At 36.1% G+C, this 119,173-nt stretch overlaps 4 protein-coding genes across 5 annotated transcripts; 3 read left to right on the top strand and 1 right to left on the bottom strand.

The window, feature by feature from the left end:
- Positions 1-31,974: 31,974 nt before the first annotated feature.
- LOC129277900 (carbohydrate sulfotransferase 1-like) lies at positions 31,975-38,577 on the top strand. Its single transcript, XM_054914083.2, has one exon. It carries the CDS (start codon positions 33,931-33,933, stop codon positions 35,605-35,607), a length of 1,677 nt encoding a protein of 558 aa, XP_054770058.2. The 5' UTR covers positions 31,975-33,930; the 3' UTR covers positions 35,608-38,577.
- A 3,066-nt stretch (positions 38,578-41,643) lies between these two features.
- Positions 41,644-56,692, top strand: LOC129277899 (N-glycosylase/DNA lyase-like). The gene is made up of 6 exons (XM_054914082.2): positions 41,644-41,790; positions 45,166-45,685; positions 46,279-46,518; positions 50,574-50,768; positions 53,276-53,350; positions 55,763-56,692. Exons 1-6 carry the CDS (start codon positions 41,708-41,710, stop codon positions 55,823-55,825), a joined length of 1,176 nt encoding a protein of 391 aa, XP_054770057.2. The 5' UTR covers positions 41,644-41,707; the 3' UTR covers positions 55,826-56,692.
- A 6,632-nt stretch (positions 56,693-63,324) lies between these two features.
- Positions 63,325-71,285, bottom strand: LOC129277898 (uncharacterized). The gene is made up of 4 exons (XM_064110031.1): positions 71,123-71,285; positions 67,000-69,703; positions 65,661-66,299; positions 63,325-63,398 (listed from the first exon to the last, which is right to left on the bottom strand). The coding sequence occupies exons 1-4, from the start codon at positions 71,153-71,155 to the stop codon at positions 63,325-63,327; spliced, it is 3,450 nt and encodes a 1,149-aa protein (XP_063966101.1). The 5' UTR covers positions 71,156-71,285.
- A 7,959-nt stretch (positions 71,286-79,244) lies between these two features.
- LOC129277165 (uncharacterized) lies at positions 79,245-105,474 on the top strand. 2 transcript variants are annotated; one of them, XM_054913376.2, is made up of 8 exons: positions 79,245-79,289; positions 88,964-89,039; positions 91,073-91,267; positions 91,739-91,840; positions 93,600-93,845; positions 98,012-98,180; positions 101,696-101,820; positions 103,399-105,468. In XM_054913376.2, the coding sequence occupies exons 1-8, from the start codon at positions 79,287-79,289 to the stop codon at positions 103,749-103,751; spliced, it is 1,269 nt and encodes a 422-aa protein (XP_054769351.2). In that variant the 5' UTR covers positions 79,245-79,286; the 3' UTR covers positions 103,752-105,468. The 2 variants fall into 2 exon arrangements, with proteins under 2 accessions (XP_054769351.2, XP_063966538.1); XM_064110468.1 differs by lacking the exon at positions 91,073-91,267 and having other exon boundaries at positions 103,399-105,474.
- The last annotated feature ends 13,699 nt before the right edge of the window (positions 105,475-119,173 follow it).

The following is a 119,173-nucleotide window of genomic DNA, read 5'->3' as shown; positions in this document are numbered from 1 at the left end:
AATCTCATGCCAGTTTCTTCACAGATTGACCTCGACAGGCTACTGCTACTCGGGCAACTCATTGCTCTTGACCATAGTCGCTTTGAGTTCAGGACACTTCTTGCTGCTCTTAATGCAGGAACACCCACCATACGGGCATTACAAACCACATTGAAGAAGTATGACCTGCCAGATCTGCATATTCTCATCTCCAATCCACCATCATATCCCGTCTGGAAACGTATGTCTAAATACAAAGTGCTTCATGCTGTAAGACAACTCACTCTACAAGGAATCTGTTGTAAATCTTCACTCAGGCTCTGGATAGACAAGGTCCCACCTTCTGCTAACCTCCTATATCCTAAGTACTCTATATCACCTACAATTCGTCACGCAATTATAGTTAGAGCCCAACTACTGTCCTGTACGTACCTAACTCAAAGTCGTCTATACACTTTGAAGAAATCCTCTACTCGTATCTGCCCCTTATGCAACTCTGCGGATGAAACAGTGGAGCATTTTGTTGCAGCCTGTCCAAATCTCAACCATCTACCTGTGGATTTTGTCAACAAAGCTAAGGAGTGCCTAGTAGACCACACATATTGTCACAACCTTTATGACAGTGATGACCCCCACCAATTTACTTGTGCCACATCCTTGCTTGTCATCTGAAGTTCACAATAGCTTACTCCTACTATCCCTCTTTTTTCTTCACAAAATCCATACCTCCCGTTCTACGTCTCTTGAAATAACCTAAAACGGATCTGTGATTACATACATTTACATTCTATCTGGACTCCAGGAATCTCCAAAGAAGTGGAGGGATCAGTTAAGAGAGAGAGAGAGGTGGTACTGGTTCGCATCTACTTCAACAAGAGGATTTTAAGACTGGATCGACTACACGCATTTATACCCGAGAGAGCCTGCATGGCTCTTTTGCTTGTCAAATTTTGAAATTTCGAATTTAAAAGGATGGTCCGGGCTGAAAATATCTATATCTGAACTCTGTGATGATCTCAACTTATCTCCTCAACCCTTGGGCGAACACTCAATATATTGCAAGCTTCAACACAAATTATAATCCAATTTGGGGATAGGGCAAAAGGGGGGTTTAATTATTGGGAAGGGGAAGACAGTTCTTTGTTCTCTGATTAGGGGTTGTTTGAAACTATCAACAATAAGAGTTTTATTGTCTTGGATTAAATTAATGAATAAGGGTTATTAGAAGGGGGTATGGACATATTAAGGGATGGTTCTGAGAAGGGGGTATTTACATTATGATGTCTAGACTATAATGTATGTAGTGATTTATACAATATACATGCCACTATGGTTCCTATCATTACTTCAGTGCCAATATCAAAATATTTCAGCTCGCGCTTTATTTTTATTTAGGTGGGCCGATGATGTCATGTCCGCATTTATACTCTTTCTTATGTTATTACATGAAATTACAATTCCATGATAAAAAAAAAAATAAAGAACAAATTTCGTATTTCTCAATAATTAATATTAGTTGACATTGTCCGATGTCGACGGGATGTAACGAAATAATGAAATCTCGAATCGCATATTGACTTTAGAAATCGGAATATGTTAAGCCCATGCATGTTATCCTCTTGAACAGATTATTATCTTACTCAACAGTGATCAACAGGCCTAATGAACTGAAAGTTTGTCTATTTTACAATTATTCTTCTCCCTTCGTTTCATTCACAAATTTCTCTTCTTTTTTGGTCTCCTCTCCTTCCCCTTTTCAATGTTTTATCTCTCTTTTCCGCCTTACCCCTCTTCCCCCTCTTTAATTCGCAGAAAATGGGGAGGGGGTATATGCCTGTCTGAGAGAGCGAGGGAGGACAAGAAACTGAAATCGAACCCCTGAAAGAACAAGATTGGCATTGATTTAAATATCTTGTTTCGTACTTCTCAGCGACCACGAATTTACTGACAGCATGGGTCGACATGCTGACAGCACAATGCGAAGAAAGCATCAAGAGGCCCTCGGGAATTCTCTAGTCGAGGTCGCGCGTGCGAGTTCTATGCAACAACATCTACATCTTGGGTGAATGAAGTCATGTGAGAATGCATGCATCGCACTCTCCTTCGGCGGCTCTTTTTAGACGATATTCCACGCGCTGCCCGCATCTATTAAAAAAATCTGGGACAATGTATGTATGGGCGAGACAAGACTGATATATGCTCACCTAATTCTATACCGTCAACCATCGAGGAAAATAATTCTTTCCACCACTATATAACAGTGTTTAAGGTCTACTCTTGGTATAATTCACGTGTAGGACCTATATACTCTTTCTTGTTACAATAATTATACTCTGTAGCTGTAGCAGATATACCAAGGAGATATACAGTTCAGTGTACCGGGTTGCCGGCCGGCGCATCATACCTTCTGAACAGACTGTGTGTCTTGACTTCAGTTCACCGACTCATCACCGACAGATAAGTTTATTTTGCAAACACACGGCTTCATGCACCCCCTCGGTGTAGAATGAGACAAAGCGACGACATCAATGACTGTTACCGTGGTTACAATGAAGTGAATAATTTTCTGTCGGATCATCGGTCTACCATTTTGAACTAGATTGTTTCGATTCTTCACATCTCTTTCAAGACAGTGGTAAGTATACAATTCTCAATATCTGCCTGTCCTTTTGCACAAAGTATATCACAGCTATAGCTAAATGTGGATAAAGGGATATAAAGGTATATATATCCATCTCCCCCCATAACCATTGGAACGTGCAGCAGACAACACAACTCGCTAAAACCTTACAACCGCCACCCCCGATATTAACAGGCACACATGCATCACCAGCCCGGGTCACCAGCATATTCGGATGTTACCACCACTCAGTTATGACGTATACCAACACCGTCGCAACAAACTCCTAACATCATGACAACTACTAGTATTGCCAATACAACAAGAGTACGCAACAACAACTTTGCCTGTACTACCATGTCCACCACCATATTACAATTACACCAGCAACACCATAAAACACCACCACAAGCACAGCTCCCATGTCAGGGATACCGTTTTGTTGTTTTGTTTCTTACCTTCAGTGAAATATATACCCCCCCTTGAAATGTATTTTTGGCAATCATCCACCCTCATACTCTTTTAGTTTCACGAAACGTGAAGTTGAAAGTAAATATTCGACCTTGTCGTTTATATAGAAATCGCTGTGAAATGAAAGCATGATAATTATTTCCTATTTAGTATTTGGAATGTTTTGATTAGATTTTTTTTACCATGGTTTCTCTTTGTAGGTGCGATAGTTATTTCATATAAATATGACTTTATTTTGATTGTTTTTAAACGATTCTAATGAAGGCTTTGTAATTGGAAGCTAGATTGGAGTTTTATTCAAGTGACCCATTGTGACACGGATCAAGGTCAGGGTAGATTCACTGTAGAAACTGTGGTGTTAAAACTGACACCAGTTGGTGTTAAATTTACACCCTAGAGATTGAACATAACACCAAAGAATGTAAATGTAACAACCAGGGGTCTTGTATAACACATATAGGTGACGTGGTAAACTAACACTGTCAATTTAACACCGGTGTAAAACAAGCGCTGATGTGGTCCTCTATGTACACCGGTTAACACCACGGTTTTTGCTGTATAGGGTCACATGATTTACGCGCCAATGTGTGAATCATCTCCGCGAGAAGCGCCCCATTTTGAAATTGTTGAATATACAGAATCTACCAACTTTTTTAAAACCAATTCCTGATTATTTTTGTCTTCAACTCCATGATCTCTGTGGAGGAGGACGAGAAACAGGGCCACAAGTAAAGTCTAACAGTGCTTTCGAAAGCATTTTTTCCCCCTTGTTATACCTGGAAAGCTGTGGCGAAATGAGCCAAAAATTTTGAGGGGCCAGATATGGCGTATCGATCAACATTTATTGAAAAATAAGTTGCGAGCGAGAATTTTATTTATTACAAAATCAAATTTTGTGATAGATTTTGACATAATACTCAGAAAATAATTTCATATTTCACCATTCTCTCTCGTCCTTTTCTTTTCTTTCCTTTTTTTTCCTTGGTTTGGGGGGAGGCAAGCGCCCCAAATGCCCCCATCTGTTCACCACTGCTGCAGGAAACCTATATCACTTCTTTCCCGCTGTGATATGAACCCGAAATCAAATACAGATTTGTTATTAGCGGTTGATGCCGAAACTTGACGCCGAAACTTAATAGGGAACAGATATGTTTGTTCTTTTATTCATTTTTATTAACATGCAAAAGAGACCTTTAATCATTTCAAGAATCTCTCCTTCCCGGAAGAGTATAAAAAGCAGAATTTGAGTCTTTCCTGAGATTCCTGACACAATTGGCTGCGATCCGGGGAGGGGGGGGGGGCGTGTCCTACTTCGAATTTCAAATTTTGTACAGGAGAAGGCCGTAGCCCCCTCAATGGACCATTTGCACGAAATCACCTATGCCTCAAGTGGTTCCATCTCAAATTAGGGAACTATAATTCATTCAAAATTACATCAACAGTGGTTCAAATATTAATGCTGCAATACCGGGTGGAAGGTTTATAGGAAGCCCATTGTTGCGTTTGAAACTATCCAACAAAATAATCTCTGTGTGTTCTTCATGAAAATCAATTTCCGTTTGATTTTTACTATTTTAGAGTTGCATTACAACTCCTCCAAAGGGTCATAGATTATAAGCCCTTGTCTAATAGGGACCGTGATCATGTCCAATATGAGCTTATACATGAGCAAATTTGATGAACATTATACGATTATTTATCTCCGAATTAAAATAAAAACACAACAACATTGACATCGACATCTCAACATAATATGAAAATTATGATAGGTTTATATTAGTTGGGAGTTGATTTTGTCTATTGTTTGTTTTACCCCTTTTCCTTAAAAAGTGTGTTTATTAAGTAAATCAACAAAATCGTACATGACGGAATTTAAACATAAACGAGAATGTGTCGTATATGCACTGTGACGTAGGGGAAATTGGAAGGAATTATTCAAACAGGGAGGTCCCTGGAATATAATCAACCTTATTTTTCAATGATGTAAGCACGGTCCCAGATGTAAGTAAGCAATTCTAGTTTGATTGAAATGGATGCGAGAGGTTTTACACGAAGACAATGATTGGTCTCATGTGGCCAATTTCCGGATCATCACTGATCAAGAGTGATACCTCATCAAACCCCTCTGGATTTTGTAATGACTTAACACTATAATTGTCACCATGAGGTAATTATTATTTCAGGCAAGACATCAAAGATAAGTTATGCCGTAGCAGGTGTTAATGTGTTAGAAAATTTATTGATCCATATTGTATACGTTTTTGTAAATGAAATAATATTTAGTGAGGACACGGAAAAAGCAGAGTTGGTGTGTAATGAGAGGGAGAAAGGGAAAGAGGGAGACGAAATAGGGAGGAAGTACTACAACAGCGGCTTCTTCTTCTACTACTATACTACTTCTACTTACTACCATGGAGGTAAACCTCCATGTTACTACTAATATCACCAATCCCTCTACTAGTACTTGGTTTTGGATAAAAGCTGAATAATCCCAAGACATATTGATGGAGATTTGACAAAATCCATCAGAGATTGACAGAGTTATGTTTTTGTGACGTCACATGCGAGCAGCTCCCCATTGGTCATGTGATATAAATTCCCTTTAATTTTCAGGTGGGGTACGGAGGAGGTGGGGGGGTATTCAATTTACAAGGGGACTTGCCTTTTGTCAATTATAGAGAGGGGCAGACACGGTTAAAAGTGTGCTTGCGGATAGGATATTGATTTCCACTTATGGTTGAAACACTGCACCAGTGAATTAACAATCATTTAATTCATATTTAATGATGAAAACGAAAACTTTGGATGGAATTGCTGGTATGTACCTCGTCAGAGTCTGAGCTTGCATGTTATTTGAAATAATATACTCTCCATATTCTAGAAATCTCGGTAAAACCGTTTAGAGAGGAGAAGGGAAAATGAATCATGATATTCATCCGTGCGTGATAGAAAGTGCTCAGCGAATCTATAATTAGAAAGTTTATTTCGAGGGGATGGGGTCTGCTTCAACAGGGACTTGTCGCATACATGGGGGGGGGGGGGGGTCAAATTGTTGCCTAAATGAAATGATCGTGGTTGAAGAATCTATTAGACATTTGATAAAGCGCCTATTCCTTTCAGTTAAAGGGGAATGAAACCTTTGGAACAAGTAGGCTTGTGTCGAAACAGAAAAATCAAACAATAATAACAAAGAAAGTTTCGAGAAAAATCGGACAAATAATGAGAAACTTATGAGCATTTGAATAGTGCAATCACTAATGCCATGGAGATCCTCCCATTGGCAATGCGACAAGGATATGTGATGTCACATGTGAACAACTTTCCCTTTGATGGACTATAAAATACCCCCAAAATTTATCTTTTTGCTTTTTCTTATGGTGATACAAACTCTTTATCCATGATGTATTTTTCAAAAATCTGTATTACATGCCCTCCTATAGAAAGATTATATGCTCTACTGATAGATGTGAAAAAAGAGGCAGTTTAAGTGAAATATATACTAAAGTAATGGGGAGAGTTGTTCACAAGTGACATCACACATCTTTGTCGCATTGCGAATGTGAAGATCTCCATAGCAATAGTGATCGCAATATTTAAATGCTCATAACTTTCTCGTCATTTGTCCGATTTTTCTCAAACTTTCGTTGATCTGTTTCTTTAATTTTTCTGTTTTCACACAAGCTATCTTGTTCCAAAGATATCATTCTCCTTTAAAAATCGCTGCACACACACTATTCCATGTTTAGGCCCCTAAAACAACATGAACAATAATTCAACACCTCAGAAGGATCAGTTTAGTCCATGCAAATCCATTGTCCTCTGAGCCAAATACATGGGTTTTAGTGAGTTTCTTGAACTGGTCAACAGAGGAGACCATCTTCACTGCAGTAGGTACATGATTCCATAATTTTGCAGCTACGACAGGCATGACAGGGCAGTATGGACATTTCACCAGCACTTTTCTTTCTTGGAAAGATGCTGAATAAACCAGATTCATAAACGACGATGAATGAGTAGACGGACTTGAGAACGACGAATATTAGAAGAACTCTAAGATTAGAAAGTCAAAAAGGGGCCTAAGCTTTCGATCCTAGCAGAATCTTCGTCGGAGGCAAAATCTAAGATTGTCAGTCTCAGAACTGATCGTTTTTTTTATGTACATAAATGTGTCCCCATGTCCACGGGTCATGCCATTCTGACCTGGGTCCCGTAACACCAAGGAGATATCACTCTGGTAACACAAAGGTTAGTGATTAATAGTATGCTTGATTTTTCACGATTGATTGTACATTGTAGTCAATGGAACCAATCGTAAAACATGTTATACGATCATCAAAGCTTTGTGTTACGGGCCCCTTACGAGCACAAGGAAAGAAGTTCTCATTGCCATTTGGTCTATGCCCGCTTCGTCTACTTTTCGTACATGGTCTAATCATATCTACCATTTGGTCTAATCGTCATTTTGCAAGAGCGATAAATAGATATAACAATTAACATACATGTATAGGCCTAGACGCCTAGTGACTGAGGCCATTATATCATGTGTACTTTCCACTTGCATGGTCTTACTCTTATACAGTAACTATTTCTGAATCAAATTTTCATTTGAAAATGTAGACAACGTGTACATTCAGTGGACCTTCTGGTTATTACACTAAACTGCCAAATGACTATGAGAAAATAATAAATGGGCATTAGACAAAGTGTACAGTACATGCACCAAACGGTTATTACACCAAGTATATTAGACCAAGTGGATATGGTGTTATCATACTATTTTGAAAGATGTTTACTTGAATTCCATCATGCGCAGATCTTTTAAGTTAAAGGTCACCGCGTGTCATTATTGATATGCCTCATCGATGTGCCAAGATAATATCCAATACTAAAAATAATACCAAAATTTATTAAATGTCCTGGTTGTTCCTGTTGCTCTTGTCGAAAACAATATTGAGCGTATTTTATGTCCTTTTCCCCATTCTGTCGTTACAGAGATACATGTAAATCTGCATTGAACACACCGGCGTATATTGACGCCCCTATTGCCCCCTATTTGACATGTATCTCAATTATGGTATAAGCAAGGGGACAAAGCGACCGAGCGTGGAAATGACATCAGATCGTATTCTGTCAAATGTAATTTATTGAGTATTTTACCCATGAAAAAATATACTGAAATAAGTGAAATTGAACGGAAGGGTGATGAAATGAGATACTGCAATGAATAAGTGGTCTGTTTTCACGAATGTTTAACCGTTACAAAATTAATGTGTGTTTATATAGTGTTTTGAAAGAATTCTGAATTTGTCTTCATTTTCTCCTTTTCCTTTTCTATTTTGCTGTTTTTTTGTGCCCCCTCAAATTTCCGCCCGCACCGGAAGTTATGTATTTCAAAACGAAGTTTAAATTTGTCAAATAATCCTACAAACACTGGATCCCGATCATGCCTATATATAATTATATGAAAAAGTTTCAGAACCTATTATAATGATTATATAGGGGTGCAAATTTATGAGATTAATCATTATAGAAAGCAGAGTGACTGAGCTTTAGATTTTTAAAATGAGTTTTGGTGCATTCACCTTCTAGAGAGTGGGGTAGTAAATCCTCTATTATTTTTCTTATTCCCATTTTGTTCCCATTTTCTCCTTCGCGATTTTCTTGCCCCTCAATTGTCGCCGGAGGCATAGACTTGCTCCCCAACCCCCTCGATACGCAAGTGTTTGAATCTTTACAGCCCTCAAACGTCGATTAAAAAAAGAACATCACATATATTTTTGTTACGTATTTTTTAAAATTTTATTTTTACCTTTTTCTGCATGTTTTATTGAAATAAATGAAAATAATTTAAAAAAGAACATGACATATATTTGTTACGTAATTTTTTGAATTTTATTTTTACCTTTTTCTGTATGTTTTATTGAAATAAATGAAAATAGTTTCATATTTACAGATTGGAATGATTCAAAATAAGTATATATTTTTTTAACTTTCCAGAGGTGCGATATCTCTATATGCTAGCTCTTTTGCTGGTGGCATATTTTCGAAGGGCACTTACCACTTACATCCCCGAGTTGATCTTCTCACTCCCAGTATTGACATGTTGAGTATGTCACTAATGGGCAATTAACCGCCAGATTTGTTTTACCCACTGTAGGCTTCGGCATTTCTCCTTGGCCTGACTGACTTGCCTCCAATGAAGGTTCTCAGTTAGCCCAGCGTGTTCAGACTATCACTTCATTCCCGTTTTAATCTTACTTTCAGTTTCTTAAGTTGCATAATGAGCTAAAATTTGAATGGATAAAACTTGGCACAGTCATTATTTATGAAAATGCAAGCGAGGAAAAATTACTCCAACCTGCACTCTTGGTAATTGCAGCGTTACTTTACACAGCTATTCAATATTTAGGAAAAAGTACTTTCCTAAATAATACATGGATTAAAAAAAATATTTTCAACATAACGTGATCAACTTTATCAATTTATGTTGCTGGGCGTTGTGGTGTGTGGTGTATGTAGTCCAGTTGGGGGGGGGGGGAGGGGGTACTATTGATTCAGAGGTTTGAGCCATGGTCACGGTTATGCGGATGACGATTGATATCGGGCCCAGTCGTTATTAGCTGACTATATCTGTTCTGAATGTACATCTGTAAAAAAATATATTGCATATTGTACAAATGTGTAACCTTTTAACAGCTTTTGAAACAACTCTCAGACGACCTAAAGATTGCCTTGAAAAAAGCAAATAGGGGCGGAGGGGAGGGGGTGATTGTCCCCTGCCCTCCTCCATGCCCCCTCCCTTCGAAGCCTTAAAGTGATCATTTCACTTTGTTCTGATTTAAAAAAATCTCATTTTGGTTCTTGAAAATGGGCTAAACATTAGGCTTATAGTGTAAAAATACCATCTCAAAAGTTTCAAAGTATTATATCTACAGGATCAATTTAAAACATTGGAGATGTAAACCAAAGTTTCAAAATAATTGGGAGTTGGTTTCAATGACTATGTGTATAGAGCGAATCTGTGCAACACAACACATTAAAGGGATCGTTTAACTTTGTGAGCAGCAGATTAAAAAAATTATCAAACTGAGTTGAAACGTGCGTATGGGTGCCTGTATTTGTTCTCAAAAACCCTGAAACAGACCACAATATAGGATGAAAAACTGTAATTTAGATACAAGTAGCAATTTATTAGCCTGATTTTGAGAACCGTCTAGTAGACGGGTTCAGCTTATGACCAGTTTTCTCCAATTCAAAAAGTCCGTTGGGTATTTTGACTGCCTTCTGTTGTGTGTATCTCCTATACACACACTATTAGCTGCACTGTACATTCAGTGTATATCTTGTACACACTGTATATGTAGGTCATGTTGTGTTCATCTAGAATTAATGTGTTGTGGTGCACAGATTCCCTGTATACACATAGTCATTGAAACCAACTCCCAATTATTTCAAACTTTGGTTTACATCTCCAAGGTTTAAAATTGATCCTGTAAATATAATACTTTGAAACTTTTGGGATGGTATTTTTACACTATAAGCCTAATGTTTAGCCCATTTTCAGGAACCAAAAGGAGAATTTTAAAAATCAGAACAAAGTGAAATGATCACTTTAACTCGAGATGAACACAGCATGACCTACATACAGTGTGTACAAGGTATACACTGAATGTTCAGTGCAGCTAATAGCGTGTGTATAGGAGATACACACAGCAGAAGGCAGTCAACATAGCCAACGGACTTTTTGAATTGGAGAAAACTGGTCATAAGCTGAGCCTGTCTACTAGACGGTTCTCAAAATCAAGCTAATAAATTGCTACTTGTATCTAAATTACAGTTTTTCATCCTATATTGAAGTCTGTTTCAGGGTTTTTGAGGACAAATACAGGCACTCATACACATGTTTCGTCTCAGTTTGAGAATTTTTTAAATCAGCTGCTCACAAAGTTAAACGATCTCTTTAAGTTTTCTTTTCTACCATGTCTACTCTCTGCCTTACTCCAAACCGTCCATTAATATGCCATTGGTAATAACGTGCTAGCTTTGATCGGTGTGGTGTCGTTTTCGCCGATGAGACCAGAAGCGGATCCATGACTGGTAGAGGCACATCCCGTGTCCCCCCTTTTGAGAGGCATAACAAAGTTTGATGGGAATGTGTCGTGCATACGCACAAGTGAGGCCTTTTTTTTTGCTTGTCAAATTGGTCCCGACATAAATCACCATTAATTGGGAGTGAAGAGTAAGACCTTTTTTTATGGGGGGTATTTTTTTTTTTTACAAATATGCCCCCTCCTTTGGAAAATCCTGGATCCGCCCCTGGGTGAGACTGTAACGTTGCTCTGTTCTTTGAACCATGTGTACTTTTTTCCTGCAGCTGTGGTTGGCAGAATTCCAACGAGATTGCTGAGATTGTTTTATTTTTTAGTTTGTAAAATCTTGAACTTGATGGACCTGGAAGTACTGGGAGCTAGATCTTGATTGATGACTGGCTTTGTTTGTAGTGAAATTTTGGTGCAGGACAGCTGGAAAACAATGCTCAGAGAAACCCTCCAACAAACAACAACAAGACACACACAAATATCGTAAGTATACATATTGTAGGCCTATATACTATACAGTGCGTATAAAAAAAAAAGTTTACACTTAGAAAAAATCATGTAAAATTATACATTTGTAATATCCTGAAGATTTTTCCACATTTTAACATTAGTACAGATCCATTTAAGCAAATGACGATAAAATTGTCGAAAAATATTTACGCTTGAGTGAGCACCACTTACTTTTGAAAAGTTAGCGAAAAATGATTTGAGCAGAACTTTGAAATAGTTATGTGAAGAAAAGTAGACCTTAATCATGAAGAACACGTGGAATTAAGCTAGTAAAATTGATTTGAAGATATCTTTTACCTTTTTAACTTGTTTCCTTGCCCAAAACACTTTGAAGAGTGAATTGCGCCCAACCCCACTCCCTCACACACCGAGGCCATCGTGACAATATTTGCTTTACACTGAGCTGTGATTTACATGACATGGCTTTTGCTAATCATTATCGAGCTTGGGAAAAGTGTGGAGAAACAAGTAATAAATGAAAAATGAAATGTAAACCCACTTTAAATGATAAGAAATTAGTGAAAAATGCTGGAAATGTCTGAAATAAACTTTTGTTCAGATTAAGTTATTTTCTCAGATCCAGCTGGCACAAAAAGGGTAAATGTTGTGCTTACTAAGTGCTTAAATTGTTACAAAATGCTTGAATGTATCCGTTTTATTTCAATTGACTAAAAGTGCAAGGGAAATGTATGAGAAATGTTTCGCAGGGTAAGTTTGATTTCGCCTTTTCCCCTTGACACAACGTGAAAACGAGCATTTCTGCGCAAACAGATTTCTGCAAGCTTTACAAAAATGGACAGTGCTCACTCAAGTGTAACGTTCTGTCAACACTTTTACTTTCATTGGATCATGGACCTATCCATGATTGGATAGACGAGTCCCAAACCCAAGAATATATGTGAAAAAATTACTCACATGTTGTATATTTTTTAATTCCGAGGGCTTTTTCAAAGTGTAAACTTTTTTGATACGCACTGTAGATAAATTCCAATCATTGGAAAATAAAAATATATTAATTTAATGAGATATTGAATAGATGATGCACGGAATAGACCAAACTGTTAAAGGAAGGTAAGGTACTGATATCTCATGAATGTGATTTCCATCGAATTTGAATATTTTTAGTCGTTTTTCTCATGTGATCAGGGAGATAAACCCCATTTTCCTTGTGAAGATGGCGCCACATCCCCATTTCGCATGTACCTGCCTCCTTCACTGTCTTCTAATTCATTATTCTTCACCTATTCAACGACCATGTTACCATGGTAACCATTCGCATGAATCATGCTGGAAAAAAATGAGATATCTTCATCATACGGGAGAAACCTTAAATTTTGTAGACAGTTTTTATGAATCCATACATGTACATCATGGCTTTTGCATTGTAGGCCTACGTTATCTTTATGATATCCATAAAGAATTACTTTCCCTGGATATGATTTTGCCCAGGTTTTTGTTAAATATTTCCTCAAAGTTTAGGTCAACGATTTTCTTCAGTACTTATGCAAAAGAACACCATCATGACCATGTTTATGTGTTGGCTTTCCAATAAAAAAAAATCAAGACAAATCGTTAATTCTCTTTAACGGAGCTATAGGCTTATAAAAGTTAGTTTTTGAAAAAAAATGAAATATGGCTCTTGTATGTCATGTATATTTACAAGCGTTTTGACCAGTTGACATTTATATAGATATGAAATTTAGATAAACATACTTGAATGATAACGCGATACCCGAACAGAGTGAACTATGCAGACGAGACGACTGAAATTCAACAAGACGTCGAACGACGTCCATAATTTTCTAGCACATTTCGAAAAAAAAAACCATCACAATCATTTATGAACCTCTCACACAATGCCCTCTTGTTGACTTTCCAAATGAAATACCATACTTGATTGATAGTTTCTCTAACCTCCAAAGACATCACCACCCTTCCTGCCATATTTTATAACCCCATTTTCTACCATTTTGCTACAGGATTTTGTGGGTTTTTTTCCACTGATGAACCTAAACCGAAGACTGCCCATCGTAAAACGATGCACCCGGTATGCTGATGTTTATAAACATGTCAATTCTGCTACAAGTACTGGCCACCGGGTATCAAGTAATGATGACAAACGACTGGTTTTTGTTTCCTTTGACTGGTCATTTCTCTTCATGCAAGCGGTGAAATCATTTATTTAAAACATGGACTTACGGGGACCATGTTTAACGAAACTATTAACACTTAGGAATACATCTTCGTGATTTTAATAAATGGCGTAAAAATGATTTACAAAGCTAAAGGAATTTTATCGAAATTAGATGGGTAAAAAGATAGGTATATAGGAAAATATCACCTTGTATTGTTTTCACAAAATTACGAGTTTACATCCAGTTTTTGAAGAAATCTCAACAGTTTTGTTTGTGTCTATTTCCAAGCTACTTGACGTCGATTTGAATTTGCCCGTAACGGTAAGCGCTGGTATATTGAGGATTCGATTACAAGCAACCGGTAATTACAAACTAGTACTTGAATTCTGTATGATTTAGTGACGTTACCATCCACAAGAGGCCATTTTGTGATGTAACTTGTGATCAGTAATTAGTCCTTGTACGATTATCATTATGTTTTCCCCCGATTTACAGCTTGAAGTGGCAGAAGAAAGTCTTTTTGAAGTCCTTTAAAAAGTCAATTACACCATCTTTGTCACACCTTGATTTTTATTCTGCGAGAAACACGAGAACAGAATTCTTTCCCCTTCTGTTTATAATCTTTCGTATCAAAGTTCATATAGTGCTAAATAATTCCATATATTTAGTGTTGGTGATGTTTTGCAATCGCGAGTCAAAGGCCCAGAGGCAGGAAACTGTTTTCTTGATCTTGACAGATTGTCAGATTTCTTGACCAAGTCTTAATTCCGTCTTTTCTTTCTTGGATCTTTTGCGATATGTGTGAAGCAGAGGCAACTGCGACTAAAACTGGTCAACATTTTATGGTTTCTCTTTGTATCAACTTCATCCCCTGTTAAATTATTCCACATCTTGTTGATATTTTGTAACATATCGCTTCGCATTGAAGCAAAGGTCTGACAGGATGTGACAGATTTCATGCCAGTCCTAGCAAGACCTCCCTCCATCATACTTGGATCTTTTGCGATATGTGTGAAGCAGAGGCAAGTGCGACTAAAACTGGTCAACATTTTATTTATGGTTTCTCTAATTTGTATCAACTTCATCCCCTGTTAAATTATTCCACATCTTGGTGATATTTTGTAACATATCGCTTCGCATTGAACATGTTGAAGCAAAGGTCAGACAGGATGTGACAGATTTCATGCCAGTCCTAGCAAGACCCCCCTCCATCAAACTGTCAGTGTAGCTATCTTACCTCATTCGTTATATTATGTATTTTTAAAATCCATAAGCACTCGGCTTAGATGATCATAAACAAGGTGAGCGGTTAACACTGTGACTGGCTCACTATCTCCTGCAAAGGAATACAAAAAAATGATGAATGAAATAACTAATGAAAACACTATCTTATAATTTTGTTTGATGAACGCCCGAATAATACATGGGCGGCACGATCTGGAAGGGTGCGAATTTAGTGCTAGATCCTGGGGCCTGAGTGTTTCATAAAAAAATTGTTACAATAACAAAGTTTCAACTGATATAATTCAACTTGATTGGCTGACTAGTTATAGAATTTTTCCTTTTTATTATTGTTACAAGTCTCGATGAAACGTTATCCTTGTTACAGCGTGCAGTGTCGGAAAGAGTGCTTGTGATTTCAGAGCGCATGCCCCGTGACATGGAGTTTTTTTCCTGGTTACGCCACTGATTTTTAAAAGAATTTTTCTATAAACTGTACGCTTCATTTATATCGATTTTCTGCATCTGCCACGGGGAACCACCCAAGGTTGTTTATCAACGAATTTCGAATGCCATTACACTCATCTTCATTGGCATTGAGGCTTGTTTTAAAGAGCATGGGGGTACCTCCCAACTAATGTCGTCAGTTTGTTTTGCTAATCAACTAATGATATAAACTAAGACGAGACGAAAGTCGAGTCGACAAGGCGATTTCTGTATAGACGGTTCGGAATAATTGCTTTCTTAGCTCGAGGCCTAAATGGGGTCTTGTCCGGCCGTTATTAAAAATCGATTTCCGAAACAAGGCAGATTTTTCTTAACTTCTCGTCAATTTCCGACTTATTGCTCAGTAGCAGCACTCTCTCACTTCTCTATTCAGGGGCCCGTTCAATGAAGACTTGTCATGATAGCAGTTGCAAGATTTCTATAACAAATTTTCTATTAGCCAATCAAATTTAAGGATTTCAGTAGCTTTTTAAGTGGTTATAATAACAGGTTTTGTGAAACGGGCCCCATGTCTCATCATCATCAAAGAACGATGGCACATCAACACTTTAATTTGAGTAAGCTGATGGATTTCGAATTGGGGCACTTTTATGCGATCACTGCGAACAGCTTACACCCCCCATAATAGAGAAAATAAAAACAAAGTATTTTTAAATGATATTGATTTGAATAAACACAGACAAAATTAAATAATAATGTATTGCACTAAGAAAAATAAACTTAATGTGAAATATAGGAAAGATTATGATTCAATACGGTTTAGAGGAAATGAAAATTAAGGGGAACTGATGACGTCACACACTAACCTCTCTCTTGAATTGTATTGGGGTTTTCTTCTGTTCAAATTTCCGTGTGATAAAGAAGGTCTGAAGAAGTGTAACCATGACAGTTATTCTTGTTCTACATTGTAGAAAATATTGGATAAAATTTTAAACAGTACGAGGGTAATTAAGTATCCAACCAATTTGGGGCAGTATTTTACCCAATGCGGGAAGTATATTGTCCAGTAAGGTTAAAAATTAAGCAGCAATTACTTTAGAATGGGCAAAATTGTCATCACACTGGATAAATAAAAAATGCCCAACAGAAATGCCTTATGTTGGTTGGACACATAGTTACCCTTATGGAACCTTTTTACCCAATATTTTTATTAGTGTGTAGGAGAAGTCAACCATATTTTGCATGATCGGAAAGGGGAAGGGGGGGAGGTTGAACTTAATATAATAACATGAATAATGAATATGTGACATCAATGATAGAGTATGGCTCTATATTCTACTCTTATCTTGCTGGATGGGCACATAATGCTATTGCTGTTTCTGACAACCATACAGTAAATTTTGAAATAACCCCTGCTTATTAACATCCGATTTAGGTGAAATCTGTTTTTTTTCTTCTCTCTTTTCAAGTGAACTTGATAATGGTATACAAGCTTTGGGCTTATATTTTTTCATATTTCCGTCGTATTCGTATTAAATGTGTTAATTTTAAGGCCCTTCCCACGCATAAAATACTCTTTCTATAACGTCTATAAACCAGTCGCATTAAGAACCCCCTTCTCGTATTTCTAAGTGAAATGTCAGAAACCTTCAAAGCCTCAAAGGCATGTGACTTAATATTTGCAACGATACTGCATACGTGTAGTCATGGGCGGAGATCTCAGGGGTACGCGGGGATGCCCCTAAAGGTCCCCCCTCGAATTTCGAGTTGTTTTTTGTAATACAGCCTGTCGGAAAGAGTCGTCCCGTCCCCACGCCCATGGCGGACCAAAAGTCACGAATGATTCGCCGGGCGTGCTCATACTATAAGAATTATCATAATCAAGAGACACTTTATTTAAATTTAAAAAAAATCTTAAGAATCTTAGAACTGCAAATAGGGTCTAAACCTCTGCAACAGCAGCAGGGATTGATTCCTGTTGCACGGAGGAGCTTCTACTGGTTGCACTTTTAACTAAATGATACGTGGTTCATTTGTGATGATGATTCACAACCTTGAATCCATTACAAGAAGAAAAAACAGAGAGGGATCGTGAGAGGGAAGAAACGGGAATGTACAAGGAAAGAGAGAGGTCGAGGGAGAGAGATGATTGGAGATGTGGTGGAAAGAGACAAATAAGTTTATGTTGATGTCTTAGATCCGGGAAAGATATTCTGTATTCAGACAGAGTATGGGAGGAGTCATTACGCCCAGCTTTCCTCGAGTGACGCCGTATAAATTCTAATACCAACCATATGCTTAGAATTATCGAAAATAGGTAATGAATATTTGGCGCCTCGTATAATTTAGTATACTCACATGGATATCAAACAGGCCAGGTAAAGATGTCACTGTTTGCCATTTAGATTAAGCTTCTGATCCACGGTATGACGGCATTCATTGCTTGTGTAATAGCTCGAAAATGTTATCGCATGCAGATAAACAAATCAGATAGACCACCCCGGCTCTTCATAGCGAGAGGGAGAGAGGAGAGGGAAAGAGTAGGAGAAAATGAAAAATATAGAAAGATGAGGATAAATGATTACATTAATGCAATGATATAGAGAAAATAAGTCAGAACATGCAGAAAGGAGGATTTTTCTTCTACGAGACAGTCAGGGGAACACTTTTAAAAGGGACTCTTGAAAGGAGAAAAGGTGGGAGACAACAGAAAGAGAGAGAGTCTTCGTCTCGATAAGAAGAGATCGGAAAAATAATATAACCGAAAGGATGAGTCATCTTGGTTGAGGAGGAGAGTTATTTGATGATATCGATTAAGTGGAGGCGGGAAACCTCACTACATCCACATGCTAATAAGTTCACATCTTCATGTGTCAGTAATTTTTACGTTCTGTCGACCTGGCCACATGGTAAGGTAAGGTAAACAAGATCAGGTATACGATTAAGGACAAATAATAGTTAAGTTTTAAAGGTTGCAATCAATGTAATTTCAGGGTCTTCATCAATTTGTATATAACGGTGTCAGGCTTTCCAATATCATTTCGATCTCCACATAATAATCAGATGAGCTAGAGTAAAATTAATCATCGAATAAATATTCCATATACCTCACTCCAAATTTATAGTATTTAATTTTGTTCACAAACAACGATTGTCTTAGTTGCCTAGACATGAGCATAAAAGTAACCGTTTTGCAGAAATTTCGTACCAAAATTTGGGAAAATCATGATTTGAAAATTGTGTCACTTTTTCTTTAACATAAACAAGATAAACCAGATGCCAACATGAAAGGAAATGATTCATATCACGGTTGTTGTTTTTTCCATAAAAGAATGACTCTCTTCCGTATTCAAAATTGAAGTTTCCTCGCAATCCTGTTCGTCTCATCTTCATATGCATTAAATAATGATTTGTAAAGACAACCCCTTTTTACCCATTTTTTCACCCCCTATGATTACATTATAACCATTATCATAGGTATTTAGAAGAAAAACGATCAGAATCATCCCATGATAGATTCCAGGAAGATTTTGTAAACCAAACTTAACTAAAAATAACTTATAGGATGAAATGCTTACAGATCCTATATATTATTGGCATTTGGCCCTGAACCGAGCCCTAAATATATGTACACCCCCCCCCCCCACAAAACAAAAACAAACAAACAAACAAACGGGAATGCAGAATACGAATTCGGTGGCGGGGGGGGGGGGGCTGATGACTTAGAGGGATGGGAGATCATTTTGATGGTGAAAACAAAATTCAGGACTGTAGCTGAAGCTATCAGATGTAGTTTTCTAGCCTTTAAGCATCAAAAGGCTGTGGTGAAAACGGAAGAACTTCTCAAGGAAGGGGAGATTGAATGACGCGGTAAGAATGTTTGCCAAGGGTTGAAATTTCGAGGAAATTGGCAGAGCATGCATGTAGCGTACATTTTAATATGATAACTAAACGGGGTGTAATTACGAGCCCGCCCGACAACTACAATCATGGCAGCGAGGGGGAAGCATTCTATTCTTGAAATTGATTGCGCGCGCGCTCCCTGACCGAGCAAACAGCCACAAGAGTCCATTTTATTTACAAGATCAGAGAATACGAGGGAGCCATCGCATTCGGGAGGACACTGTCGGCAGCGGCGAATTTCCGTTGTATCGTCTTCATTCCATGGAGTCGTAATGCATTGTCCATATTGAGATAATTTCAGAAGCAAACGCGGTATCATTTCAAAGAGGTAAGTGTTTCAAGCAAAATTATGCATGAAGTTCATGCTCCTCGTTCAGTGTCTGTCAAGATTATAACCCCATTGTTAATAGTATACGCAAAATTTAAACAAAGTATGAAGTGTTCCTGTCTAGACTACGAGCAGGGTAATACAAGCTTCATCCCCGGCTTCATCCATCTCTCTGCGTTCGAGAACCAGATTTCGTTTGAAGATAACTGACAAAGTTTCTTTTGTATATATGAAGTGATTCCCTGATTATAATCACTAGACTTCCCCAAATAAAAATAGACCAAAAATACAATAATGCTTTCTGGTTTTTGGTGTTTGTGGAAACCATCAATATATTCAGTTGATTTGAAAGAATATCTAGACTATAATGTCTTCTTCAAAATCAATTCCATATGATTATCAATTTATCAGGCTAAATTCATGAAGGCCTATATGCCGAGGTAAGTAATCTAGACGTAGGCCTAATTATTTGCGCTCTGTGTGGCTCTACTTATGTACCCGTCCACTTTTGTTTTTAACAACTATAGGGTGTATTCGCACCGCGACCCAGAAAGCTTTCAAGAGCATAGAAAATGTATTGTCAAATTTCCTTCGTAACAAAGAACAACCGAGAAGTGTTTGTCGAAAACTGGTGAATCAAAACAGGATTTTCGTCCTTGACTCTGGTCAAACGACATATTTGCAATTATTCGTCAGCTCCGAAACTTAGGACGAAACTGCTGTTCCGGTTCACCAATTTTCGACAAAGACCTCTTATCTACTCATTGTCATTTGACTCGCATTTTTAATACATATATTGTGTTCTTGAATTAGTTTTGCGTCGCGGAAGGCAAAAACTTCCTAAATTATATTATTGGTTTCGGCCTTTTCGGCATGAAAGAGTTTTCTTGGAGATTGCGTATAGCCTCGAAATGATATTACAAAGAAGTCTTTGTCGTCATGGTTGATATCATTATTGTTCGGATAGTTTTTGCACTGTTTGAATAGATTGATTAGTATTGTTTAGCCTATTTGTGCTTGAAATTTTCTCCCTGTTAATTTTCAGTATCAATAGCGTTGATGATGAGCTCAAATTCATTAATATTCGTTTTATTTCCCTCATCATTATTTTGTTACGTATTGTTACGTAACAGTTTTTGCACGCCGCCGCTTCCAATAATTTATGGAAAAGATTAAGATTAAGGTTTTGCGTCATATCGCGTGTGTTCCCATCGCTGAATAGAATCGTATTTTAGGAATTTGAATTACTAGTAATCAAAACGACCTTCGTTAAAAATTAATGGTGTAATGAGCCCCAAAATTTGAGGGAAATGGGACGAAAATTTTACAAAGTTGCGAGCAAGCGAAAATGGATACCTCTTTTTAGAGTGAAAATCGAATATTGTGATAGATTTTGCCAAAATATTAGGAAAATAGTATTACACTTCATGTCTTCATCCATTTTCTTTGAATGTACCTAACCTTTCTCTCCATTCTATCTCTTTTCGGGATCAAGGCTCATTTTAAGTAAGCATATATATATAGGCCACAATGAAAATAGAAATTGTAAGTATCTACACTTGCAATAACTTCTGTTTTATGCATTCGAATTGTCCTGTATGCTTAGTTTGATAATATTCTAAATCAAATCATTATTTTGTTTAATATTTATCGGACGTTTAACCGGGAGATGACATAGGGTGTGCTGCAAATCTTCGAATAAAACACGCCCTTTTCCTCTAGCCATGATAGTCATCCAATTGAGATATGGCGCACGGCGACGCCGCAGTCACATTTCCCCCTGCGGCGGCCGTACGGCGAGACGAAAACAGCCGCATTAATATACATTAGTATACATTTGGTAAAGGGTCAATAATGTGCTTTGTAATCGAATCTTTAACACACTCTAAGAACAGTTTACCAAATATTGGGTAAAATGGGAACATGTATGCTTGGTGGGTAAAGTGATAACAAATACTTTGTAAATTTTTACGCAATGTTGCGTTGAAAAATTACCCTTTAAACTTGCATTTCGCCCAATATGCATGAGGAAAATATTACACAGCAAACATGCTCGTTCCCTTTCTACCCAATATTGGGTAAATTTTTACTCAATCTTTTTAGAATGCATAAGTGCCGTAGCCTTGCCAGTAGAACCCTTTTTCAACCGCCGATTCTCTGTGCATACTTCAAATATTCCCATTTCAGTTATCTAGTCTCCTCTCCTTGAGATTATTTTTTCTTTAAGAAAGGCTCAGTTTTTTCCAAGGTCATATACCCTGAATGCATTTGCAGCCCACATGCTTTCGAATAGGGTTTTATATAAGAAATAATAAATTCGTAGATATTTTACTTTACCCGTTTAAAAATAACATTTCATGTAAAATCGCATTTTTTCTTCAAACAACACATTTCAAATAATTTCCGACCAGATATATAACTTTTTTAGAGTGATAGTCACATTCGGGACTTATCCGAAGCTAAAGACAAACTTTTAACTTTGCGTTATTGCAAAATGTCCGGAAAAAAGAAGAAAACTTCCAATTATGAACTGTTATGAACCCCGCAAGAATTATCTCTCACGGTCAATAGAAAAATGATATGAATGTTATATTCAACAATCCCAACATATTATATGTGGTATAGAAGAGCATGAACATTGGAAAGTATCATGTATCCCTTTATCACTGTTTTGAGAAGTGCATGAGGGTGTAATTGCCATGGTTACTTTCTCATTCTAATTAGGGTCGAGTGTCACGGATGGACGAGGCAGAAATTAGGTGTGTGAACCTCAATTACTTTTTTTCTCGCTTGTATTCATAATATAGAGTGACCTCATGCATCGAATATACTTATATTTTTCTACAAAAGGTTAAATTTTGAATAAAGCTTTCGCATTCATTTTTATCAAATTGAACTTAGACTCCTAATTTTCGAAGATGTTAAAAATGGTGCGATGCGGACATAGATTTTTGTTACAAAGTGATTTATTAAAAACACCCCCGCTGTTTTTTTGTTTTTTTATTATTTTTTTAATGAATGATTTCCTGTCTGTCTCGGAATTTGATATACAAGTTAAGTGAATGTAAATCTCTCAACATAATGATAGCGGAAACGGACAGCAAAAAAAAAAAAAAAAAAAAAATGCATACTCCTACTAAACTGAACATAATTATTTGACAGTCGAAGTATTGGTGTCATGTTCATACTCCTTTTAAAATCTACGATTTTATTTCTACGGCATTTACTAAACCATTTGTGATTATACATATATCAATCATGTCTACGTCGTCGGCTGTTGTCAGGGATATAAATATGTAGTTGTATCTTCATGTTGTGACCATCACCAAATTGCAACTCCTTTAACTTGTCCCAATCTTCTCATTGTCATCTTTGTGAAGAATATCATAGGCCTATGCATGATCAGTCAGTCGGTTCCATGACATTTGCTCCGGCGACAATTGCTCCGCTTTAAATTCCACACACTAATGGAATGACCAACTTCAACCCAAGTTTTAGCACTATATCCTACCCTAGCCCTAACCCTAAACCTGACATGAAATTATAATGCAACCCTAACCCTAACCGGAGCAATTATTGTCGCCGGAGCAAACGTCGTATCACCAGCTCGTCAGTCAGCAGTCGGCGTATCGTGAAGCTCATGCCTGGTCAGAAACGGTAAAGGGATGCATAATACACAGCACAGTTTTAGAGGAGATGACAAACTCGCATGCTATGCTTAACATGCTTAACATGTCATCCTTTATCTATAAAAAAAAATTGTGCATCTTCTTTTCTACTTCGGTCACATTCACACTGGAAAAATGTAACCGGGGTTTAATGATAATGCGAATACTGTTTTTATATGCTGGTAACATTATCTATCCCAGGAGTTTCTGATTATGTCGTCTTGGTGTCCAGGTGCTTATCACATTCATTATTTTCAGTATGTTAATCCGAACACCCGAGTACTAAAAGGCGATAAAATTAATATGACGTATTCAAGATATTTACTTTTATCCTTACCCCTTCGCATTCATGCTCCTTGACACTGTTTTGCAGAATTTATACGTGTTTGCAACAATGCCAATTTTAAGTTGGCCTTATTACTAGAAAAAATTGATGTTTTTCTGAAATATAGATATTTCGGTATTCATCACAATAAAAATTATTATTATTCAGTTATCTTTAGTCTATTAGAAGCCTATAACAAAAATCTGCAAAAATGCCTAATAAGATATATAAGCATATCTTATTATGTTCTTCGCCCTCTAAACTTCAGATTAAATCATCCATTATTTGCTTTGTTTTCTTTAAATTATTATACATTTTCACCATGTGCAGTGTGTTGTCCAAATTTGCACATTTAACCTCCTGTAATCTTACCCTGTCTGGTTAAAGTTCAACTTTAAGTTAAATTTTATCTTCAATTCAATTTTTTAATAACCAAACTTTGAATAAAGATATCCAATCCAAAGTAAAAAAATGCGATTGAATAAACAACCTGAACAATGGACTGAAAGTATATATTTTTTTAAAACACGGAGGTATTGTCAAGTCAGCTCCTGTGATAATACATTGAAGGATTTGATAAATGGATAAAGTTAAGAGAAGCGGGGAACAAGCTCACGTTCACACTCCATCGGTGGAGCTGCTACATCAGTGACGGTGTCCTGCGTATTATCTCATATCGCTGGTATATTGACAGAGATGACAGCTTCAAGCCGCTGAGCGGATCATCGGATCACTGGACAAGGCGACTTCTGATATTCTCCTTGATTTCTACAATGAGATGGTGCTCATAAGCTGTACCATGGCTGTACCATTCAAATGTAATTAATAGGAGAGATATGTTTACCCCCACCCTGAACGTTATTGTACCAGACAAGTCTTCTTAAAGGACATGTCCACCCTCAACTAAAAGTTGATTTGAATAAAAAGAGAAAAATCTAACAAGAATAACAATGAAAATTTCATCAAAATCGGATGTAAAAAAAGAAAGTTATGACATTTTAAATTTTCGCTAAATTTCATAAAACAGTTATATGCACATTCTGGTCGGTATGCTAATGAGGAGACTGGTGACGTCATCCACTCACTATTTCTTTTGTATTTTATTAAATGAAATATGAAATATTCTAATAATTCCTCCCTGAACATGTGGAATTAGCATTGTATCATGCTATATGCGTCAGTTAAGTTGGTCCTTATTGTCAAATCTGTAAAAATGAAATATTGTATAATTCAAACAATAAAAAACAAAAGAAATAGTGAGTGAGGGACATCATCGACTATCTCATCTGCATGTCACTAAGTTGTGCATATCACTATTTTGTGAAAAATAAGCGAAACTTTAAAATGTCATATTCCTTATTATACATCCGATTTTGATGAAATTTTCAGCGTAATGCTAGTTAGCTTTTTCTCTATTTATTCAAATCAATATTTTTCTGGGGTGGACTTGACCTTTAAGTAATATTATAAATCGGATGTTTAGCGATTGAAAAATGGTATGAAAATAAATGAGCCAAGGTACAGAGAGTATGAGAGAGACAGAGGGGGGGGGGGGGGATGGAGTGATACCGGGTGTGGGGCGAAGTGGAACACATCGGATACGTTAAGATGCTGGCTACATCTCCACGCAAATCAACATCCTAAAAGGGGGATATGATTGAGACAAAATGTATGTTATTCATTTTGTCTTTTGTTGCTTTTATTTTGATCAGATTAATGTGATGCTGGCCCAAAATAGCAATTAACTATTGCTCAATATACATGATATAAATTATGTTTTTGTTATTGAAATGAAGGTTTATTATTTAAGGTGTTTTACAAGAAACATTAATATGTTCTCTTGAAAGATAAATGTCGGCACCTGATCTATTTAACTTTGGAAAATGTTCATAGCCAACATGAGCATGATGACGAGGATAGACACATAGCCATGAGCGATGTTACATAAATAGTTCTGGACCAATACCTCATCGGCGTCTGCTTGTGGTATATCGAGTAGTAATTATTCACACCTAAGATCGTGAAGGCACCAACCTTGGATCATGATCGCAGAGTGGAACAAATCGAAATCGCCTATCTTGTCGTTATCTTCAATCGATCTCATTTGTCAGGGGGAGGGGTAGCCTCTTCTCGAGGCCCCGGCGGCTGATAATATATATCGCCTGCGCCCGCCAGACCTAATGCGAGTTAGGGAATCTCTCGCTTCGCTCGGGATCATAATCGACATACCAAGAGTAGCCGCCGGGGCCTCGACAGGAGACATTTGGAGGGGTGGGGTATAGTCCAGGATAGAAGGGGTCGAACCTTGTTTTTTTATATATACAATGTTTTTTGATGGTTTTTTGTCAATTCGAGGGTGCTGATTCCGAATCTGAATGATGCCACTCGTGTAACCTTGAGCATTTTCTGCAAATTGGCAAAATCCAATATGGCCGCCAAAATATTCAAATTACCCATGAAAATCATAAAATTGTCCACACATTGGCTATAAAGTACATGCAATTGTGCTGCCGGAGTGAAATAATATCTGAAAAATGATTTTGTCAAAATATTTATTTTCTTGATATCAAAATGGCCGCCATCATAGACCCCTGTACAATATGAATGGGGAAAATTAATTTTTACAAAATTGAGCACTGAAATGCAAGTAATTATGATCTATGAGTGAAGCAATGTCTGAAAACATGATTGCTAACGATATATATCATTTGTTATGTCAGTTATGTGATAAATCCTGTATTTTGATATTCAAAATGTCCTCCCAAAGCCCTAACACTATTATGTACAATGTGAATTGTGACACAAAAAAATCACAAGAGTGAGCACTAAAATGCATTTTGTTAAGATAAACGAGTGGAATACTGACTAAAAACATTATTGTTAACGAAATTTATTATTTAACATGCCATGTATGTGATAAACCCTGTATTTTGATATTTAATATGGCCGCCAAAGGCCCTAAAATTATAATCTACGATGTGAGAGAGGACAAAAACAATCACAAGGTGAGCACTAAAACGTATTTTTAGTGGTAAATTAGTGGAATACTGTCTTCAAATATAATTTGCAACGAAATATATTATTCGGGTTTCATATTTGGGTTAAATATTGTATTTTGACTTTCAAAATGGCCGCCAAAAGACATTGACTGTATTATGTACAATCGATCTGGGAAACCAATTTTCACAGGAGTCAGCACCATAACATGCATATAATTGTGATTTAAGAGTAAAATATTGTCTGAAAACATAATTTCTAACAAGATATATCATTCATTCTGCCAGGTAGGTGATAAATATTGTATTTTGAAAGTCAAAATGGCCGCTACAGGCCCTAACGGTAGGCCTATTATGTACTTTATGAATGGGAACATATAATTTTAACAGAATTTGGCTTTGCTTGACTAAATGGTGTTGCGTGTATGAGTGAAATATCGTCTGAAAATATGATTTCTAACCAAATAGATAATTTCTTATGTTATTTAGGTGATAAATGCTATATTTAAATTTCAAAATGGCTGCAATATGTTTCTTTGTGGAAATTATCTTTCCCCATTCAAAGTTTACATATTAAGATAAGGGACTATGGCGGCAATTTTTCATTTTTAAAAGGCAGCATTCATCACCTTTATGACACAAGCTATGATATATTTCGTTAGAAATCATTGGGTTTAGACAATACTTAACACTTACATCAAAATTAAGCCATTTTCATAGTAAAAATTTTGTCAAAATGATCTGTCCCCAGTTACAATGTACATACTACTTTGGGCTATGGCAGCAATTTTGAATTTCAAAGTAAGGCCTTTATTACCTTCTCAACCATTATGTGATGTATTTAGTAAAAAATCATGTTCAAGACCAAATTTTACCTATACATCACATAGTTACGTGCGATTTTGGTTCTCATTCTGGTGATTATTAGTTTCCCTATATGCATGTTACAGAATTTGTAGGGGCTTGTGCGGCCGTTTTGAAAGTCAAAATATAGTATTTATCACCTACATGGGAGAGGAAATGTTATGTTTCATTAAAAAAATCAAACAATATTTTCCTTATACAACAAAATTATATGGATTTCATAGTCAGGCTAATCCTAATTCTTTCAAAAGTATTTGTCCCCATTTACATTGTAGATAATACTGTAAGGGCCCATAGGGGCCATTTTGAATTTTACAATACAGCATTTATCTCATGCATGAAAAAGGAAATGATGTTTCGCCAGAAAACATGTTTTTAGACAATATTTCACTCGTAGATTACAATTACATTCATTTTATTGTTTTTACTCTTGTGAAAATTAGTTTCTTCATTCGCTTTGTTCATAATACAGATAGGGCCTATGGCAGCCATTTTGAATGTCAACATGCAGCATAATTACCGAAATTGCAAGGGAAATTATATGTTTTGTTAAAAATCCTTGTTGTCAGACAGTGTTACACCAATATTTCGCAGTTATTGGCATTTTAAAGTCAAACAAATTCAAAGGTTGTGAAAATTATTTGTCCCCTTTTATATATTGTACACAGTATGAGGGGTCTATGACAGCCATTTTGAATATCATAATACAGCATTTATCACATTAGATAGTATACAAATGACATAGTTTTGTTAATAGTCATGTTTTCAGACAGTAGTCCACTCGCAGGTCACAATCACATGCAATAATAGTGCTCTTGTTTAAAAAAATTGTTTTTCCTCATTCATATTCTACATAATAAAGTATACAGGGGTCATGGCGGCCATTTTGAATATCAATAAAATAAATATTTTGTCAAATATCGCTTTTCCAATTGGTATTTCACTTCTGCACAACAACTACATGCATTTTATAGCTAATGTGTGGGCAATTTTATGATTTTCATGGGTAATTTGCATATTTTGGCGGCCATATTGGATTTTGCCAATTTGCGGAAAATGCTCAAGGTTACAAAAGTGGCATCATTCAGATTCGGAATCAGCACCCTCGAATTGACAAGAAACCATAAAAAAACATTGTATATCTAAAAAAACAAGGTTCGACCCCTTGTCTATGGGGCCTATCCTGGACTAGTACATGAAGCTGTTCGTATTCACTCGTGTAGGACGACGAACGACTATTCGAATACCAAGTAATCGCCCGTGGCGTTTTCAATGTGGCATGTTTTTTCACTAAAAGTTTAATTTGAACTTTTGTATTTGTTTTAACTTTGAGATGTATAGGTGTATCTTTTTCTAGGAGTAAACGAATGACATATAAGAGTAAATTGTCATACATTATCAATATAAAAAAAATGAAGGATCCATCAAAAGCAGAGGCTTCTAGCTTGTGCATTGTGGACCTCTCAAAAATAAAAGCTTTCATTGATAACCAATGGACAAGACGCCTATACAGCGTGTCCCAATAAAAATGTCCTTTTGATAGAAAAGTTAACCAAAACAGTTTAAATTTCATGATTGTGATAAATAACGTGTTATCGGGACATTTGACGAGTTTTTATTCAGAGAGAAAATAAATCTGACTTCAGTGATCAATAAAAAAAGCCGGGAAAACATGATTTATTGAAATGAAAGTGAATCATGTTTCGGCCTATGTTAGGTCCTCAAGGTGCTCCTATTATTACATCGGCTAGTCTACCGATTCCGGTGCCCACAGCTTTTTGAAAAATAACTTCCTGCCTGTAAGGTCAGCTCATTTTTTAATCAATTTCTGGCTGAAGGAAATGACGCCATGGCTGGGAATGGGATTCGAACCTGCAACCCTCTGTTTCAAAGTCCGGAAACTATTCCACTGGGCCATAACGCTCCACAAATTCAAACCTAAACGCCTCATCTGTGCATTGTATATTGCCAAACCTTAAAAGGCATTTGGGAGCGTATACTTGACTAATTTATAATGTTGTTTATAGAGGATCGAAATACTGCATAAACTATGGGATTACGTTGTCATGGCAATTGTGATGCGTGGTTTATTATAAGCTTTCACCTCCTATATTGGAGCTGCAAAAATGTTTTGCTGGAATGGAAGGGGAAAAAGATGGAATGATAGAGTGGGAGACATGGGGAGAAAAAGAGAGGGGTGAGAGCGAGTGGGCGAAATAGACCAGGGGAAATGAGAGGGAAAAGGAATGAAGGAGAGGGGTAATGTAGACATATGGGAGAGAGGAGGAGGGGCGATGGGGAAGGGGTTTAAAGGGCGGGAGAGAGCGAGAGCGCGGGAGATGGGAGGGGAGGATGTATGGGATGGTGTGTATATGTGTCGATGTGAAGAGAAAGAGCGAGAAGGGTGGCGGAGAGTAGCGGCTAATAATTTATCAAGGCAACTGTCACAATCTAATGAAGATATGGAACTCTGTGATATAGATTTATTGTTTATGAAGAGCTTATAAATGTGTGAACATGTAAAGGATTAGCTCTTTACTTTGATAGTTTACTGTTATTATGACGAGCTTATGTGTGAACATGTAAACGATTATTGGGAGGACTTACAGCCAGCAGAATTGTAAAGTAGTCGTTTAGAAAAAGAAAGTAGTAGGCCTATTTTGACGACTGCTCCATGGTTAACTTATGGGCAATATTATTTAGTGTTCATGTTTTGATGCACAGTATGCATCTGTATGGGTATACTAGTAATGTAGTAGCAGCAGTAGCAACAGTATGATAACAGTAGTAGTAATAGTAGTGGTTGTAGTAGTAGTTTTTGTAGCAGTAGTAGTAGTAATAGTAGTAGTGGTAGTATTAGAAGAAGAAGAAGAAGAAGAAGTAGTAGTAGTAGTAGTAGTAGTAGTAGTAGTAGTAGTAGTAGTAGTAGTAGTAGTAGTAATATTAGTAGTAGTAGAAGAAGAAGGCGTAGTAGCAGTTGGAGTAGTAAAAGTAATAGTAGTAGTAGTAGTAGTAGTAGTAGTAGTAGTAGTAGTAGTAATAGAAGAAGAAGTAGTAGTAGTAGTAGTAGTAGTAGTAGTAGTAGTAGTAGTAGTAGTAGTAGTAGTAGTAGTAGAAGAAGAAGAAAAGAAGAAAAAGAAGAAGAAGTAGTAGTAGTAGTAGTAGTAGTAGTAGTAGTAGTAGTAGTAGTAGTAGTAGTAGTAATGAGTTTTAATCGTGTATAGAGGTAGATGGATGGGAGATGTATTTCGTCGTGTTTGTATAGCAGGTGTAGTCTCGTCATTTTTGGATGGAAATATAATAAACTCTATAAGTATAACTACAAGTTTTACAGCTATAAGGTATGGTCATGATATTGAAGATAATTATGATGATGATGATGATGATGATGGTGATGATGATGGCGGTGGTGATATTGACGATGATAATGATGAGAATAATAATGTTAGTGATGTTGCTGCTTTCATGGTGATGACGATGTCAATGATAATGATTATGATGATGTAATGATGATGCTGATGCTGCTGATGATGATAATGAAGGCTGTCAGATGCATGATGACGATCGTGATAACAATGCGCCGATTAGGACAATGATGGTTTCTGTAAAGTTGCGAGACAATATCATTAATATTTATTAGAAGGTAGGGGTTGGTGACGGGAATTCGTTTCACAAATTTCCATCTCATTCGAGATCTCCGTGACCCGTATTCCCTTCAGTCCCATTTATTTCCTACAACAATCACCAAAACTCGCTTACCTATATGCATTGCAGTCTAAATACAAAATTTGCCATGAAGTAGACCTTCAAAGGGCTCTCATTTATCAATTTCCTTGGCAATCAACGATGAAATGAGATGGCCATCTGGCAAGTTCATTTTCGTCGCTGCTATCTCAGTCTGACTGCTTCTGTATTTTCAGGCTTTGTGTTGGAGTGATGATTTATAAGTGGTTTGCTAGGTGTATGACCAGGCTTTTCGGCTCCTTCTCAACGTTTGGTAAAGATGAAAATCATGTTACTTTAGACATGCATGCACTTAGTAGCGTAGAAAATGCACAAAACATGAATTTAAGATAAATGATGAAAATTGGTTTTAATTTCGTTTGCTCGATTTATTTTTATCTCCCCTTTATAATTGACTGGGATGAAAGGGTGAAAAGGAGGTATATATTCTATCGTGATAATATTTTCCCGTCAGTGTGTTGAGGCGATCTGCCCTAAAATATTTTAATTATTTTTGTTAAAACGAAATACTTCTTCAATCTAATATCACATTTCGTACCTTTTCCAGGGAATCTTTAGATTAAAATATATTCGAACCATGTCAGATATGATTGTTGGTTAGATTATAATCTTGTTAGTTAATGAATATTTCTTCTCCCTTTTTTTGTTTCTGCTCTACAGACTTCCTTGCTGAATGCGTCAAAAGCAGGAATAGAATCGAGGGCTCGAGGCCCGCGTTTCCCGTACGTCAGCCACGAACAGACTGATGCGATTACCAAGCGTTTGGCAGTCTACATATCGATACAGTCACAACATTCTGAGCTATCTTCGCCAGCAGATGAATACATAAAGGCCTATACACGCACGACGGAGGTGTCAAAATAAAATCATCTTGGGTGGATAGAGCCGTTCTCCGTATTGACGGTTTATTTGAGATAGAGGCGGGATATTAAAGATTTTATTCAGCAAGGCGACAGGAAAGGCAGACGGTCATGACAACGAAGGTTTATAGTTGCGATATTATTTTACATATATAATAGGAGTGTATAAAGCAATCCACCTCTGTTTTCTCTGCCCTTCTGACTTCGAGGACCGCTGTTCATCATGTGTGCTTCATCTGTGTTGCAGTATATCAAAAGGAAATCATAAAAACACAAGCGGAAACGATTAAGTAGACAGAGAGACTGTGTTGGTATTTACTTCACTCATTGCCTTGGATTTCCTGACTGTGTATATACAAATCATTCAAAATCCTAGCTAATAAAGCAGTACTATGGAAACTTATTGAGAGTGCAGTCAACTGACTGGATATTTGTTGAATACATCTGTTTTTTCCCTGATATTTTCTTCAGAAGCAGACAAAGCTCCAATATCATACGCTTATATGTAGTTCATTCATGCTGCATGGGAATAGATTAATTCTTGAAGTCCTTGAATTCATAACATTAATTTTCTACTTCCAGGGTATTGGCATGACCTGATGATGTTCATAGAAACATTGACACTGTACTGACAAGCATCACAATTGGTAGAGGTTAACTGCCACCTGTTGGCCTTTGGCTGTGCAACACCATGCACACCAAGTAACATTTAACACCATTTCAACCTTTCAATGTCTTCGCGTTTTATGAAGCATATACGAGTCTGTTTGGCTGAGCCACATCACTGGTCAATGGGAGATGGATAGATTTATCTTTAGGAAGTTATTGAAGCGAGTTGCTGTAAAAGTTTGAATTATTCATCTAAAGCTTGAGCATCGCTGAATTTTAACTCGTGCTTTCTAGAGTCATGATCGGCAATTGATTTTCTTCTGTCGCCCTTAAAACAACCCGCAGATTTGCAAAATGGATGTATAATTTCGTCTAGACAACCGCCTGAGTGTATTATAAGGGGTGAAAGTGTTGAATCGAAACGGGCACTCCTCTTTCTGCTTTACATCCATTTCACCCTGCAGCAATGAACGGATGGATTACATGGGGAAATTACAATCTCAGCTAAAATCTAAGCTAACCTTTCACTCCTGTGTTTAAAGTTAATGTTACCCATGACCCGTGATTGATTGTTCATCGAGTTAGTGACGGTGGTATCCGGAGAGGAGGACCAAATTCTGCTCTCGGCGGGTGAACTCTCTGCCATTCCACATCATTGCCAATCAAAGAGATTAATATCACAGGAGGCGATGAAAGCAACCACAATATAGCAATGAAAGCACGCCTTCAAGTTCAGGGGAAAGTTATACTTGCTTAAACGACCTTGAGATGATTTACCGCTTATGATGCTTCTCAAGTTTTAGTGAAATACGTGGTTATATTTACGTTTTTTATCGACAGTGTTCAAACATTCCGAACTGCATAAGCCAACGATATTATACACTGGAGACGATTTCTGGATAAAAGCGAATCTTAATTTATTTCAGCCAGCATCGAAAACGTCAATCTATTTATAAGTTGATTTCGCAATTGAAATGGAATGAGTTATTTTTCTGGGCCAATTTTTTTGTTCTCAGAAAATGATATTGTAATGTAATCTTCTAACTATGAGATCCATTTCGCCTCCGCATTGTTTTGTACATTCCCGAAAGTATTTGTGGCCGAAAAAGTGGATGGCAAGTAGCCTTTAGGGGGATTTGGTTGTCAACGGTATGGCTCTTGGGGAATTCATGACTCGTAAATGGGTCAAACCTTTTATCGCTTTCTTCGCTTTGACTCTCGCGTCTTTATTAGCCTTCGGTAGCTTCACATCACGCATCGGCATCGGAACGATGTATGCAAATACCGGTGAACGCAAAGCTCGGACACGAATGCAGAAAATAGTGGATCGATCCCGCAACACGGCACGCTTTTTATCAAGTCCGCCTCTGGAAGGTTATTTCACCCCTATGTATGGTAAGGAGAAAATTGCCAGGACAGAAACTGATAATTTCATTCCAATTCGTAAAATTATTCATGATATTAGTAATTCATCGTCGAAATCTTTGAATTCTTTAGAGAAATATGACAGCTCCGATGGAGACTGGCTGAACCAAATGCAATTAAAACATACCAGCCAACGTACAAGGAAAAGAGTTGTCACAAATATCTCAAGAATATTTTCTGAAAGGACTAGTCCTGTAGGTTTGAATAATTTGGATAGTAGGACTGATAACAAGAGCCGTAGAACTAAAGAAAATGTTAGACCAACAACTTTCAAACCTGTTTTTATTGTTTTAATGGGACGCATGCGCACAGGTTCAACTCTGATTGGTGAAATCTTTAATCAGAACCCATCGATAGGATTCCTCTACGAGCCCCTGCACGCAGTGTGTGATTGGAGCAAGAGAGGAGTTATTCATAAATCGCATTTTACTACAGCAGCTAGTACCCTCTTAAGAAAACTCAGTTCTTGTGAATTTCCACCTAGCTTTATCTCTAGTATCAGTAAATGGACAGTCGGGGGAGGATTCCGTAGCACCCTCATCCAGCCTGTCTGTGCAATGACGAATTCCTGTAGACACGCATCGTCAAACATGCTTCGCCATCAGTGCCTAAAGTTTAAGAAGTACAGAGGGATAAAGACAATCCGTGCTGACCTTAATATGCTACATAGACTGATTGAAGAGGACAAAGTGGATGTCAAGATATTGCATCTTGTACGAGACCCTCGAGGAGTAGCGAATTCACGGCGTCAGGTCTACTCCGTCGATAGTAATTCCATGCAGCGGCGGTTAGCTGCACGCGGTTACCGCCACCGCGTCCTCCGTGACCACCCTGCGGTTAATCCGCTTACCGCTCAAGCCAGGAAACCATTTCCGTTCTACAACGACCAGTTACCGGCGCCGAAGACGCGAGGAACGAGACTGGATATTCTAGGTCTCATGGATACTTCTGATGTGTTTCCACTCCTTAACACCATTCCAGCGTATTGCAAATGGTTGGATTCTACCATCACACTAGCACAGAAGAAACCTGATTGGCTTAAAGGTCGGTACAAGCTGATCCGCTATGAAGACTACGCGGCATCACCACTAAGCGTCACTGAAGACGTTTACCGTTACTTCAATATGTACCTTGACGATAAAGTACGACGATGGGTAGCGAACAATACGGAAGGTAACGTCGTAGGAGGCGACATACTTTACGGATCACATAGAAACTCTTCGGAAGCAGCTTTCAAGTGGAGAACGGCCATGACGTCAGAAGAAACCTCACAGGTTGAGACATTGTGTGGTGATGTTATGGAACGATTAGGTTATAGGAAGACGTCTAGTCGGGTTCGGCTGGACGACCTAAATCATTCTTTATTCCTACCTATTCCAGATGATATACCACGAGAATTATGATAATTGTAACCGCGTTTGTATCCATGCTTTATCAAGAGTGTATAGGTGCGAGAGCAGTTTAACGCATTGCTTCGCGCAGAAGCACCCTGACCATGTTAGCGCACTGCTCAGAGCCAAGCTATATAAGAGCATAGAGCTATTACAGAGCTCCATGCTAAGAGCGTTTTTTTTGTTACCTGATACGAAAATATCATACTAGAGCTAAGGATGTTCTTGCATTAACACAAATAATCACAACGCACAATTATTACATATTGAATGTTCATTTACATGTATGTCACATTTTAAAGTGTCATTTAATTACTTGGTGTGATTTGTACTTTGATAATTTGGCATAATTCTACCGTGTGATAATTGAGAGTCAGGAAGCTGTTTCAGCATTGAAATACTTACACATAGTTTCAAAAAGTTGTTTCTAATTGTTCATGATTTTACGAACATATGTAATATGTAAAATGTTTTAGAATTAAACCATTGTTTCCTTACAAGCACTTGAATGAAACAGACATGAAAAATAATAGTAAACTACTTTGTCAAATTTTGATTAACATTATTGTGAGATATGAAGGCATGTGTTTGTCTGTAACTGTCCAGTAATCACACGCAGAATAATATTGGCCACTAACTCTAGTACAGCTTGAAATTGCTTCACGGTTTAAATCAATCACGATCGTTGTTGATATTTGAATTTGACCTTATATCTTTGTTATGAGGGAATGTCGATTATGTTTAGACTACTGATGAGATATGTATATATAGAACAAGAATGTGAGAAATTGCACTGTCTACCAACTAAAGAAAATTACGAAAAGTTTGTAGGAAACGGCTCCTGGTCGGGGCAGTGTGATGTTTTCTCACATTCTTTTCAATGAATCTTTGCAATCATATACCGATGTAAGTTACCAAAATCAGTATTGTCAGTGAGACTCAAGAAAGCTAAATGAAAGTTAGGACACCACAACTAGGTTCTCTGACATTTTGGCCATAACCTTCCTCATGTTCTATAGTCTGTTAAGTTTATGTACCTTGCTACAAACTCATCTGTTAGTGTGTGTTGATATGTTGATATTTAGAGGAAAAATAAAATACTATAAAAACTAAAAAGAAAAAATGAAACTACTTCATTTAAGTAATTAATGTAAAGTTGGGACCAAAATTAAGCTTTCCATTTATAGTCTTGTTCATTCATATACATTTATTTCATTCATAGATTAAAAATACATTTACAAACATGTTAATATACTGTTGAGGTATGATTTTATACATCGATCTAGCATTATTTGATTGATCAAAATTTTCATGAAACAGGAGCCTAGAATTATTTAGAACGTAAGACAATGTTATGTAGGCCTAATTGTAATTGATTCAAAGGTTTGAATTTGTAATTGGATATCTTGATAGTCCTGGGATAAACGGAACAAAACAATGTAAAATTATTATACAATCTTATTATGCTAATGGGTTCAGTCCTCGTCTTCGACCATGCACACTAAGAACATTAAGAAAAGAAAATTAAGTTCAACTTTGCCTCTTAAAAGGTGCAGACCATTTTCACATTGGGAGCACATTTAAGGTGCGACTTTAAAGATGCAACTCGCACCTCTTTGAAAGTTGTAAATTAGCCTCTAAAAGGTGCAGAATTGCACCACGAAAGCACTTCTTTACACCTTAAAGAGAGGTGCAAAGTTTCCCTGTGCGATAGTGATCTGCACGTTTCAGGTGCAAAGTTGATTCTATCGTGACGGCCACAGGTCCAACTCGGCTGACACGCAGTTCTCTTAGTGATGTCGATAATATACAGCAATTTAGTTCAATTCAGGAGAGCGTTTCATCAATATTTTTTCCGACAAGTTGTCAAATCTGACATCTTTCATTGATCTTGATTGGCTGAGAAGCACTGTTACTATGGTGACTGTCGGATAAATGGGACTTGTCGGAGAAACCGTCCTTTCATGAAACGCTCCCCATACCAGATCAGTGTCGATGTGGTAGTTATCGTTCGGGAGTCATTGAATACATTATGAGCTGTAAACAACTATTGTGAAACACGACACAAAAGCCGAGGGGAAAATCGGTCAGATTGTAGAAGAAATTAGAAGTGGATTTACAGGTAAAGGACATGCAAGTTTTCATTTTCACTTTTTTTTAATGACACTTTTTACTTGTAGATTAAGAAGACATTGCAGTGGTACATGTGAATGATGTGATAATAATCCATAAATCCACACATTGATGGAAATTGGGAAAAATACACAATGTTCGTTTAATTCTCATGACGTGCAATATGACATTTAAAAAATATAATTATGTGTTTATTCCATCTGCAATGACATTTAATTCTGCATAATAGAATTAGCACTCATTCGTATTGATGTCTATCAAATATCAAGGCATGAGTTACTTGAGATTAATGTTCACGCTAACCTAGATTCTGGCGATTGTCAATTTAATCACTTCTGATTTAAACAATCAAAATAGTTTTCTTTGGGAAATGTAATGACTGGAAATTATTTTAGCGATGCATATTTTGTTTAGTACTTGGACCAAAATGAAGAGACACAAAGAAATCGTCACTTTTAAACATTTTACCCGCGCATTCCGGATGGAGAAAGTTTTTTCAATAATATATACTGTACATGTATTCTAGTGTGTGATGTGTCTTAATCACAATAATAATTATGTATATCTCTTAATCTCTTTCCTCTGGATACCTACATGCCCACGTATGTTTTCTGTTTGTTTTTTCTCTTTCTCTTGTCTCCCGCCCTCTCTCTATAGCCTCCAAAATGAATACATGTTTTTAGGAATGATAATTTTCTTGAGTCATGATGTTGCTTTTTAAGTCGTGCAATGTCAGAAAAGTGTTTGTACAGTGTTGATTATTGCATCTCGATACAGAGTAAATGCAGGCACTTTGTTTTCAAATATGAATATGAAACTGGAATAAATTATGTACACACTTGAAAATTACTAGTACTGAACTGCGTAATTATGGGTCTTCTTTGTTTATCAATTGTACTGTACTACAAGATAATGAATGACCGTTCATCTCTTCATGCATGTCATAGTAGTAATTTACCCCCACCCCCTCAAACCGACGGCGGATTTTAAATAATGCTTGATTAAAAAAATAGGGGTATTGTTATATGTCAAGCTACAATCTTGAAACACGTTATTAAAGAGAACCTTGCTGTGAATATTTAATCTTAAACTTTAGACAGTAGGTTTCCAGGTGAATAATCATGATAATGTATATTGTCTGATCAAGTTTGCCATCTAGGGAGCTATCAGCTAATAGAGTTTATTACTGCAGTGACAGGAAGAGGGGGAAAGCGTAAGAATGTCGGGGTGGGGAGCATAGGCGGGGGATGATCCCCCTTAATTTCTTGTTGATAACCTTTTTTTTGCTTGTCAAAAAAATTTGTTGGTCCCCCCTAAAACTGTGGTTGATAACATTTTTTTTTTGCTTTTCAAAAAATTTGGTGGTCCCCCCTAAATTTTTTGGCTTCCACCGCCAATGGTAAGGAGCCGGACGCTGGATAGGTTACGTTCTAAGAATTTAGCCAAATTTGAAGAGAAACAGTATTTGATTGGCACATGGGGTAATAAAACAATCAGATTATATAAAATTGAAATTATTACTTCCACTTCATTAAACGTTATACCTTTTAACATGCTCCTTAAACATATCAAATAACTGTAAAAAAAAAGTACGGAAGGGGCTTCATATCGGTGAATTTTGGGGCTTGATTTCCACCACACTGAATTGGGGGCGCCGAAAAGAGGGAGTAGAATAAGAGGGGGCAAAAAGAAGAAGAAAATGAGAAAGAGAAATAATAAAAAGGTAAGAGGAAAACAAAATGACAAAGACCAGTTGACAGGTAAAAATTCCACTCGCGCTTCAGGCTGGCATTTTCTGTTTGATGAGATAAGTATCAGTGGCGGATCCAGCCTTCGCGTATTTTGAGGGGGAGCAGGACCCCGGGTAGGCGTAACTAGGCGCCAAAAAGGGGGAAGGAACGAAAGGGAAAGAAAAGAAAGAGAAAAAAAGGAGGAAAAGAAGAAAAAGGGGAAAAGAAATAGAGGACAGAAAAAAGCAAGAGAACGAAAACAAGGGGGAGAAAGGGGTATAGGAGAGAAGCGGGGAAGTAATAAAAAGGCGGGGGCGCCAATTTGATGTTCGACTGGGGGGGGGGCGTCAAATTCATATTCGACCTTTTAGGCATAATTCTGTATTAGGACCCACTCTTATGAGAAGTTGAAATTAATTTAAATCACAGAGTGCTTAAAATTTGATGCTGTCTGGTCCTATTTATTTTTTCAAAAAGTGGTATTATAGATCATATTCATTGATATTATTTTTCCCGAACACATAAATAATAAAAGTGGTCTTCAATTGCCCTTTTTTTCACGTGAATATGAAATAAGGTAATCCAACATGCATTTAAAGGACAAGTCCACCCCAACAAAAGGTTTATTCGAATACAAAGAGAAAAATCCAACTAGCATAACACTGACAATTTTATCAAAATCGGATGTAAAATAAGAAAGTTATGACATTTTAAAGTTTTGCTTAATTTTACAATTTCACTGATGACATCATCCACTCACTATTTCTTTTGTATTTTATGATACAACATAATTTTTTTTTATGAAGTAATCTAATTTCCTTCTCATTGTCAAGTGAAACGACAATTAATTCCTACCTGAAAATGTGGAATTAGCATTGTTTAATACTATATGGTTCAGTCAAGTTGGTCCTTATTGTCAAATATGTAAAAAATAAAATATTGTAATTCAAACAATAAAAAACAAAGGAAATAGGGAGTGATGGACATCATCGACTCACTCATTTATTCAAATCAACATTTTGCTAGGGTGTACTTGACCTTTAAAGGTCAAGTCCACCCCAGAAAAATGTTGATTTGAATAAATAGAGAAAAAAAAAAGGCATAACGCTGAAAATTTTATCAAAATCGGATGTAAAGTAAGAAAGTTATGAAATTTTAACGTTTTGCTTATTTTTCACAAAACAGTGATATGCACGATTCAGTGACATGCAAATGAGACAGTTGATGATGACCATCACTCACTATTTCTTTTGTTTTTTATTGTTTGAATTAAACAATATTTCATTTTCTTTTACAGATTTGACCACAGGGACCGACTTGACTGAATCATTTAGTATTAAACAATGCTAATTCCACATGTTCAGGGAGGAATTAATCACTGTTTCACTTGACAATGAGAAGAAAATTAGAATAATTCATATTTCATATAATGAAATACAAAAGAAATAGTAGGTGGATGACGTCATCAGTCTCCTCATTTGCATACCGACCAAGATGTGCATGTAACTGTTTTTTTTAAATTAAGCGAAACTTTAAAATGTCGTATTTTTCTTATTTTACATCCGATTTTGATAGGCCTATAGGATGCAAACGTGAAGTATGAGATAAAAAAAGCATATTCTGATCTGAAAACTGGTCATTTTAAGCACGTTCTTAAATAGAGAACTGTTGATTATCTCAATCAACATTGCAAGCACGAAGTGAAAGCTATTTTTTCTGTCCCGAATCTCCGGAAGGGAACTTTTTAATTGTGAAGAGGATATAGATCTCACTTAATGATGCAAGCATGAAGCGCAAGCTGAAACTTTTGGACTATTCAGACTTTTAAAAAAAATCCAAGCACTCTTTGTTTTTATGAATATGCCCTTATAAAATACAAAGTTGATTCGAAAGCAAAGCCCAGCCTGAAAAGAGAATATTTCAAGGACTATTTGGGGATTTCATGGAAAGGCTACGTACGTTTATCTTGATCTCTAATTAAATAATTCGAGCGCGTAACGCGAGCTGATTTTTCCTTGGAATATACAAGTATATGTTTTTTTAAGGGCCTAATAATAAACAGGAAGCTTATTTCGCTAAAAGCTTTGACCCCCCCCCCCCCCCATCTACCTGTCATCTACTCAAGGTTGCCCATGGCGCGGCCTTTTGAGCCATGTAAATTTTTTCCTTTTTGTTTATCTTCTACGACACCATATAGGTTTTGACAAGGGAACTTAATTAACTACGGACGTGGACAAGGATTGGAAATCATGTCAAAACAGTGGCGAATGATCCCGTGTCACATATCAGAATTGCGTTTGGACATTACCCTTGCATGTGGGCAAAGTTTTAGGTGAGGTTGATTGTTGATTACTAATTATCTTCTTGTTCTTTATGTTACTTTTTTAATATTAATAATAGAGCGTCCTGCCTGCCCACGTCCACCCGATCGACACACGCATACGGTACGGTACGGTTCTCCGCCGTCGCTGCCTGCCCCCAGCTCCGGGCCAGCTCCCCTCTGATCGTACTCGTGTAGCGCTTTCCCGGCATCGGTCTTGCATAACCACCAAAAAAATTAACTTAAGATTTAACCTGGATTTTCCTTTTATTTCACAAAAGTTTTCAATTGATAATGTTTCTAATGTTCTTATGAATAAGTGCCAAATATCCCATAAAAATTGAAAGATATGATTTTAAATTAAGTTTAAAAATAGAAAAAACCTCGGCCAGTCATTTTCAGATTGAACAAAAACTGAAAAAGGGTGTCCCATGTCCATTGTCTGCGCACCCATTCACTTTACACACGAGTCAGGGATTTTGATGAAAGGCTTCATTTTGAGGCCGTCACATGAAATGCCCAAAATTCATTACTTTTCACCATTTTGAGTCACATTTTATTTTTTTAAATACTGTCTACAGTCTAGAATATCAGGTTTAAAGTTTGCTGTTGCGTATTAAATTTAAAATCGCGTTAATTGGGCAGATACGCGTGTGCGCATCTCAGCGGGGCATCTTATCCCGGGGGGGGGGGGGGGTTCTCGACCAAAAAAGTAGTAGGTCTTTGCCGCGGGCGAGACAAAAAACGGGGGCCTTGGAGCGGGCTTATTGTAAAAAGGAGGGTCCTCGGAACTACAAATGTTTGTGAAAACGGGGGTCCTTGGAACGGGTCGCCTGTGTGTGAGTGTGTATTCATCCCTATGGAACGGGCATACGTGCATGCAGGTAGCCCGGCAGCACGGGCGCCGGGTGCGCTAGCGCAGCTCGGCGATGGTTGGACAGCGCTTTGCGGCCGCTCTTCACCAAAATTGCGGCTCATTGTAGCAGATCAATATGGCCGGAACTGCATAACGGAAAATATGCGAAGCTTTGGAGCGGATTTCTTTCTTCTTTTCCTCAAGAAGAAAATGCTATGCTTTGGAGCGGCTTTCTTTGTTCTTTTTCTCAATAAGACAAAAATGCTATGCCTTGGAACGGAAATTTGAGTGTAAAAATGGGGGTCCCCTCCGCGGCACATACCCACTATGCATTATATACTGAGTGCCCCCTCCCCCCCCCCCCGGGATCTTACCATACAACTCACATTCACAACACAAAAACACAAAAAATTCATTAGCTTTTTTGCATCATTTTCATCATTAAGGTAAACTGAACAGTAATGAGGTACGCAGTGCTTTACGACTGCGAGTATTTTTACAAATCTTATTTCTATTCATAATTTTGTTTCTTGTTTCATACATGTATCTCATTTGGCTAAGGTGCTGAGATTCTAACATTAGTTCTATTTCTGATTGAATCCATTTGAGTTTGAAATTTTGGGGGAATTTTAGCAGTCTTAGTTTAGGGATTTCAACTGATTTCTTTTTCAGCCTTTTTTGTATAAAAATTTTGAATTAAAATTTTTTGAGTAGTTTTTTAATGCAATGCAACTCGATTGACCACTGGCACTGTTAGAACAAGGCATCTGCTAGAATAAGATAAACGGTCATAATTATAATTATTATTGTAATTATAATAATGAATTATAATTAAAATTCTGATTTCTAGTATTTGGAACAAGACATCATAGTCATTGCAACACCCTCTTTATTGTGTTGTATGCAAAAGGTCAGTTAAAAAAAATATATTAGCATAGTCATGGTAATATGACTCAGCCATAATTATTTTATCAACTTTTCCCCCTCTTATGGCTATGGCATAGGGCCAAGTCATTCTGTTGAAGAAAGTTTTATTAAGCTGGCAGTTATGTTTAACATTTTTGTACAAAAGAGGGGGAAAAGATGATAAAATAATTCACTCAAACCCCCTTTCCTAAAACTAACAAAGTAGGTCTAATTCCCAGATTAATGTCAAACTGTTTTACATTCATTTCACTGATTTTCTGCTAGCTAGTCTAACTTTGCCTTCAAGTAAAATCTTTTTGGACCACAAAAAATCTGTTAAAGGTCAAGTCCACCCCAGAAAAATATTGATCTGAATAAATAGAGAAAAATAAAAGTAGCATAATTCTGAAAATTTCATTATAATCGGATGGAAAATAAGAAAGTTATGACATTTTCAAGTTTTGCTTATATTTCACAAAAAAAGTTATGTGCACAACTCAGTGACATGCAAATGAGACAGTCAATGATGTCCCTCACTCACTATTTCTTTTGTTTTTTTATTGTATAAATTATACAATATTTCATTTTTTAAAGATTTGACAAGGGCCAACTTGACTGGACCATATAGTGTTAAAATAATGCTGATTCCATATGTTCAGGGAGGAACTAAATCTTTGTTTCACATGAACGAAAATAAGGAAAAAATTAAGATCTATTTTATTTCATATAATGAGGAAAATATCAAAATATTTTATATTTCATATAACAAAATACAAAGAAATAGTGAGTGGATGGCATCATCAGTCTCCTCATTTGCATACCAACCAGGATGTGCATATATAACTGTTTTGTGAAATGAAGCAAAGTTTTTAAAATATCATAACTTTCTTATTTTACATCCGATTTTGATGAAATTTTTAGTGCTAACTGCTATGCCCGTTGGATTTTTCTCTTATTAATCAAATCAACTAATCGTTGGGGTGTACTTGTCCTTTAAACTTAGATGATATTCTACTTAGAAAACAGATGAGATAGCTCATGTTGTGCATAATCTGGTATAAAACGAAAGTGAAAAAGGCTACTTTGTGTAAATATGCTTTGATTGGATTTTGGTAGAATTATTTGACATGTAGAAACTTGACTTATAAATGCAAGTTTACTCATATTCAATCCTTAGTGAAGTACCAATCAAGCAAAAGTGGATGAGAAGCACTAGATTTTAAAATATTTTTTAAAGATGACAGATAGATAGTTTGTGGAATTCATCATCGTGGGTTAGATGTATGGAAACTTTTGACTACAACTAAAAAAATGTATTGATCCATATTTTCATAATTGGGTAATTTTGATCAAATATCAATACTTTCCTGTGTCTCTTGCATAAAATTTACTAATCTTACTATTATGGTAATTTTGCCTTCCAATGGTAATTACCATGGTAACATGACCCAACATCCAATCAAAGTCAAGGGCTCCATGAAAGATACCACAGGATGGCAAACTTTTTACTATAATAGTAACTTTTATGCAACGGGGCCTTGATATGACTGACTTCCACTCTAAACTTGTTTGATGTATTTTCATTCTTATCTGTTTTGAAAACTATTCAATTTGTCTACCAACAGATGGAAGGAGATTGAACCAGGAATATGGAGGAGTGTGCTAGGAGGCAGCATCTGGACTCTGAAGCAGACCGGTACCCACATCTTCTACCAACGTCACAATCATAGCACATGTCAAGAAGAAGAGAACTGTGATCAGAGTGGTGATGCACTGCAGTCCCATCGGAAGAAGCGAGGAGCTGGTCAGACTCAAGCCTTCAAGAACAAGAAAAGGGCAAAGGTTACATCAGGCAGCGGAGAAGATGGGCGTGGTAATAGTGCCAAAGGGGAAGAAGACGATGGAAAATCCTCAAGGGACATTTTACGAGACTATTTCCAGCTCGACATGAACCTGGGAGAGCTGTACAACCAGTGGCAGAAAGCAGACAAGAACTTCTCCAAGGTGTCCCAGGGGTTTCCTGGAGTTCGTATCCTGAGACAGGATCCTGTGGAGAACCTGATCTCCTTCATCTGTTCATCTAATAACAACATTGCAAGGATCACTGGGATGGTTGGAAAGTTGTGCCAGGAATTTGGAGATGAGGTGAGGAATATTACTCATTGTACAATACCTATATGCAAGCAAATTATGAGAGACTGAATGTGCAGCATTTATGCCATCGCACATGTGCTATCCAAACTGTTTTGTTGCACTGTTTAGGTGGTGTCTTAATATTCATTATTTTTTCGCTAGGTAAGTCAAATGCAGATGCACTATGCGTAGGCCTGTTGGTTAATTGTACTCTCTCCATGTCATTTCACATGCTCTCTGCCTTTCTTCTTTTTTCTCTTTGTTTGTCCTCTGAAGATCTTTTTTCATCTTATTATTATGCTTTCTCCATATTTCCTCACCTATTCTTTTCCTTTTATCATTCTTCTATTATTCTCCATGTCTGTCTTATTTGTATATTTCCTTGAAATGATGTGAGTTTCGTCTACATGTACATGTGTTGGTAATTACAGGCATTACCAATTAACACCGAATTTCATTGATAAGGTCATAATTACCTCTCAAGATGAATTAACAATGGATTGTTTGCATAATTAACATTTTTATATTGACAGCAGAATTTTTGGTGACAAATGGTAGGCATTGAGGATTATTAATTCCATATCAATCTTACTATACCTTGACAGGTGGGAGTATTAGACGGTGTATCCTGGCATTCTTTTCCGTCCCTGGCGGCTTTGAGCGGCAAGGGTGTGGAGGAAGCACTGCGGAAGATGGGGTTTGGATACAGGGCAAAGTTCATCAGCCATTCAGCTCAGATGATGACCAAAGACCTTGGAGGCGAAGACTGGTTGAGGGGTCTACGAGGTCAGCCCTATCTGGAGGCCCATTCTGAATTGATGAAACTTCCGGGTGTAGGGGCAAAGGTGAGGGGTAATAGTAGGTATTCTTGGTTGGGACTTGTTCAGACATGTGCAACCAAGCTTGCCATCAGTGGTCATTAACAAATCTTGTCATCCACAGAGTATGGTAAACGGTGGTGATTTTTTACCTGATTGCTAAGAAAGCGTGAATGTTTATAAGAAAGCAACCAGAGGACTGACGGCTTGACGTCTTCTCCGTGGGACCTTGTAATGAGGATTAATGCCTTACCAAAAGGCACTAGCGCACCAAGTGGGAATCAGGCCTCCAATAGCAAAGCAATGATGTCATAAACATAGCCTTTTTGCATATCAGTATTTTTGATGCTACATATTTATCTTGATGGAGCATGATGAAAAACATCTACTTGATGGGAGTCGGTCCATGTGGGCCAAAGATGTAGCCATAACATAGAGGCTGTTCACACCGCAAGGGGGGACCGTGGGCGGACCGTGGATCGCGCTATCGTAGCGCGATCCACGGTCCGCCCATTGGCATTCGCCGGATTCACACCGCAGTGAGATAGCGCGGTCTATCGTAGCACCCCCTTTTTTGAGAGGTCCTGTTGCCATGACGCGTGACGTCATGAGGTCAGAGCGGTCAAAGATTTCGCGCGCTATTACGAACCCGTACTAGTTAGTTGAGAGCTCGATATCGCTGTGCCTATTATGCTAGCCGGCCTACGTTTATTTCATGGCGTTGTAGAACGATGACTTCCGGCGTGCTATCATAGCTCGGGTTCACACCGGCAGAGATAGCGCGATCTAGCGCGCGCTAGACCGCGCTATCTTTCGTGGACCACCCCCAAGAGGTGCTCCAGTGGCACGCCGTTTTGGCTCGCCGTGGCTCGCTGTTGGGCGGACCGAAACGACGTTGTACCTTCCACACCGCAGAGATAGCGCGATCTAGCGCGCGCTAGATCGCGCTATCTCTGCCGGTCTGAACAGGCTCTAAGAAGACCTACTTAGCACTCTTTGAAATCAGTGCAAAGTGGCCTGGTTCTAACCAGTTATGAACCAAGCCAATTTACAATACTTAATAATCAATCAAAATCAAGGAATCATGGAGGTTATCATAAAAGTAATAGTTTATTCAGTAGGGGTCTATTTCATAAAGCTTTTTATAATAATTTTACAATGACAGTTAACAGCTGCTGAAATCCTTCAATCTGATTGGATGATAGTAAACTTGAATAGAAATTGTGCATTTGTTATTATATCAAGTCTTTATAAAACAAGAACCAAGACTGAATAATTTAAAAAACAGTTGCCGAGCTTTCTTCCTTATAGCTGAAAAAGACTGCACACAGTCAAGTTTCTCACTATGAATATAGCCAATTCTCAGTATGCTTTATTTAGAGAGTATCACCAACTTGGTTACTGTGAGACATATGAACTGCTGGGGTAGGGAAAGCCAAAGTGGGTTTCCCGATCATTTTCAGTCACATGAGCAGAAGTTGATCCATATTCTTAATGTAAACATTATTTTTAGTGTGTTATTAGCCATAATTTAAATTGAAATATTTGAAACATAGACCATATTTATAAAAAAAAACATGAGGAAACATTTTTGGCTACACTTTAGCACTTCATATTCATGCATTAAAGTCCTTTATATCTTTATGAACCGCTTCATGAATTGCACACGGCTCGTTAGATCACACCCTCCGTCTGGGGCCTCTCAATACTGTGCTTTTTATTTTATACACAGTCCCATGATAATGGTAACCTATATGCAGCTGCTAGCAGGAGTTGAGGCCAGAAGTTTACATACACCCAGGAAATTCAAAGAAAAGTTGACACTTGCCAAACATAAATTTACTGTATCTTATCAAATATTTGTGCCATCATGACAAATATGATATCAAACAAATGAGTGTGTCATGCCCCTTCATCACATTGCTTTGTCATTAGGAGCTGAAAAATATTTAGGTGTCATATTTTCTTCTAAAATCTTCATTGTCACACCTGAATAAATTCAAATGGACATAACTTGTGTCGAATGGTGACTCTCTCAACTCACTACTGTAAAACTAAATAAATGACCATGGAAGACAATTATTATTTAGTTCAACAAATAAAATATGTTTAGTTTTATTACTCGTTTTCCGGCTTCAACTTCCAACATTTAAATTCAATCTTCTGGTTTTGGTGGACCAGAATAAACAGAAGATAAACAATAATAACAAAAATATATTCAACTCGAAGGAAGTTACACAATAGTATATATATGGTTACAAAACAATGCTTTAAGTCTCTGGAGGGTATAAATAAAATAACCCACTTTAATCAACTGTTGCTTCCTGCTAAAAATTCATGAGGAGTAACGAATGAGTAAAACGAGCGATGATAAACGACCATCATCAGATCTTGTCAGCGAGGGTGCTGTCCGTTCTTGGTGGGTGCCCTCTAATAAACCTTTACTCCTACTCTTGACTGGTCTGGTCAATGGCTGAAAATGAGCTGCCAGACTTCTTTACTTCTGAAGAACCACTGGGTGAACTCCCAGGTAGATGAAGAAGAACCCATCTACAATTAAACAATTTCCAAAACTTAAAAAGTCTACGGAATACATATAGGACAATAACCATAACATAATAGGTTATCTATATTCAAGGAAACATCATTTCCCTAGCTTAATTCAAGTATTCAAGTATAATCTAGAATGACATAATTCGGTCATTGAAAAGAAAGCATCATCATTTCTCTTAAATCTAACATTTCATACAAAGAAATTCCATGACATGAGAAACACTTTCCATAATCCATTAATGCTTAGGAAAAGCAAAGTTTCTTATATATTTTAAGAATATCATTTTAAGACCTTTCAATATTTCAACAGATGGAATTCTTGTTGACATATAATAATCTTTTAATGAAAAAATATAGTTAGCATCTTTCACATCTCACATTTTAGAGGTTTTCTTTGACCTTTTGTTATTCTCAATGAATAATAAAAATCCAAGACATAAATGAGACAAAAAAACAACTAAACTTACAGTTTGACTGGGACGACTAAATGCAGGAAATCAGGAACAGGCCTCCATGTTGGTTTAGTGAATCTTGACTCTGGAATATAGTTTTATTGCAGCGCAAGTGTTTGGCTTAAAACTCTAACTCTCCATTTCCAATCACCCAACTGGACCCAAGGACCAATAGGTCCTGCCTGTGTGAAAGCTGTGCAGATAGTGAGGTACTCCTGCTAAAACAGGCAACCCACCCAGTTCAAAAATGCTGAGTATGTTAATTACAATTAAGTGCGATGGAGCCTAACCACTGAGCCTAACTACTCACTATTCACTCCAGAGCACTATTGTGCATTACATAATACAAAGGATTAAGAATACACTTGAGGGGGAAGGTTGAATCTCTAACATTCATATTATAGACAAATGAAAAATAAAAACTTGATAAAAACATTCCATATTTGTGCTAGTTACTTCTTAACAGAAACGTTTCAGATAACAATTGTTTGTTCAGTGGTGACATATGATAGAAATTTAACATTTATATATTTCTATGAAACAATGTTTGAAAATATAATAACAAACAATACAATTCATTTTGCATGAATATTACTTTTTTTCTTCAAAGAAAATTCCATCTGAAATATACTTAAATCCCAACGGCATCCCAATCATGTGAAATAGCTTAATACGCTCTTTCACTTGATACCATATTTGTCATGGTAGTAATTATATTTCGGAAGATAAAGTAAATTTTACGATGTTTGGCAAGCGAACAAATTTCACTGAATTCCATGGGTGTATGTAAACTGTTGGCCTCAACTGCATATATCAGCACTTGGTAAGCTAGTTTAAAGAATATGGCTTATTCAGTCAAACCAAACTTACCTGAGGTAAAAAAAATCTTTATTCATTTCCTTAGCTACCAGCAGTAAATGAATTATGCAATCTGTTACTATATGAATAGATGCTAGATATGAATCATATGTCTCAGTCACTCTCTTTAATATGGGGTTTTCAAGGTTGGCCATATTTTCAAGTGAATTATCAAGTGAGGAATATGATATATCATTCCATGCTCCTGTCTCTCTCCAGGTTGCAGACTGTGTATGTTTGATGTCCTTAGACAAGAGAGGAGCCATACCAGTAGACACCCATGTCTGGCAGATAGCATCCAGGGATTACATACATACACTGCAGAAGACAAAGACCCTGACAGATCGCACTTACCGCCAGATTGGTGACTTCTTCAGAGAACTCTTCGGGGAATATGCAGGCTGGGCTCATTCGGTGAGTAGAAATGGGAAATTGTGTAATCCATTTGGGGTACTGTGGGGATTGGTGCTTGGTAGGGGCAGGGGCCCGTATTCTGAAGTCGGGTTTAACTTAAACTCAGGTTTAAAGTTGTGGTTTAACTATGGAAAGCCAGTTGTTACATAAATCTCTAACAGTAGAGGTTCAATGTATCAGCTCATTTGACTCCCAAAACATTATTAACTGCCTGGGTAGGATAAGTATGACAATTGTCTTCACCGTTAAAAAATTAGTGAAGAGCAGAGTTAACATGAGAAGCATTCACTGTAAACAAAATTTTGAAATGTTTGGCTTCCCATAATTTTAGCACAGAGTTAGACCATGGTCTAAGTTAAACCCGACTTCAGAATACGGGCCATGGAGTCCTGTGAGTCTCCCTCTATGTTGAGCTTTGGAAAAGTTGTTTCCATCTGACGTTGGCCAAACCGGACAAGGGAGAATGGAGTTCTTGGATGGTCAGAGAATTCTTTCATCATTACATCACACAGATGCATGTAGTAGCAAAAACTTATGGTCCTGTTTGGGAGGAATGATCTAGTTTAGGTGTTAGAATGTTATTAAGAAGTGGGAGAGGTGTTGCTTTGGGGTATCTAAAATCTTTTTCAACTAGAATGAAATGGCTAGATACAGACTGCGATGGTAAATTATGAAAAGGTGCAGAAATGGTTAAACCAGGGTGCTACATAAGCACTTGCCCGATTGCCCGGGGCAAGCAAAATTCTTACAGTATATTGACCAAAATAAGGGTCAATATGATATTGACCCTAATTTTTTATTCATGGCAGGCAAGATAAAATCACTTTGGAAAAAGAAATGCAATAGCAAGGTAGATCAGTTCATTTCAAAAGACAGAAAAAGGTCAATGGTTTATAAAACCGCAAAACTTTCTTTTCAAGAGGTAAAACTTTTTTTTCAAGGATTTTTTTGGGCAAGTATATTCCAACTATTTAAAAATTGACTTGCCCGACTGGGCAAGTGCTTCTGAAAAATTATGTAACACCCTGGTTAAACATTAGTCCTGTACGTAGGTATTATCCAGAGCTACTTGTGTGAAGAACCAATGGGATTTACTTTCATGCCAATATGTTTGCGATCCATGTGTTCATAATAAGCAGGAAGCACCTGACAATTCATTGGAGTTTTATTTAGACTGGGATCATTGATATATGAAATTTGAATTAATTTACAAAAAGTCACCAGATTGCGTGGTTGGAATGTCAAATGATAATCTTACAACTTGCTTTTGTGAAATCAGTTATATCCCAGTTATTTTACAATTACCACTTTTCATCATAAGCTTTAAGACTATTAAATGTTCATAACCTAAATACTGGGGGAAAATCCTTCCAATTGCATACCTTGCTCTCTGACGAGTATACTGTGATTGTTAGACTAGTGGCCATTGCAGAAAGAATTGTGTTTTAGCACAACCTCTGAAATCAGACGCATGTCCCAAATGCATTCCTCTGATCGGTCAAATTTCCCAAACATATTGCAACAGCAACCACAGGATTAAATATTTCTTCAACTCAATCGCCAGAGGCATACAGAGAAAAACAGTAATATAGATATGAAGTACGAGTCATTCAAAGAAATTGTTTTGTACATGATTTTTTTTAATTTTAACACTGCCTTTAGATGTGAAATTTGAGGCATACAGATAGAGATTACCCTCTTTATTCTGATGGTAAAAATTAACTTTATGTAGCCAGTGAGACTTCAGAGTAACCAAACATTTTAAGAATTTTTCATAAGAACATATGAAGGTTATCAAAATTTTAAGTAATTTTGAATTACATTTTGGACAATTTTCCTCAGTAGAATTTTATACATCTATTTGAGGGATGTTATTACAATTAGGGCTACTTCTGTTAAAGGGATGGTCTGGACTGAAAAAATTTATATCTAAATAAATAGAGTAAAATTCACTTAGCAAAATGCTGAAAATTTCAATATTTTGTGAAAACAGTTATATGCACATCATCATGAATATTCATTAAGTGGGCTGATGATGATGACATCATCAGCCCACTTAAATCCCACTTTCCTTTTTCTTATGTTATTACATGAAATCATAATTGATTCACTTTTTCATACATGTGTAAATGATGTGTCTCCATTATGATTAAATAGGTTGCGGCAATAAATAACTAATACACTTAATCAGTTGTCAATCCAATTGTTTTAGTTCTTTGTAGAAAATTTTTGAATAAACCTAATTTCATATAATAAATACAACAGAACAAGTGGGGATATGACATCGTCAGCCCACCTAATGAATATTCATGAAGACATGCCTAGAACTGTTTCACTGGAATAATGCAAATCTTTAAAATTCAATAACGTTGTTATTTGTTATCCGATTTTGATAACGTTTTCAGCATTTTGCTCTGTGAATTTTACTCTATTTATTGAGATATAAATATCTCCAGCCGGGACCATCCCTTTAACTTTTATATCCTTATGGTTATTTTTTCTTCCAGGTCCTATTCAGTGCTGATCTAAAGAAATTTCAAGAATCACCCAGCCCTAAACCAAAGAATGGAAAGACTCAAAAGGTATGCTTATCCCTCTACCCACCATAAATGTAGCTGAATTGTGGAGGCATTATAAGTTGTTCAGTCTTTCATCCATCCCATTTTGGGTCTCACAATAACTATAGAACCATTAGAGCATGGGACTTTACAGTCTAGTTATGATTAAATTATCATTAATTGTGATATGCATAACTTCATTTTTTCACAGCTTTGGTGCATTGTAGGATCTTCATAGAGATAAATATGAACAGTTTCCTAATACTGCTTGTCATTGATAAGTCACCTTTACATAGAAAATACAGAAAATAGGTTACATTGCCTGATTGGATAAGTCTCATGAATTCATCGGTAAGTATACAAATGATGCATGGGTTAGAGTGGGTCAGTAGGAACTGTGTGCACAAGGTAACTTTGGCATGGTTTAACCCACGAGGCGCAGCCGAGTGGGTTTAGACCATAATGCCAAAGTTACCGCGTGCACACAGTTCCACTGACCCACGAAAGAAACCCATGCATCATCTGTTTTATAGAATGGAAAAATTTTATTGAATAAACCACAAAAATTAATGATTTACCGGATGCATGATAATTTCATGCGTCCAGTAAATTCAATTTACTGGACGCATGAAAATATTTAACTGGACGCATTATTTTTTTTACAAGATGCATGATTTTTTACCGGATGCATGAAAATTCCAAAATGTAATGCAGACCCTATGATAACCCTGGAAAACATAAATATGTATGCCTAACTTGATAATATGTTGGCACAAAGGCATCATTATACCCAAAATGCCAGATACAGCTTTGCATTGACTAGATCTATGAGTATGAGGCAGCCTCAGACCTCCAATAGCTGTGTGTGTATGCCCGGGCCGCGCCGGTGGCCAGTGCCTACGGCTGCCTGGGCCCGCAGTGGAGATTTGGCACAGCCAGCCCAGGGCAGTAGATCTATAAACGTTAGATCGTATGTCTGGACTTCTCAACTAACGAGTATGCAGGCAGTTTTAATCCCTATGACAATTACGGTAACGTATTTGTACTTACAGATCATTTTGCATCCTTTATTTGATTCATTCTGCCTTGATCGAAAATTCAAAATTTTGACGTAAACAAGCATAACAGTACATGCGCGATGACATCACAATGCCCTTTTCGGACGATAGCTTGTTTACAGTGGATATCGTTTTGATTATCGGGATATCGTTCATGCAGCCCAGTGAAAATTCTTGCATAGCTCTCAACCAATCAGATTGCAGGGATTTTCCCATCCATTCTATAATACTTTTAGCCTGGATACCACTGTCTTTGCACGTGTTGTGGTCTAGTGGTTCTGACTCTCGCCTTTCAAACAGATGTTCATGGGCTGGAATCCTAGCAATGGCGTGTTTATCCACACTGTGCTGCGCTTGACCCAGTCACCCAGGAGAGGTGAATGGGTACCCTGCAGGATTAATTCCTTGCATGCACTGAGCGCCAAGTGATGGTAGCTCAAGTTAGAGCTTGGCTGATAATAGCAGTGCTTTGTATCTTCAGGCAAAAAGTGCTTTATAAATCCAGCTATTATTATTGGTAAATTTGCTGATTGTTTTATAATCACTTTGTCTACTTTCCATTTGGTCTCATCCCACATGATCTAATTCTAGTTGGTCTATCTGCAAATTACTTGGTCTAATTGATAATTTAGCCCATGACATTCGCTGTTTTTTGTCTAATTTCCAGTTGACTATACCCATTTTGAATAATACCATTTGATTTATGGTTAGATGAACTCTTTGTGAATCAAAATTTCCTCTGACAAAGTGGAAAATAATTAAATCAGTTGATGTAGTGGAAGTTAGACACTTACACTAAATGCAAATTAGACTAAGTGGGTATTAGACCAATTGTAGTGCCGATGGAACAGCAATTAGAATAAATAGATAATAGACCAAATGGGATAAATCCATGTTAAACTTTGTGAGAAGAAGACCAAGTAAACAAAACAAGTAATTCTTCTATCTCAGAATATCCAAAACAAGTATTTTGTCATGATTTCCCCTATCTAGATTTTGTGTCAAATATTTTCCTTTCATGATGCTTTTGTGAATATTACACATACTTGTATGGTTGTGGAAAGTAGGCCTATACCATTTTATCCCTGATTTTGCAATTTCCATATCCTTTTCACTGTATGAACAATGAGCATACATCACCTGTCCATGAAAAACAACTCTTTTACATGTTTGTTTTTTTTGTGTGAGCTTGGTCTCCACCTTGAAGTGGCAGTAGTTCCTGCACCCCCAAGCCTTTTAGATTGTTGGACTAATTACTCAAAATTGTAATATTTCTTATTGCTTACATTATTTTTATCCTAGTAATAATAAAATTCAATTGATCTCATTAATCAACCAATATAATGACCTCTCTTCATTACTCCTTCGACATCCCCAGGAACAGCATGGAAAGATCCAAAAGTCAAAGAGAAGGTCACCCAATGGACAATCAGTCAGATGACATCTCTGGACATCACTTCTTCTTTGACCACAAGTCTCTCATCTTTGTGGACATTGAGCAGCAGCCATGCAAATCTTTGGCCTATATTAGAAATCATTCACCTTATATGCAGCCCTGGTGACTATCCCATATTTTCCTTTCCTCTAACACCATACAGTATTCTCAGTAGAATAGAAATTTGGTATAAATAGGTCCAGGCTCTAGGCTACATAGAGTGTGATTGACTTAAAACTGGGTCCCAATTGCCAATATTATTCCATATCAAACTTGTATTATGTCATCTTAGGCCACTGCACACCTTACGACCGTTCCACAAATCGTTTTTGGAACAAATCACCTTTTGCTCATTTTCTGAAAATGTGAATGAGAAGTATGTTTTTATTGGAGGTTCAAATTAACTGAAATAATACTAATCTAACAAATTTGGATGATTGCAAGCCTTTATATTTGCATCAAATTCTACTACGTTTTATTCCGAAAGCGGGTCGAAGAGCAATCGTAAGGTGTGCGGTGGCCTTTAGTTCTTAGCATTTTGCTAAAGTTTATAGCCTGATTATATGAACAATCTCTATAACCAGGGAATGTTACTGGTTGCATGGAATTAGCAGTTCAGCTGTGGATTTGTTCATACTCGGCACTCTGGTATCAAAACTGAGCCCTGTTGTCAAAAGATGGACATTTGCATTTGTTCTTATTATGGAATGGCTTGTTATTTTTTGGGAATAAAGTTTTATACTACTACTGGTAACCAAACTCCAAAACTAGCCTGTATTTCTTTGCTAGTATTGTTCTTTATGAACTTACTTTCACTCTTATCAAGCACATTCACAAACAGGAAATAAAATTTACATTTTTTTCCTTTGGAGCAAGAAAAAGCTACATAGAAGTTTGTAGAAGTAATCTTAGCAAGTCATCTTAAAACCAAACTGGGATATATCTGTGCATGATGGTAGAGTGACAGTGTGTGTTAAGGATGGTGAATGGGAGTAAGTATACATGTAGACCTTATACATTGGGTGATTTCAAGTTCGGTGTTGGCCTTGGTGTTGGATTGCTTCCCCTAGCTCCAAAACTTATTCTGAGTTTGTAAAACTGATCCAGATCACATTATTGACATCTCAACAACTAGTGAGTGACTTTTCGGGACCACCTTCATTTTATGTTTAGTGTTATAATCGTGTAAAAATTGACCTAACACCAACACCAAAAGGTCAACACTGAACTTAAAATAACCCAGGCCATTGACATCATCGTGCCACCATTTTCGAGGCTGAAGCCAATGCCTTGCGTGAGTTGGTGCTCTGTAGGTGGCGCGTCTCTGACCACTCTGTTTACCTATATTCACATATCCTCTGAAGGAGGGCGCTATGAGATTATGATGTCATACAAGCATAAGGTCTATTTATGATAAGACAATGATGAGTGAGTGAAAACTAAGAAGTGGTGGCTGCATAAACTGAGATCCTGGGCCCTGTTGCATAAAATGTATGCAATGGTAGCTTGCGTGGAATGTTTGATTTTGATTGGCCGTTGATCAGCCTTACCATTGGATGGCAAATTTACCATAATAGTAACTTTTATGCAACAAGGTCCAGTAGGAGGTGCAGATGCACTGATAGGTAGAGCAGCCTCTTTGGTATAGTGGTCACAGCTAGTAATGTAGAGGGGCTTTCACAATTGCCTGTGCGATCGTTTGCTATCATTTGGTCATAATATTCAGTTCAGGCCAAGTTTACATACACCCATTGAATTCAGTGAAATTTGTTCGCTTGCCAAACATTGTAAAATTTACTAAATAGATTTCAGAAATATAAATACTACCATGACAAATTTGGTATCAAATGAAAGAGCATATTAAGCTCTTTCACATGATTGGGATTAAAGTATATTTCAGGTGGAATTTTCTTTGAAGAAAAAAAAAGAAATATTTGTGCCAAATGTATTCTGTTATTATATTTTCAAACATTGTTTTATATAAATGTCAAATCTATGATTTATATTACTTTTCTTTCATGGTATGTCACCACTAAACAAAAAAGTGTAATCTGAAATATTTGTGTTGAGAAGGAGGTAAACAGCACAAATATGAAAAAAATATGAAGATTTTTTTTTGAAAAATGACACCTAAATATTTTTCAGCTCCTGATGACAAAGCAATGAAGAAGCACTTGATACTCATTTGTTTTATATAAAATTTGTCATGATAGCACAAATATTTTATAAGATACAGTAAATTTTTCAATGTTTGGCAAGTGTCAAGTTTTCTTTAAATTTCCTGGGTGTATGTAAACTTCTGGCCTCAACTGTATGTTGTAACCAATCGCAACGGTTGTACGAAGTCGCACCACAAATTGTGAAAGGGGCTTTATTGCAGCAGTTGATCAAGTGATCCTGGAAACATCAGAGAGGTACAGAAGAAAAGGGGGGGTGAGAGACGGAAGGTGGTGGAAAGGTTGACTGAGAGTTAGTGGCATAGAGTAAATAAGTATTAAAGAATAACAATAAAATGTGAGGAAACAACCAATAGAGAAGAGAATACTAGAAGTCACAAAGTGTGAACAGAAATATCGCAAGGAAGCTTAGTTTGGAAAAGCCTTTTGTAAAGTTATGCATTACTCCAAATGACTGAAATATCATTTTAATCGGATTCTTGCAAGAGACAGAGAATGTTAAGTATCATCTGCTTATGTTTGCAATTGAAAGTGGCTCGCCAAATTGCCCATCATTAATAGTGCAAAACTTTACAGCTAGCTTTACCTTGCTGCTTCCTTGATTATCGATCATACAAGATTTTAAACTTTTGCAAGCTGGAAGTCGTTCCTGTTTACCTCAGGCTAAGTTCCCATTTGTCTTCCTTTCCCCCATCCCCAATACATCACCTCAACTTTCTTTCCTCATTTGCTCTCTCTTCCCTGTCTCCTCTACCCCAACCCCTCCCCCCCCAAACCGTCTGTCTCTCTCCTCTCAGAAATTCTTTATTTCCCCATCATCTTTTACATTCTTTCTTCAGGGCAAATCCATAAAATTATTGTAAAAATACACTTTAATGTTTTTTTATAGATCTGACCCTATTTTTTCTTTTTTTTAACTCCAAATTCATGAACAACATGGGTCATAAGTTTAGATTATTAAATGTTTTCATATGAAGTGGAAATAAATATCAGAAAGGTCCTACATATAGGGGACCAAATACTTCCCCTCTCTCTCTCTCTTTCTACCCTTCCTCACCCCGTGTCTATCTCTACTCCTTTTATCCCTCATCTCTTCCCCCCCTCTCCACTACCTTTGTAAAGGACCTGTCCAATTGTACTTAGCAAGCCTTGCGTTTGTTTTGCATGTGAATATTTTTCCTGCCCGCATTGACAGTGTCTCGCATGCAGTTGCCCAGAGGAGCGCACCCAATTCTGATTTGCCCACAGAAAAGTTTTGAACATGCTCAAAACTTTATCGCTTGCGATTTGAGGGTAATTGCAATTCAGCTGCAAGGCTTCCATGGAATGATGAGACAGAGCCTTGAACTTTCGCACACGTTCCTCTATCCCTCTATATCTACTCCACTTTTCATCTCATTCATCTAAGCAATGCATAATCCTAACAAATACAGGCAACTTTGCCCAAGTCAATCTTCTTGGACTAGTAATAATAATAATATGCAACTATTATATAGCGCTTAATACAAATGTTTCTAAGCGCTACATACTGTTACTCCGGCTTAAGCATGGCTATTCTGATTGGACGCTCAAGCATTCAAGGAATTCCTTCCTATTGGGTACCCATTTACTACACCTGGGTGAATAGTGGGAAATGTAGATAAACGCTTAGGTCAAAGGATGCGAGTGCTGCGGTGGGGTTTGAACCCCGAACCTTGTGGTCCAAAGTCCGGAGACTTATCCACTGAGCCACAACACCTCTACATAACATACCACAGTAATCTGTTCTAGAAATTTGATTTAGAATAGGATGCGCATACCACAGGTTTTGCATAATGGAGTGATTCTGGTCGAAGAACTTGATTTGACTTGAATATTCAACTTAGAGAAGGTCGACTTACACAACTTTACCCGTACATGGATGACAAGGACACTGGATTAACAACAAAAAGACAGGTATTCTCATTTCTGACAATAAGGTACTTTATATCATCCATCTTAATATACCTCCCCGGTATATTACCTAAATATGAACTCAGAAAAAAAGAAGAAAAGAAAGAATGCTTACAAACAGTTACATTTCCTTTGATATGTACAAGTACACTGATTAACTCAGTAAATGCAGTGTTCAAAATTGTACAGTCATATGATTTGTTCTGAACAGCAAAGAAAATTTCAGAGCTGCCAACCTTTGAAAGTTAAAAGTAATAATCCAGAAGCTAAAGTCAAAAGAACACTTCATTATTCCCCAGTCCAGAATGGAATCAGTGGTCTTGAGTTATAAACTGAAATTCAAGCCTCAGGGTCCTATTTCATAAAGACCTTGAGTGTATAACAACAAATGCATTATTTAAAAAAACAAATCTACCTTACTATCAGCCAATCAGATCAAATGATTCCAGTAGCTTTAAACAATTATTGCACATTTGTTATTGTAAGCCAACAACTTTTTTGCAATGGGTTCCAGATTGCATCCACAAATCTTTTATATGGAATATAAAGGAATAAAGCAAGATTTCATGCTTTCAACAGTATCATTTAGACAATGATTTTGCATGGAATTACTAATGATTGTGTAAAGTTATGCATCTTCAGTGACTGGATAAAATCCTTCTCCAGGGAACTGTTACAAAAAGCTTTGTGACTGTAAAGCAGGGATGTGTCTTACAAAGAGTTATGATTGATCCGATAAATGTTAAGTATATGGAAATCCATCAATGTCATAATTTTTTCTGTAGGAAATTTGCTCAATGTCCTTTGAAAACAAAGAGAAGCATACTGAATTGTAACGAAAAAACGGTAAATGTATGAACATACGTCACTTCTAGAAAATATTTTGATAAAAAACATGACTTTTAGATGTTGATGTTGCTGGCTTTCCATAGTTGCGATTGATCAGATCAATCGCAACTCTTTGTAAGACGGGCCCCTGATTTCCATGACTGATTACATTGATCAATATGTACAATCAAATATACAAATCTACTAAATAATCAATCGCCAAGCTTTGTTTCACATGCCTCAGAGGATACTGAGAATGTAACCAATCAAGATGCTACTAGAAATATCTTCAATCAGTAAATAGATACAATGTCCAAATTATGTGTTTCACTACGAAAGTACTGTCAAATCTCTTGGGATATTTTCAAACAGTGATTATCTAGATATAATGTCCAATTTTTTTTTGTTTTTCACTATGAAAATACAAGTGAGGCAAAAAGAAAAGAAAAATCTTTTGGGGCCACAGAAATCGGTTCACCCTTGGCGAAATTCAACTAATAAAAAAAGGTACCTTGTCGAAGGTCAGAGCCATGCCTTTTGTGCAGGAATCCTGCAAGCGGCCTCACCAACTCTTAAACTTCCTCATAGACAAAACAATGGGAGATGTAGAAAAGCTGCTATGAATAGATGCAAAATGCCTTCATAGTGAGATTCCTGCTAAAAGACGTGACATAGACTATTGATATGGTACCTGAATAAAACCTATTTTGCACCATGTGGTCTGAAAAACTGCTTTGACTTAAAGAAGATCATCTTAAATGCAGACTCAACAATATTGTCTTACCTGTTGGCTATGGGAACCGGTTGGTAACTCAATGGAAATAATAGATTTCAGTAGTAAAAAGGTTAAAGATCCCCCTCTTGAGGAACTTCACTTGGTTAAAAAAATATAACCATTAATAACTATTGCTTAATTTCCTTTATTTCCTATTTGTTTCTTAGGACAAGGTAAAAATTAAAATCTTTCTGGATTGTAAACAATAACATTAAAAAAGAACAAGTGGAATGCCTCTGGCCGTCTCACCTGCATCACGCGATTCAATATAGCAGCAGTGCTGATTTTGAAAACTACTATAACTCGCACAAGATGTTCAGTGATACTTGGTTACTCTTATTTCCACGTTTTATGAACTAGACCAATACACTTATAGAGATATGATGGCAATTCAACAAATACCCCCAACGTGGCCAAAGTTCTTTGACCTTACATGACCTTTGACCTTGATCATGTGACCTGAAACTCGCACAGGATGTTCAGTGATACTTGATTACTATTATGTCCAAGTTTTATGAACTAGACCAACACACTTTCAAATTTATGGCTGTAATTCAACAAATACCCCAATTTGGCCAAAGTTCATTGACCCTAAATGACCTTTGACCTTGATCATGTGACCTGAAACTTGCACAGGATGTACAGTAATACTTGATTACTATTATGTCCAAGTTTCATGAATCAGATCCATAAACTTTCAAAGTTATGATGGTAATTCAACAGATACCCCCAATTCGGCCAAAGTTCATTGACCCTAAATGACCTTTGACCTTGGTCATGTGATGTGAAACTCATGCAGGATGTTCAGTGATACTTGATTAACCTTATGTATAAGTTTCATGAACTAGGTCCATATATTTTCTAAGTTATGATGACATTTCAAAAACTTAACCTTAGGTTAAGATTTTGATGTTGATTCCCCCAACATGGTCTAAGTTCATTGACCCTAAATGACCTTTGACCTTGGTCATGTGACATGAAACTCAGGCAGGATGTTCAGTAATACTTGATTAACCTTATGGCCTAGTTTCATGAACTAGGTTCATATACTTTCTAAGTTATGCTGTCATTTCAAAAACTTAACCTCAGGTTAAGATTTGGTGTTGACGCCGCCGCCGCCGTCGCCGTCGGAAAAGCGGCGCCTATAGTCTCACTCTGCTATGCAGGTGAGACAAAAACATTGTTCAAAACAACTCATTCTTTATAATCCTTAGTCTAGGATTTTGAATTCTCGCTGTACTTACAGCTTGATTTACAAGTGATTATCAAGTGTTGGAGAGTGCACTAAATTATGGATTTATTTGATGCAATGGATTCCTGCATCTGAAGTGACAATGGGGAATCTGGTCTGAACCTTGCTTTATGATTTCATGCATTAATACTACACTCTAAATGCGCAAATTTTGAGAGTCCAATATTCAATGCATCCTTTTTTCAAAAGGTGCTTTTCACAGGTAAAAAGCATTAATGACCCCACTAATTATGTTAATTAATTTACATGAACAAGGGGCTCATTAAAACAGTGGCCTCATTTTTTGCTGTAACCTAAGGAATAAGTGTGAAATTATTTGCCGTGCCAAAATCATGCATTCATTATTGGACTCTCTTATACATATGTGCTGAATGAAGCCCCGGAATGAAGCATGATTAATGCACAATACCTGCATATTGCAAAGTTAAGAAAAAACTGCCTTTGTAAATTTTGGCCTGAATGTGCACACTGGTTAAAAATGATCGAAATCTGTACTTAACTAGGGGTACTTTGCTAAAGAAAGGCACGTCATTCTTCACATTCAAAGTAGCTGGGAATGGCCCAAGATCAACACAGGTCCAGTAATAAAACAATTTTCCTCTTGAGCTCCAATCCCTGTAATAAAGAAATAATAAAAAGAATTACAAAATTATGAGTGGTTCAGTGGGCAGCTATAATACCAGTTTCCTTACAGGGGAAGGGGGGGGGGGTGTTTCACAAAGATTTAAATTCCCAGTTGCATGCGATATAAAAGAATAAAAGACATCACTGCATTGGTCAATTCGTGCGAAGAGGACGCATGCTACTGCACATTAATAAGATTGCACAATACAAATCTTATGCGCGTCTGCATTTAAACATAGCTATACTTCATATTTCACTCCATGTGACATACCTCCTCCCCCTCCTAGTATCTGTTATCAAGGTCTGCAGTCTAGTTTAACCCAGTCATCACATACCTGATTTACCATACATTTCATTATGGACAATCTCCCCTCCATGGGGAGCATTCAAGCAATGGGGGGGGGGGCAGGGAAGGCTCCCCCCCCCCTGGGAATTATTAAGTTACTTTTTTTACAGCAGATATTTCCATTTGAATGTTAAAAATTTATGAAAGGTAATCTTAATCGTGATGCTCCATTGATTTTTAATACAGGTATATGTAATACTTAAACATGTTTTATAATACTTGCCCTCCGACACACACACACACAAAATTCTTCATATGGTCATAGATCAGGGTGAACAACAATGCTCTGGGCTCCTACTTGAATAGTTTAATATGACAAGTTAGAAATACCACTGTACTGTAGGGGCCAAATGATAATAATAGTCAGTTCTTGTATAGCGCATAACACATTATGAATAACGTCTCTATGCGCGTCCAAAGGACTTGGATATTATTACCCCGGCTGTAGCTCAAGCAGCTTTCCAGCGCTCTGCATTTCAATTTTCAAGGACTAAATTCTTGCCAGGAACCCATTCACCTCACCTGGGTTGAGTGCAGCACAATGTGGATACATTTCTTGCTGAAGGAAACTACGCCATGGCTGGGATTTGAACCCACGACCCTCTGTTTCAAAGTCTGGAGACTAATCCACTGGGCCACAACGCTCCTTGCAGAGAGAGAGAGAGAGTTGCAATCCAACGCAACTACAGAAACCCATCTTAAACTGAATTTCAACTGCGTCTACTGTGGATTTTGTGCTAGATTTTTCTTACTTAAGATTAAATGCAAGTCCTCCTGCAATGGGAGCTACACATAATAAATCAATATTAGGGCCCCGTAACACAAGGCTTTAGAGACTGATTGTGGGGCGGACTTATACAATCGATTCAATTGATCTTTGTGCATGATCAATCATAAAAATCAGCCTTCAGATCAATTACTAAGCTTCATGTAACAGGGTCCTGGTGGGTGTTTCATAAAAGCTGTTCATAAGTTAAGAGCGACTTTAAGAATGACTGTTGATCCTTTCTTGTGGTATATGGTATTTTCATTGGCGATGGTTTGGCACGTAAGAAAGGTTCACCAGTCGTTCCTAAAGTTCCTCTTAACTTACGAACAGCTTTATGAAACGGCCCCCAGATTATCCTTGCCTTTCATGATGGTTGTGGACCTTCCCTCGTTGCTGCAGTAGTGTCCAAGATGATTCTCAGAGAAGATGCAGCATACAAAGATCTGGGGGGTGGTGTAACACAAAGATATAAGATTAATATTTACAATAGTTAATTGTAACTTTTTGCTAATTGTTTCGCCACAGACTTAATATACAGTTGCGCTTCATTGAACAATTTATTACAAAACGACTGAATGGCCATCTCTAATTTGCCACTTTCTTTGAGATTCCGATATACATCAATTTAAGATTCACAGATGGAATGCATCTCGACAGCAGCAGCATAGTGTGGCCTTTCTACATTATATATCTGCAACAATTCAAAATTGAACCGCACTTCTGGTACACAAGGTACATTAATGTTTTCGAATACCCAACACCACTCAAAAAAAAGAGAGAAAATTAAAAAACAATATGGTTATGTCAATATATGCATGAATAAACAAGGCTTTGATGATCCAGATTGCATCAATTACAAATAAGGCCCTATTCAATATTGTCAGGTAATCATACAATCTGCCTCTGTTTAACAAATTTCATCAGCTGGCATTATGCAAGTTCCAATAAAACAGGGGATATATGTGGAACGTGGGGGGGGGGGGTGGGGTATCCTTTGCCTCAGAGTAATTCTCTAATTACATATAAATTGATCTTTGTAATAGAAGATTTATGGAGTATGAGAATTGCTCTGACCTTTGTTCATTCAAACTTTGCTTGGTTTTGACTGTTTATCTTTGCCCAGTTGGCGTAGGCCTACTCTTCTTTCTGGAACCTTTTGTAGCTGATCCATTGATTATTGTCAATCTACCAGTATCACTATCTTGAGTTATCTTGACTTCCTTCTTGCTTTTGATCTTTTTCCGTTTTGAATCCTTTTTGGTATTCTCCTTTTCAGGCCTTTCTTTACTTTTCTTTTTTGTCTTTTTCATATTCATTGTGATGCCCTCTTTGGTGTGTTTATCCGTCTTCTTTTTGATCGACTTATCATCTCTAGTCTTCTTCTTGCTCTTCATTGCCTTGTTTTTGTTCCCTGTGTCCACTTTCGTTTCATGTTTAATTGTTTCACTTTTTGTCTGTTTGGTCACTCCTTCCTTATTTTCTTTGCCTTTTTTATTCTTGGTCACTTTACTTGGCTTCTGTTTTCCATTCAGAATTTCATGTACATCCTTCATTTGTGTCTTCTTTGATGACCTTTTTTTGGTCTTCTTTTGAACCTCCATATTTGCATCCTTATTTCCTGTTTTCCCATTTGATGTCATCATTTTGGTCTCATTTCCAGCCTCTTTTCTTTTTATTTCTGCTTCACTTTTAGGAAATTTCTTCTCCTTTTTATTCTTTGCCTGCTTTTTGGTCTTCTTTTTTGGTTTGCTACGTTTCTCTCTTTTCTCAGCTTTGTCTACAATCAGCAAAAAAGAAAAAGAAAACAAAGAAGAAAAAAAGAAAGAAATGCAAGAGTATTAAAAGGAAATACATCTTTACTCTTTAAAGAATGGTTAATTATGCAAGAACACATACAGACCTTGCATGAATGCATGCAGGCTCAATCTCTGATATGTGGTTAAGTCATGATTCATACATCAATTGATGCATGCGGTTCATTAATCATGAACAGTTTCCACTGCATAGTGTGCAAACAATGTTTGGCTCTAGTTAGCTTGAAGGAATGGATTATTGAAATGATTTTTCTATTCTTCTCAGCATATCTGATGATACCATATCTCAGTATTTTATAAAAACATAAACAACCCATGTGTTTGTTGGGTAATAATCCATAGGAGCCCAAGATGTGGCTGTATACCAATTTAGCCCAACTGGAAACCAGTGTGAATTGCTGGTTCCAAACAGTTTATGAACAGAACAAATTTATACTAATTTGTCCATAGCTTGGACTACCATAAACCAATTCATGTAAAGCTTGGTGTGTGGTTTGTCATCATGCTCTACCAAAAAAACTTTCTTATGAAAAAGCTGAAATGCGTGTGAGTGATGTTTTCGTTGTGCTCTTTACACAAATACCTTTACAATAAAATACTTTCTTCACAGAATGGTCAAACATACACTCAATCGCTCTGAAGGGAAATTATTCGATTACCTACCTTCTTCTTTTCGAACTTTATTTGGTCTGATCATGCTGTGTTCTTCCAGAAGCACCATTCCTTGCACTTTCACCAAGGATTTTTCACTGAGGTAGGTCATTGTCAAACTGCTGCTTTGTATGATGTTTGGGTAACCTTCAAAGTCCTTGAGAATGCATGGGGCAGTCTCCTCATGGCAGTACATCACAAACAGTCCCTTATCCATTTCTATTGCAGCCCAGGGTGCAGGTGAATTGCTGGATGTGGTCTTTGGTTGTGCTTCATGATGATGGTTAGAACCGGCAGGAATTGAATGCTGGTAGGGTGTACATGCATCATTCAGGGGTTCATCCACGTCTACATCAATAGGCAAGTGTTCACCAAAGTTATATTCAGTCGAAGCTGAAGCATCCTTTTGGACTGCCGGTGATGCACTCTTGAGTGATGTCTGGTTGTCTTTCACTTGAAGGATATTTGGAGTTATATTACAGTGGCTGTCATCAATGACTATGACATCATCAAGGTTTTGCACATTGTCGGAATGTGCATTTTGTCCTGTGCTTGTGACAGGCCCATTTCCTGATGACATGGTTTCTTGTCGGACACAGTTAGGTGTCACATCAAAGGACACTGCACCTTTTATGAAATCAAGACAAGCCTGCCCCCTCTTACCCTCAAAGAAGTTACTGATTTCTTTCTCTAACAGACTCCTGTCTGCTTCATCAACAGTACTGTCACTCATTTCATCTGATTCTGGATGAATGATATCTCGAGCAAAAGCACATCTCTGGATGGAGGGTGGGCTAGAGCTCCTAGAGTTTGTCTGTCCATTTTGAATACTTCTGATCCTTGCTACTGTGTCCATGTTCACCACTGCTTCAGGACAGTCTTCAGTAGGGTTGAACCTCCTCTCAGCCATTTTTTTCAACTTCAAATCAGCACGAGATCTTTCTTGATCACTGCTTTTCTTTTCTTGATTATCTCTCTGACTTGGGTTGAATCTTCTCTCATACACCTCATCCAATTTCTTGAAGTCCAAATTTGGAGTTCTTCCACTTTTTCTCTGTATCTCAAAACCAAATGTATGAGTGATAGCTTCCATCTTTTGTTTCAGTTTAGGTGACACTGCTTTATTCTGCAGAGTTGGCTCTGGTTCCTGTACATATAAATCCACATTGTCCTTACTCCTAGGATGATCATCGTGTTTCAGATTTTGAGTGGAATCTTTAGTTTTGTATGCCATACCAGACAAAAAGCTATCTGCTTCCAACCCTGGTGAACTGCTCGATCTAGAGACATCATAGTCACTTGTAGTTAATGAACTATTGTCTGGTCTGGTCTTAACATTGATCTTGTCAGGTTTCTTCATCTTTGTCCCACAGTAATTAATGGATTCTTGTATTTTCTTCTTTCCTTTAGATGGTACCGATGCTGTTTGCCTATACTTTTTTCCAGGTGAGACAAAATACATCCTGTTCGGTTGCTTTTGAATTCTATGTGAACTAGATCCCTTAGACATTGTCATACAAGGCTTCTTTCTTTTCATATCAGTCATACAAGGCTTCTTTCTTTTCATATCAGATTCAAGATACATTTCATCAATTTTTTGAAGAAAGTCATCTTGTTTCGGATTGTACGAGGAATCACAGCCATCCACTTTCATCCCCACAGACTTGTTTGAAGATGAACAAGAGACATCATTGCCATTTGAAATGTCTAGCTCAAGTGATTGGGCATCTCTGTCTATGGTTTCATTTATCTTTCTCTTTTTTACCTTACTCTTGATGGCCTTGTCAAACTTCTTCATATCCACAATTGTCATAGACACTGTACGGCCTTGACTGATTCTATCTGAACCATGTTTGGGTTTAGATAGTGACCTCTTCACAGGTGAAATAAAAGGCCTCTTGTTCCTTTGCTTCAGAACTCCTGGTAAATTTGATTCTGCAGTTTTCATAGATATTGATTTCTTACTGGTGATCATAGCTGTAGGTTCATCACTCACCTTGCTAATCCTGTCGAGACGGGAGCATTGGTTTTGATGCTTTAAAGATTCAGTAGATCCATGAACTTCCATCACGATAGACCTGTTTGATGATAGGAAAGATGCATCATGGTCGCTTGTAGAGAATGAAAGATCACCAACGGGTATGGCAGCATTCTGATCCTTTCCACTTTTCCTTTGCTTTCTTATCCTTTTCTCAATGGCCTTACTCAGCTTCTTCTTGTCTTCTGGTGTCAAGGACACTGTACAACGTCTATGAATCCCATCCAATCCATGAATGCTCTTAGACTGTGACCTTTTGCCTGGAGATATAAAAAGCATGCCATGTTGATGCTTCTGGATTCTAGGTGACTTTGATGCTACAGAAGAGAATGGTGAAGATTTCTTTCTTGTAATTCTATATGTCTTTGCACTTTCTTGGATATTGTCACATTGATCTTGATTCAGGTCAGAAGCTCGTTCCCCTCTTCTGGACTTCACAGTCTTCGTGAAAGCATGAGCTGTTTTCATTGCTGAAGACTTCAGTGCTGATATATCATGGTCACTTAATGAGACAACAGATTTATGGGGATGTCGATCGGTACCTTGCTTGCAGGGAACTTTCTTTGTCCCTGCTATCAAGCGTTTCTTCCTGATACCAGTGCGCTGCGATGCTGGTCTGCTCAGTGGAGAGATGAAACAGATCAAAGGTTTCTTCATGTTTCCTGCCACATCAGAGGCCTGCAACATAAAAAAAATATTAGGGCCTACATTCAATAGTAAAATGATTTAACTGTCATTCTTGTAAAGGCCTGGTGTAACAAATTACAATTGTTGCAATTTATCACACCTTTTTACACTCTATCAAGATCTACTCATCAATTGATTAACAGAATTGGATACTTTGATATATTGACTCTGAAAAAGGGGAGTAGACTATGTGATAAGAATATATTTTAAAATTAAATCTCAACTTTTATATAATTGTGTAATGAAAAATAAGTGAAATTTTAAGATAACACAACCTCATCTAACGTTAGATCTAGACTAGATCTAACTTTTAATTAGTATCCTATTTATATGAAATATTCAGTGTTGTGCTTACAGTTTGAGTTTTCTGTATTGTTTCAAATCAACTCTTGGTCTTAGTTAGGTGACTTGACCTTTCACTAACTTACTTAGTTAAAACAATTTCAGTAAAACATTTTTTTTTCAAATTTTAACGTAGTCTACTGTCTAGATCTAAATCAAGTTCTGTGTTTTTAAAATGAGAACAGTCTGTAACACTGTTACTTAGGCAAGTTACAAGTCTAACTTTGTCTTTAGTAGACTCTATACTTACTTTACTTAGTGTTAGCATTGGAGTTATCTGTAATAGCTCCATGGTGTTAGCTACGTCCGACGTTAAAAAACATTCATCTCACATAAAAAAATGATCAGAAAACTTTTACAATGCATACTAATGGGGCGTTGCAAGAAACTTGCGATCAATTGCGAGTCTATTTTCGTTCCCGAAATCAAGCATATGCCGTGCACTTTAATTGCAAATTTGCAATTAAGTGCAATTGATTGATTGCTAATCTGCTCCATGAAAAAAGGAGTGTAAGCTAGGGCCCTAATCTGATTTGCTTTAGTTAAAAGTGATCAATCAATTGTAAAATTGCAACAGAATATTTGCAATTGATTGTAAATATTTTCTTGCAACAACTGAGTCTAAGACTAAGTAGGCCATATGACAGAAACACACCTGCTAGTGCTATGCTATTTGCTTTAGTTTAGCCTGTAGTTTAGGCCGGGAAGCTGCAAGGCCAGGGGGGGGGGTGGCAAGGTGGTGGGCATCACACTCCGTGCACACTCCTAGTCAGAATTTTAGTATCACATTGTCAATGATCATGATACTGATAGATAGATACCTCAGGCGGTGGTCCGTATAGGCTCCACTACACTTCACTACCGGTACTCTCCGCTCCACCTTTCCGAACAGATACCCGGTAGGTGGAGCGGAGAGTAGCCTATACGAACCATCGTCTGACACTGAGGAGTGAGGTAGATGATAGAGGATAGATACAAATTCTAAAATGCAAGTCAAATTTAACACACCGACATCACTCATATCATATCTGCCAAATTCAATTAGATCTAAAGTTAGGCCTACCGTACCTTAGAAACTTTGATGGCAGCCGTCTTTTTCATATTTTCGAGGAGTTTTAAAACATTTTTTACAGCCTTTTTTTTCTTCCTGACTTGAATTGAGTGAGTGGTATAGACTATAGCTCACCGGCGTCATCTGGCGGCGCGGCATGAACTTATTAAACAGTGCAGTGGTACCGGTAGGGAGTTTAACCTCACCCCGGCCCCTTGCTTGGGCCAACAAGTAAAAAAAAGTAGGCCTAATGACCTAAATTTTGAAGCTAACCCCAAATTACAGGTCTTCAATTTATAGTAAATCTTTTTTTTGCTTGTAATTTCTTTTTTTCACGAACCTCCATTTGGTAGTGAACCCTTTCTTTTTTTTTGCTTGTCAAATTTCTCGGTGAAACCGTCAAACCCCCTCCTTGGAAAACGCTACATGGGAATTAATACGGAAGGAAATCAGAACAATTTTCTTAAATGATTATAAGAAGCTATTACTAGGAGACCACAATCAAAAGACATGGCATATTGGAACGGGTGGGAAAGGGAATTGAACATAGCTGAGGCAAATACAAGGGCGGCGGAGCGAAGTTGAAGGGGGGGGGGGAGGGAAAAAGGGCACCTTTTCTTTCGAAAAGGGTATATAAGAAAAAATGACTTTATCTACAGTGGTGTAATGAACCAAAAAAATTGAGCTAGATATGTTGTATCACGCAAAATTTTTAAGAAGCTGTGAGTGAGTGAAGCGAGCGTGCAATAATTTTTACATCTTTATAACAAAAATCAAATTTTTTGATAGATTTTGACATAATATTCAGAAAATAATTTCACTCTTTTCTCTTTCCTGTTCCTTTTTTTTCATGCATGCTTGTGATGATTTATAAATATATTTTTTTGGGGGGAACAAGAGCCCCCCCCCCCCCCCATCTGTATGCCACTGCTTATCTACCCCACTCACATGATAAAGCACGAAGGATTATTTTTAGTTTTTTTCTCTAAGTATAGTAACATATGAAAATGAGAATATTGTTTTCTTTTTTTCAAAGGATCCTTCATCACATAAAACGGGTCCTTCTCATATGAAAGGGGCTCAGACCATGTTTGTGAGGAGTACTTTTCTTGGGTAAAAGGGGGTACTTACAAGAAGGAAAAGGGGCACTTGCTAACGGCATAAAACAGGCCCGTAGTTATAAAAAGGGACACAGAACACGTTCGTGAGGTGCACTTTTCTTGGGTAAAAAGGGGTACTGATACGAGAAAGGGCAATTTCAAGAAGGGAAGGGGGGCACTAGCTTGCTCACTCATAAAACGGGTTCTTCTCAGGTGAAATGGGTACCAAACACGTCCGATAGCTAGGGGGCATTTTTTTTTGGTAAAATTGGCACGATACGAGAAATGGCACTTTGTAACACCCAAAACGGGTCTTCCTCATGTGAAAGGGGCACACTACACATTTGTGAGGGGCATTTTTCTTGCATAAAAAGGGCACTTTCTTTATCAGTGCTTCAAAAAGTGGAGGGCACTGTGCCCCAGCCCCCCCCCCCCCTCCTCCCTAGTATCGCCGCCCATGGGAAAAAATACGGGAAATAATGGAATGAGCTGAAAGGCTATAGGAGAAAAACTGAATAGGAAAATGATGGAAAGGGAAAATTAAAATAAAGAGAAAAACAAAATCATAAAAGAACATATCCGTCAGAGGCGTAATAGGCGGGGCCACGGTCAGGCCTGTAGGATTTCGATTTCGCCAGGAACATTTAAAAATAAAAGGAAAACGGAAAAAAAAAAAAAAAAAAAGGAGTGATGTGGGCCCTAAGGGAAAGATATTGAAGTTTAAAAAAAAGAGAGGCAAAGGAAAGAAAGGGAAAAGAGATAAGAAAAACGAAAGAAAGAACAGAAAGGGAGGAAATTAAGGAAAACGGAAACAAAAGAGGGAAAAGGAAGGAAGAACACGTGAGAAAGAATCATCCTGAAATATTAATAAATGAGTGCAGAACACTGAATTAAAAAGGTTGGCAAAATTGAACAAAAAGAAACGGGCAATGAAGGTAGAATGGAATGAGTTAAACGGATGGGGGCTGAATTGGAAAAATGAAGAAAATGGAAAAGAAACAAATGAGGAATCTAAAGAACACGACCGGGCTGCCGATGATTAAAAACGAAGCAGGATGAATGTGATTGCGTATGTGTATGAAGTCTTAAAAAATAATAGGCCTAAACATAAAATTCCTGGACACCGAGATGTCCCGGATTTACAACCCAGGCCATCTGAAGGAGCCTTGCCTATTATTATAGCCAAGGGCTAGACATGCCTCTTTATACGGTATATGACCACACCTTTTACTTTTATTGGCAATATCTCAAAAGTTATATCGGGGCTAGTGCCCCTAGCCCCATGCAGTAGGGGCTCATCTGTACCCTTCACATGCATGACAGGGCTCTATTCAATGATAGGGCCTCTGTCCAACCCAAATAAAAACTCGTTTTTATAAGGAAAAGTACAATCAGACAAGTTGATAGGTGAAAGTTTGAACAATATTGGACAAACAACAAGAAAGTTATGAATTTTTAAAAGTTGTAAATGTTGGTAATCACTATACCCATAGAGACTTCAAATTGGCCGCTTATGGAATGTCATAGTAATGTAAGGCAAGGACTACTCTTCCATATACTCCAATACATATTTTGGCTAAAATGTCATTTTTCCCAAAAGTTTTATTTCAAATTATATTTTTCTTTCATGAGGACATAAAACAATATACTACCTGGGTTATAGTTAGATTACTGCCCCAAGGGAATGGGTACTTAGGAGAAAACCACAAATCACTGATAATAAAGTACATGGCCTATGGGAATGTTGTCCTTGCCCCTTGTCATAATTTGATTACCAAGTTGCCAATTTGAAATCTACATAGTATTAGTGATCTCAATTTTAAAGCAGCTATAACTTTCTTATTGCTTGTCCGATTTCTTTCAAACTTCCAACATTCTGTTTAATTTATTGTTCTCCTTCCCAACACAACATTTTATTGCCAAGGCTGGATTCCCCTTTAAGCTTGACGTTGAACCACTGGCATACATATGGGGGGTGTTTTCACAACCAAGAAAAAAAAAAGGAAATTGGGCTACCAAAGGAAATGAAAGAAAAAGGGTGAAATACGATATCATATTTAATTAATATAATGTCAACATGTGTTACGTAATTAGATATTCATTTTCAAAAGGCTAGCGACTTTTAAAAATAAAATTTTCAATACATTTGCCAAGTTGTGTCCTTCAAAACGCTTAGTTTATTACGCCACTGCGTTGAATGTGTTGTATAAAACCCTCCTCCTTTATTGAATTGATTACAAATAGCGGCGATCTTTAGGGTTTTAATTGGCTGAGGTTCTAGGTGCGCCTCCCTTGACCGGACCCCACATAACACTGGCGTACTGTCGTGGGCCATGGCCCTAGAACAAAATAAAAGAGAAACGAAAGAACACTAAACGAAAAAAGTATAAACTATGACATTATTTCTGAATATCACCTGCCAGAATCTATCACAGAGTTAGATTCTCATAAAAATATGATTTTTTTTGTGCTTAATTGCTTGCTCGCTTCTTCTCCTCTGGACCCTTTCTTAAAAACACTTTTGCCACCCCTCTTCCAAAATAGGGGAGGGGGTGTCTTCAGTGTCAGTGACCCCCTCCCGATGTTAATTCGGTGTTATAAACGGATTACCTAAGAATTTCACCAAGAAAGTCTATTAGACCAAAGAGTCACCAGACAAAATTCGACTGAAACTTTCGGACCTAATTGGAAGGAGACAATGACCTCCCCCAACAAACAGGCCTTTTCAATATTATATAGAAAAACATAGACTTTATCAAAATCTAATATCACCAAGGCAAGGATATGGCATTATACACTATTAGTATGATTGTAGAGTCGTACCCAACAAACTGACAAAGGAAATTTAATTCTAAAATGCATTATTAGGGCCTAATTGAAACAAATAATTCAGTAAGAACCGTAAAAAAACATGGTAGATGTGAAAGTATTATAAGCCTTGTAAAATACATCAATTATTCAAACTCAATTAAGGATGGTGATTACATTTTTTGTTTTACTTCTACTGTAAGGCCTGTATACTTTCAACGTATATTAATCATGTTAATGGACATGAAACTGAGCCACATCAATTATTTAGATTTAATCTGAGAAATTTTAAATTATTGATTCTTGATTCTTTATTGCCAGAAAATTAGTTTATATGCTTTGGGAAATCAATTAATTGTTAATCGCTAGAGGGTATTCATTTGTCTTTAATTTAATTTGTCTTTAATTAATTTGTCAATTAATTGTTGTTAAAGTTAGATTAGTTGATTAATTCGTGTAAACTCTGACTTTATGAAGACCAACACAGATACAGGTACGTAATGACGGGTTTTATATCCTAGAAGTAGTTATGCAGGGAACTTCTTTTAAATAACCAAATGCATGGAGTTACATTATTTTGTTCCATGTAATCATCTTCTCGCGAAAATATACCGTCAGCATTGATGCTGTTTATGTTATCAACAATCCGATCAACAATATTGTTCAGTTTCGGCAAAATATTTGCCGAAATAAATATTAATCTATTCATGAAATGACCTGCATCAATAATAACAAAAGACAATTAAAGTTTAACAAATGAAATGCAACATTCATCTTTTGTCTTTTTTGTGAAGAGAAGAGATATACAGGAGATCCCGGGCACGGGAATAAGGAAATTTACTGGGAGGAATCGTTCCCTTTTCAGTATTCCCTAAAAGCTTTTGTATGGCGCCTTCTTCTGTTAACAAATCTGGTATATATACTCTTTTGTGACAAATAATTGTCTATAATTTATATTGAAACGTGATATTGTGTGCAAATGGGAGATAGTAAATGTTTATTTGAATGAATGATTGAATGAATAAATATTTTTTCAAGAAAACAAAATTTTGAAGCATGGCCACAGAGGCCACCAATATTATTGTTCTAAAATTGCAATAATTCACACCATGACAAATTAAAGGCATGATACATAATCATAAATGGACCGTAGAAACGAGGGTTACACTTCGTAATTCCGAAGGTTCGTAATTCCGAAGGTTCTTTATTCCGAAGGTTCTTTATTCCGAAGGTTCGTAATTCCGATACACGTAAATTGCCTATACCTCGATGTTCGTTAATCCGAATATTTGTGGCGTTATTCCGAAGGTTCGACAATGCGAAAACGAAATAAGGTTCGATGTTCCGAAGGTTCGTTAATCCGAAAACGAAATAAGGTTCGTTGTTCCGAAGGTTCGTTAGTCCGAAAACGAAATAAGGTTCTATAACATTTCGTTTTCGGACTAACGAACCTTCGGAATAACGAACCTCCGGAATATCCGAACCTTCGGAATAACGAAGCTTCGGAATTACGAATGTATGCGGAAACGAGGGGGGGGGGGGGGTATTGGATGGGCTTTAGCTCCCACTTTTTTTTCTCAAAATAATCGAAAGGAGTTAGGGGGTGCCATGGGCGGAAATCCCAGGGGGGACAGGGGGACGTGTCCCCCCTACCAAAAATAGTAGGGGGGACACAATATCAAATGTCCCCCCTACTATTTTTTGTCTTTTATGATGGAGAAAAATACATCATTCACATTCGAAATGAACATGTATTTTGGACTAAATGACCTTATATTTTGGGTGAAAACCTTTTTTTTCTTCTTTTTTTTTTGCTTGTCAAATTTTCCAGAGTGAATAAAATAAGATGAGGGGAAGACTTGAAAAATAAAAAGAATATTTCATGTCCCTATATAAAATTTTCGCTCGCGCTTCGCGCTCGCATTGCCTGTTAGGTGATATAATATGGAGCTTAAATATCAAGTTTGGAAGTCAATATGCATTACACATTTCACCTCGGAAATCGAACTTTCATTATTTTGTGTGATTTACAAACTGATTTTTTTTAAGTGCTCTGTACAAATGACAGCTTTATGGTCTAAATATTGACATTTTCTGCTTGCGCTGAACGCTCGCAAATTTGTATTCCATTTAGTTTGAAAAAATATCCCTTTTCAAGTCTGATTGTCAAAACGTAGCAGATAGCGCTACTCGCTCGCATTTTGATTGGCGAGTTATATATGTCTCAATATTGATTTGACAGTTGGCGATTTGCGCTCGCATTAATGGTTAGAAAATATTTCAATTGATGCATTCTATTTATAATTACAAAAGTGCTTGAAATGTCCAGATTTCAGGCCATAATATCATCAGATTTCTCGCCCTCATTAGGCATTAATGAATAAGATATTAATTTAATGATTAAATTGTCCCTTTTGTTTCATTTCGCGCTTAGCAAGAGGAATAGGAAGATAGTCATCATTTTCATATGACATGTCCTAAGGATGTGCCGGTCCTATGTCAAAACTCAAAGTAATAATAATAAAAAATATCAGCTCTTTATTAAGTGCGATACATTTCCACCTCACAATGTTCCTAATAAGTGCTTGAAATATAGAGCTGACTCTTTTTTCAGATCGGAATTCAAAATAGTTTAAGCTCGCGCTTCGCGCTCGCTTTGATTTTCACGATAAAAGATGTGTAGAATGCCTAGATTCAAGGTCTAAATCTGAAACACGCGCGCGATTTTATTCAGATATTCAACTTGTTCTCTATTTAAATCATTATCCAGTTTCAGATCATAATATAAAAAATGTTCTGGTCGAGCTTTTTGCTCGCATTATATATGTAGAAAGATCCCCTATTACTCATCCTTTTTATGATTTACAAAACATGAATAGAGTGTCCCGTTTTTAGGTCTAAATCTCGAAGTTTTCTGCTTGCGCTTCGCTTGCATCAATTGTTTAGTTATATAACTACCCTGTTCACGATTACAAAAAATGATTAAAATGTTCGATTCTTTTTGTAGAAATGTCAAAATTTTTCAACTCGCGATTCGCGCTATATAGCATTATCTGATTGTTGAAATATGTAACGTCTTCATGGCTAACTGCAAGCAAGTACCTGTTTGATCAGTTCAAATTAAACGCATATAAACATTTTCTGGCTGCACTTTTCACTCGCATTATTAACGTGAGGAAGACCCCCAATTACTCATCCTTTTCATGATTTACAAAACATGAATAGAGTGTCTCGTTCTTAGGTCTAAATCTCAAAATTGTCCGCTCGCGCTTCGCGTTCGCATTGTTTAGTTATACACATATTATGTTTAAGTAACAAAAAGTGCTTAGAATTTCCATTCTTTAGGAAAAATTTCAAAAAAGTTTCAGCTCGCGCTTCGCATTATTTGATTGTTGAAATATGTAAAATCTTCATGGCTAACTGCAAGCAGTCTTTAACAGGTACCTTTTCTATCAGTTAATTTCTGCTCACACTTTGCGTTCTTAGTAATTATTTAGTTGCATACACATCTTTTTCAGAATAACAAACATTGCCCAGAATGTTCAAATTTAGGAAAAAATACATAAAATTTCCACACACAAAAAAATTTACTCGCGCTCGCATTATATAAATAAGGATTATGATATTATATATTTTATGTTGATTCATAAGAATAAAGCTAAGAACTGACCATGGGGACTACCCCTTCAATTAAACAAACATAAATCATCTTCGAGCGGCCGATCGGGGTTTAACATATGGCTGAAAAAAAAAATTGCCCCCCCCCCCTATTGGCAAAGGCTGGATCTGCCCCTGTGGTCCCCCTACCTTTCGGGACAGATTTCCGCACATGGGGGGTGCTCATATACCCGAATCGTGAAGCGAATCACCGCCCCTATATATAGATCAAGAGAGCATGCGCGAATTGCCATGATTGGTTGTCTAAGATGGGCGTAGCTACAGTTTTTATCGAGTATTCAGCTTCTCAGGATTGATGATCATGATCATACGTTAGATATGTAGGAAGGAATAATCCTCCATTTGGGGAATTCAGTTACAAACTTTTGACATTTTCACTCTATCCCCACGTTTTGAGTCAACACATAAAGTTTAGCAACCAAGAATGCAGAGACGGAGACTGAAGCTATTGTTTTAGATCATCCGGAGTCCGAGTCCACGATTTGTTTTCTGCGAGCTTGCACTTCAGAAATAAGCAACACAACAAGACAAACATCAGTAATCATTATTTTCTTTATAGATTATCTGAGTTGGCTTCAACTGTTCAACCGGCAATATGGTAAGCCCACATTCTCAATGGTTCTTAGAGGGTTCTATGCTTGTCTCGTATTTGGAACCTTTAGAGGTTCCCTAAAAGGTTCTAAATTACCTTAGCCACTTTGGAACACTTTTTGTTAGGTTCTTTATAAATCATTTAGGGTTCTTGATCACGCAAAGAACCTTTTTGGGAGCCCTATTTTCTATATGGTTCCAAGTATACAGGACAAAAAAGGTTCAAGTTTTTCCCAAGAGTCCACACTCTATTAAAAAAAGGGTTTTGGTGTAAATTGTGTCTGTCCAAAAATATTGTTACAATAAAATCAACCGATATTATGTAAACTATTACCAAATTAAAACGTACAGCGCCTCCCAAAAAATGTCCCTCTGACATAGGACTGAATTAATTTTAAAATGTGGTAGTATTTTCAAATAATGTTCATGAGTAGAAAGCTCATTCCATGATCTAACTTCTATGAAAATTTCAATGGTCGCGCTTCAGCGGTTTTGAATACACACTCCGTTACGTAACAGTGGTGCATTTTAGCCCATTCCAAGTTTCATTCATTTCGTTTATTTCCATTTTCAACAATTACAGTTTGTTTTGTACATGTTGATATATAAATAACAAAACATATTTCAAGTATCCCTGTACAAAAATTATATTCAAGATTATTACATATCAGGTTGTAAATGGAGGAGGCTGCTAAAAAGCGGAGCTTGTAGAGTGCAGCCTCCTTATAAATATTCTTGTAGTTACATAGCATATAAAAATCAAAATAACAACTTGAGCATAAACCAGTTAAATTAAAAATAAATAGGGGAAATTAAAATAGAAAAAGGAAATAAGAAAAAAGAGAGATTAAAGGTCTCCAGAATCCAGCCCCAGCACTCACAAACGGACCTCGTTGATCAACAGGAAAACGAAAGAGATGGAAAAGTGTACGTCACATGATAATTATGTTTGATTAAAAAAATACAAGAGTTTGAGTGATGAAGATTCAAATTAAATGGTTATCTTGGAGATTTTTTTTACACTTATATTTGAAAGAATTAAGGCTTGGTGATTCTTTGATGTTATAATTAATAGTTCCCCAGAGTTTATGGCCTTCAAAAGTAAAAATTGATTTTGCAAGGATGGTCCGGGGTAGTTGTAAATGGAATTCATCTGATTGACGTGTGGGATATTTGTGAAGATTTTTGTTTTTGTTAAATGAAGAATTAAATATGGGTGGTAACATATTATTGTTTAACTGATACATGAATTGACCTAAGTTATATTGATACAGTGTTTTTATTTTTAGAATGTTATTGTTGAAAAACAACTGATCTGTGTGGGATATCCAGGACATGTTGAAAATAACACGCAATGCCTTCTTTTGTAAAAGCAATATTCTATCAAGGTTGGTTGAGTGTGTATTTCCCCAAACAATTGCTCCATAATTTAGATATGGTAAAATTAATGTTGAATAAAGCATTTTTAGGGAGGAAGTTGGAAGAAAAATTTAACTTTGTTGATAACACCAATATTGCGTGAAATTGTACGACATATAAAGTCAATGTGTGTTTTCCAAGATAATTTGTTGTCTATTATGAGACCTAAAATTTTTGTTGTAGTAACAACTTCAATGTCTATATTGTCCAATTTAATATTAAATGGCAATTGTTCTAAAGAATTGCTAAAGTTTGCAGCATTGATGCATATCTGCATTGTCTATGGCATGTTAACCCCCATTTTTACATCCAGGATCTGAGCAGGGACATTTCATATCCAGGCTCATCAAATCATAAACTTGGGCATGTTCAGAAGGACAAGTTTTTTGATGGTTGATAAGGGGAATCAGTACACCAACTTGAAAGAAAATGTGAATGATGGATGAGTAAAATAAGCTGAAAAATAAAGGGGAATCCACAAATTAATCACCCTGTGCGAAAAAGGAACTTTACCAGATAAAAAATTGACTTTTTTTCTTTTAAAAAGTTACATTGAATTAAATTGACCACAGTAGCTTATTAACTAAAAAAAGGTAATAAAAACAAAAATGCAGTACAGTATTAGGCATGAATTAGGCATGAAACATACATGACCCGTTGTCTTAATCTTTGTGCATCTCCCGTTTTCAAACATGAAATGAGCTGTCAAATATTGTTTTTGCCCTTCTGAACATGCTCAAGGTTGTGATCTGATGAGCCTGGTTAGATCATGGAGATTTCACTGGTCAGATCAGGAAATTCCTTGGTCAGAATGGTCAAAGGGGGTTGATATGCTATAGAAAGTGCAGAACACACTGCAGTGCTGCATGCATGCAAACTTGGAATGGGCTGAAAAAGCACCACTGTTACATAATAGACTGTGTATTCAAAACCACTGAAGCAAGACCAATGAAATTTTTATAGAAGTTAAAACAAGAGATGAGCTTCCTATTTCCATACATTTCAATGAGAATAATTTTTATTTTTTGAAGTAATTTAGCCGCATATAAGAGGGACATTTTTGGGGGACGCGCTGTATATAGGTCGATTTTTGACCGTTTTGTTCAGACATGCATATTCTCTAAATGTTCGTGGCTTGATGCTGTCTATGGAATAACTGCATTTACAAACTAATTCATGACAAATGTGGGGTCCCACAAGTCATTTCCTCTTTCTGTTTCGTATTTTCTTCAGGTTTTATTGTTAAGGCCTATATACTATTTACTATCTCATCTTACGTTATCATTTGATTTATTGTCATTTCTTTCTTCTTTTTTTTTAAAGTTTTCTTCTATTTTCATATTTTTATTCCTTATTCGCTTCACTTCTTCTTGCTTATTCCATTTTTCTTCTATCGTTCTGGCTACATTCTTTTAGTTTTATCCTGATATTTTCTCTTCGTACCTTCCTTCTAACATCTCTTTCAATTTTTATATTATCATCTTTTATCCCATCGCTTCGGCTTTCAAATTTCCCCAATTTTATCAAATGATTTGTTTTATCTCCTTTCCAATAGTTTGCTTCATTATTTATTACCCTTATATTTTACCTTCAGTTTTCTTCCCTTTTTTTCCATCATTATATCCATTTTGGTGTCTTCTTTATGATTAGGCCCGATATGTAGCCTTTATAATGTTTTCTTATATACCCTGTTTGTATCTCTCTAATATCATTCCTGATTGTAAATTATTCCATCATTCTTTTTTTTCCTTTGTACATTTGTTACTCTCTCTCTCTCTCTCTCTCTCTCTCTCTCTCTTATTCTATCATTCCAATTTTTGGCCGTCCCAATTTCGTAAAACGCACAAAACTGTTAGTCCGAGCATGGACGTATTATTATAGATGTCTATATAGATCCATGGTCTGAGGGCCGGGTGGACCCGGCGTATCCTGCACCACTCGGTGTCATAATTTCGATACTTTTACGGCGGCATTTTACTTTCTTCCAAAATTTTCTGACAGAAAAAGAATATCAGACTTCACGGCATATATGACCCCCCCCCCCCCGAAAAGTTTTGCTTTCTTTTTATATTCAGATCGAAGTAAAATAACATTATCCAAACAATCAAACGTAAAAATCGCAGCAATGTAATAATTTTCTCTCCACCACATTCTATTCCAACCTCGCTTGTAGGTCTACTGAAACTTTCCAAATAAAACAATAATAGTATACTTAAAATAAACTCATAAAGAATTTGCTTCATATTTCTAACCCTTGAATATGCTTTCAATATATTTTCGATACATATAAGTACACCATGCAATTACAGATTACGTATGGCTGGTATTTTCCCAATCATCCTGCACGAAGAGTCTTCTCATCTATGCAACTATTTATCTTGAATTATATATTAAATTCCAGTATTTCAATAATCTGAACTCAAATAGACATGCCTACAATGCGATTTTAAAATGGAAAGTAGCTTCTGTTTATTCACAAATTTTGCTTGTTTTCATTTACATCACACGATTTAAACAATTTTTTTATAGATCAAATCTTGTTCAAAATTTAAAAACTTATGTCAAGTTGTCTACAATGGTATTTTTTTTTAAAATTAAGACATGATTCCAATAAAAAGAAACTGGTATTGAAAAAACATAGACTGAAAAGTTATAAAGGATGGTTCTTGATATACATCTCCAACATGATATTGAACATACCTTTATTGTAGATTAATAGTTTTATTCGTTCTCCATCTTTGAATAAAGTTACTCTTTCACGTTTTCAAATTTACTAGATAATTTTTCCTTATCAGCCAAAAGACAGGAAAATGCATTGCTAGATAGATTCATACAAAACATTCGATGCTATCGATTTACAATTTCTTCAAACAAAATATTATACTCTAACTAATCATAATTATAAACTTCATTTTTCATGTATCAAAATACAAATATTAAAATGGAATGTTATCATTATTCCAAATGAATTCCTTTTCTTTACGTCAAATAAACCAATGTACCTTATCATTTCCCATGCAACAGACTTAAGTAATGGTAAAAAACCCTAATAATTTCTCTAGCTTTAATACTAAGACAATTCATATACTTTAAAAATATACATGTATTCAAAACATAAAGATATTTCTCCAACCTTAGATAAACAATATAGATTTACAACTATACGTTCGCTATGTATTTTCTATTAACTTGTCTAGGTACGAAATATTTAGCGATCTATTTTTTTTTATTTTAAGTGCATACCCAGATCTTCAGTTTAATAGTTTGCTCATGATCTTTCTTATTTTGGGAATCCAAAATATGATAGAATATAACTTTTTATGAGCGATTCGATAACATTTTGGGAGCTCTATACCTTAGAAGGATAAAGAATTTGAGACACCAACAACGTTTTCAAATCAATTCAATTTAATTTTGCATAAAAATGCATACATTATACAGTGCGTCCCAGAAAAAACGAAACCGAGATTTAGCGATGATTTATCATAACTTAATCATATATAAAATAGACAAATGACCTACCAATGTAAAGCTTAGAATCTCCTCTTTCATCTGGTATTACTTAGATTATTCCTCATTCACGCATGATTGAGCAAAAACAATTCGAAGAGAGGATGCCAAAAACTCATTTGGCGGGGGTATCTGAATTTCAAAAAGAAAATCACATGGCTAAAAAGTTCAATATCTTCTCTTTTCTTTGATACCTAAATCACAGAAAATGGTCAAGTAGTAAAAAAGTTATGATCCCTCGAAACAATGCTTGTATTTCCATAATTTCATTAAATAAACGCGTTTTCACCGGTTTCCCACTGAAGCTATCGCACGGTAACAAAAGACTTAATGCATGGCTGATCGTCAACAAAACGGAGTGTCGAGTGAGTTTGAACGCTAGCCTGTAAAACCTCTTCATTTTATGAAATTATTGAAATTCAAGCCTTATTTCAAATAACCAGAACTTTGTTATTTCTTGACCATATTCTGTAATTGAGGTATCAAATTAAAGAGCAGATATTGAACTTTTTAAAAATGTGGTTTTCTTTTTAAAACCCAGATACGGCCCGCCAAGTGACTTTTTGGTATCCCCTTTTCAAATTGTTTTTGCTCACTCATGCGTGAATGAGAAATAATCTAAGTAATTTTAGACGAAAGAGGAGATTCTAAGCTTTAAAATGGTAGGTCATTTGTCTATTGTATTTGCGATTAAGTTATGATAAATCATCGATAAATCTCGGTTTCGTTTTTTGTGGGACGCACTGTATATAAACTCTCAATATTTTGTAGTTTACAAACGAACGTAACAATGGAACGAAACACCCGCCAGTAAACACTACATACAATTAAAAAAAAACCTGGCGATGAGGCCGGGAATTCACCCAGCTGACACAGAAAGAGAATAAATTTCCGTAGAAGCTACAACAAAATTGCTGAAATAGAATATCAAGTAAATAACACTTGGTATGTTTGGAATTACTTAATACTATATTGCGCTGACGATAAAAACCTCCAAATTGTTTGGGAATATCATCACTGTAAACATCATACAGATCATTATAACAAAACCATGATGGCAAAATATATCCGCAACATGAACTAGACTGACTCTGTGTCCACTACCCTTTCCCCACATTGCTCTTCTCACTATTGTCACGTACGATCGAATTTGATATCATATTAAAAAAAACGTAGATCCTGACAAATAAAAATCATTCTGTTGAGGATAGCAACACAAAAAGCAAAGTATTTCTGCGAAATCCTTACTATTCAATTTTCAATCCAATTCAGCATTTATTTCCCCAAAGATAAAATCATTAATACAATTTTAAAAAGAATGTAACAACACACTGGAGGTAGCAACTCTATATATGCAGTGTTTGTGACGATGCACCGTGACATATTGACAATAAAGATATAATAAATAAACAAACAGTCCGGTAGAAATCTACCATACCTAGAAAAGTATTAAGTACTTTTTTGTTGTTGATTTGCGTTCTAAATGGGTTTTTGAAGTAAACTTGGCAACCTTGGGAATTTTCTATTAGCATAATCATGGAATTAGCATATGAAATATTAAATTATGAATGACACAATTTTTCTCAGGATTCCTGTGACGAGGAATTCATTTATGACCTAAGTTTTTATTAATTTTGTAAGTAAAACAGTCATCGTAATCAGAGTAATTAGCATAATCAGCTAATTAACATAGGTGTAATATATAGACTCTTTTGTGAATGTATGTACAGAAAACACCAAAAAACATAGATAACACAGCGCTTTTATGGTTTACTATGACAAGGAATTCATTTCTGACAATGATTTTCTTTTATACGCAGTGAAATTTACGTAATTACCATAAATAACATACTTTGGCAATATATATATTTCTTTGTCACTGTATATCCAGAAAACCTGAAAACATGAATAATACAATATTCTAAGGTTTGATAAATTATGATGAGTAATTTAACTATGGCAATGGTTTCCCTTTTAAAGCAAAGTTTTTATCGCAATTTGGATATAATTAGCATAATACATCACAATGATTTTATATTTAGGAGTGAATTATTTTTTCCAACATATGTACTTTTCCAAAACTTTCCAAAACTAAGATCACTTCTTCGCTGGTAGCTCAGTCGGTAGAGCGGGGCATTCGTATTCCGGTGACCCGGGTTCGATTCCCACTTGGTGCGCTAGTGCCCTTTGGTAAGGCATTAATCATCAGTACCAGGTCCTTCGGAGAGGACCTTAAGCCGTCGGTCCTCTGGTTGCTTGCTTACAAGCATTCATGCTTTCTTAGCAATAGCAATCAGGTAAAAAATCACCACCACCTATCATGATTATTCCGTAATTGTTTTTGTAATTTCTTGATTCTTTTGTAACATTGCTTTTTTTAATGTGTATTTTTATGCTTTTTTTGTAAAACATTTGCCAATTCAGCTGTGACAAGCTGCGATCATATGTTTTAATAAACCTTGAATCAATTCACTAATTAGAATATATTTGTAATATACAGTACATGGATTTCGTTGTCATTTTATATCCATAAAGCCTGAAAACATGAATAATAAACTCTTCTAGGGTTTTCTATGATGATGAAATCACTTAGGACACTAGTTTTCTTTTTAAGCCAATGTAATCATCGTGACTTCTATAATTAGTATAATGCACTGAATATGTGCAACATAAATATTTCTTTGTCAATTTAGGTCCAGAAAGCCTGAAAATATGAAAACGGCTCTCAGATGGTTTTCTGTGGTGATGAATTAATTTACGAGAATAGTTTTTTTTTATCCTTTTTAGTCAATGTAATTATTATAATTGATATAATAACCTTAATACACTAATTAATATTTATTTGCAATAGGCCTAATTATATTTCTTTGGCGCTTGCTGTTTTATCCAGAAAACCTGAAAATACAGCTCTTATAATATTTCCTTGACGAGGAATTCATTTACGACAAAAGACTTAATTTCTAATCAGTGTAATCATCATAATTATCATAATTACAATAACACGCTAATTAGCATATATGTGCAGTACTACAATTTCTTTGTCACTGTTTTATCTAATCAACCTGAAACATGGTCAATACAGCTGTTCTAAGGTTTTCTGTGAAGAGAAATTCATTTACGACACTAATTTTCCTTTCTAATAAAATTTATCATTGTAATTATCATGAACTTTATGCTAAATTTAGATGTCTTTGCCACTGTATTATCTAAAAGCCTGAAAACATGAATGATACATCTCTTATAAGGTTTTCTGTGACGATTAATTCATTTATGACACTAGTTTTCCTTTTTAACCTATGTTATCGTAGATAACATAATTTTCGTAATGTGCTAATTAACCGTTTTACATATTTGTGTAATTAGATTTTTATCACTGTATATGATCTAGAAAGCCTGAAAACCTAAATGATGCAGCTATATGACGAGATATTTATTCATGACATTAGTATTCTTTTCTAACCAAGGAAATCAGAAGAGCTTTATTATTCATGTTTTCAGACTTTACAGAAACAGGGACGACGAAATCTATATTTGCACCTATGCCAAATTATGCTAATTGTGTTAATTGTGATGACTACATTTGTTGAAAAGGAAAACTAGCGTCATAAATGGAATCTTCGTCATGGAAACCCCTAAGAAAATTGTATTATTCATGTTATCGGGTTCTCTATTGACAAATAATTGTATGTATTGCATTAATTAGATGAATATGTTAATTTTAAAAAAATCATCAAAATCTAAAGTTTCGTAATATTTTGTAAAAACAGATAGATCATTGCACGTCTTCATGAGTATTCAGGTGGGTTGAAGATGTCACATCCCCACTCCCTTTTTCTTATAATTATGTTTTTACATGGAATGATAATTATATCATATTTTCATATACATTGTAAGTATGACACATGACCCTCATAATGAATTATGTTGTAGCAGCCAATGTCTCATATATTATATATTAACGCAGTGTAGTCAATCCATTTTTTTGTTTTAGTTCTTTCAGTACAAAATTTGAATAAACATAATTCCTGATAATAAAATACAAAAGACCAAGTGGGGATAAGATATCATCAGACATGCAAACTGTTTCGTCGAAATAATGCAAATCTTTAAATTGTCATAACTCCGCTATCGCTTGTCCGATGTTGATGAAATTTGCAGTGTTGTGTTAATATGATTTTTCTTTATCTGCCAGGCTAATCGAAGTACCCCTAAAAAAGGAGACAATTTTTGCGTTAATATATGTTAATACATGTATGTATGTATGTACGTATGTATATATATATATATATATATATATATATATATATATATATATATATATATATATATATATATATATATATATACATATATAATATAATAATGTAATAATGTATATATAATAATGTATATATGTAATAATGTATATACAATAATATATAATGTAATATATAATGTAATATAATAATATATAATGTAATAATGTATATATAATAATGTATATAATAATGTATATATAATAATGTAATAATAATATATATATATATATATATATATATATATATACATATATAATATAATAATGTAATAATGTTATATTATATATACATATATAATATAATAATGGTGTCCTGCGTCATCTGTTGAGTTGGCCTCGCCTCTTTTCATTATGTTTAATATTCACAACTCAACAGCGATTGGTAGAAGTAAACTTATCATCACACTATATATATACATATTTTTTACAATCATTCTTCATTTTATTCATTTCAGTTGCTTCAACAGCTTTGTCGAGGTGAATGCATGAGTATACTATCGGTTTATGGTATCATGCTAGTGTTGTTATCAGGTAAGACGACATTTTCAAATGATTTACTATCATTCTTACCTTGTCTTGAGGTACCGTTATCATCTTATCTTCATTATCATCACGCCTTATCGTCACCATCATCTTAATTATCATCTTTTCTTCTTCATCGTCACCATTATTATTATTATTATCATAATTCATCATCATCATCATCATTCTCATCATCAGCAGCATCATCATCATTATTAAACATCATCACCATCATCACCATTATCATCAACACCATCATCATTATTCACCGTAATCAATATTATCACCACCACCGCCATCACCACCACCGTCATCATCATCATCGTCATCATCAACTACTTTTTCCAATTAACGCCAAATCAAAATTAATTTTTTAATAACTGTCATATCAATTTCTGTTTTAAATTGTATGGATTATGGTGTGTAAAATAGTTGATTTTTTAACAAAGAAAAAAATCCAACATTAAACAGTCACTCAACTGAAAAGTTATTTTTAAAATAGTTTTGGGGGGATAGTGTTCTCGCTGATTAATTGGTTAGGTAACATCGGTCGTGTGTAAATATAAATGTTTATGTTGAAGTGATGTCAGTGATCGCGGACTTTTGAAAGTCCACTTTCCTATATTAAAAAATTGTATTACAACTATTGTTTTACTCAGTTGAAATAAGTTGACGTAACGTGATCACTTCAGTGAAATAGTTGCAAAGAAAACAAGTAAATTTTACATAATAGGGTACTCCAGGCTGAAAATAACTATATTCTCATAAACAGAGTAAAATTCGCCGAGCAAAATGCAGATAATTTCATCAAATTTAGATAACAATAACGAAGGTATTGATTTTTTTTTTAAGTTTATCAATATTTTAAGAAAACAGTTATATGCACGTCGTCATGAATATTCGTTAGGTCGGCTGATGATGTCACTTCGCCACTTAATTATTTTCATACACTGTTAAAAACAATTTAAACAACGCTGTTTACTATGTGAATCGTACAGTAAACGTTTTAAACAAGTGTTTGAAATCTTAAACAACTAAGTTTATATTCAAGTATTTCTTTATCAATAATTCCAGCACAATAATAATAATAATAATAATTAGACTTATATCGCGCCAAATCCACTCTGTAGAGTGCTCAAGGCGCTTTTTAGGAAATTATAAAGGAAATTAAGAAGAATTGAAGAGAAATGTTTAAAGGTATTGTTTGAAAGTTTCAGAGCTCAAGCACTGTTAATGTTTTCAGGGAGGCTTTTCCATAACTGATCTTTCCCCCATAGGTTTTGGAAACTTTGGGGTTAACGAGAGAACTGGAACATGTGGAAGAGGAGGAACGTAAGGATATTGAAGGGGTATAACTTTTGATCAGTGAAATGAGGTACTGGGGAGAAGGGCCATGGACACCGTGGAAAGTTAACAACAAAATCGTGAACATAATACGTTGTTTTACAGGGAGCCAATGTAAGATTTTAAACACTTGTTTACAGTACTGTGCGATTCACATAGTAAACAGTGTTGTTTAAATCATTTTTTTAACAGTGTACATGTGTGTATGGTATGCCTCCTGATTAAATAATTTGCATCAGTGAATAACTGCATGTAATAAAATACAAAGAGTAAGTGGGGGATATGGCATCGTTAGTATACCCATTGAATATTCATAAAGACGTGCATAGAACTGTTTCACCAAAATAATGCAAATCTATAAAATATAATAACTCCTTTATTTCCTTTTCGTTCAAATTTTCAGTGGTTTGTTCGTATGATTTTTCTTCATCGGATCCTATTCAAAATTTCAAATCATATTATTTTCAGCCTGGAGTATCCGTTTAAAACTGCCAAAGTTACGAACACTTTTCATTTGTGCGAATTATTTTTGTAATGATGTACATTGTGATGATAAAAAATAGAATTATTTTCAGTTAATTTTTGCTATACCATTGTAATGTTGTTTTCATGACATTTGTATGAATAAATCAGTTTTATCACACCCTGCTTATCTAATTTTCAATTTCTATTTTTTTTTTGATCTATTTTCTGAAAAGGTGGCGTATGGGGTTCGGACATCGACAAAAAGATATGTAGTGTGTCATGCCAGACGATTACCGGCCCGGATGGATCCAAGATAAGCCTCCTTCCCAAACTCATTCCCAAACCTTCGGGCCATCTACCCGGCCATCTACCTGTTAACATGGCTAGTGTGAATGGTTTTGATAATCATATCGTCTGCAGGTTAGCAGGTAAATCACCCCCCCCCCCTCCCTCAACCGTCTTCTCTCAAGTTCCAACGTAACCTATCGGTATCTATATAGGCTGCATGAACATAATTGGACAAAAATAAATTTCGAGACGATTTCTTTTTCCAACAATGAAATATGGATTATGTAATCCATATTTGTCTGGTGCATCCACACCACGGGTGCTTTTTTGATGGAGTGCGCGCATTTTTTTTATCATCAGATCATGACGCATTTTCGAATCTCGATCTTTATTAATATAAATGAATCACTTGACAAAGCCTTTTGGGCGAAAATTCTTTCATTACTGATTTTTCTTCTTCATTGAGTTGATTTTATTGTATGTTTCCTTGCTGAGAATGGCTGTTTTTTTGTGAATGGTAATGACATACAGCCGGGCTTGGATTGAGGTATAACATGTTCACCAATTTCTCTCTCTCTCTCTCTCTCTCTCTATATATATATATGTCACAGATTGTGACAGGAAACCATGTATCAAAGGAAGATGTGACGAAACAGTTGACGGATATAGGTGTGTTTGCCAATACGGCTTCACAGGAAAAAACTGCGAAACTGGTAAATATGTTTATATAATATAAAAAAAGAAGATTCAGATTATTTTATTGGTCCATGCATTAAAAACTCAGAAATTTGTCCTCCACTGGCAGTAAATAATGCAATAATAGAATAAAGTATATAAATAAACACTAAAGACGTATAAATTGGAAATATATTGGAAAATACGGAAAATATTCATATACATAAAAGCACGTGAAGGCAAAATGGCCGGGGAAACGAGACCTACACTGCGTATGGTGAATGCAACTCGAAATATAAAAAAATATTAACATTTAAACCAATAATCTCCAAATGCATTCCTTGTTGAAACGTGAAAGACCATAGCCCTCTGAAGCTATTAAAGAAATAACACATTATAAATCAATCGAAAGCTACCACAAAAAATCAACCATGATATTTCTCAGCATCTTCTCCGCTTGTTAGCTTTAGCATGTTTAGAAACTCTCGCGGCCATTAGAAATAAATTTAATCCTGCTTATTATAAACATTGTCTCTTATCGAAATTAAATGTCTGACGGTATGGAAGCAAGGTTCTAATTAATGTGTTTTATATAGGAAAAAAAATCTTTTGTTTTTCAGATTATGCATTGAATTTTTTTCACTTGATAGGAAATTATCTGCAATATTATCAGAACAGGTCTGTTTGAAAAAATTAAAAGAAAAAAGGAAAATTTATTACTGGTAATCTGTAAGATTCCATACACCTACACCGAAATAATGTTTTCTGTAATTTTACACAAAACATGTAAGATTACAGGTGTTCTCGAGACTCTGCTGCAGGAACTTTTGTTCATTTTTTTCTAACAGTGTATTTCGAAGTATACGCTACTTTAAGATTTACTACAGCAAAATACTGCGCTGACAAGGGGCAAAAATATATTCACAATTTGCATTATTGTGCTTCGATCGTCTTGTTAGCAGCTCATAAGCCTTCTATTTACTTTGTCAATTCATTTTTCGCTTAGCTAAGAGTATGTTATATATATATATATATATATTTTTTTGTATACATTTCTTTGGAGTATTTAATAACTTAAAAAAAATCTTATTCCAACAATAACTACAATCAATCTCTCTGATAAGGAGGGCGGCCGAAATCACAAAGAGAGAACAAAAAAGGAGGAAATAAAGTAACATTACACAAATTTAGAGGATTTTGAGCATCCCGATGAAAAAAAAATATTTGGGAATCAAAATGAATTAGATTTTTGAAGGTTTAGGTGAAAAGCAGTAAGATTCGTTGTTTTTTTTCAGTAATATGACGCTGATAGTATATACGATCTACTGTAGATAGTTAATACATGCATATAATGTACATCAGCGCATACGCATGCAACCACGGAAATTTCCGTGAATTCAACCGATGAATTCAGTACACTGAACTTAGTTGCACGATACAATGGTAGTGTTGCCAATCTACATCGCATCGAAACCTTTAAAAAAATAATAAAATGAAAAAGAATAAAAAAAATCTGCCGTGGTGTGAACAAACGAGCACACATTAACTAGTTTTGGGCAATAACCTCCTCACTTTTTCACAGATTATTGCAATTTGAATTATCTGGGGATTTTTAATGTACCTTTAGGGGATTTTTTTCAGCTTGGACCCGGCAACACTATAGGCCCAGACTTTCCAGCATCTTTAAATATTAATTCGGAAAAAACATCAACTGTGTAACCTCTGAGAGCGATAACACCCCACTGTAGCAAGCAGACGAGGGATGTCCTGATATTTTTTTTAATCATTTTCTTTCAGCAATGAAAGCTCGTATCTATGTGACAAGCTCAGGGACTCCGAGAAAAATATTTGTTGCAGATTCCCAAGATGGCTTGAATTTCACTTCCATCCCATTGACTGGGGAACCAAGCGATGTTGCGTATGATTCCGTAGAGAAGAAGATATACTGGACTGATGATCAGGAACGTAAAGTCTATCGTGCAGATGAAGATGGCGGAAATAGAGAGGAGGTGCCCTTTCAACCTCTTTATAAATTAAACCACAGTAAGTAGAAAATATCACCTACCCCCCAAAAAAGTAAATAGAATTAAATACATATATAAATTAATAAGTAGACAAATGAATAAGAAAATGAATACATAAATGAATAAATAAATAAATATTTAATCTATGAATAAATAAATGAATGAATATATGAATAAATAATAAATAGATAAATAAAGAAAGAAAGAATTGACGAAGATTACCAAGGTGGATCCTGCTCTTTGATGTGTGCTGTATCTAATATTGCTCATATGGATTAAATATATATATATATACCATTGTATCCTAATTAAAGTCGATAGACTTTATGTTCCTAATATATATATACCATTGTATCCTAATTAAAGTCGATAGACTTTATGTTCCTAATATATATATACCATTGTATCCTAATTCAAAAGAATTTGCTATGACCCATGTCAGCAAATAAAAACTGAAGAAGGCCAGGGCCGAAAGCTTTACAACATAGTGTATACTTTGCTTCATCCTTGATTCTACTCTAGACTACTCTTCACATATATATATATATATATATATATATATATATATATATATATATATATATAAAGGCAGAAAGAAACTAAATTCCTCCAGAATTTGGTTTCTTAGTAGTTGGGGACTCTTTACTGGGCCTTTCAGTCACTCTATTTTCTCACTATTGAAGCACTGAAATGATTTTTCGGATGCAATTTTCTGGGGGTTCATTTTTTATAACATCACACTCAGACAAAGGTATGGGACCATCCATTCAGCTCGGATGTTTAAAGGACAAGTCCACCCCAACAAAAAGTTGATTCGAATAAAAAGAGAAAAATCCAACAGGCATAAAATTTCATCAAAATCGGATGTAAAATAAGAAAGTTATGACATTTTAAAGTTTCGCTTAATTTCACAAAACAGTTATATGCACATCCTGGCTGGTATGCAAATGAGGAGACTATGACGTCATCCACTCACTATTTCTTTTGTATTTTATTATATGAAATATTCTAATTTTCTCCTCATTGTCAAGTGAATTAACGATTAATTCCTCCCTGAACATGTGGAATTAGCAGTGTTTAATACTATATGGTTCAGTCATGGTGGTCCATATCGTCAAATCTAAAAAAAATGAAATATTGTTTAATTCAAACAATAAAAACCAAAAGAAATAGTGAGTGATGGACATCATCGAGTGACTCACCTAGTTGTGCATATCACTGTTTTGTGAAAAATAAGCGAAACTTTAAAATTTCAAAACTTTCTTATTTTACATCCGATTTTGATACAATTTTCAGCACTATGCTAGTTTGATTTTTCTCTATTTTTTCATGTCAGCATTTTCTTGGGGTGGACTTGACCTTTAAAGTCAAGTCAATGTTAACCATTGCCTCTACAGTGATACATCATGAGACTGAACATATTTGAAAAAAAAACGAGAAGGAGCACAACACAATGAATTGCATCAAAATAATGTAAATATTAGATTTCAAAGAATCCAATTTTAACAATAGAGATCTCTATCCTTAATAATTCGAATGAAGTTTTTTTTAAATCTCCTGTTTTCAAATGATAATTTTTCCATTTTTTTCTATAATTCTTCGAATAAGTTTTGAATGGTATCCAGACCTCTTAGATTTTTCTGATTTTTTTCTCCCCCCCCCCCATTTCTTTCTTTATGTTTGTAGCTGTTTTTGTTGAGAATCTATCGATTACGTGTGACTGTGAATAAGATAGAGTGAGAATGAGAATGGGATGGTGAGAGAGAGAGAAGGGGGGGGGGTGAAAGAAAGGAGGGCTGCGTGACGGCGTGAGTTAACAGAATGTGTGTGTGTTGTTTTTGTGGTTGTTTGTGTTTTCTTTTTTACTGTGCTCTGTAAGCTGTCCTATTCTTCTTCTTCTTCTTATAAATCTGATACTGGCCTGACTAAACCCTTTTTTAATCTATTCTATCCTATTACTTTTTATTATACTTAAAGGAAAATGAAACCTTTGGAACAAGATAGCTTGTGTGAAAACAGAAAAATCAAAGAAACAGATCAACAAAAGTTTGAGAAAAATTGAATGAATAATAAGAAAGTTATGATTATTTGAAGTTTAGATCATTGTTGTCATGTAGATCCTTCTATTGGCAATGCGACAAAGATGTGTGATATCCATAGAGATATAATTAGTATACATCTCTATAGTGATATCACATGTGAACAACTTTCTCATTGCTTTTGTATATATTTCACTTAAAGTGCCTCTTTTATCACAACTATCAGTAGATCATTATTTTTTTCTATAGGAGGGCTTGTAATACAGATTTTCAAAGAATATATTATGGATAAAGAGTTTGTATCACAAGAAAGAGCAAAAAGATATATATTGGGGGTATTTTATAGTCCATCAAATGGAAAGTTGTTCACATGTGACATCACACATATCTGTCGCATTGCCAATTAGAGGATCTCCATAGCATTAGTGATCGCAATATTCAAATGCTCATAACTCTCTCATTATTTGTCCTATTTTTCTCAAACTTTCTTTGATCTTATTCTTTGATTTTTCTCTTTCCACACAAGCCCATTTGTTCCAAGGGTTTCATTCCCCTTTAACTTTATTTTTGAGATCTCTATTGTTATAACTGGAAATGATTTTGTGCATGTACTATGTCTTTAACAGAACATCGATGACAAACAGCCTCGCTGAATTGATTGTTTCTTTTTTAATCTGTAAATATATGTTGAATAAATAAATAAATAAATTATATTTGTTTTTTAATCAAACAACATTCATTACAATGATTATCATACATATTAAATCAGTAGACAGCAGTCATTGCAGCGGCGTTAAACAGTGGGGGGGGGGGGGGTGATCGATTTAGCTGAAACATCCGAATTTGGGGGCACCCCCATATCAAAGGCTATGGGATACATACAAAATGTACATAACTTTCACATTTGGTAGTGAAAGTGAAGGCCTATCACGATTTTTGCTGTTTTAATGGTTTTAATTGTGACATCGACTACTGAATTAAGCGAGTGAGTATGTAATTTCAGTCGTTGGAGGACAGAATGGTGTCCAAAACCGTGTTTTTTTAAGCCAAAACAAGAAAATGAATATTAAAAGTCGAAATGTATTAATGAAAACTCATTCACTGCTTTCGGATTCGACTGGAAGGAGATGTGACCATACTTATTATCAGGAATACGGAGGACTTAAGAAAAGAATTGTAGGCCTATGTACTGATGTATGCCATCTTTAAACCTAACATGTACGTATTTATATTCTTCATAACAAACTGATTCTTGTATGAATTCATGTTTACGAAAAATGTAGAAATTTGTGAAAAGGAAGAAAATAAATGTTTGTTTGTTTATTTATTTATTTGAAAAACCATACCATATATATAATCCAAATCATGGGAAATATATAGCGCATCGATGCAACTGAAATGGAAAATATTGCTGAAAGAAATTATTTTTGAAAGTTTAGAAAATTGTATTTAGATATGATACCAGGTGGGGTTGCGGGGGCGTCAGCCCCGCACTTTTCTTTTCAAAATCGTTTATAACAACGTAAAAAGACCATCTTTTGCCTGGTCAGTCCCTCACTTTCAAAACCGTTCCTCAGTCCCTGGATACAACAATCAAGATTGTAAAGACCGGACATGGTGGCTCAGTGGTAGAGCGCCCGTCTCATGAACGGGAGGTCGTGGGTTCGATCCTCGGCCGAGTCATACCAAAGACTTATAAAAATGGGACCTTCTGCCTTCTTGTCAGGCGCTCGTCGGGTGAGAATGGAGAAGGGTAATAATAACATATTATGTAATGCAGGGCCCGCTGGAAAAACAGCATACAGCTGAGAGTGGCTACCCTGGGTAAATTAAGAGTTATTATTATTAAAGAAAATTTTGTTCACATTTGAAATAGATTATTTTGATAATAATTCTCAAATAAATGGATGAAATAAACGATTCACAATCATTAAATCTTTTGGGTTAAATGCGTTCTCACAAGTGTTTTTACAAGTGTAGTCGGCGTTATTACATTTTTATGTTTGCTCTTTTTGTTCGTTGGTTGTTTACATTTGTTGGTGTACCAAAGGGACACTGCACCTTGCCTCTATCGCTTGTTACGCCACTTTTGTAAAGATAAATATTTTTTTAGCCCTTTCAATTTCTATCTGATTCCTCTATGTAGAACCTCTGTTAATCGCGATCTCGGAATCATTGCGCATTCTGTACATTGCGTATAACTGGGTTATAACATCAGTGAACATTGGACAAGGATCTGATTCCCTAAGGAAAGAGGTGGCGTTCACTAGTAGGGGATACACCATTTCCAGTTTGATTGTTGATGACGAACAGGGGTAAGCGTTAAACCACTTGACGTTGTATTTGTGTGCGTGTGTCTGTGGGAAGGGCGGATGGGGTCGAGCGAAGGTGGGTGTGACTGTGTGGAGGTGTTGGAAAAAAAAGTAGATGCACTGCACTGTAGGGGAAGGCGGGGTTAGTTGTGACACTTTTTGCATTTTGCATGTTAGAATTGATATGACTAATGATATTGGAGAAATAAGTACATTGCCTTTAAATTTGATTCTTGGAAAATATTTTTCACCTATATATAACTTTCTACCCCCACACTGAAAGTAATTGTGACTATTGAAAAAACGATGTCAAATGGCTCAACTTACCCCATCTGTGGGGTAAGTTGTGCCACCTTCTGGGGTAAGTTGAGCCACAAAACTATGTACGAAATAGGAAGAACCAGCATGTCAATTTTTTTATTTAAAGTCTTTTCACCTGCTAATTCTCTATAAATACTAACATCCACTAAAGGCAAATATGAATTTGCTCCTTTCTGCCTGCATATGTGTTTTTTTAATTATACATTACCATAAGAATTACCATGGCTCAACTTGCCCCATGTTGGCTGGCTCAAATGACCCCAGTCCGAACTTCATGCAATATTTTCACATCCACACATTTCTTATGCATCTATCATGCAAAAGACTATGACAAGAATGAGAATCCATACCTGGACTAACAATATTGTTCTTATAAAAGCACTGATCTATCATGTCTCTTTCACACACTTTTTTACTTTTTGGCCGATTTTTTTCCCCTCTAAAAACTACTTTTTGTTTCATAGTTGAAAACAATGTGGTGTGGTTAAGGGTTATGTAATGGGTTATCAATATATGACACCACCACAATATCTGACTCATTCATTATTGGCCTGGGGATGGTGGCTCAACTTGCCCCTCTGCTCAATTTAACCCTGCCTTCCCCTGCTGATGTGTGTATATCATAGAGGTGCTCATTTTTTCCACACTGTAAAAAATGAAGTGCTAATTTAGCACTTACAGTGCTTGCATAGTGACTGCACTACGAGTGCTAATTTTTAATTCAAATTTAAACTAGAAAATCAGCACTCGTAGTGCAGTCACTATACAAGCACTTTAAGTGCTAAATTAGCACTTCATTTTTTACAGTGCACCTCTATCATGTCTATGGTGTATATTCGAGTAGTCTGTGCCCGGAGTCTGTAAACCCTTCACTCGGAAGTGATCTGAATGCGCAACCTTCAATGTCTTGTGTACAGAAGGCCCTCTTGCTCGATTCCTTTTTTTTTTCAAGCTATTTACGGGATCGGTTTTAATGTTAACAATTACGAAATGTGCTTAATAAAATTTGCATTTTAGGTCATTTTTCCCCCAGAATTTATTTGGTGAGATACGCATCATTATTCATAAATTCCTGAAAATACTCCTCAAAGAATTCCTTTTCAGGTTAATACGTAAAAAACATGTCAGTCCGCGCCTCTCGCTTGCATTGTTTTTTGGGGGAAAACTGTAGGCTATGCCTCAGAGATATTTTTTATGATCACGATAAAAAATTTCCCGTTTTCAGATCGATATAAAAGAACAAGTAGAACGCCTCTGACAGTCTCTCTAGATTTTACGCGATTCAATATCGCAGTAGTGCTGACTTTGAAAACAACTATCGAATAATTATTCACAAAAACACCATTCATATAATAATGAAATCCCCCAAACAACCTTTGACCTTGATCATGTGACCAAAGACTCGTGCATTGATTACCATTTTGTCCACTTGTCATGAACTAGATTTTCAGCTCGTGCTTTGTGCTCGCATTATCTAGAAATATATCATATTCATGAATTTCAAATCAGCATGCCTTACCACTATCAATAGAGCCTATCTTTAGATGTTCGTAACTGAAAGGTACTGGCATAAATTGAAATACCCTACGCAAGAAGTTTTTTTTTTGGGGGGGGGGAATAAATTTATATTTTTGTATGAAAAGTTTTTATCTTGAAGTGAAATGTTTACTCGTGGCAAGATCTGATGGCAAGATGGAAGTATGCACATTCTTAAAGGGGATTATAATTTATACGGCTCTGTTACCACACGAAGGCCTGATCTTAGTCCATGAATAATAATAATGATAATATAGGGTATTTATATTGCGCACATATCCACCTTGTTAGGTGCTCAAGGCGCTCCTATATTACCCGGCTAAGCTAGGCGTTCATAGCGCACACAGCTTTTTAAGGAATTACTTCCTACCGGTACCCATTTACCTCCATGTTTATAAGTATTAGAAGTAATCATGGCACGGCAGTGATGTATCTAGACGGTGCCCGGTCTGTCAAAGTGTAATATAAACGTGATTCATATTTAACAAACAACAAATGAGAGCGCGAAGCACGAGCTGAAAATTGTTGATATTCAGACATGAAAAAGAACATTTAAAGAGACCCTTTTATGAATTCATAGAGATGATAGGTATCTCATGAAATAAATCGATCTAATGCCTAATACGAGGGCAGAGCGCGAGCCTATTTTTTCATACTAAGATCTTAAGACTGAACATCTTAAGCACTTTTTATCATCATTAACACGATGCGTATTATTTAAGCAATTAATGCACGCGAGCTGAAAAATATTGGGATTTTGATCTGAAATCGGGACATTTTAGGGAGAAGTAGTCTCATGGTGCGTATAAGTATTATTAATGCAAGCACAAGGGGCGAGCTGAAATTTTGATATACTGTCTTGTCTGAAAGGGAAAATTTTAAGGACTATTTTAATGATTGTTTGTAAAAAAAAATAATGAAGAGGATAAGTATCTCCCTTCTCAAATCAGTGCGTGATGGACAGCTTTGACAATTAAATTGAAAAATACATGTATGTAAGAACTTTTTGTAAAATTTAATGAGGTGTGCCGTATGAAAATTCAAACCTCAAGACTTTATTCCCTTTCTCTTCATTTTTCCCCTTTTGGGGGGGGGCACCCCTTTCCTTTTTGCGCCCCCCTGAAAGTGGGGCCGGCGGCAAGTGCCCCCTTGCTCCCACCCCCCCCCCAGATCCACTCCACTGTGACTAACTCCAAACTGGTATAAATTCGTGGTCACTGAGAGTCATTATCATTTAGTGTCTGTTTGGGAATAATTAACCCACCGTTTCAGTTGTCGACATTCATTTTCTCAATTTACTTGTAGGCTTCTAGTCCTAAGACAAGTATCTGCCTTTAATCTGTATATCATTATGCTGTACCTTTTTCCATTCCTCGGCTCCTTCTTTGAACTAGTCCTTGATTATACCAATCTTTATTTACATTTTGGAATGAAGACTCGTGCCTTCATAACGTGATATCTATTTTTTCTGTGCGTTTTTACAGTATAATAATAATTTCGTCAAATTCTATGAATTTTCTTCTCATTTGTCTTTGTTTAATTTGAAACATTTACCTAATCCTGCTTATCCCAGATGTGTATTTTCAATAAAGGAGACAAAATTGCAAACATCTGTTAAGAATAAAGAATCCATTTCTTCGTACCCTGCACTTGTTTTCCAGGTACCTATACTGGGCCAGAGTGTTTGCCATCTATCGTAAGCCTCTTGACAGCTCTGCGGGCACTATTAAGAAAATGTTCCTTAACAATCATCTTAAACGGATGAAGTTATGCATCGATTTCAGCCGTACGTATTTGACTTTATGAAATTTGCGCTCCGAGATTCAAGTATTGGGGGGGAGGGGGGGCAGTCAAATGTATTGCTGTACACATGCGTGACCAAATTATTTCCAAACACCCCTTAAACGAGTTTTTCTCTGTGTGCAGAATAACCCCCTAAACAAGTTTTTCGCGGGCTTCATTTACACATTTTTGCCATTAAACAAGTTGTCGCCAGAATATTACCCCTAAACAAGTTTGTCGTCTTAATAACAATAAGCTTAAACTATATTCATGGCTATTGCATGCCCCCCCCCCCCGTAAATAAGTGTCATCCAAAATTTATCAGGTAATAATGAAAAAAGTCCCGGGGAAAAAGCTTGGGGAAAAAACATACCCTAAACACGTTTGAAAAAAAAAAGCTTTAGAAAATAAAAACCAATCCCTAAGTACGTTTGACCCCGCGATTGACCACTGACCAGTTTTTCAAAACCACACTTTTTATGTTGAAAATCGGTGTTTTTGATACCCTTTACGAGTGCACGCGCGGCCCGCGTCCAAAACTGAAAAAGCACCCCTTTTAACGCATTTTTTGGTCACGCATGTGTACAGCAATATGACTGCCCCCACCCCCCCTTCCCCGGGTCAAGAATACAGTAAATGTAATGAAAATGCCCGTCTAATGACAAAAACTTCTGGGGAAGGGGGCTTTGTCGAAAGTTGGTGAACAGGAACAACAGTTTCGTCCCAAATTCTCGTTTGTCCAGAGTCAAGGACAAAACTGCTATTTTGATTCACAAATTTTCTACAGACTTCTTGGTTGTCTTTGGCATTTGACAATACATTTTTCTCCGTTCCTGGCCTCGATGCTTACGTCGCCATGGTCGCTGTACGTATGTAGGATTTTACTGACTTCGGCTTATGTAATGGACAGCTATTTATCATATTCTTTTGGGAGTTCTTCCACCAGGGAAGTTGGAGTTCCACTTCCCTGCTTCCACCAACTTTGCTCGGTGGGCGGACTACCTATTAGCGAAAAGGTACGACACTCAAATGACATGTGAATGATTGATTTGAATTTTAGATTATCGAAATAGGTAAATTAAAAAAAGGCCAAAACAACGTTCCAAATTCGACTAGATAAAATTTTCCATATCTTAACATGATCGGTTCCTAATTTGACTAAAAACATTTCAATTGTTTAAAAATATTGATATTCTTTGCCCCTGCATGTGTCATGTTAACTGATAACGCATTTCACGACTCTCGCCATGTTGACATACAACTTTCTTTGTATGTCGACTTAATTGGTGACATAACATACCTCGACATGTTAACATGCAACTTTTCATATATCGACTTGGCGAAATAACATCTCTCGCCATGTTGACATGCAACTTTTCTATGTCGACTTTACGAGATAACGTATCGCCACGTGGACATCTTGACGAGATTACGTATCGCCGCGTGGACATCTAACTTTGTATTGATCGACTTGGTGAGATAACGTATTCGCCAAGTCGATGGCACGTTATGACTTTACTTCCTTTATAGCTTTCATATTAAATATAGGCCGTGGATTTTTTTTTTTTTTTAATATTGGCAGGAAATCCACGACGCCTATTCATCTTTGACGTCCTCAGACAGACAACTTTATTCAAAGATATCACCGACATCGGCATCAGATGGGGGAACCTTCGGTATGCTAAGTCCCTGCATGGGGATACTGTGTCTCCATGGGGCCTGACAGCTGATGACGTGAGTAGCCGCAATGAGACCGACAGTCTGACTGATATTGCGATCGTAAATGACACCCTCTATTGGACGAAAAGCGCCAACCCCCCTGCGATCGTCGTTATGCCGGCCAACATGGATCAGAGCAATCGGTCATTATCAATCAGAGAAACGAATGAAATTCAGAATCCCAATCAACTGTCCATTGTGTATGTGGATCCATGATCGATACTGGATATAGTTATTTTCCCAGGTAGTTAACATTAAGACATTTTCTGCCAGGAAAAAAACAAGACCGGGTGGGTGTTTCATAAAGCTGTTCGTAAGTTAAGAGCGACTTTAAGAACGACTGGTGATCCTTTCTTACGCGCTAAAGCATTGCCAATGAAAGTACCATTTACCAAAAGAAAGGTTCACCAGCCGTTCTTAAAGTTGCTCTTAACTTACGAACAGCTTTATGAAACACCCCCAGGTATGTTTTGAGCATTCGATTGCTATTGAAATGCCTACATCTTTTCTCTCTATATCTCTATCTGATTTCCTTACACACATCTCGAAAAGTTCTGGTATTGAATGTCTGAGTAAATTCTTCGCGAACTTAATATAAATAATTGAATGTAATTAATAAAAATAAATTTTAATCAATAAAAGAAATGAAATTTTGAATATTGTTCTCCTATACATCGAAACATTATTTACCTTTTGTGTTACTTACCGTATGTCATTATTAACAGCATTTTTGTTTTGGGTTGACAATTTTGCTTTGATGAGATTTTAAATGATTTTTTTTAATACTTGCGTATGTTTTTCATCTATCAACAAGCTCGAACAGTTTACTCCTCTCTTTCTCCTCTTTCTTTCTTCCATTTTATTCTCCCCCTCTATCTCTCTTTCTCATATTCCTTTCCTCCCTATATACAGCTGTGCATATTAATCCATTATAATTTTCTCAATAAAAAAACTTATCTGAGTGTTGTGCGTACTTTTTGCACATGGGAAGAAACACTACCTTTAGTGAAATGGAAGTTTTCACTTTCAAACGCAACATGTGATTGGAAATAAATGTAACTAACTGGCATTGTATTCTTTAAGTTGCACATAAGTAAAGTTGAACACAAGTATAAACTTGTGTGTATATAGAAAATTTACTGAAAATGTATATATCTCATTAAGGCACATAATGTGTGAGTATATTTTTTGGTTGAATGTCTCAGCATTGTGTAAGTGTATAGGCCTATAAAAACCTTTTGAGGCTGAAATAAGAGCTAGGAAAGATACCCTTCTTTTCAATATTTGTCATTAGAAGCCTTCATATAGTTTTATTATTAAATTTTCCATGATTTGTGAGTAGTAATTTTTTGTAAATATTTTTTCTTCTATTAGAAATTTAGAAGTCAAGTAGTCATCCATAAATAACTCCAAGACTGTGTATAGCTTAATCGAATTGCACTATTCGTTAATGAAACGTTTCAATACGTTTTTAAACATAATTTTGAAAACAATAAAAACGGGGGATGATTTTTTAATAACAAATGTTTTTTACCTGTATCTGTAGAAGAATGTAAAAGACGAATTCTTAACTAGGCAAAGGATATGCTGTATAATGCTGATAATAACCTATGAAATCTCGCCTTCTAAATGTTCAAGAAGAAGGTACATTCGATGAACATGATGAAGTATCCGACAAGTCGAATTAGGACTAATTTTCTTTTCGGTCGCATAACGAAATCGGAAACGTATGGACCTTCTTTTTCATTCTTTTAAATAGTGTAATAAGATTTTTTTTTCATCTGGTTTGACTTTTGTTAATGTATAAGTAATATTCGCCCGGATTACGTTTCTTAATATTTTAAATTTGAAAATCGGCTTCTCAATACAGCTTCTCCCCATTTTTTATTTTATTATATTCCGATTTCTTTCAAAGAGTGCAATAAAATATCAATAGAGTATTCATATTTGTCCACTTCCATTTTATAGAACTTTCGGAGTAATTGGGCTGTGAGTTGTGAATGTTGTCGGTTTATTTTTATGGGTCTAATATGAACTGTTCTCTTCGGGGCCACGCCGCCGTGGGGAGGCCTGAGGGGGCTTCAGTCCCCCCTAAAAAAAATCTAGAACCGTTGGCAAAAATGATAAAATTGACCATCTAATTGTGATTTTGCGCATGGTCAGCCCGCTCCCCCCCAAAAAAAAATCGTTTCGCGGCCCCTGCTCTTATTGTGTGTCGTATAGTGTTTCCGAATTATTTCCGAAAAATCTTTGTCAGGAATTGTCAGGTTTAGACAATGTTTAAAGGTCAAGTCCACCCCAGTGTTGATTTGAATAAATAGAGAAAAATCAAACCAGCATATTGCTGAAAATTTCATCAAGATCGGATGTGAAATAAGAAAGTTATGACATTTTAAAGTTTCGCTTATTTTTCACAAAACAGTGATATGCACCACTCAGTGACATTTCTTTTGCTTTTTATTGTTTAAATTACACATTTACAGATTTAACAAAAAGGACCAACTTGACTGAACCATATGGTATTAAACAATGCTAATTCCACATGTTCATGAATCATTGTTGTTTCACTTGACAATGAGGAGAAAATTAGAATATTTCATAATTCATATAATAAAATACAAGGAAATAGTGAGTGGATGACGTCATCAGTCTCCTCATTTGCATACCAGCCAGTATGTGTATATAACTGTTGTGTGAAATCAAGCGAAACTTTAAAATGTCATAACTTTCTTATTTCACATCAGATTTTGACAAAATTTCCAGTGTTATGCTTGTTGGATTTTTCTCTTTTATTCAAATCAACTTTTTGTTGGGGTGGACTTGTCCTTTAATGGTCAGATGAGGTGGGTCAGAGGAATGATTGTGAGTGGACTCTTTCTGTTTTTGTTTGATTTCTGTGTATATATAATGAGGTGAGGTATAAGTTAAGCGTGAATTTCGAACTTTCCATTTTTTATCCTGGAACTTTTCAAGTATACTTGGTGACCCATTCCACATTATTTTTAAAGGATGAGACGCAGTGACGGACAGATGGAGGGCTTGGGGCGCTTGCCCCCCCCCCCAAAAAAAAAAAAAAAAAAAAAACGACCAAGAAAAAAAGAGATGAAAGGGATAGATAAGAGGATGAAATACATTATTTTCTGAATATTGTGCCGAAATCTATCACAAAATTTGATTTTTGTATTAAAAATATCGAAATTCTTGCTCGCTCGCTTCGCTCACTCGCAACTTTAAAAAGTTCTTGCACGATACGGCATATCTGGCCCCTCAGTACACCACTGATGAGAGGATTCATTTGGCTTAATAGTCTTCCTTGTACGTCAGGTATAGCCCATATTTTGGCGTTTGGGAGGAGAGGGGGAGACGCCAATGGCATTAATGTTAGACAACCATGGTAACGACATACCATTGAATTGGAAGTTCAATTTTGAGATTATACGTCTATTAGTCTATGAGCGTTTTGGTTGGTGGGCTCTGTTATAATCAACATGTGTAGGCTATACATGCACACCCTTATTCATGTATTTTATACCTATTTTATTAACGTAATGCTAATATCATTTTAAATAAATTGATTAATCTGTATATAGGGATCTATAAATTAGACATTTTGTTATTATTTTTACGTGTGTGCACTTACAAAATTGAAAGTATTCATGTGCAACGCATTCGTGTGTTCACTGCCCGTGTAAGACAGGGTGTATATAACCGAAGTATGAATTTTAGCCCCTATTCATTTGCAGTTAATAATTCATTATATGTACCCAGTCGTTAGTTATTCTGCCCTGATAACTAGTGGCGTGATGAGCAAAAAGTTTTGAGGGGGCCAGACATGGCGTATCATTATAAAAGATTGCGAGAGAAGCGAGCGAGCAAACAATTTGACATTTTTATTATAAAAAAATTGTGATAGATTTTGTCATATTCAGAAAATAATATCACATTTTACCCTTCCTTCTTTCCTTTACTTTCCTTACTCTTTTTTTGTTGGTATGTTTTTTTTAGGGGGGGGGCAGGCGCCCCAAATCCCCCAATCTGTACGCCACTGTTGATAACAAAATCCACTTTTTCTCATTCATTGTGATGCCTCATAATCACGACTTTACCGAGATTTTCACCCTAATTGTAGATAGGCAAAATAGCATTTATTGTTCAGCCGTGAAAGATCATGCATGAAAAACGGGTTCCATGACATTTGCTCCGGCGACTATTGCTCCGCTCTAAATTCCAAATACTAATCAAATGACCAACTTCAACCCTGGGTTTAACACTATACCCTACCCTAAACCCAAACCTAACATAACACGTTATTGCAACCCTATCTCTAACCCTACATCTTAGACGAAATAAAGCTCGAGCAATCGTCGTAGGAGCAAATGTCGTGTCACCTGAAAGGTTTACTACGTATTATATGCCTACCTTTCACAACATGGAAGGTTGTCTGCTAAAATAAATAAGTATGACCATAGAGCTAAACATCAATGAATGGACTCTTTTGACACCTAGAAGGTTAAAAGAGAGGGGACTGATGAATCGGTGTGTGAGTGTAGGTGTTTTCTAAACAAATAAATCCTTAAGTTTAGATCTAGACTAATGCAGAGCCAATATGAAACTATAATTTGCTTTAGTGTTCTCTTTCTTTATTTTCCTACACATAATACTCCCTTTCACTCAGGCCCCAAATCCAGTTCATTTTTGTTTTCTCTCCTATAGCATCATGTAACAGAAAAAAGATACGGAAAGAAGTTCTTGCAAAACATAACAAAAGAAAAAATATATATAAGAGGATAAAGAATATTCCATAGACTTTGATATTTTTCTTTGTTATATATATATATTTTTTGTTATAAATATATATATTTTTTTTTGTATAATTTTCCTCAGAAATGCCAAATGTCTTCTAACTGTAACTGTGTATTATGTAGCAGGCAATGTAACTTAACTTGTAACGATTGTTTCTTATGTAAGCCTTTAAGAAATGAACAAGAATCTGAAACTAGTTTTGATGAAAATGATGGGTACTTTGAAAATTCGATAAATAATAAATATTATGTCTTGAAATTACATGGTGAGAAAAATCTGATTTTGGCAAATTTAAATTGCCGTAGTTTAAAGTGTAATTTTGAGACATTCACTAATTGTCTTGATGAAATTGGTCAGAAATTGTCATTTATTGGTACTTGTGAAACATGGCTCAATAATGAGGAAGAACATGAATGTATGATCCCAGGTTATACATTTGTAGGCAAACACAGAAATAACAAAAGAGGAGGAGGCGTAGGCATGCCTATAAATGATAACATGAAATATATTAAACGCCCAGACTTGGTCACATTTACTGAAAATATCGAAAGCCTGTTCATTGAAATTCCAAATAAGATTAAGAATTATATTGTAGCTGTGATGTATCGTCCGCCAAATCGAAAAATTGTAGATGCTTTAAACGATATTAGTGGAAGTATGAGTAAGATTGCAGGAGAAAATAAAGAATGCATAATAATGGGAGACTTTAATGTCGATTTTCTCAAAAGAAATGGAAAAATTGACACAGCAGATTTTTTCAATAGCTTCGTTACTTTCTCATACTTACCTTTTATTCGTAACCCAACAAGAATTACCAACACTAGTGCGACGACTGTCGATAATATATTTTATAACTTTCCTGAAAAAGTTATTCAAAGTGGTATTGTAATTACGGACGTTAGTGATCATTTGACACCATTTATTGTACTGGAAAATAATAACTTTAATAAGGAAAAAGATATTGAAATTGAAAAAATAGATTACAGTGATGAAAATATAAACCTATTTTGTAGTGAACTAAGCAAAGTAAATTGGGATGTTTTGAACGCAATTGAAAATGTAAACATAGGGTATGATTGTTTTCTGAAGCTGTATAGAGATGTTTATAATCGATATTTTAATGCAATGATAAAGAAAAAGAAAGTAAACACAAAAAGAAAACCATGGATAACGAAAGATATCATAAACCTAAGTAAACGAAAACATGCTTTGTACCAAAAATACCTGAAGAGTAAATCTGAAACATGTGAAAACGCCTATAAAAGGTGCCGTAATGATCTCGGTAACTTCATAAGAGAAAAGAAACGCGAGTATTTTCACACGAAATTTGCGAAACTACAAGGTAATATGAAAGGGACATGGAATGTTATAAACCAGACTTTAAACAGAAATATATCGAAAACAATTGTAAGAGAGTTAGAAATGAATGGTAGTACAATAACTGATCAACAGGAAATAGTCAATGAGTTCAATGGCCATTTAACTTCAGTAGGTGTGAAGCTAAGAGAAAACATCAACAGTAATAGCATTTAATTAAAAAAAACAATTAAAAAAATCTAAAATTCATTTAGAGAGTGTATGACTGGTCATTTTGAAAAATCGTTGTTTTTACATCCTGCTACGGAGAGGGATATTTTAAACGTTGTCCTGAAACTTGATGTAAGCAAAGGTCCAGGGTATGATTACATTCACCCCAAAGTCTTGAAGAAATCTAGACATATAGTCTTGACTTCTCTTTGTAATATCATTAATTTGGCCATAGAACGTGGTATATTTCCTGATGCACTCAAAATCGCCCGAGTAACTCCGGTTTTTAAAAGTGGTAATACCTCTTCACTAAAATATTATAGACCTATATCAGTATTATCAATTTTCAGTAAGATCTTTGAAAAAATTATATATAATAAGTTGATTGTTTTTATTGAAAATAATAACATTTTATTCGAAAAGCAATTTGGTTTTAGAAAAAACCATACTACTTGCCATGCACTTTTAAAATTTGTTGATAGCATATCTCAGGCTTTTGAGTGCAATGAATGTTTAATCAGTATATTTTTAGATCTATCAAAAGCTTTTGATTGTATTTATTTTAATATTTTATTCCATAAATTGTATTTTTATGGAATTAGAGGGACTCCATTGTTATTATTGAAAAGTTATTTATTAAATCGTAAGCAATATGTGAGCATTGGCAATAATTCATCAGCATATAGCAATATACAAATGGGTGTACCTCAGGGATCTAATCTAGGCCCATTATTATTTTTATTGTATATAAATGACTTGCCAAGTGTTAGCAGTATATTATCATTTATTCTCTTTGCGGACGACACAACAATATTTTTATCTGGTAATGATCCTTTTAATATGAATTTTATATCAAATACTGAAATAGCCAAAATTCAACGATGGTTTCTTGCCAATAAACTTTTTATTAATTTCGAAAAAACAAATTATGTTATTTTTAAAACACACAATAAACATATTGATAACAGTGCAATACGAATAACAATTGCCAATAAAGCGATTAAGCAGGTTAATCAAGTAAAATTCTTAGGAGTAATTCTTGATGAAAATATGACATGGAAATATCATATAGATTACATTTGTAAAAAGATTTCTATATAATTGGAGTATTGAACAGAGTAAAAAAAAATACCATTACGCATCATTGTAAATATATATAATACCTTGATCTTGCCACATTTGAACTATTGTCTGATTATCTGGGGTGGCTGTGCATCATATTTATTCCAAAGGATATATGTGATTCAAAAACGAGCAATAAGGGTAATAACAAATTCTTTTTTTAGAGCTCATTCACATATTTTATTTTTTAAGCTAAAACTTTTAAAGCTAAATGAACTTTATGAATCGCAAATTATTTTATTTATGTACAAATATTTCAATTTAAATTTTACTTTTCCATCTTGTTTTAATACTTATTTTATATTTAATAGCAGTATAAATAATTAAGTAACGAGAAATTCAAACAAATTATATATACCGTTCTTTCGTTATACGCTTTCTAAATCTACAATTCGTTATAAAGGACCAAACTTGTGGAATAATTTACCCGATACTTTAAAATTATCTGTTACATTCTCATCATTGAAACGTAGATTGAAACAAAACCAACTGTCTACTTATAGTTAATAATTCCAACTGCCTATCTAAGGGGGGGGGGGTTGATTTTGATATGTTCGTGTCTGTTTTTTTTTTTTTTTTTTTTTTTTTTTGGCCACTATTCTATTTGTGTTTTTAATCGTATCATAATGTAGTAATCAAGGGAGTCGGCTTTGACAGGTCAATGGCCTTTCTGACTTCCTACATCCGCTACATTTTATTTTCATTTCTTTATATTTTTACCATTTTTTATCGCTTATACTGTGATTTAAATTATTTTACTCATTTGTTGTGGTATACTTGTACATATGTTTTTAAAGGATGTCAAATAATTGAATTGAATTGAAGAAGGGGAAAATAAGAGACATGAAAAGAAAAAAAATACAGAAACGAAAAAAAGTACAGAAAATAAAAAAGTACAGAAAAGAAAAGGAAAAAAAAAAAAAGAGAAAAGAATGAGAAATGAAAAGAAAAGAAAAGAAAAAAGAAAAGAAAGAAAAGAAAAGAGAGAAAGAAAAGAGTAAAGAAAATAAAGGAAAAGAAAAAAAGAAAGGAAAAGAAAAGAAAAAAAGGAAATGAAAAATGGAAGAAAAGAAGAGAAGAGAAAAAAAAGAAAAAGAAAAGAGGAAATGAAAAAAGACCAAAAAACCCGAAAGAAAATAGAACAGAAAAAAAGAGAAAGAAGCTATTTCATCCTCTCATGGAAAAAAAAAGCTAAAAAAAAGCAGTGGCAAAAATAGTAATTTCTTGACTCAGAAGCCCGGGGGCCACTTCCATTGACGAGTGGATACCATGCGCGACCATGGGGTCTCGAAAAGCACCCTAAACACGTATTTTCCATATTCTGAAAATGCACCCCTTAACCCTATCCTTAACAAGTATTGGAAACAAAACGATACTCTTGGCAAGTATGCCCTGAATTGAACCCCTAAACAAGTACAGCGATCGGTCGTCGGTTTTACCTCCCGGGGGGGCCACTTCCATTGACGAGTGGATACCATGCGCGACCACGGGGTCTTGAAAAGCACCCTAAACACGTATTTTCCATATTCTGAAAATGCACCCCTTAACAAGTATTGGCGTGTGAAACCCTACCCTTAACAAGTATTGGAAACAAATACTATTGGCAAGTATTCCCAGAACTGAGCCCCTAAACAAGTACAGCGATGTATTTTCCATATTCTGAAAATGCACCCCTTAACAAGTATTGGAAACAAAACGATACTATTAGCAAGTATTCCCTGAAATGAACCCCTAAACAAGTACAGATATATTTTATTGTTATGTCACGCGTCCGTCGGTCGTCGGTTTTACCTTTAATAGACACCATAATTTTGGTTTAGTACGGCCCCACCTTCCACACCTCGCGCAAATCGGACTCTAAACACGTAGTGTTGGGGCAAAAAGGACATCCTTTATAAAACATTTTGATTTTGTTTTATCATCCCCGCATATTTGACCCTAAACACGTATATTTTTCCGAGCGAAATAGATACCCTTTTTTCAATATTTTGTGTTTTTGACACCCTTATCACGTTACGCACGTAACGTGCCCTATCTTGAAAAAGACACCCTTTTTACGTGTTTTTTTGGTCGCGCATGGTATCCACTCGTCAATGTAAGTGGCCCCCCCGGGTTTTACCTACATCATGCATGGGCATTGGCCCCACCTCCTACACTCGCACAAATCGTACTCTAAACACGAAGTGTTGACTTTGACTGCTGGGGCAAAAAGTACATCCTTTACAAAAAAATTATTCTTATGTTTTATACCCTCGCAAATATGACCCTAACACACGTAGCTTATTATCTTAGCGAAAATAGATACCGTTTTTTTTTGTGTTTTTGACACCCTTATTACGTTACGTGCGTAACGTGCCCGATCTTGATAAAGACATCCTTTTTACGTGTTTTTTGGTCGCGCTTGGTATACACTCGTCAATGTAAGTGGCCCCCCGGGACTAGAAGTAGAAGAGATTCATATCATTCTGAAAACCCAAGAGAACAACAACACAACAACATATCGCTCGGTCAGCGGCGTAACAGGGGTCGGTGGCCAGGGGGGGGGGGGGGGGGGGGAGAGCCAAAAATTTCCCGGTCATATCATGGTATGAACAGGCGTAATGGTGTAATGAGGCGACGATTGCGTATCAGGCAGAATTTATCTTTAAAAAAAAAAAAAGTTGTGAGCGAGCGAGCAAAAATTTTGAAATTTTTGATTAAAAAAAAAATCAAATTTTGTGATAGATTTTAACATGATATCCAGATAATAATATATTTCACTCTTCTCTCTTTCCATTCCTTTTTTGTGGTCTGAACGCCACTGTCATGTCTGTGAACAGGATTCTTTGCGGCAGTAGCGTAAAGAGTTTAAAAAAATCGAGGGGCGCAGTATGGCGCATGTGCTAAAAAGCTGCTTAATATAAGTCTCGAGCGAGCGAAGCGAGCGAGAAAAAAATCACATTTTCATGAGAATCTAACTTTGAGATATTTTTTGACATAAAATCATATCCTACACTTTTGACATAAAATCATATCCTACACTTTTGACATAAAATCATATCCTACACTTTTGACATAAAATCATATCCTACACTTTTCCTTTGCTTTTCTTTCCTCCTTTTTTTTCTTGGTTGTAGAACTTTTGGGAACCATGGCCCAACCCTTCCATACTCATATACGGAAGTGCTATGCGGTTGGGGTCCGGGGCGGAGCCCCCAGAACTTCTTGATATCAACCTCGCAGATTGCCGCTATTTTAATCAAATCGCGGGTAGAATATAGCTTTTACATAACACATTTATTCAACCCAGTTGAACCAAATATGCTATTTTGAGGGGGCAAAACATAGCAATGTGGGAAAATTTGTAAAAAGTCACCAGCGAGCAAAATGAGCTGGAAAAAAAATGCCTATTGAAATAATTAAATTCCAATTATGTGATAGATTTTTCCATTATATTCAGCAAATAACACAATTCATTGTTTCCATTCATTTCAATATAAGTTGTCTCCTACAATTTATTTTATTTTCTCTTGGGTGTGGAACCAAGACCCCCCCCCCCGCACGCCTGTACGCCAGTGATTGAACGTAAAGCTTAATGTAGGAAGGGTCACTACAGGGGGGGGGGCGTTGTAGAGCCATTTGAAGGTTATAGATGAAGAGCCCCGACTGCGTGGGGTCTGGGGCAAAGCCCCGGTAGCTCATTTGCATAAATTTAGCAAGCTTATAGAACAATGTTGTATGCAGTCCATCTTTCTTCCCGCTCTTTATTTTCAATCCTCGGCAGCCCGGTCGTGTTATTTAGTTGTTTTTTTCTTGTCCCTTTTCTTCGTTTTCCAATTTAGCTTTTGACTAATTCCATTCTGCCTTCATTTCCCACTATTGTTTGCCATTTTGTCATCTTTTAATTTATTTCCCATCATGCTATTGCATTACATAGGCCTATTTCAGAATGATTTGTTCTTTCTCAAATGTTCTTCTTTCACGTTCCTTTTCCCGCTTTCCTTCCTTTTTCATTAAAAAAAAATATTTTTTTCTTCGTTTTCTTTTCCCTTTCCCTTTTCTTTTCCTCCTTTCCTTTTCCCCTTCTTTCTCCCTCCCTTTTCTTTTTTCCCCGTTTTTTTATTTTCCCGGTGAAATCCGCCAGGGGGGAGCTTGCCCCCCCCCCTGTCCCCCGCCTGTTACGCCACTGCGCTCGGTTTGGAGTAGGTTTGGCTGATGAGACTGCAGCACTGTACACCCGAACAGCAAGTTTTATAATCGTTCAAGTCTGCGAGTTTGCGTGAAGACCCACTTGTTGATCAAAGCATGGACCTAACATGTACACGATCAAAGATTCAACCAGGGTCTGTGCCTGCAGACTAGCTACAATTCGCCCTTGCCCTTGCTCACATATCGCAGTTCACGCAGGAAGAATAAATAACTCAACCACGAAAAAAAATATGAAAGAATGAAAAAAACAAAAGGCCTTGCGTGGGCGCACTCAACTCGGGTTCCGTACAATATTTATACAGGTTTATATTTACAAAGCGGGTCGTCATGATAATGGGCAAATATATAGGAACCATAATTCAGTTATTATAAAAGCGACCTGCATTATACACGTGGGTATTCTACGATACACGTATAACCATGGTATAATCCGGTGTGTTATCATGCTTATGAGCATTACATTAATGGTAAAACGCTGTTTAAAAGTACGTTTTAAAACAAGTTTTATAAGGTTTTAATTTTCAAGCATGTCAAGTTGTTAAAAATAAACTATTATTTAAAACTTTAAACAACTTGTTGTTAGAGTGGGGAGTCACGGTTGAAACAACAAGATAAAAACTTTACTGCGTGCTAAATACAGGTTCTCTTAGTAAGATTCCCTCTGATATAGGCCTACAGAGGCAACGTCATGGAAATCTAGGATTTTAGACTCAAACTGGGTTTCCAATGGCAAGGTCAAGTCAACCCCGGAAAACTGTTGATTTGAATTAATAGAGAAAAATCAATTGAAAATGAAAATTTCATCAAAATCGAATGCGATATAAGAAAGTTATGACATTTGAATGTTCTGCTTATTTTTCACAAAACAGTGATTTTATGTACTCAGTGACATGCAAATGAGACAATCGATTATGTCCTTCACTCACTATTTCGTTTGTTTTTTATTGTTGGAATTATACAATATTTCATTTTTACAGATTTGACAATAAAAGACCAACTTAAGTTGACAGAACCATATAGTATTAAACAATGATAGTAGCTAGCTCCGCCCCTACGTAAGAGCGGTGTAACCGGAGTAAAATACTTCAGTCAGACCGACAAATCGCACTCCATCACTAGCGTACTGCCCCCCTTGACGATTCACAACTGATCCAGGGGACGTGCCCCCCCCCCTTTGAGTTTTTTTATTTTCTGGTACGAAATCTCCTTTATTTGCGGTTGAAGACCTTTTTTTTTGCTTGTCATTTTTTTTTCTGGTACGAAATCCTTTATTTGTGGTTGAAGACCGTTTTTTTTTTGCTTGTCAATTTTTGTTCTTGTACGAAATCCTTTATTTGTGGTTGAAGATCTTTTTTTTTTTTGCTTGTCAAATTTTTTCGCGGACGAAATATCCTCCATAGAATTTGCCCCCCTTTTGGAAAATCCTAGGTACGCCGCTGCACTCCATTGAAACATACCGAGTCCAATGTCATCTGCAGTGTGACTGCATGCACATACGTAATTGTACAGACCCTATAATTTATCTTAAAGCGAGGTCTGCACTCACAGCCTATAATGGCCTGGAAAGGTACGTGGCAGTCATCTTTCCTACGTGTTTGTAGCCTCTCTTATCGTCTCTCCAAATTATAGAAGATACACAGGAGGTTGCCGATACTACGAGGTTTCAGTCTCCGCTGTCTGCCTGATCGCCCATGCCTTCATGTAACAGTTATATCAATTATTTAGTTTAATCGTCGATTATTGCACCTAGATTCTTGATGAAATAGATGAAGATTATTTCACCATCGTGTATTGTTAAAAGACTGTTACATGTTTATTACCTTGCCCTTCCATCCGAGTATTCAGAGAGTGGAAAAAAGGTCGCCACACTCCAAACACAGACAAGAGAGCGAGAGCTATCGATCAGCGGATCCAGCGTTTGTGATTTTATTTCTAGAAAATTAAGCTGAGTACAACATACAAGTAACGGCCAATACAACTTAGGTGAGTGAAACAAAATCGTGATATTTCAAGTAAAATATCAAATAATGATACAAAATACGTTTCAGAAGAGAGATAACTACCACGTGATGTAAGTCATCTTTCGAACCGGATGTTGATACCGTAATGATGATGAGATTGACCTCTGATCAATGACCTCCTTCTCCGGGTCCTTTGTAAAATTATATTTTCTCGTTATAAATTAACCAGATCATTCAAAATGCAGTGTGATTAGACATAAAAAAGAGAGTCCATAATGACTCTATAAGATCCAGATTCTAAATAATATATTTTTATAGATTCTAAATGATATATTTTTATAGATTCTGAATAATATATTTCTATTTACACTCAATAAGATACCGAGAATTGCATGGTTATAAAATAGTCTGATGGAAAATACTTTAAAACGTAGTATAAAATGTTACAAGCAAACCAGGGATATAGTGTTTTCAAATCGAATAAAAATAGCAGTTTACACTACTGACAAAACTTTGAAGCTTACCGTTAAAGCTCCGTTAAAATATATTTTTCAAAAGCTGTCAGAATGATGTTTATTTTTATGGAGGAGCTAGATTCGTATTATATTGATAGATTTTCTTGAATCTTCTCTATTAGATGGTACCAAGAAATGGAAGATGTATTATGTTCATGCTTGTCCGAGCACTGACACTATAACTCAGTAAAGGCAGCACGGGATAGAGTACTCCAAATCTTTGCTTAGGATGATTATGCTTGATTTCTGAATCGATTTTGTACAATAGTTTACCTTTTTCTTCATTCTTTTCTGTTCAGGATAAGTAATGTATAATGAGTATATTTCTAAGATGAGAACTTGGCCAGACATTTTAGGCGTACTTGAAGTGAGCCTTCTATATAAAAAAAAAGAAGTAGTGAGACACTTAAAATCATGATGCCATGCATATACTTGTTAAAGAAGACCTGTTCTGAATTAACTTATTTCCCCAATAGCTGCAAAATAAGATTAATTTTCTAACAAAATTAATATTCTCCTATTTATCAAAATATATATCCTTTTTCAGAGTCGTCATAAATAAGATTCCAATTTAAAGACTAATATTGCAATCAAATCTTCCATTTCCCCTGAAAGGTCATGGCGGTAGATGCACATCGGAAATCTTCATCCAAAAAAAAAAAAAAAAAACACGCAGGGTGTTGCAACTATTCCAAGTTTAAAAAAATGTGTTGTAATTTAAAGCAATATGTGTGGGTGTGTGGGGCTCTGGCGTACAGATGAGGCGCTTGGGGCTATGGACCCCCTAATAAAATAACGACTAAGAAAAAAAGGAAAGAAAAGGAATGGAAGAAGTGTGAAATATAATAATTTTCTTGATATTAATTCAAAATCCTTAAAAAAATAGATATTTTGCTCACTCGCTTCACTCGCTCGCAGCTTTTAAAAAAATAAATTTTCCCCCATAAACCTTGTATGACCCCCTCACATTGTTTGGATCCTTACGCTACTGGTGAGTGTGTGGGTGTAGAAAAGAGAGCGATTGTCATGATTTATTGATTGAATGAGTCCAAAATAAGTTTGAAATAAAACATTGTTTGTATTCTGTGCAAAATTTGATGTTCCATATTATTTCGAATAATATTACACATCTGTAAACTTATTCCCTTTTCTCATTTGGTTTTAATCGTTTGCTTTATGCTGTAATTTAAGTACATTCTCGAATCTTGAATCATAAATGAAAAAGAAAATAAGACATCGCCAATTTAATACTCTGTTAATTGAAATCAGCCAAAATAGTTATATAGCATCATTCTCTCTTTTTAAAGATTTATATTGTGCTCGATCCTTTAAAACATATTTTGTATACATGCTTAAGTTTTAATTAAATTGTCTACATTAGAAATCACTTAAAACTACCAAACGATGTCATGCTCTGAAATCATATTAGGCTAAATTGTCCTAGAATTAAGCAAAATAAGGTAAAAGAAAATAAAAAATACAAAGAAACATTCAATGAGAGATGACAAATTCGATTGTGTGG

The sequence above is a fragment of the Lytechinus pictus genome, chromosome 15, assembly GCF_037042905.1.
Source record: "Lytechinus pictus isolate F3 Inbred chromosome 15, Lp3.0, whole genome shotgun sequence".
Taxonomy (NCBI): domain Eukaryota; kingdom Metazoa; phylum Echinodermata; class Echinoidea; order Temnopleuroida; family Toxopneustidae; genus Lytechinus; species Lytechinus pictus.
This window is presented reverse-complemented; position numbering and strand designations above follow the sequence as displayed.

Coding starts and splice junctions, on each gene's coding strand:
- LOC129277900 (XM_054914083.2), top strand. CDS start 33,931: ATGGCTCTTGGGGAATTCATGACTCGTAAATGGGTCAAACCTTTTATC.
- LOC129277899 (XM_054914082.2), top strand. CDS start 41,708: ATGTCAAAACAGTGGCGAATGATCCCGTGTCACATATCAGAATTGCGT. Junction 50,769..53,275: donor ATGCAGGCTGGGCTCATTCG/GTGAGTAGAAAT, acceptor TTTTTCTTCCAG/GTCCTATTCAGTGCTGATCT. Junction 53,351..55,762: donor AGAATGGAAAGACTCAAAAG/GTATGCTTATCC, acceptor CGACATCCCCAG/GAACAGCATGGAAAGATCCA.
- LOC129277898 (XM_064110031.1), bottom strand. CDS start 71,155: ATGAAAAAGACGGCTGCCATCAAAGTTTCTAAG. Junction 69,704..71,122: donor CTGCCATCAAAGTTTCTAAG/GTACGGTAGGCC, acceptor TTTATGTTGCAG/GCCTCTGATGTGGCAGGAAA. Junction 66,300..66,999: donor TAAAGTTCGAAAAGAAGAAG/GTAGGTAATCGA, acceptor TGCTGATTGTAG/ACAAAGCTGAGAAAAGAGAG.
- LOC129277165 (XM_054913376.2), top strand. Junction 91,268..91,738: donor TATCGTCTGCAGGTTAGCAG/GTAAATCACCCC, acceptor TATATGTCACAG/ATTGTGACAGGAAACCATGT. Junction 93,846..98,011: donor TCTTTATAAATTAAACCACA/GTAAGTAGAAAA, acceptor TCCTCTATGTAG/AACCTCTGTTAATCGCGATC.